Source organism: Bufo gargarizans, chromosome 2 (genome assembly GCF_014858855.1).
Source record: "Bufo gargarizans isolate SCDJY-AF-19 chromosome 2, ASM1485885v1, whole genome shotgun sequence".
In the NCBI taxonomy this organism is placed as follows: Eukaryota; Metazoa; Chordata; class Amphibia; order Anura; family Bufonidae; genus Bufo; species Bufo gargarizans.
In genome coordinates, this window is record NC_058081.1 from 396609765 (window position 1) to 396730325 (window position 120561).

The 120561-nt window shown below is 43.6% G+C and overlaps 1 protein-coding gene across 2 annotated transcripts; it reads left to right on the top strand.

The window, feature by feature from the left end:
• Positions 1–3136: 3136 nt before the first annotated feature.
• On the top strand, positions 3137–101531 carry SEPTIN8 (septin 8). Of its 2 annotated transcripts, none has more exons than XM_044280820.1 (10): positions 3137–3385; positions 38102–38216; positions 43559–43754; positions 49930–50110; positions 63377–63538; positions 72251–72347; positions 73653–73821; positions 74141–74273; positions 84217–84401; positions 96341–101531. In XM_044280820.1, the coding sequence occupies exons 1-10, from the start codon at positions 3356–3358 to the stop codon at positions 96342–96344; spliced, it is 1272 nt and encodes a 423-aa protein (XP_044136755.1). In that variant the 5' UTR covers positions 3137–3355; the 3' UTR covers positions 96345–101531. The 2 variants fall into 2 exon arrangements, with proteins under 2 accessions (XP_044136755.1, XP_044136754.1); XM_044280819.1 differs by having other exon boundaries at positions 3142–3385; positions 49924–50110.
• Positions 101532–120561: the final 19030 nt, after the last annotated feature.

Genomic DNA, 120561 nt, shown 5'->3' on the forward strand with positions numbered 1-120561 from the left:
GTTGTGTGCACTTCCCCTTTAAGTTGATGTCTTCCCTTCCCTGGTGTTGGAAGGGTTAACTTCCTTCCTAGTGTGTGTGTGCACTGGGTGTGTCTCACTGTGGGTGTGGCTACTTGGCCCTATAAAGCCTCAGTGAATAGCAGTAGTCAGTGGGGGTTCTTCAGCCATGCTTGCTGGAGACAGCCTCCTGGTTACTTACCATTTGCCAGTGAGGGCCACCCTTGTGGTCATAAGTTCACTATGGTGTTTAGAAGATGTTTGCTTGGTCTTGTGTTATTGCAGCATATGGTTTCCTGGGTTCCCGTGTGATGTCTGGTGTGTGCTGTGTCCTTTGTGTTGGTTGTGGATAGCAGCACTTGCATGTGGGTTCCAGGTTGTGTGTCTGTGGCAGGTAAGTGTGGTACTAGTCTCACTTACCTGTCATTGCCATATGTCTGTTTATGTTCCCCTTTTCTATGTAGCTTGGCCAGTGAGGCTCCTGTTCCTCCATGTCTAGGAGGAACGGGTCGTCTTACCCTGCTCCTAGTCCAGGGCCACCCTGAGGGCGAGCAGGAATATCAGGTTCCGGAGTATAAGCCTTCCTACCTTCAGGGTTGGCTCATACGGATAGGAGACAGGGTCAGAATTAGGGATGTGTAGGAGTGGACCTTCTCCCTTATTCCTGTCCTGGCCATGCTCTGACCACCCATCTGCTGAAACCGCACGGCTGAGGGTTTTCCCCATCCTCAGCCGTGACACTATCTATGTATACACACTTAGGTCGAATGCACACGGCCGTTTTTCACGGCCGTGAGCGGTCTGTGAAACCGCGGCCTGGATTCCTCCTGAGAGCAGGAGCGCACGGCATCATTGGTTGCTATGACGCTGTGCGCTCCCTGCTGCAGCCACAGTACAGTAACACACTGGTATAGATCATACCAGTGTGTTACTGTATTGCGGCGGCAGTAGGGAGCACACAGCGTCATAGCAACTAATGACGCAGTGCGCTCCTGCTCTCAGGAGGAATCCAGGCCGCGGTTCCACAGACCGCTCGTGGCCGTGAAAAACTGCCGTGTGCGTTCGGCCTTACACAGAGAATGCTATCAATCACTGATAACACCTCCCCATGTACAGCTATCAGTGACTGACAGCTATCTATGTATACACACTTACACAGAGAATACTATCAATCACTGATAACACCTCCCCTGTGTACAACTATTAGTGACTAATAGCTATCTATGTATACACACTTACACAGAGAATGCTATCAATCACTGATAACACCTCCCCATGTACAGCTATCAGTGACTGACAGCTATCTATGTATACACACTTACACAGAGAATACTATCAATCACTGATAACACCTCCCCTGTGTACAACTATTAGTGACTAATAGCTATCTATGTATACACACTTACACAGAGAATACTATCAATCACTGATAACACCTCCCCTGTGTACAACTATCAGTGACTAACAGCTATCTATGTATACACACTTACACAGAGAATGCTATCAATCACTGATAACACCTCCCCCATGTACAGCTATCAGTGTCTGACAGCTATCTATGTATACACACTTACACAGAGAATGCTATCAATCACTGATAACACCTCCCTTGTGTACAGCTATCAGTGACTGACAGCTATCTATGTATACACACTTACACAGAGAATGCTATCAATCACTGATAACACCTCCCCGTGTACAGCTATCAGTGACTGACAGCTATCTATGTATACACACTTACACAGAGAATGCTATCAATCACTGATAACACTTCCCTTGTGTACAACTATCAGTAACTGACAGCTATCTATGTATACACACTTACACAGAGAATGCTATTAATCACTGATAACACCTTTCCTGTGTACAACTATCAGTGACTGACAGCTATCTATGTATACACACTTACACAGAGAATGCTATCAATCACTGATAACACCTCCCCCATGTACAGCTATCAGTGACTGACAGCTATCTATGTATACACACTTACACAGAGAATTCTATCAATCACTGATAACACCTCCCCTGTGTACATCTATCAGTGACTAATAGCTATGTATACACACTTACACAGAGAATGCTATCAATCATTGGTAACACGCTCCATGTTTACAAATGAAGCCAGAAATAGCAGACTTTCTTTTTAAATGTATAAATTACATCTTTTCCCACAACATATCAGTCTGCTCAGCTGCTCCTGCTCTATAATGTGCTGCCTGCAGATTGTACTGCATCTTGTGATGTCAGGTCCTCTTTTCAGTAGCTGCAGTGTGCATTATACAGTACTTTGCCACAACTGCTGCAGATCAAAATGTAGCAGACAATCTCTGTGAAAAGTAAAGAGGTTCTGCAGCAGCTTAGGTATGTTTTATACTCCATACAGTAAATTAAGCATATTTGGAATCCCCTTGGTGTTTAGTGACATATATAGACGCCTTGGCCTGGTGTTTTCATTAATTTATGTTCTGCCAGACCCCCACTGCTAATACTGGGGGAGATTTACTGCGCTAATGCGCCTGAATTCTAGAGTCTATGCTGTGCCCCGGATTTATTAGGGGTTTAAGAAAACAGGCAGAGATTTATCATCTCCCTGCACCAGTTTTCTGGTGTAAAAAAAGGCAATTCGGTGCTGCAGTAGATTTCTGTTCAGGTGCACAGATTCCTAGAGGATGTGCCTATTTATGACGATGTCTGCGCCTTGACGTAAGTGAGGCGCATTCTCTGATAGCGCTGGCGATATTGATAAATCTCCCCCAGTGTCTAGTGAGGAGCAGAAAGCATCTAGAGAGGGGAGGGGGTGCTTTAGTAAATGTAATGGTAACAAAAAATTATAGGGAAAGATGCGCCAAATTATGCCCCACTTTGCTAAACTTGGAGCATCAACTCTAAATTGTAGACAGGGCTCTTTTTAACGATTTCCAGTAGGCTGTGCATACTATACATGTATGTACTGTGGTAATTATTATTTTTTAACAATTCTAGCTGTCGGGTCTGCAGCTTTCCGACAGAGGGCGCCAAAGTAGCAGTTGATTTGAGCATCCCCGCCACTATAGAGATCTACGGAGTATATATAACCCGTGTGCTGTGAGCCTCTCATCGGCTCTCGCTGGGACTACAAGTCCCAGTCTGCTTTGCGGACAGAGGGCGGTGCCAGGCTCTTCTCAGTGGCCCGATACCCAGCCCCAGCCCTAGCATATAGCCGCTGCTGCGCCCTCCACAAACCCGTGGGAGGCGACAGGGACGCGGTAATGCAGAGGGGAGTTTCCAGGAAGTGCAGTGGCCATATTGGATCCCATTGAGAGCCAGGAGCTGGGATTGCATCGATTCAGACGACACAAGCTCGGGAGACGTCAGCATGGCCGCCACTGATGTAGAGCGGGCAAACGTGAGTACAGGAGCCGGGCACGAGCAGTGGGGAAGTTGTAGTGCAGCCTGTTAGGTGCCAGGGCAGCAGCTGGCACACCTGGGTCCATGCTTATTCTGGCTGCAAAGGGTGTACAAGCCCCAGTAACGTGTTTGCGGGCACCTTTCCTGGCATGGATGTGTGAGTGGCACCACTTTGTTCTTCCCATAGCAGAGACGCATCACTGGCCTGCATTACCACAGTTGTGTGATGATGGCAGCTGGCATCAGCAGTGGTATTTCTATAGGTTTTTGTTGGTGAGGTGTCAAATTGACTTTTTGTTATTTATTTTATAGACATATGATATTGTGTATATAACAGGAATAATCTAGAATGCCATACATTGTGTATAGTATCAACATGTTGCGCTGGGTTTCCATTTGTTTGTTGGACATGTGGTTTTTAATGAAGGGCCCCCTTGGCACTTGTGATTGGCAGGTTAAACCGGGTCTTATCATTGGGCCTCATGCAAATCCACAAAAAGACGTATACCGGCCATATGTGTTCTGCATTTTTTCCCTTCCGCCCTATGTTAGACATGTCTAATTTTGTCCTGAAAACAGGCAAGATTAGGATGTTTTGTGGAACAGGCATTCAGATGCTGACAGGACACATTTTTGCAGGCCTGTTGGAATGAATGGGTCCATATCTAATCTGCAAAAATGTTGACCCAAAATATGGTTCTGTTTGTGTGTGGGTGTTTTTTTTTTTTTTTTTTTTATTAATATAACTAATGTGTAGAACTTACATTTTATAATGGTGAGACTGCCCCTGCCAGCGCTGCACTCCGCCGGTGTAATTAGGCTGACTCTCCTGAATGCGCGTAGTCCCGGTCTAGATACAACCCACAATGTACACGGGTTGTTCCTGCACAGTCAACGCTTGGTCAGAGCTCAGAAGGTGCTGATCGTGGACAACCTGGATTGAATGTCCCCAAACATAGCCCAAGATATGTGCGGCTACACGTTTCTTCTGCCGCGGGAAGTTGTCTGTGGCACCGATTCAAATAAATGGGCAACCATCAAAACCGGGGCGGGTCTTTTCATTAGTTTCCCTCTTACGAAACCCTTATGCACATGACCATATTTTCCATCCATGTCCTAGCTGCAATTTTTGCATATTGCTGTCCGCTTCCGTAGGTCTGTTTGGCAAATTATAGAACGTGGAAGAGACTAGCCATTTCTAGTGATGGAAGTGAGAAGTGCAGATTGCACACAGAAGGTGTTGCTAACAGTATGGAGGCTGGATATCTGAGAGGGAAGCCTATGGCACATACAAGGTGGATGACCACATTGGGGCTCCCTATAGAGGGATAATCCCTGGAACTGAACCTGTGGGGAAACCGGAGAGGAGTAAGGAAGAACATGTGTTCTTCATGATGGCTCAGCCCCAAAATACAAGAAGCCAACCTCTGATGGTGGTCTGCTTTACACCCTCCCACTTCTGGTAGTCACTGCTCCTGGATGTTTGCTGGTGATGTCTATTTTTGGTTGTTTCCTGTTTAAAAGGTTGCAGTTTCTGATATTGATGACCTATCCTTGGGAAACCGGACAACCCCTTTTAATGTCTAATTCTTATTGTCTGGCTGCTGAAAGAAAAGGTGGCTCTTGGAGTGGTCTGAACTGCCACTATATGAGGACACGGCCCTTGTAAAGGGAGTAGTTAATGGCTCTTAAGGGTTAATGTACAGACAGGGGTTGATCTGCTGAGCTGTCAGGGGGTGTCTTTCTCCCCATGTGATGTTGACCTTCCCCTTTCATGTGCCTGCCAGCTGTTTGACAGCGGCTCTGAACTCTGCCGCCGGGTAATCTTCCCCCTGCTTGGCTCAGCATAGTGGCCTTTATAAAATGGAGATTCTCTGCCTGATGCACATGTACAGTTGTAAGGAGCGGAAACTTTGTCACCAGCAACAGATTCACATGTTCGTTCTCTCCAACCTTCTGGTATCTGTTTCCCGCACGTTCCTGACCGTATCTGGAGTTCCATAGTGGTGTGTTTTTTTTAATATGCCTCCTGATACCTGGTTGGCAGAACCCATATTGGGGTCATCTGGCTGATTGCGGTCACATCTAATGTTTGTGGTCACCGACGGTTTCAAGCCTTTAGGGTATATTCACATGCAGCAGTTTTGTTGCAGATGTTTATGCAACTACTCTGTTCATCTGAAATGAGGGTTGTATAAACTGGTGGTTCCTGATAAAACGTCCACATTCAGATAAATGGAAGTCATTTTCAGGAGCAGAAGTTTCTGCAAGACCCCTACATGTGTGAATGAATGAACCCTAACTTAAATGGACTCTCCAGGACTTGACCATCAATGGCTCATTCTGAGTGTCCCCTGAGCCCATTGGAAAGCAGATGTAATTGAAGAGGATTCCCATGTATTGTGGTAATAACCATTTAGCTAGTATGGAGAGAAGCTCCCGCTCTGGAGGACGCCGCAGCCAGACGTGTGGTGGCGTTATCCCGGTGATGAGGTAGAAGTCTGAGTTGGGATGGGCAGAGCATTCACTTGGCACATGTGCTGCCAGCTGTAGGTGGCTTTCACTGCATGCTTGTTCTTTGGGGTGCTTCATTTTCTAGCCTTCCTTTAACAACAATGTCTTCTCTGTACTGTAGTCCTTGTAATGGGAGTAATAATGTCTTATGGCAAAGCTACAGGAATCATGTAAGTCGGGGTTGGGCTGTTGTAATCTCTTTATACTGTTTACTTAGTTGATCAATCTATGCCAGGCCATGCCAAAGACCCTAGAGCCTCACTAATGGTGCCAAGCTTTCTGACCCATTGTATGTTCTGAGAGCACAAATTTGCTAAATTACAGTTTAGCAAAGTGACTGAAACTGTGGCTCGTTCATTCTTGATATTTGCTAGTCCTTTATCGGGCTGGAGCCAAGTGCCCCAAGACATCTAGGAAGTCACTACTGCTGTCTAAATCCAGGGTTGTAGGAGAACAAACCAAAAAAGGGACTGCTCCATATCCAGAAGTAACTGCCCCAAATCCACTAGTAATATAGCCTGATCTCAACTGCTGGTGAACATTGCACTTGGTGGCATCGATGCACTGCTCTGCATGGTCTTCCTGCCATATTTACTGTCTATTCAGAAGAACACGGCAGGGACATTGAGGTTGGCTTTACTGTTATATTTACATTGCTGATACCATTAGAGGTAGAGAAAAACTAAACAGGAGCTGTATCGGCCCACATTTATTAATGTGATTGTGCCAAAGTTTCGTCCAATTTGGCATATCTAGTTTAAAAAAACCAAAACGCTGCACCTTGCTTGCCTATGGGGAATGGTCAAAGAGCCAACATATGCCACTGGCATAATTGATGATATCCATGAAAAGATGGTCATTGATTCCCCCGTGAAGATGTCTGTGAAAGGTCATGTGTTCCACATGCACTGTTGAAAATGGGATTTACGATTGTCAATGGTCAAACCCACTATCTGGGTTCTGTCGGTGGTTTTCATGGACTTATAGACCTTCAATGGCTGTGTTTGGGCAGCATGACAGACCATAGTAACTCGCCATCTACAGGATTACAAAGTCTGCCCCATTATGTTTAATTTTAAATATGATTATGGTTAACTACACTATTCAGTAAAGTGGTATCCTTTTGTATACTGCAGGATGTATACCACGTGACATATACGGCTTTATGCCTATGGATTACTCATGTCCTCAGGTTGGTGCTGAATTGCCATTGAACTTGGAGATATGAATAGGGATCTGGAGAATGGTAGCCTTTTGATCCCTACCTTGCTGATAATTGAGAGGTGGTTGCACATGCACAATCACTTTTCTGGGATTTCGGAAGATAGCAGTATATGCATACAATATGGTGAGTCTCATTCACAGCAGCTGTAAGCTGGGGCAAATATATTAGCGTATCTCTATAATGTTATGTCCAGGATAGGAATAGCCTTTTAAAGGGGTTGTCTCATCATATACAATGGGGGCATATTGCTAGGATATGCCCCCATTGTCTGATAGGTGCGGGTCCCTACACCAAGAACAGAGCGGGAAAGGTGGTGGACAGCGCACTGCACTATTAATTTCTATGGGGCCGCTGTTCGGCTATTTCCGTCGGGCCCATAGAAATGAATGGTAGCGGTGGCCGCGCAAGTGTGGTGCGCTCCCTTTCACTAGTATGGGGAGAGCGCTTGATGGTGGCTGGAACCCAGGAAACCGGGGATCCTCCAGCCACCGCTCTCCCCACTCCGTTCTTGGGGTAGTGGCAGGTCCCAGAGGTTGGACCCGCACCTATCAGACAATGGGGGGGGTGTATCCTAGCGGTCTGCCCTCATTGTCTGTGATGGGAATACCCATTTTAAGTCGCATCCTAAACACATTTACCTGAAGTGGTGCTGAATTCCTACAGGTTGTATAAGAAGACCCAGCAGGTACCAGAGAGCCACATGCTGTTCACAAGACACAATTACTGTTCAGTTCATTTCCCGGCTAAGATGATGGGGGTTGTATTGAACTTGGTAAACTGCATTCATGTTATAGTTGCTGGTAGTTTTATTAATTTTCAGGTCTCAAATTTTGGTATATGTGTCATTCAGTTGCTTGTTTTAGCAGTCAATGTAATTTCTCATTCTCTGCAAGATTTGCCTGGGGCCGTGATTTTATATGTTCCGCTTTGCAGACCTTGTATTCGTGATAAAGAGGAGTTTGGACAGTAGAAATGTAGGGTAAAGCTCTTCCCCCATTTCTACACGCACATTCCTGTGAACATTGCAGAAATGTCTACATTCCATAGCTGAAGACTCTTCCAGAATAAATATTACTTGCTACAGAGCCGAAAAGATCCCAGGAGCCAGGTAGCCACTTGCTGCTGGTTTTCCTTCTGTAGAAGTTCTTCTCTTATGATCGTCTTGACTGTAGTCACACTTGCAGATTACAGTCTACTCTCTTCTTGCAGAAGACTTCTCAGCCATGCTACTGCTTGGGCTCTGTACCCTCCTGTTGGCTGCTTTGGAGTGAGTGACTGAGCAGATGTGATCACCAGCACTCCGCTCATTAGGCCACTTTCACACTGGCATTTTGGTTTCCGTTTGTGAGATCCGTTCAGGGCTCTCACAAGCGGTCCAAAACGGATCAGTTTTGCCCTAATGCATTCTGAATGGAAAAGGATCCGCTCAGAACGCATCAGTTTGCCTCCATTCCGCTCTGGAGGCGGACACCAAAATGCTGCCTGCAGTGTGAAAGTGGCCTAATGAGCGGAGTGCTGACGAAACTGAGCCAAACGGATCCGTCCTGACACACAATGTAAGTCAATGGGGACGGATCCATTTTTACTGACACAATCTGGCACAATAGAAAACGGATCCGTCTCCCATTGACTTTCAATGGAGTTCATGACGGATTCGTCTTGGCTATGTTACAGACAATACAAACGGATCCGTTCATGACGGATGCATGCGGTTGTATTGTGGTAACAGTTCAGTTTTTGCAGATCCCTGACAGATCCGCCCAAAACGCGAGTGTGAAAGTAGCTTAGGTGGACAGGCTGCATACTTTGAAAACCTAAGTAAATAGTGGTCTTCACTGAATCATTTTTACCGGTATGTAAAAACATTGTTTCCCACCATTTCTTGTCATATTCATTTTATAGATCATAATAAATGAAGCATATTTGCCATTTACATGCTGTTGAATAAAAACAACCCAGTTGTTTATCACACTTTTTTTATTTATTTCTTTTCCACCTAGTATGGTGCCATCTGGTGTTTAAAGTGTGCACCTCAAACTGTACTGAATCCTGCTGGTCAGGCATGCTCAGTCACTACACCCCACAGCCAGGTCTCTGCATCGTGAGCCCCGGTTGTATTTGGTATTCTTTCCTCTCGTGTCCAAGGAAGCATATGCTCAACATGTTTAGGGTCGTAACTGTACCTGGCCTCACAGAAGCTTGTTTTTTTGCCCTGAGATATCATAAAATGGAGTTGAAATGTTCTGTTAATCACTAACCAGTCTTGTATAAGAGCAAAAATAATGTAGTTCCTACACTTCCTCTGTAGGCACAGTGGCCTGCACATTCTTCTCAAGTAATCCTATTAGGCCTCACCTACTTATTGTAGCATGGCTGAAACTAGGCCACCTCCCGTAACTGTGGTCAGAACAAGACCAACTCTCCACCCCCAGTAGTCATAACAAGGAATTACTCAGTCTTCCATCCCACATGTAATTACAGCAGGACTACCCTTCCCCTTTCAGTCGTCACAACAAAGCCTCCATCAGCTGTGCCGTCACCTCCCAAGCTCATGCAATAGAGACTGATACAGGATGAGGACATAGCACTTTCATTATATGACTGCCAATGTGGATCCTTCTGCCCTGCAGGAGCAGTGCCTAGATGTGTCTCCTGGAAGAGATGGATCTGGGTACTGTCAGTTACGATATCTAGTACCAGTCGGCAGTAGGTTGAGGAACCAGGCACAGGAAACCAAACCATACACGCAACACTGGATATGGTCATTACTAGCATTATAAAATCCATTGATTTTCATTGCTGGTTGCAGTTAATGGCCAGGAAAAAGATAAATCTCCACAGTATAGGTTTGATCAGTGGAAGTCTGTCCACCAATCACAAGAGTGGGATCTTGTTTGGTTGTCACTCCCTTCAAGGTCTATGGGACTGGTAAAGATAACAGAGGACAACATTTGACTATCTCCATTAGTCCTGTATAGTTTAAAAGAAGCGTGAATGTTTTCCAAGATTTGGGTAATCCGTATCAGATTGGTGGGGATTGGACACCCGGTGCCCCCCGCCAATCTGCTGTTTGAGGCTTTTCTCTGTTTTTCCTTGGCCAGTGAAGACATTTTCATCGGTCACGTGTCCTAGGCACAGCTCAGGCCCATAGAAGTGAATGAGGCATGCACGTGATGCCAAGCACAGCCACTATACAATGTACGGCACTGCTTGGTAAGCACAGAGAAGGCAGCAGCGCTCACCGGTGAGCTGGTGCCTTTTCAAACAGCTGGTTGGATCCTCACCGATCACATGCTGATGACCTATCCTGAAGATAGGTCATCAATATTAAAGTCTTGAAAACCCTTTTAACTACCACTCCATTCATATGGCATACACAGGACCTCCTTTCTTGTGATCAGAGGGGTCCCAGCAATTGGCTCCCTATCAGACACTTATCACCTATTCTGTGATGATAGTTGATAGACGTAACTGACATTTTGACAGCCCTTCTGTACATTACTGCTTTTCTATCCAGCTTCTCTACTAATTTCACAATATGGTATATCCGCCTGTATGGCTTACTGTATTGGCGGCCAGATTGTGATTACATTTAGGGCTGTGACTTACCTGCCCTTTTGACAGCTCTATCTTGTGTGTCCGTATCTTATCCTAAAAAGCACTCTGCAGTCAGTCCCTGGATCCAGATGAGAGGCACAGTCTTTGGCAATTGAATCGACCATTACATACCTGTTGTGTTTTTTTTTTTTTGTTTGTTTTTTAAGAACTCTTGAAATACCTCTGTTTGTCACCCTGATTAATATTTTAATATGGGACCCACTCAGCCTAGGTCAGTAACTGTGGCCGAAAAGCGCATTTTTTGAGAATATACTGGAATATACGCTTAGGGTCCATTCACACGTCCTGTTTTTTTTCATCCTGAAAAACGGTCCGTTTTTTGCGGATCCGTTGTTCCTGAAAATGTTTCCGTATGTCATCCGTTTTTTGCGGATCCGCAAAAAACGGAAACATGTATACATTTCAATAATCAAATAAAGTTGTTTGGATTTCTTTGAAAAAATTTTTAAAAATAAAAATAAAAAATTTGTTATGTGTTTCCAGGAACGGAATCCGCAAAAAACGGATGACAAACGGAATGACATCCGAATGTCATCCGTTTTTTGCGGATCCATTGACTTTGTATTGTACCAGGATCCGATTTTTCAGGACAAGAATAGGACATGTTTTATATTTAAACGGACATGCGGAACGGAACAACGGAAACGGACAGCACACATTGTGCTGTCCGATTTTTTCCAGGACCCATTGAAAATGAATGGGTCCAGATCTGGTCCTGATCTGTTCCTGAAAAAACGGAACAGATCAGGAAAGAAAAAACGGACGTGTGAATGGACCCTTAGTCTGCATTTACTTTATGGTAGAAAACCCCTGCTTCTGTGTGCCAGTTGGCCACAAGCTGCTGTTGACGGATGATATTCTTATGAGGGTATACTTCTCTGAAGAGGCTCGGTGGCGAGCATTCGGCCTCTGTGTGTCACGATATTCCTTTGTGTTCTCATTTAGATTTGCTGCTATCAAAAAGGCATTAGGACGCATGAAAGCAAAAATGGCACCTGTCAAGGATTTCTCAGTGTTTAAGCTTTTTCCATTAAGCAGTTATGAAAAGAGCCACCTCATCACAGATGTATTGTACAGTGTGCCCCCTGTAAATATGTCCCAACCCTAGTGTGGGAACAGAGGCTGCAGCTCGTGGGTGGCATACAAGTTCCCCCCCCCCTCTGGTAGAGTATTCCCTAACATTCAGTAGAACGGCTTGTGCTTCTATAACTTCCATTCCAAGCTGAGAGAGAAATGTGGTGGCTGGGACCCTGGCCTAGATCGTAAGATGCTATGAAGGTGTTTAGTAGTGTTTATCACCAGGACAGGCCTTGTCGCCCTATTAAATCCCCATAAACATTGACTGAAAGGGTTGCTCTACCACCCACTAAATGAGCCTATTTAAGGGGTGGTCCAGGTTTTAAAGGGATTAATAAGAATAGAGTGGCTGGTATGGTGACAACACCCATAAAAACAGGACATATAGACTCCTTGATGTAGATTGTATGTAACATGAAAAGGGTGCAGTGCATTTCTTAGGCCCTTCAAGTGAATAGGACACAGCTGAAATACTCTGCGCCACTACTAAATCTACAGTGTGAAAATAAAAACACGCAGCCCTATAGGACAGGTATATTGCGGACATGCTAGCAGCGATATAGCCGCGTATGTCCGTATCTCTATAGCCTAAAACTTGGTGACAGAATCCCTTTTAAATTTTGAATAGGGCATCATTCTTAGATCAGTAGGGCTCCTACTTGGAACCCGCACTGATGAGATGTTTGAAGAGGTTGAAAGGTTGCAGTACATTGGACTGACCATTGGTTTGTGCCACAGAACACTGTAGATTTAGTAGTGGCGCAGAGTATTTCAGCTGTGTCCTATTCACTTGAAGTGCCTAAGAAATGCACTGCACCCTTTTCATGTTACATACATTCTACATCAAGGAGTCTATATGTCCTGTTTTTATGGGTGTTGTCACCATACCAGCCACTCTATTCTTATTAACATTTCAAGAGAGCCGCATGCTTGGTTGACATATATTACAGTGTGTCGTCTGTAGAATTGTCTCGGGGTCTTGTGGTCTGGCTGCCTCGGCGTACATGAAGGTTCCTGTGCTGAGGTGTAACCAGAATGACTGGAATGCATGACACACTTGCTTGTCCTGCAGAATCTCCTCTGTTTTTAGTGTCAAGGGTGGGGTGACACCAGGGAGCACAGTCCTCTCGCATTCATACACATGTATATCTAGATGAGGAAGAGTAGTCACCCAGTCCCCAAATTACTTGGCGTATGTGATGTTTGCCAAGAAGACCGACAAGATTAATATTAATAATAATAATAATAATAATAATAATAATATTATTAGCTATACGTCTGAAAAGGGGTATACATACATAATACAGACAATTGCAAAACGAGACGAGTTACAGACTGGTACAGAAGGAGAGAGGACCCTGCCTGCGAGGGCTTACAATCTACAAGATGCAGAACACTGGCATTATTAATCTCTTTTCTTTCCGTCTATTGTGTTGAGGAGGAAATGCAGTGTAAGGGTATATTGGGCATTATACCACATGCACACCACTAACGGCAAGTTCCCTTGTACAGTGCACTCTGCTGACAGCGGTCCCTTGGCCAGACTGATTAATGGGCTTACAGTGAACCGGAGAGCGTTCTTATCTGAGAGCAGACATCTGTTGCTGGTGGGATAAGCATGCCAGAACACTGTAGATGTCCTGCAGTCTCAGACTACCTGCTCATTTATCAGCATACTGATACTAGTGTCACATGTAATAATTAGGGCACGTCTGACAGCCAGTAATGTTTTTATTTTATTAATTTTATCACAATTTGTAAGTTTCAGCTTAAAAATAAAAAATTTGCTTCAGTGTCATCTACCGATCTGTATGGCAGGGCATATGATGGTCATATAAAGGGATCCACAGACTTCAGCCTGAGAAGAAGGCTTGGTTACTGTAGTGGACCAGTTTTGGCATTTTCTGAGTGATTTCTTTCCTTCTCAATCCTGCCCAGACCGCTATGACAACTTCTGTCTGCAGGGTTTGCTTCCCAATCATCTTTGGTCTCAAACTACTGCAGCCCATCTCCAGCCTCTATGGTGCACCATAAATTAATTCCAGCGCTAGGCGAGACCCTTTTTAAAATAATTTTGACCCAGAACAGACTCCTATTGCCCTCCTCTCTCCTTGGCTTCTTTTCCGCTCCAGTAAGTTCTCGCCACCACAAATATTGAATTAATCCAGCAGACAATGACCAGTTGGAGAGGGGAAAAAAGTGCAGTAGTTACAGTCATGTGAAAAAATTAGGACACCCTTTGAAAGCATGTGGTTTTTGTAACATTTTTAATAAAAGGTTATTTCATCTCCGTTTCAACAATACAGAGAGATTAAAGTAATCCAACTAAACAAAGAAAACTGAAGAAAAGTCTTTTCAAGATCTTCTGTAAATGTCATTCTACAAAAATGCCTATTCTAACTGAGGAAAAAGATAGGACACCCTCACATGTATTCCCTCTTAAATTGGCTCAGATCTCACACAGGTATATCACACCAGGTGCACATAATTAGTAGATCGTTACTCTGCATGTTGAATGAGGCTTGCCCTATTTAAACCTCAGACATTTAGTTTGGTGTGCTCCTGACTGTTGAAGTGAGAGTGAGCACCATGGTGAGAGCAAAAGAGCTGTCAGAGGACTTCAGAAAAAAGATTGTAGCAGCCTATGAGTCTGGGAAGGGATTTAAAAAGATCTCAAAAGATTTTGAAATCAGCCATTCCACTGTCCGGAAGATAGTCTACAAGTGGAGGGCTTTCAAAACAACTGCCAACATGCCCAGGACTGGTCGCCCCAGCAAGTTCACCCCAAGAGCAGACCGCAAGATGCTAAAAGAGGTCTCCAAAAACCCTAAAGTGTCATCTCGAGAACTACAGCAGGCTCTGGCTACTGTTGATGTAGAAGTACATGCCTCTACAATCAGAAAGAGACTGTACAAGTTTAACTTGCATGGGAGGTGTGCAAGGAGGAAACCTTTGCTTTCCAAGAGAAACATCGAGGCCAGACTGACATTTGCCAGAGATAAAGTTGACAAAGACCAGGACTTCTGGAATAATGTTCTTTGGACAGATGAGTCCAAAATTGAATTATTTGGACACAACAGCAGAGGACATGTTTGGCGTAAACCAAACACAGCATTCCAAGAAAAGAACCTCATACCAACTGTGAAGCATGGAGGTGGAAGTGTCATGGTTTGGGGCTGCTTTGCTGCAGCAGGACCTGGTCAGCTCACCATCATAGAATCCACGATGAATTCTACTGTGTATCAGAAGGTGCTTGAAGAACATGTGAGACCATCAGTTAGAAAATTAAAGCTGAAGCGGAACTGGACCATGCAACATGACAATGACCCAAAACATACTAGTAAATCAACCAAAGATTGGCTGAAAAAGAAGAAATGGAGAGTCCTGGAATGGCCAAGTCAAAGTCCAGATTTGAATCCCATTGAGATGCTGTGGGGTGACTTGAAAAGGGCTGTACGTGCAAGAAACCCCTCAAACATCTCACAGCTGAAAAAGTTCTGCATTGAGGAGTGGGGTAAAATTTCCTCAGACCGATGTCGAAGACTGGTAGATGGCTACAAGAACCGTCTCACTGCAGTTATTTCAGCCAAAGGAGGTAACACTCGCTATTAGGGGCAAGGGTGTCCTATCTTTTTCCTCAGTTAGAATAGGTATTTTTGTAGAATGACATTTACAGAAGATCTTGAAAAGACTTTTCTTCAGTTTTCTTTGTTTAGTTGGATTACTTTAATCTCTCTGTATTGTTGAAACGGAGATGAAATAACCTTTTATTAAAAATGTTACAAAAAACCACATGCTTTCAAAGGGTGTCCTAATTTTTTCACATGACTGTAGAGTAGATGATGCCTACATTATACGGTGTTATATTTGCCATTGAATTGTTTTGTGCTGTGTTTCTGTTATCAACTGCATCCAACCTATCAAAAGTGATATACCTACTGCCACCCTTCTGTGTCGACTTGGATGAGACCCAACACCAGTTTATGAATCCTTACTCACTATACGTGGTAGTCACTAGATGAGGAGCGTTATGTGATGGCTGCCCTCTCGTCCTGTGTGGTGGTATAGGATCTAGAAGGAGATGTCTGCTTTAATTTACTTGTTCTCTCTCCGACGCCTGCGGCTGCCATTGCATGGTCTCATGACTGACATTTCGATTATTTCTTTAATTTAAGAACATTTTAAACATGGCTAGGGGAGCTTGTAGCCGATGCTAGGCAGGGTGCAGAATAACAAAGCTTCATTTCCTCAGAAAATTCCTCAGTTTATGAGATGGTGCATATTTGGTCTCTGCTCACCAGATCCTTTGATCTTATAACAATGTCATACAGTTGGACATCTTGGTTTTGAATCTACATCATCTGGTGTTTTGTGAAGGAAGGCTCTTTGCCTTTCTATCTTCTCCAATGTATCTGGTCATTTATTCGCCCACTAAGAAACCAGTTAGCTGCTAAACTGAATCTGCAGACTGGGCTCCAACATTTGCTGAAAACAACAGGTTAATGGCACCCTCCTGAAGGGTTCCATTTCTCATCTGCAGGATGTCTCCTGGCAGCTTTGAATCCACATTTGAATTTCCTTTTCCATGCAGATGAACCAGTACCCCTTGTACATTGACATGGGCAGCACGTTCCCGGTCTTCCTAGGGGGGTGTGAGCTAGCTTTTTATTAAATGCCAACCGAGAAACCACATAATGGTCCCTGCTGCCCCAATGCCTCCTCACTACACATTAGTTATGGTCCTCGGCTAGTTACAAAGGACCAAATCAAAGTTTTGAGTCTGTACCACATTTACTATGCAAAATTTATGTAATGATGTAAAAAATAATAATAGAAGGACCAGGCACAATATAGAATAAGGTGACCATTGCACAGATGCTTCTTTTTGTAGGACATGGCACGAACTTTACAAGAAGCAGTGAGGGCTTTTTAAAGCATCTATGACATGATATCCTTTGTTAGCCTCTTGAGCTCTGTTCACACTAATGTTCATTTAGCAGCTTTCAAACTAGCATGACTGTGTGCCTAAACAGTTATGTCTACCATTGACTCCCATTGTAAAAAATTGCATGCCGCTGTGTGCAGATAAAATAAGTGCCCCAATAAGGTTAAACCCACCTGTGGATCTATGGGCGCATCTTCTGCCATACCCAGCAAACGTCAGTGTCACGCACATTCAATAGACGTGTACTGTACATCAAGAGCGCTTATTTTCATGAATAATGTAGAACCCTGGATTGATGCTTTGGTTGCTGGATGCAGAACTAGAGTTCAAAAAGGCTTATTGGTTGAGGGCAGCTGACAAAGGCACCACATCTAACCGTGTCCTAGATGCTAGCCTGGCACCTCAGTCTGGTTTTCCGAACTGTATGGTGAAAACTTTTGTCATCCTACATTATCTGCAAGACTTTTTCGTTTAGGGACAAGGCAATTTGCAGATCATTTTGACAGCTTGTCATCTTCAGTGAGCTAAGGAGGCTACAGAAGACAAATGGCTTGTGATGGCCGTACCCTGCATAACCATGGTATGGGCCGGTGTGTGGCGAAGCTGCTCCAGTCTCTCTGATTCTGTATACTGAGATTTCAGACTACATTAATGAGCAGTGCATCATTACGAGCACAAAGGGTTATTTCAAAGGAGTTTTACCCTCTGCCTTCTGATCCTCTTAATTTTAACTCTAAACCCCAGCATGGATTTTCTCATTGAATTTTGGCTGCTGTCTCGACATCCCAGAAATGAGCTAGGTCAGTGAAAGAAACTTCCCAGCTGGGATAACAGCATTATCATTCCTGCAGTTGATTCCCACAACCTTCTGCCTTTCTGCGGCCTTTGACCATGCACGTCACTCAACAGGGAGAAGTTCTCTACATTATTCTGTGTTCTGCTAAAATCTAGAACTGGCAGGGCGAGTTACTGCAGTAAATCTAGAACTGGCAGGGCGAGTTGCTGCAGTAAATCTAGAACTGGCAGGGCGAGTTACTGCAGTAAATCTAGAACTGGCAGGGCGAGTTGCTGCAGTAAATCTAGAACTGGCAGGGCGAGTTGCTGCAGTAAATCTAGAACTGGCAGGGCGAGTTGCTGCAGTAAATCTAGAACTGGCAGGGCGAGTTGCTGCAGTAAATCTAGAACTGGCAGGGCGAGTTGCTGCAGTAAATCTAGAACTGGCAGGGCGAGTTGCTGCAGTAAATCTAGAACTGGCAGGGCGAGTAACTTACTTTCACACTTGTGTTTCAGATAGTCTGCATCCATTCAGAACTGATCCATTTGTATTATCTGTAACTTAGCCAAGACAGATCAGTCTTGAACACCATTGAATGTCAAAGGAGGATGGATCTGTTTTCTAGTGTGCCAGATTGTGTCAGTGAAAACTGATCCGTCCCCATTGACTTGCATTGTGTGCCAGGACGGATCAGTTTGGCTCAGTTTTGGTGTCTATCTCCAAAGCGGAATGGATATTGAACTGATGCATTCTGAGCGGCTCCTTTTCCATTCGGAATGCATTAGAATCCAAACTGATCCGTTTTGGACCGCTTGTGAGAGCCCATGACGGATCTCACAAAAAAACTGAAAGCCAAAACGCTAGTGTGAAAGTAGCCTTACTGCAGTAAAGCGGACCATACATTCTAAACATGAGGGATTAAATTCTAGTATGGGTGGCATTTACATGGGATGCCACCCAACCTGCTGGGCAGGGTAGCTTAGCAGTGTCTTTGTAGTTTTCTTCCTAAAATCCATACATCGGTCAATTGGCTTTATGTGAAAGTTGTCAAGAAATCCAGTTGTACGGCACCTGATGTGCCACCTTACATAAGGCAGCATATTACAGGAACTGTCCTGTTGGGCCAAGCAGCACAGAAAAATATATGGCTAGCTATGAATACAGTGAATTGCGCTGTAGGTATTAGGGGTCCTGTTTTCCACCATCTCCTGGCTTCCAGAATTTGCCAGCACAAATCTAGAATGCTAAACGAATATTCACAGATCTAGAAAAGACGCCTCTATCCTTTGGCCAATGTAGCATATCCCCACATGCGCCTACACATAGATATGGAGTCATGCAAGATCATTACACCCTGTCAGGTCCACATACATTGGATCAGATGTACTAAGCCTGTAGAAAGTGTAAGCTTAGACCAGCTGTCTAGATCTGCACCAGACTTATCACAGTGGCTCAGGCTGGATGATAAATGTGGTGTAACTCCATACAATCTACTAGTTGGCTTATTTTGAGACCAATTTTTCCATTTCATCCACCATGACGGCCCACATTGAGATTGACCCTTGACCTCTGTAGGGGCAGGAACACATAGAGAGTTTAAGAACCCCCCACCCCTCCACCTCCTCAGTGCTTTCCTGCCCCTACAGGGGCCAACACGTGGAGAGTTCCTCCTTCATGGAGGATGAAATAACCGTATCTTTCTTACAGGTTCTCCAGCTGGCCTCCCGCGGCAGGGGCCAAGGCTGGCCAGCTAGGAGCATCGAGGACCCTCGTCTTGGCTTATGCCGAGGCCTGTGGTCCTCCCCATACCTTCTGACTTCCTTCCCTCCTTGTGGACGCAGTCGAAGGTGCCGGCTTCTCAGCACGCGCGGCGCTCGGCGTCCTTTTCCTTCCGGAGGACCGAGCTCCAGCGTCCGGCAGGGGGAGCAGGTGCGACGCATGGAGCGTCTCTATGGGCGGGCCGGGCGACGCACGCCTCTCTTGGTAGGCTAGTGCGGCGCAGGCCTTCGCCGTCATGCAGGGCGCAGCTTGATGACGTCAGACGCCGGGAAATTTAAAAAGAAGACCGCGGTTCCTCTCAGCACCTCTCCTGTCACACCGCGATGTCCGAGACACCTGCTCCCCGCCAGGAAGGTCCCGATCCTTCTGCCTCCAGCACAGTGAGTCCCCTTCGGGGGGGTATATATTTCAGTTCTTGTAAATCTGAATTACTGATGCTGGGTTATCTGGTTGCTTCCTTCTGCAGGGCAGCAAGGAATTAAAATCTAAAACAAAGCCCTTAAAATGCTGTGCTTGTTCCAAGCGTCTCCCCGAAAATTATAAAAAGCGACTATGCAAACCTTGCACTTCGGAGATTTGGAAAGCGGAGCAACCAGATATACTCTCGGAGATGAAGTCCTTTATTTCTGATGAGATTAAGTCCTCTTTAGCCTCCTTATCTACTCCTGCCAGCGACCCCATCCCTTCTAAGAAGCGTAAAATATCCGTTATTTCTTCCTCTGAGGGTGAAGAGGTTGAAGTGGCCTCTGCCTCATCCAGACAATTTCCTAATGAGGAACCCTTGTCGGACGGAGAGATTCTGGAGGAGGATAAAAGATACTTCTTTTCCGCTAAAGAAATGGAAGAGCTGCTCCGAGCAGTCAGGTCCACCATGGGTATTGAAGATATTCCTAAACCCCGTACGGTTCAGGATGAGATGTTTGGGGGCCTTAGAGCTAGGTCTCCTATTGTTTTCCCCATCAATGAAAATATAAAGGAGATGATATTAGAGGAATGGTCAGATCCAGAGAAGAGACTTGGCGTTCCTAAAGAATTCAGGAATAGGCTCTGCTTTGACCCGTCTGAAAGTAAAATATATAACCAGACGCCTAAGGTCGACTTGCAAGTATCCAAGGTAGCAAAAAAGACCGCCCTACCCTTTGAGGATTCCTCTCAGCTAAGTGATCCTATGGATAGAAAGGCAGATGGCCTTCTTAAGAAATCCTGGGAAGCGGCGATGTTTGGGGTAAAAACTAACATCTCCGCCACATCCGTTGCCAGAGCAATGTATATATGGCTTGGAGAACTAGACGAACATCTGAAGAACAAGACTCCAAGAGAAGAGATCAGGGAATCTCTCCCCCTTCTCCGCTCCGCCACGGCATTTTTAGCCGATGCATCGGCAGAGTCAATCAGATTTTCCGCCAAGGATGCTGCCCTTTCTAATGCTGCCCGTCGGGCTTTATGGATGAAAGCCTGGTCCGGAGACAAGGCATCCAAGGCCAAGCTTTGTTCTATCCCCTTTTCAGGGGAATTTGTCTTCGGCCCCACTCTGGATAAAATCCTAGAGGGCGCAGCAGACAAGAAGAAGGGTTTTCCAGAGGACAAAGAACCAAAGAAGAAGCCCTTTCGGCAGTACCAACCCCAGCAGAGATCCTACAGGGGGAAAGGGAAGTCTGGCCGATGGAGTTATCCAAAAGGGGGGAGAGGAAGAGGCTTTATCCTCAATCCCCAGAATAGGCAACCGAAGCAGCAATGACGCCAGGGTAGGGGGGCGACTGATGGGTTTTCTATCCTCCTGGAGTCGGGTAACTTCAAATCCCTGGGTGCTAAATATAATCTCCCAGGGCTACAGGATAGAGTTCACATCAGTCCCCCCAAAAAGATACTGCATCACATCTCAGAGCAGATCAGATCTCCCGAAAATCTGGCAGGGCGTCCAAGACCTCTTAGAGCTAGGGGTAATACGAAAGGTTCCTATACCAGAGGAAAGAAGAGGATTCTATTCCAGTCTTTTTTTAGTAAAAAAACCAGATCAATCCTTTCGCACGATAATAAACTTAAAACCCCTAAACAGGTCTATCTTATACAGGAGGTTCAGGATGGAGACCATCCCATCCACAATCCCTCTGATCCCAAAAGGAGCATTCATGTCGTCAATCGATCTGAAGGACGCTTACTACCACGTCCCCATCCATCATCTTTCCCAAAAGTATTTAAGGTTCGCTCTAAGAGGTCCAGACAGGTCTATACATCACTTCCAGTATGTCGCCCTCCCTTTTGGTATTTCCTCGGCCCCCAGGGTCTTCACAAAGATCGTAGTAGAGATGGTGGCCTGCCTTCGTCAAGAAGGAATCACAATTATACCTTATCTCGACGACTTCTTAATCCTGGGCAAGACAGAATCCGAAAACCTTTCGGCAACCCAAAGATTCTCGGAACTCTTAAGGAGCCTCGGATGGATTATAAATATAAAAAAATCCACCCTAACCCCGTCCACAAGAATAAAGTTCCTGGGCGTGGAATTAGATTCGTCTCGGCTGATGACCTTCCTCCCTCAGGACAAAGCTACTGCCCTGATAGAGAAAGTCAGAACATTCCAGAAGGCTCGCAACTGCTCCATCAGAAAGGCCATGAGTCTCCTAGGAAGCCTAACGGCCTGCATCCCCTCGGTGGCTTGGTGCCAAAGCCACACAAGAATAGTCCAAAATTGGATCCTAACTATCTGGGACGGAAAACAGTTAAGCCTGGACAGGGTCTTTCGTATCCCTCAGTCTGTAAAAACAGATTTGGACTGGTGGAAAGTAAAAAGAAGGCTGCTAGGGGGCCTTCAGTGGCGGAATCATCCCGTCATTCAGGTAATTACGGACGCAAGCCTCGGAGGCTGGGGAGCAAAGATAGGAGATCATCTTCTACAGGGTACCTGGCCTGCCGAAATAAGAGACAGATCTTCCAACTACCGAGAGCTTTACGCAGTCCTGGAAGCTTTACTAAAAGGAGAGTGCCTTCTAAAAGGACAACATCTAAGAGTAATGTCAGACAACACCACAACGGTGGCCTATCTGCGTCACCAGGGGGGAACAAGATCACGGCCTCTTGGCGAGATAGCAAAAAGAATTTTCTCCTGGGCAGAAGTAAACACTTTATCTCTGTCCGCCATCCACCTAAAGGGCTGCGAGAACACAGTAGCAGACTTTCTGAGCAGAGAGACAGTAGACCCAGGAGAATGGTCTCTGAACAGGAAGATCTTCCAAAAGATCTCAGAAAGGTGGGGCTGTCCAGAGGTAGACCTATTCGCCACCAGGAAAAATGCGCAGGTAGACTGTTTCTGCTCCCTAAACCCAGGGGACAATCCATGGGCAATAGATGCTCTATCAATACATTGGAATTGGAGACTAGCCTACGCCTTTCCCCCAATACCACTGTTACCTCGGATTGTCCAGAAGCTTCTGGAGGAACCGACTACTCTCATCCTGATAGCCCCTCTATGGCCAAAGAGAAGTTGGTTCTCCACCCTAAGACAGCTATCGCTGGAGGATCCGTGGGAGATTCCCTTCCAGAGGGACATTCTAGTCCAGGGCCCTCTTCTTCACCCAGACCCAGGCATGTTCAAGCTGTCAGCCTGGATCCTGAGAGCGAGACACTAAGAAGCAGAGGACTTTCGGAAAAAGTGATATGTACTCTGAGGGCAAGTAGGAAAAAGGTGACCTCCTCCATCTACCTCAAGATCTGGAAGAAATACTGTTCCTGGTTAGGAGTTGAGCGCCCAGACACCACCTCTCCTCCCATCAACAGAATTTTGGACTTTCTACAGTGCGGCCTTGAGTTAGGCCTTAGACCTAGTACTTTGAAGGTCCAAATTTCTGCCCTAAGCTCCTTCTATGACTGTAGCCTGGCCAACCACAGATGGATCAGGAGGTTCTTCAGAGCGGTTGCTAGGTTGAGACCCTCCCTGAGATCCAGAATTCCGACCTGGGATCTTAACACCGTACTAGAGGGCTTAACAAAACCTCCTTTTGCACCTTCATCGGAGATCTCTCTAAAACACCTTTCCTTTAAGACTGCCTTTCTGATCGCCATCACCTCAGCCAGACGCATCGGGGAGATCCAGGCTTTATCATGTAGAGAGCCCTACCTCCAAATTAACAAGGATCACATCCGTTTAACTCTCGACCCAGGCTTTCTCCCCAAAGTAGTCTCTCCTTTCCATCTAGAGCAGGAGATCTTCCTACCCTCTATCCCTAGGTCCGATCAGGCAGGGTCTAGTGATAGGTTACATCTCCTGGACGTCAGGGACATAGTTATCCGTTACCTGGATTCTACCAGAGATTTTAGGGTGGACGACAATCTCCTTATTCAGTTTTCAGGGAAGAATAAAGGAAAGAAGTTAGCCAGGTCTTCCATAGCTAGATGGATCAAATCCACTATTGAATGTTGCTACAAGATCCAGAACAAACCCTGTCCTGGTAATGTTAAAGCCCATTCTACTAGGGCCACATCCTCCTCTTGGGCCGAGAAAGGAGGGGTCTCGCTGGACCAGATTTGTAAAGCCGCAACCTGGTCTAGTGCTAATACTTTCGTAAGACACTATCGTCTTAATCTTCCGGACGCAAATGAAGCTCTTTTCGGCCGGAAGGTTCTACAGGCGATATCCCCACCCATTTAGTTATCTGATATGTCTCAATGTGGGCCGTCATGGTGGATGAAATGGAAAAACCGCAATTAGACTTACCGGTAATTCCGTTTCCTTGAATCCACCATGACGGCCCATACTATTCCCCGTCCCTAAAAAAAAAAAAAAAAAAAAAAACATATATATAAAATATAAAAAAAAAAAAAAAAAAAGATTTTTTGGATTTATGTTGCATATTCATGCAGGAGTTTAAGGGTATGAATCAATATCCTTTTACGTTTGTTCCACCTTTTCGGGTAATTGTGAAGCACTGAGGAGGTGGAGGGGTGGGGGGTTCTTAAACTCTCTATGTGTTCCTGCCCCTACAGAGGTCAAGGGTCAATCTCAATGTGGGCCGTCATGGTGGATTCAAGGAAACGGAATTACCGGTAAGTCTAATTGCGGTTTTTATGCCAGAATTGCGGTACACTTTTTTGGAGCACAATGGTGCATCTTAGGCCCTGCCCCCCCCCCCCCCCACCCCCATAAACATTTCCTTTCTGCTTTCTTCTGCCCCCTTGTGGAGCATGTTTGGAAAAAAAGTGTAGTAACCCTCATGCACCAAAAGGCACCCCTTTTTAGACCGATCTTTGGAGCAGACACATTAGTAAATCTGGGCTAATATGTTTTATCTGTGAGATCCTGAAAAGGGAGAATGATTGATTGATTATTTCCTGATTTAGTGACCGCTTTGTATATGGCCCCCAGATGAGTGCTCTTGGTCCTTTGGCATGTTCTAAGCTGACAGCTCAGATGGGAATTATGAAGTTTGTGGATTTCCTGGGATTTTTGTGTTTTCACATATTATTGCATTTCTGGAATTTGTGGAAAGTCTGAAATCTGATATTCAGTATTACTATATAAACATTACAGTATGATACTACCTCCTTATGAAATTCTCTTTACTGGTTTTAGTAGAACTTTGTAATTCTGTGCATCTAAGAGAACTAAACAATTAGTGATAACTGGTTGTGCTTTCATCTAGAGGGAGATGTATATAATATACTTCTGGAATGCAAGTGTAGGCATATAGAATCATAACTTTTTACGTTGTAGTATGCTATCCAAGACTAGAGCACTTTATATGGTCACCTTGGTGGTTTTGGTTTGGACTACTAGACTTATATGGCTGTGCCCCTAAGACAACTGCTTGTTCCTTTCCTCTGGCAGTTCACTACTAATATAATGGGGTCACTAGGACACAACATGAGATGTTTCCGATTTCAGCAAGGTCCGTCCCCACGATTTGGTGGTTTTCATTAATGACATCTGATTTATATATCTAAAATGTAGCTTTTACGTTTTCTAAAACTATAAAATGCTAAACAGATCTGATTTTTTTAATGTACCATACCAGTTAAATCAGAACATGCAGCTGCCCCAGCCCTAATGATTGCATCTTAGTTGGGCTCCTATATTAGAGGTCCTTCTGAAAGCAGGCAGAAAATCAAAAAAAGTAGCACACTCCTCTTTCATTAAAGGGGATGTGTCCCTTCAGCAAGTGGTATTTATCATGTAGAGAAAGTTAATAGAAGCCATTTTCTAGTGTATTGTGATTTTCCATATTGCGTCCTTTGATAGCTGGATTCATTTTTTCCATCATATTTTACACTGCTCATGGTTATGACCACCCTACAATCCAGCAGTGATGGTCGTGCTTGCATGCTATAGGAAAAAGTGCCAGCCTCTCTGGTGACCATAACCGTGGGAGTGCTCATAGTCTAGAGCTTTTTCCTATAGGGTGCAACACGACCACCACTGCTGGATTGTAGGGTTGTTGTAACCATGGAAACTAGAATGCGATGGAAGAATGAATCAAGCCAACAAAGGAAACAATATGGACAATGACAATACATTAGTAGCTTGTATTAACGTTACATGATAAATGACATTTGCGGAGGTGAGGCAAGCCCTTTAAGGTTTTTAGTAAAATAAGAGCTGGTATCGGAGTGGTAGCTGGATAACCCCTCACCTAAGCACACATTTTGGTAACTCTCACTATCTATTACGAGTTGTGGAGTCAACACTCATCTGGAATAGTGCTTGTCACAACAAAACTAAATTTCTTCTAAAGATAATTGTACCTGACGAAGGGGTTAAACCCCGAAACGCGTTGTACCACTGCCTTATTAAACAAGAACCTCCATTACTCCAACTACTGGGTGTTTTTGCGCCGTGGGATACCCTTTCTTTTATTTAAATTTCTTCTAAGGCTTAAGTAGAACATACATCTTTTTGAGGCCAAGGGGGAGGGGGGTTCCAGCATAGCCAAGATTTTCTGATCAGTGGGGATCTATCAGGGTAGCCAACCACCTTCAGCAGTAAACTGCAACACAGCTCATGTCCATTGAACCCTAGAAGAGACCGTAGCGCTAAGCCATTGCTAGGGTCTCTTCATTCTGAAGATCAGCGGGGATCCAGTCTTCAGACCTCACCGATTGGAAAATGATGTATGTGATTTTATATGCATCTGTTTTTGTGATGGGAGCAAGAGTTTTATAGTTCTCTGAAACAACATCGTGGTTTGGGATCTGGCTGAGTAGAGCTGTCATTCACCAATTCAATGCATGTCTGGCAACTCCTTTCGACAAAATTCTGTTTTGCGGCCAGGTTGGTAAAAGTAGTTTGCAAATAATAAGCAAGTGACTACAGCTAACAAGACAATGGTAGATGGATGTGGTCACATCTGTTTCATCCATTGCTCAACCACTAGCGGTCCATGTACAGATAACAATTCTCACATTCTGTTCGCATCTGAGTGATTATTATTGAGTATCTGATTGGTGGGGGTTTGACCTCTGGGGGCCCTGCTGATCACAGCGGGTCATGGTTCTCCATTTGAATGGGGCAGCAAACTGGGTAGGGAATTGGTTATCTCAAAGGGGTAGTTTTGGTTTCAGGAACCTCTGTATTTGCCCGAAATAAAGACCTTCAAGTACAGATCCTGCACTGCAACTCCAGTTCTCCTGGCCGGGCTCTATTTACCTGGCTGCAGCAGTAATTTCACATTGACAACGTTTGACCGCTGCAGCGGTCAATCACTAGCCTCATTGTGTGCTCTGCATTGGCCATGTGGTGTTGATGTGACTTCACTGCTGCAGCTGGGTAAATAGTGGCTCATGGTCTGTCAGGTAAGTAATTAACTATTCTTTATTTCAGGCAGATTCCTGCTTAAACCAGACAATCCCTTTAAGGGCTCATGCACACGACCGTATGTATTTTAACGTCCGTGTGCATTCCGTATTTTGTGGAACAGAACAGCTGGCCCCTAATAGGACAATCCTATCCTTGTCCGTAATGCGGACAATAATGGGACACATTCTATATTTTTTGGGAACGGACATGTAGAAACGGAATGCACATGGAGTAACTTCCGTGTTTTTGTTTTTGCAGACCCATTGGTTCCACATTCGGTAAGCAAAAAACCCCGGAACGGACACTGAAAGAAAATGCGCTTGTGTGCATGAACCCTAAAGTCGTTTCCAGTTGGGCAAAGTTTTGAGTAGCGTGCTCAGGGTGGTTTGAACAGAGTTGATACTTTTGCCCTCACTGGTTCTGTTTCTGTAGGTGGGTCCATGCTGGAATCTGTAAGTGAATATTTACACTGGAGATGCATATATGGATCTGCAGGGCAGAAGAGGGGTTCATCCGTGCACGTACCAGTCTGTATACATATGTAGTATATGGGTTGTATCCATCCAGGAAACATGCAGGGAATGTTTAGTACTGATATGTACATACTTTTAGTGAATTTATTCTTTTCAATGGGTTGCCTGCTCTCCTGTTCCCATGCATTGTGGCCACCTCATATCTTATTGTTGGGCCTCTTCCATGTTTTCCTGTTATGGATTTGGGATCCAGTGGCATGGCTTGCAATGATAACCTATCTGACACCTACAGAGTATGTTTTCATGGGTTCATATGCAAACAATTGGCATTACTCATCACATGTCTACTATGAATCTATTCTGTCCTTGGAGCATGGTATCAAGGGAAAACCTAGCACCTCATGGAGGCATAGCTGTCCTCTAGTATCCTCCCACGAGCCAAAATCTAAATGACGGAAAATAAGTTGCATCTGGATATTGCTATGTATTATTTGATGTGTGCATGCTGTGCTTGGAGGCTGCTCAGCGTGCCCCTCTTTACATACATCCTGTGCCTGCTGTGTGTGACTTTTATACTATGTGCACATTTTCTGGTCAAGCCGTGATGTACTGAGCTATTTTGAGAGGAAAAGCATAACAATGTAAACCAGCGGCTTCCTTCTCTTCTCACCTGCATCTCATTTTGTGTGATTTTTTTTTTTAATTTTATTTTTTTTTTTTTTTATTAGGGTGAATTTACATCTCCGTTTCATTTTCTGATCTGTCAGAAGAACAGGATTTTATTTTTTTATTTTTTCACCATCTAAAAAACGATTTCAGAAACTGCTCTCAAACGGATGCCAAATTTTTTATTTATTTTTTTACTAAACTAAATATACTGGATTTACTGGTAGAGCGAATCCACAGTTTGGGGTGTTTCTGCCCATTTTATGATTTTATTTAGTGATGAGATGGAAGTTGGAGCAATGAGCAAGTGGAATGATGTGAGTGACTTTTTCCAGGATCAAATTGTGATGACTGGAGTACCTAGAGTACATCCACAACAGCAGTTCTTGTGGGGTGGATGTTACTGTTCCAACCTACGTGGGCTAAGGAAGGACAGCCAGCAATCCAGTAGTGAGGGCTTCCTGGGTACCCAAGGCTCATTGATGGGTGTGGGGAGCAAATACTAGCCCATCTAGTCCTATCCCACTTAAGGTTAAAGGGGTTGTCCTGCAATGTAAATGTTTTTAAAAACTCAGTGAATGCTTTAAATGAGAGATCGGCAACCCGGCTACTGTGAAATACAACTCCCTGGCAGGCACACCTGCCCTAGCTCTTCTTGTACCTCCCAAAGAAGTGAAGGGAGGATGGTTACACAGTCCTAGTCCTTACTGATTCCCTGCGAGTCCCGATGCATCTTGGGTCCTCTGTCAGTCTCCGTTTCCACTAGATGCACACAGGTCGTATTCACACTGAGCTCGGGTTCAGGTTAGATGTGCTGGATAATTTACCTAACTATAAGTCTAATATACCCATTAGCCAGAAGTGAAAATTGTGGTCCGTTAGGCCGTTTAGTACAACTGCATAATATATCACAGATGAATGCACAGTAGGCTATTTTTTGGGGGGGTCTTAATCAGAGCTGTGGAGTCGGTAGATAAATGCTCCGACTCCGACTCCTCAGTTTTTTGTACCTTCGACTCCCCGACTCCGACTCCTCTGTATTTAATATGCGACTGTATTTTATACATTCCTTGAAGGAAAGAAAGAAGTTCTTCTAAGCTTTTCTAGCACAGAGAGGTAGTTGGGCAGAAGCTGCTGCCTTCTCCTTTGTGTGCTGATCTTCTGCTGAAGACAGGGCAGTGGGAGGATCCAGGAAGGGACATTTATTTTAAAACCTGATTTCCCTAGAAGAATCCCATAGTCACGTTTAAAGTTTAAGATAACATTCTGAGTTTACACGTTTTATAGCCTTAGCTGAATGACAGCAGTTTTTCCAATGGTTTACAGCAGGGATGTCAAACTCGTGGCCCTCCAGCTGTTGCAAAACTACAACTCCCATCATGCCTGGGCATACTACAGCTATCATGGAATGATGGGAGTTGTAGTTTTGCAACATCTGGAGGGCCATGAGTTTGACATCCATGGTTTACAGCTTCAGTCTTGAACTATTGACCCTCCATTCCCTTCACCTATACAAGTGTCTCTAGTCCTGCAAAACACATATTTACTTAATCCCTTATCAGTGAGAGGCTAGGTAAACCATGGGCATTGTGTTCCCTGTAACATCAGAACACAACACAATGGAAAGTATATGTATTGCCACTCCTAATTGTGCATTGCGTGCCATATAGTGAAGCATATGAAAAGCATGCTTCTTCACATCACTGAACGCGTTTGTTTTGCGGTTACGTGAGGCACTGCATGCATTGGCCTTTATTCTTACAGTAGAGAAGTCATTAATTATAACTGTTTATGAATTCGGACATTTAAACTTGCTTTTTTATTTTTTTATTCCAATTTAAATTTAGTAGGAGTCGGAGTCGGTTCATTTTTTGCCGACTCCGACTCCAGGTACCCAAAATTGACTCAGACTCCACAGCCCTGGTCTTAATAAATGTTGGCAGCAGATATCCTCTAGCTGTATGTACGTACAAATCATTGTAACCACTTATGGCCTGTCACATGGATGGACCCCCACCTTGTGCTGTCACAATACTAATACAATCAATAAAGCAAAGCTTGTCCCCGTGGATCGGATGGGTGTAATAATGGCTGCCTTCATCGTAACTATTCTGGTGACTTGTTAATCAGTAGCTTAATAAGATTATTATATGTCAAAAGCTTTTAGATAGCGTTTCTACTTGTTCCTATGTCTAGCTTCTTTAGACCGGGCTTCCACATTCGGGATTCTTAATGTGGTTTTAGTAGCCAAAGCCAGGAGTGGATTCAGATAGAGGAGAAGACCCAGGCTTTCCTTTTTTATGTGTCCTCCAGTTTATGATCCATTCCTGGCTTTCGCTTCAAGAACTCAATCGCCTCATTCACATCTGCGTTGAGCTTTCCGTTCTTCTGATCCCTATTTGTTTGAATGGGCCTCAGCTGTGCGTCAGTTGTTCTTCCGGATCTGTGCCTCCGTGCCGCAAAAGATGGGAAGTGTCCTATCTTTGATCGCAGGTCAGTGGGTCTGCAATGTCATGTGGTGTGCACACAGTCAGCGCTTGTGGTTTGCCGCCTGCGTCATGGTCACTCTTATATCTGTGTTTACTTAGACATTAGATATTCAGTATCTGCAGACTATGTCTATTAGGATGATAGCCACTTGATAAGTTTTCTTCTTCTGTCCAATCCTTCTTTCCCCGAGTTGATTTTTTTGACAGACCCTTTTACGCCTGCACCATCAATAGAAAGAGCGTTTTTTGTTTCTACAGATGTTTGTTCCAATAATTGCCCTGTGTAAACATCCCTCTGGCCAGCTGACAAATTAGATGACAAATAAGTAGGGGTGCACCGAAATGAAAATTCTGGTCCGAAACCGAAAATTCAGGATACCCCTTGACCGAAACCGAAACTGCCTTTTTGCCCAAATACTTTTAAAAGACCCCCCCCACCCCATAACAGTGCCATCCACAGACCCCCACCCACCCCATAACAGTGCCATCCACAGACCCCCACCCACCCCATAACAGTGCCATCCACAGACCCCCCACCCACCCCATAACAGTGCCATCCACAGACCCCCCACCCACCCCATAACAGTGCCATCCACAGACCCCCCACCCACCCCATAACAGTGCCATCCACAGACCCCCCACCCACCCCATAACAGTGCCATCCACAGACCCCCACCCACCTCATAACAGTGCCATCCACAGACCCCCCCCCCACCTCATAACAGTGCCATCCACAGACCCCCCCCCCACCTCATAACAGTGCCATCCACAGACCCCCACCCCATAACAGTGCCATCCACAGCCCCCATTGTACAATTAATAGATTAATAGAAAATATTTCAAAATAGCGGGGAGGGACTGGGAGGAGGAGCTGGGGGCCGGTGCGTTCACTGTGCTCCGGCCCCCAGCTCCAGTAGTTATAAAATGTTGTACAATTAATAAGCTTTCTATTCATGAGGCCCCCTCTGCAGTATTACATTCAATACAGCCACATCCTACTCACAGGGCTGTCATCTTAATGCTGGCCGGCCGGGCAGAGGAGCGGCAGCGTCACAACTGACGTCATGTGCCCGGCCTACTTTCTGAATGAAGGAGGCGGTGCAGGCATGTGACGTCAGTCGTGACGCTGCCGCTCCTCTGCCCGGCCGGCCAGCACAGCCCTGTGAGTAGGATGTGGCTGTATTGAATGTAATACTGCAGAGGGGGCCTCATGAATAGAAAGCTTATTAATTGTACAACATTTTATAACTACTGGAGCTGGGGGCCGGAGCACAGTGAACGCACCGGCCCCCAGCTCCTCCTCCCAGTCCCTCCCCGCTATTTCCGGCCGATATGTAAAAATATCGGCAGAAACAGATTAGGTGCATTCTCGGCTGATATTTTCGGCCGCCGAAATTTCGGTGCACCCCTACAAATAAGCAATTCTCATCATATTTTGTGGGCATAAAAATCTATGTTTGTTGACAGCACATCACTCCATAAACAGGGATATTCTGCTGACAAATGCAATCTGAACGGTGACGAACAATTGTACTAATGATTGTTCGCTGTCATACAGTAGGATGATTGGTATAATGTACTACATGAGTGGCAATCAGCATGCTATATCATCGATTGGCGCTGATTCTACACGGGCATATCTGCAGGTAAGAGTTGTGTGAAGCTAATGATCTGTCCCTTGGGTTTGCGACTAAGACTAATTTCACACTGGCATTTGGCTTTCAGTTTGTGAGATCCGTTTAGGGCTCTCACAAGCGGTCCAAAACGGATCAGTTTTGCCCTAATGCATTCTGAATGGAAAAGCATCCGCTCAGAATGCATCAGTTTGTCTCCATTGCGCTCTGGAGGCGGACACCAAAACGCTACCTGCAGCATTTTGGTGTCCGTCTGATGAAACTGAGCCAAACAGATCCGTCCTGGCACACAATGTAAGTGAATGGGGACAGTGGTGTTAAAGACGGATCCGTCTTGGCTATGTTACAGATAATACAAACGGATCCGTTCTGAACGGATGCAGACGGTTGTATTATTTGAACGGATTTGGCCATGGCGGATCCGCACAAAACGCGAGTGTGAAGGTAGCCTAACAGGTGAGATTTATCAAACTGGTGTAAAGGTAAATTGGCTTGGTTGCCCCTAGCAACCAGATTCTTCTTTTCATTTCCCAAAGGAGCCCTAAAAATGAAAGGTGGAATCTAGTTGCTAGGGGCAACTAAGCCAGTTTTGATAAATCTCCCCCAATGTGTTCATGATGAGGCTGGAAACGCATGCAGTTTGAGGTGCAATTTCTGAGACAAAGTAAGGCTACTTTCACATATATGTTGTGGTATTCCTCTGCCAGATCTCCAAACCGGACAAAAACGACTCTGCTTTGTCCCCATGCATTCTGAATGGAAAGAGTTCCGTTCAGGATGCATCACGATGCCTTCTGTTTCATCAGCATTCCGTTTTGTGACTGGACACAAAAGCTGCGGTTTTGTGCCCAGTCATCGAAACAGAAAAAAAAATGATTTGTCACAAAAAAACAATGTAAGGCCTCCTGCACACGAATGTGTGTTGCCCATTGCAGTATTGCGGACCGCATGGGTCCACAAATTCAGAGATGCGGAATGGTGTGGAACCCAAGCACGGAACGGAAACCCACTGAAGCATTACGGAGTGCTTCCTTGGGGTTTCGTTCCGCAAAAAGATAGGACGTGTTCTATCTTTTTGCGGAACGCTGACCCATTAAAGTGAATGGGTCCGCGATCCGCTGCGGCTGCCCTACGGTCGGTGGTCGATGCATTACGGAGTGCCTAAGTGAATGGTGGTGACGGATCGTGGTTGTTTGTTTTTTTTGTTTGTTTGTTTGTGGTGTTTTTTTTTTTTTTTTTTTTAGGATCCTCGAAAACCGGATCAGTCACCCATTGACTTTCAATATATTTGGTGACCAATCCGGTTTGTTCCATTTCGATTTCGCACAACTGCATCGGAACGGATGCATACTGAACCGTTTTGAGATCCTCTTCCAGATCTCAAAACTTGAAACCAAAAAGCATTGGTGAAAGTAGCCTAAATGATGCAGGAAATAAATACATTGGTCCATAAAGTGATATTCTCACATGGGACATTTATGGCATATTGCTAGGATATGGCATCATTGTCAGATGGGAATGGTCCCAGAGGTGGGACTTGCAACTATCTCAGAACAGGGAACCCAAAGCGAAGGAGCGTTGGTGCAGCTTGCTCTCCATTCGCCACTATGGAACTTAGACTATTCAGACTATCCTATGGCCTCCATGCTAGGGTTGGGCAATATCAAAAATATTCAGACTATACCAATATTAAAAAATTTATCGCGATGATATATATCGCGATAAATGCCAGTTTAAAAGAAAAAAACAGACGTTATACTGTATGGGGGCGGGCCACAAGGAGACGTTATACTGTATGGGGGCGGGCCACAAGGAGACGTTATACTGTATGGGGGCGGGCCACAAGGAGACGTTATACTGTATGGGGGCGGGCCACAAGGAGACGTTATACTGTATGGGGGCGGGCCACAAGGAGACGTTATACTGTATGGGGGCGGGCCACAAGGAGACGTTATACTGTATGGGGGCGGGCCACAAGGAGACGTCATACTGTAAGGGGTTCTGCCCACCGATTCTGACACCAGATGTCGGTGGGCAGAGATTTGAATATGGGAGCAAGGAGGAGGGTGGCCCGCTGCGGGAAGTAATACGTTTCTAATTTTGTCATTAGAGCACACTAGTAAGGCAGCCGCAGGAAACGTCTCTCCAGAGACACCCAGTACTCACACAGAGTTCGCCACATACAATAGAACCGGCATCGGTGGGTGACGGACGTTGATGTCAGATGGTGGGTGGAGTCTGGAGACTTGACTAAGGGAGGCGGAGCAAGAAGGAGCCAGGAGCGAGTGGAAGTAATGTTTGTACTCAGCGCTATGCAAGGTGCAGGGGCGGGCGGACGCAGATTTAGAAGTGGTCAGTGCACATGACGGCTTTGATGACGTCACAAAATAGCGCGGTAATTAGGAAACAGCGATATCGCAGTTTTTTTTTTTTTTTTTTTTTTTAATACCGCGGTATATCGTGATACCGGTATATCGCCCAACCCTATTCCATGCCAGTGTTGCGGACCCCAAATAGTGGGACTGCATAACAGTCACCAGCCGTGTGAATCCTGTGCTGCCGTGTGGACCCATTGACTTGAATGGGTCCGCGGTCCACAGCTTGGGCCTAGTGCACACTTCAGTGATTGCGAGTCAAAACAAGATGCAGGTCAAAAATGCAGAACAAGTTCAGATCTTTCCATTGTACATTATCTCTGTGTAGGCTCCATTTCTGGTTTTGCAGATAATCTCTGAAGGAAATCATTGGCCAAATCTCTAAAGTATGAACTAGGCCTTTCTTTTGAATCCACTCCTGTTATGGAAGACGGCAATAAAACTGTATGTGTGATTCCAGCCTGTTATTCACGAAAATATGGTTGAGCGGCAGTACCTGAAAGCCCAGGGGTAAAAATGATGAGTCTGTTAAAGGGAACCTGTCACCGGGATTTTGGGTATAGAGCTGAGGACATCGGTTGCTAGATGGCCACTAGCACATCCGCAATACCCAGTCCCCATAGCTCTGTGTGCTTTTATTGTGTGAAAAAAACAATTTGATACATATGCAGATTAACCTGAGATGAGTCCTGTCCATGACTCATCTCATGTACAGGACTCATCTCAGGTTAGTTTGCGTATGTATCAAATAGTTTTTTTTTACACAATAAAAGCACACAGCCCCAGAGCTATGGGGACTGGATTTTGCGGATGTGCTAGCGGCCATCTAGCAACCCATGTCCTCAGCTCTATACACAAAATCCAGGTGACAGGTTCCCTTTAAATTCGGGGATCTGCCGCATTTCTTATGATTGTGGAGGTCCCCACTATTGGACCTTGATGGCATAGCTCTACACCTTTTTGTTCCTCAGGTCCCACCTACCGGTCATGTCAGGATCTGCCTAGTAATGAGCAGGTGATATAATTAGTGTCAGTGCTCCAGGACTTACCACAGGTGTTGATTTGAGAATATCCCACAGAATGATGAGACAGGTTGGCCCTGAGGAATGGAGTTGGGGGAACTTTGCTCTATACAACCTCTTTAGGGGATAAAAATGAATCTTAGTGAATGGCTAGATTAGCTGTTGAACTGTGAGTATCTTAAAACTTAACCCCTTAAGGACCCATGACGTACCGGTACGTAATATGTATTTCCGATCACCCACTATGGCTCAGAATATGGAGACACTAAAACATCCTTTTTTTTTTTTTTTTTTTTTTTTTTTTTTTTTTTTTTTTAAAGCTGTTGTGTAAAACTTACATAAATAAAAAAAAAGTATACATATTTGGTATCGCCGCGTTAGTATCGACCGGCTCTATAAAAATATCACATGACCTAACCCCTCAGATGAACACCATAAAAAATAAAAACTGCTAAATAAACAATTTTTTGGTCACCTTACATCACAAAAAGTGTAATAGCAAGCGATCAAAAAGTCACACGCACCCCAAAATAGTGCCAATAAAACAGTCCTCTCATCCCGCAAAAATCATACCCTACCCAAGGTAATTGCCCAAAAACTGAAAAAATTATGGCTCTCAGACTATGGAAACACTAAAACATGATTGATTATTATTTTGCTTCAAAAAAGAAATCATTGTGTAAAACTTACATAAATAAATTTTAAAAAAAGTGTACATATTAGGTATCGCCGCATCCGTGACAACCTGGTTTATAAAAATATCACATGATCTAACCTGTCAGATGAATGTTGTAAATAACAAAAAATAAAAACTGTGCCAAAACAGCTATTTCTTGTTAACTTGCCTCACAAAAAGTGTAATATAGAGCAACCAAAAATCATATGTACCCTAAACTAGTACCAACAAAACTGCCACCCTATACCATATTTTCTAAAATGGGGCAACTTTTTGGGAGTTTCTACTCTAGGGGTGCATCAGGGGCGCTTCAATTGAGACATGGTGTAAAAAAACAAAACAAAAAACTGTCCAGCAAAATCTGCCTTCCAAAAACCGTATGGCATTGCTTTCCTTCTGCGCCCTGCCGGTTGCCCGTACAGTAGTTTACGACCACATATGGGGTGTTTCTGTAAACTACAGAATCAGGGACATAAATATTGAGTTTGGTTTGGCTGTTAACCCTTGCTTTGTAACTGGAAAAAAACTATTAAAATGGAAAATCTGCCGAAAAAGTGAAATTCTGAAATTGTATCTCTAGTTTCCATTAATTCTTGTGGAGCACCTAAAGGGTTAACAAAGTTTGTAAAATCAGTTTTGAATACCTTGAGGGGTGTAGTTTATAGAATTGGGTCATTTTTGGGTGGTTTCTATTATGTAAGCCTCGCAAAGTGACTTCAGACCTGAACTGGTCCCTAAAAATTGGGTTTTTGAAAATTTCTGAAAAATTTCAAGATTTACTTCTAAATTTCTAAGCCTTGTAACATCCCCAAAAAATTAAAATATCATTCCCAAAATGATCCAAACACGAAGTAGACATATGGGGAATGTAAAGTAATAACTATTTTTGGAGGTATTACTATGTATTATAGAAGTAGAGAAATTGAAACTTAGAAATTTGCAATTTTTTTAAATAAATGTTTTAGTTTTTTTAACTTCATTTTACCAGTGGGCTGAGACCTTAAAGGGTTAAAGGCCTTCATACACATTACAATATTATCACCAGAATCCATTGTTTTTGCCAGATATATTTAATATGTATGGGGTGGAGGTGCCAACTCTCCCGCAACAGGTTGTCATGAGAGAGAAGAATCAGGCACATTGTACATCGCCTCAATACTCAATTCTTTTAAAAGTGTATGGGCACCTTAAAGGGGTTGTCCAGAATTATATTATTGGCCATCAATTTTAGATAGGCAGGGGTCCGATACCCCCACCGATCAGCTGATACATTGTAACTCCAATGCCTGAACTACAGTTGTGCAGGGGACTGAGCTGGTAACTGCAGTTAAATTCCCATTTCACTTCAGTGTTTGATACGTATGTATTAAATATAGATTTAACCCTGGCAATTGATTTCATAAGTCTTCAGATGTGTTTTAAAAATGGGTTTTTAATAGTTTTCTGCGTTCTGAACTCTGTGCCGTTAACATCCCTGTCAAGATCAGATTCCTGCTGTTGTCCATTTCCTTATTAATAGACTGGAATGCAGCTAAATAGGATCCAAAGAACGGCGTGTAGATTTATATTTTTTTTGAACCCAGTAAATGGTAGCCAATTTTCCTTTGTGAGAACTCCTGGAAATATTCCTGGTCGTTAACTGGTCTCTCTTTTCTGACAGAATGAAGAAAAACGCAGCCTCTCGCTGGGCGGCCATGTGGGTTTTGACAGCCTTCCAGATCAGCTTGTTAGTAAATCAGTTACTCAAGGCTTCTGCTTCAACATCCTATGTGTAGGTAAGTCACACCGTAAGATCTATCTCTGTTCGGTTGTTATTGCAGCACATCTGTTCTTTGCTCTATTAAGGCCTCATACACATAGTGTATTGTCAGCCGCACCCATTGAGAACAGTGGGTTTGTTTGACACTTTATTTGAATAGGGAGCTCCTGATTCTCCCCAACATTTGATGCTGGGGGATCTGAATGTTTCTGCCCTATCCTTGTGTGTGTCTGGCAGCGGCTTCCCCCCCATAACATATGCAGACGGTTGGCTGAGCTGTATGTGAATGAGGGAGTTTTGGGGACGTCAGGAGAAAAAGCTGTCATCTGAACAATTGTTCGCCTGACAGCTGTTGAATGTGTATGGCTGCCTTTAGGGTCTGGTATAATGGTGCATTAGGAATTTGTGCTTCCTTTTTTTTTACCTCAGAATTAGGACTTGATCCAAAAGGATTGTCTCTTTTTTGGCAAAACTAAAGGGGTTGTCACATTAAAACAAAACCTTTCTGAACGATCATGAGTCTGACCCCCTGCAATAAGCTGTTATTCATCTGTCTGTTTCATTCAGATGAATGGCTGACTTTGTAATGCACGGACAGGCTGCATTTGCCAGAGTGGAAGCTGGTGCCATTAATAATGTTGTTCTTCATTGACCTGCAAGGCTATTCCTATAGTCAAAACCAAGACCAGCTGTAGGTTGTAAGCTCTCACAGGCAGGGTCCTCTCCCCCTCTGTACCAGTCTGTTACGAAGTTCATGCCATTATACTTGTGGTGTTATGTATGTGTAACATGTCTTAGATGTACAGCGCCCTGGAATTAATGATGTGTTCAAATAAGTTTTGATGCAGGCAGAGAGGGAAAAATGAGTTAAAATCTACCGTTTTGTCTCTACAGCTCCTTTGCAAACCACTATGGGGGTCATTTATTAAGCTGAAATACGCCTGTATATTAGGCATATTCCAGGTGCAGATTGCGGCCCAACAGCTAGTTGCGCCGCAATCTGCCACCTTTTCCCACCCATGCCAGGTCTAAATAAGTGGGTGTGGCGCGTGCGGGGAAGGGCCAGCAGGCCCGTCTCATTTGCCATTTTCTACGGCTGTTTCAGGCGTAGAAAAAAGTCTAAATGTAAGACTGCTAGGAAGACGACTTGCATTTAAAACTGGCGGAGGATCTGCCGAAGTTTGAAGAGGCGTGCGCTAGTTTAGGGGTCTTAATAAATGTGCCCCTATCCCTCTGTGGTTACAGACTGCAGCAAATTCTGTACCGACTGTTTCGGCAGTCCTACTTTTATTGGCTAACCTACTGAATGTAAACTCTGTCAAGACTATTTGTAAAATTTTCTCATTTTTAATTAACTGGGACAATTTAAGTGAGACATGACCTTACACTATACCACAATAGTAGACTATGAACAGAAGATAAAATAATGCTTTTCTGACTTAAGGTATCTTTTACATGAGGCGATGATCGGTACGATTGAGTGACAAATGAGTTGTTTCTTGGTCTCGTAAATGTTTCATCAATTACCCTTTTAGATGCACCAATTATCATTCTCAAAATTGTAATTTCAATCGCATATTACATTGTTTTTAAAGCGGACTATTGAGTTTACTTGCTTAAACACACCCATGGTATAATCATCTGTAATCATGTGTGCAGTGAACGATTCCTGTTTTCACATATGAAACGGTTAACGTCCAATGATGATTTTTGTGCTCACACAAACTATCAAACCAACAAAAAAAATCTACCGATGGTCGGTTGTCATTCCATCGTTCATTGCTTTTACACCACTCGATAAGCTTGCATTTTCACTGGATGTAACTATAATTTACACGATAATTGGCTCATGTAAAGGTACCTTTTTGTTTTTGGTGGATGTCTGACAAAAATTGAAGGTCACAAATGTCTCACCTAGAGTTTTTTGAAGCCTTCCGAATTGGTCAATACAGTTGACTTCTTTTTTTTTTTTTTTTTTTTATCTGATTTGTTGTATATCTTGGGGATTCTTGGCCTGTGTTTATACTTTTTTTGGACCCTATCAGATTGGCAGTGTACTGGAAATCCTAAAAGCTGGACCTTGTACTATTTACACAAGATCTCTGTAGAAGATATGGAATGCAGATTAGCAAATCCAACCTGTATATTTGCTTGTGCGAAGAGATGGGAATCTCCTTGTCAGCAGAACAAAGGCATTTCCTGAGAGGTCAGACATGTTGGTAAATGCCTGATTGCTAAGTACGGTAGATGTCAGGTCATTGGAGTAACTCACATTTGGAATTACTGTATGTGTCATTCCTACATTAAGATGTATGGCTGTTTGACGTGTGTTGACATTTTTTTTTTTTTGGACTTTGAGCAACTTGACTAAAATCTTCTTAATGGCTTCCAAGAAGTGTTGTAGGATTTATCACTTCAGGCGTGATTGATTTAAACATGACTAGATCTCTAAGCCTGGGGAGTATATTGTTTTAGGTGTAAAGGCTCAGATGTCAGTGCCTATAGTATAGTATGGCCAACCATTTGCCTAGTGTGGTCTATGGTTGAGCAATATACCAGTGTTGGTGATTATACCCCAGTATTAAGAAACAGTGATATCGCTGTTTCCTAAAAAACGCTGTATTTTGTGACGTCATAGGAGTGGTCACATGTGCGCTGACCTCCTCTTCTAAATGAGCATCCATCCGCCCCGGCATCATGCATACCAGTACAATTACTTCCCGCAGTGGCCGCCCCTGGCTCCTCCTCGCTCCCATATTCAAGTCTTCGCCCTCTGACGTCGGAATCGGATAACGGCCGAGGCCACTGAGCACACGAGCTACTCAAGGTGGGAAAAGTCTTTCCAACTCCCACACACACACAGTTCGCCTGAATCCTGGTCTGCGAGTGTCCAAGGCGGAGGAAGAGGAGTGAGAGACCCTAAAAGGTAGATTAGAATAGAACCGGGCAGCCTGAGTGTCTTGAATAAAGGTGTTATGTCTGTCTGTCTTCTGCGGCCCTGTTTGGCCTGGTCTTGGCTTCCTGCAAGCTGCACTGCACATTGAAATAGCAGGCATTAGGGAATAAGGAGTCAACATGAGTCCCCCATACGTGAGCAAGAAGAAGACATTACTGTATGATGGCCAGAAGACATTATTATACTGAGAGGTAGTGGGGGCTTCAAAAATTGTCCCTAGAGTATAATGTCTCCTTGTGGCCCACTACCCCATACAGTATAATGTCGGTTTGTGGCCCACAGTGTTTTTTCCTTTTTAAATGGGTATTTATTGCAGTTATCTAGATACATTTCTTAATATCCTTATCGTGGAAAAAAAATTATATTGCCCAACCCTAGTGTGGTCAATACAGTAGGGCAGATACTGTTATCCAGCCACAGTAGCATTCATAGAGCGGTGCTGCCCTCAGCTATACACTATAGTGATCTCGTCCATGATTCCGTTCTATACCTTTCCTCTAATAGGAAGTTACATGGAAGCAGCCAATCCACTTCCTCTTCCTTTTGTAGAGCCTCCTAGTCAGAGATCAGCACTGAAGAGCCAGTCTGACAGAAGCCATATATGACCATCCATTTGGCTAAGTGGTATCTCTCTCCATCCCAACCTCTATGCACCAGAACTCAACTTGGCTAAATGGCAAGAACTAAAGGATTGGACATATTGAACTTCAACAGCCTGATCCTTCTCTTCAACAACTGCCACTGGGTAAAAAATTGGGAGAGCCCTCTACATTTTACCAGTGAGGGGCCAATGTGTATGGCCAGCTCAGGAGAGGCATGAATAATCCAAATGTGGATGGCTTGAGTCAAAAACATTGCTATTCTGCAGGGCAGATTTTAGGTCTTTGGCATCTCTGTAAGTGGTTTAAGTTTCTGCTCAGGCTTTTAAGTGTAGTGCAACTTTGTATTTTTCCATCACTTCTTAATCCCAGAACATCACATGTATTCGACTATTGAATGCGGACTACTGCAATATCAAACCATTGCATAAGCTATAGTGGACAAGATAACCCATAAGCATCTTTTGCCTACTGGAAACTCTTACCCAGGTCAGAATGATCCTTTTCAATAAAGAGGCAGTTGTCTAAAGTGGCCTTTAGACGAAATGCATTTATCATGTCTATGTAGATGCACCAAATTTATCACGCAGTATGATCCACAGTGTGTTCCAAGCCGTGTAAGGGTAGTCCACATGTGTATTTTAGTATTCCAGTACCCTGTTCTGGTAGAGGACCAGAGTACCGGAATTGCAGTGTAATGCATAGTCAGATCCCTATTCACTATAATGGTATTTGTCAGATTTCCAACAGGAGTACAGACTTTCTGTTGGAAAGAAAACCTTGCATGCAGAGTACCAGAATGCTAAAACCCAGATATGGACATTATGTATTAGAGGGGTTGTAATATAATTGTATCCTAATATCCTATATGTACTAATATAATTGTATCCTGACCAGCAGCTATCGCTGTTTACCGTATTTTTCACCCTATAAGACGCACCTAGGGTGGTCGATGGTTGGACAGACAGGTAGATGGATAATAAACAGACTGGTAACTTTAATGATTTTTGCTATAACAGATGATTGACAATAGCACAAATTCTGTCTGTTATAAAGCCAGTCACACAGAGCATTGTGAATATGTGGAGGAGAAAGAAATGAACTGGTTAGTGTCACATGTCCTGCTGATGTCACATGACACATCTCACTGTAAGGCAGTGTTTCCCAACAAGTGTACCTCCAGCTGCCCAACCAGTGTACCTCCAGCTGTTGCAAAACGCAAACTCCCAGCATGCCTTGACAGCCTTTGGCTGTGCGGGCATGCTGGGAGTTGTAGTTTTGCAACAGCTTGAGGCACACTGGTTGGGAAACACTGCCCTAAGGCATGATAGGACAGCAGTCACATGACAAACCAGGATGTACCACCATTTAAGCATGGGGAGGATAAGAGAAAACTGCATATGGGGTAAGCTGCAAAAAATTTAAAAGAAAGAAAAAGGGGAAAAAAAAGCAATCAAAGGAGGAATGGGATCTAGAGTATTTGATGAAAATACACTTTAGTAGTTTATGGCGCAACCTTTTAACAAATCTCACCCATTGTGCTTGCTCGATGGTTGCCAAAGTAGTGTTCGTGAAGTTTTGGGCATAGATTACTTGTCATGTTACCTCCACTCATGCACGGAATAGGTTTTATATCAAAATGTTATTTCAATAGATTTTACATAAAAAAAAAAAATCATGTACAGAATTACTGTCAGCCTTTCAGGAATACGTTCTGCAACACAACTGAAGTCCACCTGTGCTTATTCAGATTGATTTGTTTTGAATACCGCATTTAATAAGCTGTTCTGATTTATTGTCTAGGTGAAACTGGCATTGGAAAGTCTACCTTAATGAACACCCTTTTTAACACAACATTTGAAACGGAAGAAGCGAGCCATTATGAGAATGGAGTACGATTAAGACCACGAACATATGAGCTTCAAGAGAGCAATGTGCACCTGAAACTGACTATCGTGGACACTGTGGGGTTTGGAGACCAAATCAACAAAGAGGACAGGCAAGCATTATCACTTGGAAATATTCTTATCATTGTTAGAGGCGCTTTGTGTGAACTTGTTCGTGTGTGTGTGTGTGTGTGTATGTGTATATATATATATATATATATATATATATATATATATATATATATATATTTATAGAGGGGGGGGGGAGGCTATCCTAAACAACCTAGCCCTAGGTGAAAAAATTATTCCCCCCCTCCCCCATAAATTAACTGTGATTGACCACAGTTTTTGGAAAGCTGAGTTTGTCACTAGCTACACCCAGGTTTGATTGCTGCCAAACCTAGACCTAGAATCAAGAAATCACTTAAATAACATCAGGTAGGCTACAAGATCTCAAAAAGCAACACATCATGCTCCGATCTAAAGGAATTCAAAAGCAGATGAGAAAGTGTGGAGAAAACGTGGAACAGTGGAGAACCTTCCCAGGAGTGGCCAGCCTAGCAAAATTACTCAAAGAGCGCATTGACGACTCATCCATGAGGTCACAAAAGAACCCAGAACAACATCTAAAGCACTTTAGGCCTCATTTGCCTCAGTTTAGGTCAGTGTTCATGATTCAACAATAAGAAAGAAACTGTGCAAAATGTTATGCATGGGAGAGTTCCAAGGTGAAAACCACTGCTGACCAAAAAGAACACAAAGGCCCGCCTCGCATTTGCCAAAAAAAAAAAAAACATAATAATCTCCAAGCCTTTTTTGAAATTATTCTGTAGACTGAAAAGACAAAAGTGGAACCTTTTTGGAAGGTGTGCGTCCCATTACATCACATTACATTACATTACTAGTGTAAAACTAACAGCATTTCAGAAAAAGAACATCATACCGACAGTCAAACATGGTGGTGGTAGTGTGATGGTCTGGGGCTGCTTTAGAACCTGGACGGCTTGTTGTAATTGATGGAGCCATGAAATCTACACTCTACCAGAAAATCCTGATGGAAAATGTCTGGCCATCAATTTGTGACCTTAAGCTCAAGTGGACAGCAAGTCCACCTCTGAATGGCTGAAAACACAAAATGAAGGTTTTGGAGTGGCCTAGTCAAAGCCCAGGCTTAAATCTCATTGAGATGCTGTGGCATGATCTTAAACAGGCCGTTCATGCTCAAACACTCCAATGTGGCTGAATTAAAACAATTCTTCAAAGAATAGTGGGCCGAAATTCCTCCACAGAGATGTGAAAGACTCCTTTTCAGTTATCGCAAAAGCTTGATTGCTGTTGTTGCCTCCAAGGGTGGCACAGCCACTTATTAGGTTTAGGGGCAAAAACTAAATAAATCTGTGTAGGGGCAATACTTTTTCACAGCCCTGTATATATAAATAGTTTGTATAGCTTCCTCCCCATTCATTCCCTGCCTTGTTTTGGGGGCCTGACCAAAAGCGTTGGGGCCTGGGAGACCACTGATGTCAACATATGTGAGAGTCCCTCCTATGCCACCAACACTTATCAGATGTTTTTGGTATATCCATGGGATATACCATCAGGGTCTGAGGTGGGAATATCCCATTTAAAGGGAATCCATGAAACTGCATAGTAAGCAATTGATATATATAGATTTATGGGGAAAGATATGGTATGACCTGTAATAATTTATTCATTTAAATTCTTGCTCATTCTGGGCTTTGAAGTCAAGGAGGATGTCCCATCAGTGACTGACAGCCTGCCCTCTATGACTGTATATACAGAGGTAACTGTCAATCACTGATAGGACCGCCCCCTGGAATTCAAATCCCAAAATGAGTAGGAATTTGAAAGAATAAAATACAAGTTAAACTGAATCTTTTCCCATAAAACTATATATCAGTCTGCTCTGCTCGACCTGCTTTATAACCTGCTGCCTGCAGAATGTAATTTTGTTTTTCAAGCAGTTTCCCAATCCCCTTCTCCATAGGGAAAAAAACTACAAAATTGGTAATTCAAGTAATGTCTTAAGAGAAAAACCTCTTTTAAAAAATGCACATGACATGAAATATTAGCCGTTAAGAAAAGCCAGACCAAATTCGTGTGTGAAGGAACCCTAGAAAAGTTGCTAAACATGACGTTGGAACTTTTTGTGCAAGAACTTTGCAACATTTTGTTCATTATGCCTCTCTGCCATTTTGAAAAGAGGGCATGGCTAGCCTACAGCTGATTTAAAGCAGATTTACTAACTGCAATTTTTTAATTGCCTCTTACCCCACTGAAGGGATTGTGTAGGAAGTGGTGTGGCATCTCAAGACAGAAATTAAAGGGGTTGTCTGGGCTGTTCATATTGATGACCTATCCTCAGTATAGGCCAGTGATGGCGAACCTTTTACAGACCGAGTGCCCAAACTGCAACATAAACCCACTTATTTATCGCAAAGTGCCAACACGGCAATTTACCTCGAATACTACAGTCCAATATAGAATATCTTCCATGTACTTTATCATTTATCTACAATAGCCTGCCTGCATTCCATGCGCTGCCTGTGCTGTTCATGGTGCGCCCTGCGCCGATGACTGACAGGAGAAGTCTAAGGCATATTGGTACACCATAGACTTTTTCCAGGGTGTGGGTGCCCACAGAGAGGGCTCTGAGTGCCACCTCTGGCACCCGTGCCATAGGTTCGCCATCACTGGTATAGGCCATCAATATCAGAACGGCGAGGGTCCGACACCCGGTACCCCCACCGATCAGCTGTTTGAAGAGAAGGCGCTCATCTTGCCAGCGCTACCTCCTCTTCAGCGCTACCTCCTCTCCTCACTGCTCGCCGTTGAATCCGCAGCGATGAGCAGGTGTAATTACACCAAAGCCGTCCCATTAATTTCAATGGGACAGATCGCTCCTATAGAAGTGTATAGTAACAAGCCGTTCTATTGAAATGAATGGGACGGCTTGGGTTTAATTACACCTGCTCACCACTGCGGATGCGAAGGCAAGCAGGTAAACGATGAAGAGGAGGATAGGTCCTCAATAAAAATATCTTGGACAACCACTTTACGGTTCAGTTCATTCCCGAAAAATTGCCTGCTCGTCAGTGGAGGTAATCGCTGCATTTATCACCTCCACAGTATGAGGACGAGTCATGGCTACTGTTTACATTATCGGGAACGAGGGTTCGGAAAAACCTTCTCTCCAGATAATCGGTCCAAACACCGGGCTGTGTGAGCCCGCCTTTAAACCACCTCATTTATCAAACCTCATGTGACATTTGATTGGGCAAAAATGACAGCAACACAGACTCCTGCAAAACTGACTTACAAATCCCCTCATGATAATTCTCAGTGGTTGGGGGGGTGTAACATTTTTCAATTTTATAGCAGGAAACACAGTTCTTAGCCCACTAAAAAATTATCTGATGTACTAGAACATCTGTACGTTATTAACCACCTCTGTATATGGGCATTAAATACCACCCCCTTCCTCACACTGGCAAAATTCAAAGGAGACCCCTAAAATAATGGTGAAACCTCCTTGAGATGACTCAGCAGTAGTTCTAGAAGCAGGCTGCATATATGGTGGAACTGAAAATCCGTCATGGGAAATTTTCTCTAAATAAGGGGCTGGTCTTCTCAAAGAGGCTGTCTTCTAGAGAGGCTTTACTGTAATTGACGTGCATTGACTGTACTTTTCTCCATAAATCATGTCTAGCAAACCAGGTGACACCTGTATTTTGTTACTGGCGTGGCCTATAATTAAGGTAATTGTGAGGTATACTCTTCAGTGCCCTCCAAGGGGGAGACTCTTCAGACATAACTGATCAGTCTGCAGCAGCTCTGTGTATGAGACATTAAATCCAGGAGCCCATCTGTATTGCACACTTTCCAGTAACTCTTGGCATTGGTGTTAAGTCTGTGGTTTTTCTTTTTATTAACAATTTGGCGTTAACACATACACATAATTCAGCTGACATGACAGCGCCGGGGGGCATAGCACAGACAAAGTGGTGAAATCAGGGTTTACTGTAAATTAGACCTCCAGTTGTAAAGCATGTTACCTGCCCCCTTCCATCCCCCTCCCTCCTCCCCATAAGCTCAGCCTAGAAGTGTCTGTACTTTGAGGAGACTTTTTGAGGAGAACATCCTAATAGAGTATATAAAAAGGTGCCTTAGTGCACATAAAATCCCTTACATGATGTTACAGGTCTCGAATCTTCAGCAGCTTGTTTTGGTGATCTCATGATATCGCCATCCATGACTGATTGAAAACATGGATGAGGATGGCGCACCCACAGTGTCTGTGATAACAAAAACTTGATAGAAATCAAGACAGAACGGTTATCATGAGGTCAGGAGCACCACAATAGTCAGTAGAGGATTCTTTGTATAAAGACCTACCGACACCATGCTCTTTAGATTAGTGTTGGCTGAACCTGCTGATATTGGCGGGGTCAGCAGACTATCTGCTGCATATTGGTTTCTGACCTCTTTCCATTGACAACGCATGCATACTTGGCCATCCAAGCATACATGTGTATGGGGGAGTCAGGAGGAACGCTGTTCGGCTGACACCAAACGGAAAAGTCACCGCTTCAAATTTCTTTAAATTACTTTTTTTTTAAATTTTTTATTTTTTATTTTTTTAATTGTATTTATTTATGGGGAGTGTACAAGCTTCTATTAACATATGATTGAAACAGTGATAACAATACTTAAAAGGTCACCAGTTTGTTGGCCTAAGTCCTAAAAGCTCCAGTGCATGCCGGTGAGTCCTGATATTCATGAGCTCCTGACTACCACCCCCGCTGCTGATTGACAGTCTTCATCCTACTGCAGCCAGCAGCAGGTGGACAGGGAGAGCAGGGAGCTCATGAGTATCAGGACTCATCGGCAAGCCCTGCAACAATGCAAGATTTTAGGAAAATGGCTGGTCAATTTTAGAACAAACAGAATGTTCATAGTAGGGGGAGAAATATTAAGCCAAAGAATTTTCAAGCCATTCTAAAGGAAAGAAGTGCTCATCATGTACAATCGGGGGTCCATTTCATTGGTAGAAATCCCATATTCGAAAGAATGTAGAAAGTAATGTAGCTGAAACATGATCAATCTGCAAGAGAGAGAGCGCAAAAGGCCTGTTCTCCTTGGCTACCATATGACGCCAGATACCTCTTTTGCCAAGGAACTTAGGAGGCTAAGCTTCCAGCGTTGCCTAAGAAATCGGACCACCCAGTCTGTCTTGGCTGGGTCTGCTTCTACCACTTTTAAACTTCTGGTGAGGTATGCTGCTGCGCTTGTCCACTTCTAAATTGAGGTCTCACTTCAGAGTCGTACTAGCTCTTACAGAGGTACCCCTTTACAACAAGTTATTTCTTATCCACAGGACAAGAGATAAGTGTCTGCTGGGGCCCCAGCTGACCACTAAAACGGGGGTATGTGTTCCCCGATTTGAGGGGATCAGTAGACATGCATTCACACCATTCAACTCTGAGACTGCTGGAGATGGCCTAGCACTTGCACGGCTACTGATCCCTTCCAATAGAATACAAGCCCCCGTTTTAGTGGTCAGACCAACACCAATCAGATATTTATCCCTTACCCTGTGAATAGAGGTTAAGATATAGATTTTTATTATTTTTTTTTTTTTTTTTTTTTTTTACAAAATTCTAAAATAAAAATGTCATGACACATTTTCTTTAAGTCCCACTATCTTTGCTAAACCACGCAACCAGCCAAAGACGGAAGAGATCGGTAGATTAACATTTTCGTTCTGTGCACGCTTTCTACAAGACTTCATACTTTATAATTTTACCTTTTATCATTCCATTCTTGGTTTTAATGTTTATTTAAACTATCATGTCCAAATATCTAATTTGATTTCCTTTAGCTAACCTAAAATAAAAAGCAGAAGGCTGCCGTTCGTCCACATGATGATTTGTGAAACTTTTCATTTTTCGGGGTACCACTATCTCCCTTCACAGCTCAAACTTGGCTGAACTCGTCCACACGTGTGCCCCTCTCCCGTTCTTGCTCCTTTCACGCCTCTGGAGGACAGCTTCTACTGAGACCTTTGATTAGCACACAGAAGTGGCTTTGTCCAGCAGTGGAGAACAATCTGACCCACATCACCTCTTGAAATTTGTGGCTATTCTAACATTTGTTGTGCCAAATAACAACAGTTCATCTTTGTTTGATATTTTTTTTAATGCAGTAATTCAGTTTCTGTGATGGTAGAGTAACCACCATTTACATGGCATTTTTGTGCAGTTACAGGTCAGTCGTTGACTACATTGATACTCAGTTTGAGAATTATCTACAAGAAGAACTGAAAATTCGACGTTCCCTTTTCAACTTCCATGACTCCAGGATACATGTCTGCCTATACTTCATCACCCCAACAGGGCATTCACTAAAATCCCTGGATCTAGTGACCATGAAGAAGCTGGACAGTAAGGTATTAAAGGAAACATTAGACCGTATTCATGTTTCCTACTTTCTGAAGGGAAGCTTTTTTTTTTTGTTATTTTTGTTTTGGTTTGTTCCTTAGCAGCGCAAATATGTTAAAAGAAAAAAAAAGAGGAAGCTTTCCCAAATGTAACCAGGGCTTGTCATGTAGAAGTGCCTGGTGAGTAGGGATCGACCGATATTGATTTTTTAGGGCCGATACCGATAATTTGTGAACTTTCAGGCCGATAGCCGATAATTTATACCGATATTCTGGGAATTTTCATTTTTGAAAAAAAAAATTAAATTCCCACAAATCTGCTGAAAATGAATGTTTATTGTTAATGTGTATTTTTTTATTTATTTTTTGTAAATCTTTCTTTTTCATTTATACTTAATATTTAGATGTTTTTATTTTTATTACTTTTTTTTTTTTTTTCTTATACTAACTTTTAGCCCCCTTAGGGACTAGAACCCTTGTCCTATTCACCCTGATAGAGATCTATCAGGGTGAATAGGAGCTCACACTGTCCCTGCTGCTCTGTGCTCTGTGCACACAGCAGCATGGAGCTTATCATGGCAGCCAGGGCTTCAATAGCGTCCTGGCTGCCATGGTAACCGATCGGAGCCCCAGCATTACACTGCTGGGGCTCCGATCGGAGGAGCAGGGGAGAGGGAATACTGTGTGGGGCGCACTGCGACTGGGGTGGGGGGGGGGGCGCACCACTGCTTAATACTGGGGGGGAGGGGGGGCGCACTGCGCCACCAATGCTTAATACTGGGGGGGCTTGGGGGGAGGCGCACTGCGCCTCCAATGCCTAATATTGGGGGGGGGGGGGGGTAGGGGGGCACACTGCGCCACCAATGAAGCTTAATCTCTAATTTATTCATATACAGGAGGCGGGAGCTGGCTGCAGGATCACATAGCCGGCTCCCGACCTCTATGAGCTGTAGCTGCGATCCGCGGCACCTGAGGAGTTAACTACCGCAGATCGCAGCTACAGGTCATAGAGGCCGGGAGCTGGCTATGTGATCCTGCAGCTCCCGCCTCCTGTATATGAATTAATGTGAGATTAAGCTTCATTGGTGGCGCAGTGGCCATAGCTCCTCCCCTCCTCTTGTCCCCTGTCCTCCCATTGGCTGGAGCGGCAGCAGCAGCACAGGGGGAGGAGACACTGCTCCTTCTCCCCTGTGCTGCTGCTGAGGGAACACGGAGAGCGCTGTCAGCAGCGCAATCTGTGTTCCCAGGACGTTACAAAATAAATGCAGATACCGATAACGTTCAAAATCCTGAATATCGGCCGATAATATCGGTAAATCCGATAATCGGTCGATCCCTACTGGTGAGCATAAAGGATTTCTAGGAAGCTGTCTTACATTCAGAACTGGCGGAGGATCCACTGAAGTTATGAAGAGGCCGGCTCCCCTTCATAACTTCGGCGGAACCACCGGCACCTTAGGGGTTTATTAAGATCGGTGTCTAAAACCGGTCTTAATACATGTGCCCCATAAACTTTTCTTTCTTTTCGTACAAGTATGTCTCGGGCCTCCAGTTTCTGTTAAAATGTTATAGTTGCTTCCCTGTCACCATTGAACTACTTTGCCATCATTCTTTAAACATTTTATTGCCAATAATATGTGGTTATAGCTCACAGACCATATGTTTAAACCATATCTCCTTGACCACTAATGCACAGGTAAAAGCCTTATTACCCAGTGATATCATTAATAGAGATTTCCCTTATCTCCTTCCTGCCCGAACCATAAATGTATAGCGCTAGCAGGTGGGACTTATTGTGTATATTTACAGTGTGGAGAACATGCTGCCGACACCCTGCTGCAACAAAAATGATAGTCTTTATGTTGTGGAAACCTATTCCACAGCATTTTAGATGTGCATCATCAGACATTACAAAATAATTCAAGCAATAGGAGCAAGGGCCCTGCTCACAAGAGTTTACAGTGCATGCTGCCCATGCTATAAAATGCTATGGGTCTAATATGGCAGTACAAATACAGATAAGGTTTTATTTTGCTGTGCAAAACCTAAAAATGTATCAATTTGATGTCTCCTTTAAAAGGGTTGTCTGCTTTTTTTATTGATGACCTATCCTATAGTTTCCCTGATCTGTGAGCTCCTAGTATGTTTGAATCCTAAAGAGTTCTCCACCTCTGGGCAGAACCCACTTCAATACTGAGCTGCTCCACCATTTGTACCTTTTTGTTCACTCCGGCTTGATGCCATTTGACAGCATCTCCTCTGTTTCTAAACTGAGGAAGTGTGAAAAAAGTTTTAGGTTTAGGCTACTTTCACACTAGCGTTTTTCTTTTCCGGCATAGAGTTCCGTCCTAGGGGCTCTATACTGGAAAAGAACTGATCAGGCATATCCCCATGCATTCTGAAGGGAGAGTTATCCGTTAAGGATGTCTTCAGTTCAGTCATTTTGACTGATCAAGTAAAAGATAAAACCGTAGCATGCTACGGTTTTATCTCCGGCGAAAAAAACGGAATACTTGTCTGAATGCCAGATCCGGCATTTTTCCCCATAGGAATGTATGAGTGCTGGATCCGCCATTCAAAATGCCGGATCCGTCCTTCCGGTCTGCTCATGCGCCAACCGGTAAAAATGTGAAAAAAGATACAAGACGGATCAGTCTGTCCGCATGACAAGCGGAGAAACAGATCCGTTCTTGCAATGCAATTGTGATACGGATCCGGATGCGTCTCACAAATGCTTTCAGTCACATCCAGATCGGCGGATCCGTCCGGAACTGCCCGCCGGATCACACTGCCACAAGTGTGAAAATAGCCTTAGCTTCACTGTGTGGTCATTCACGGAATGTTCCTTCTGAGGAGTTCAACAGGGCAGAGAAGCAATGCAAGTTAGCAGTTGAACAGAATAAAAAAAAAAATATATGTTTTCAGAATATTTTAGCAAGAGCAGAAGTAGACCACAAAATACATCAGTGAAATACATCAAGACTGTGACTGGAATGCGAAAAGAAAACCACAAATATGTATCAGCACTCTGTGGGTGCGAAGATGTATGAATACATGTAATACGTTTATTTGAAACTGCTTTACTGCTAGATTGGCTATTCACATATGTTTAGGCTTTGATCAAACTGTGAGCCCACCGGCCATGGCAAGACAACCACACTTAGGCCTCATGCACACTAATGTATTTTCTTTCCATGTCCGGTTTTTTGTTTTGTTTTTTTGTGGACCGTATAAGGAACCATTCAGATCAATGGGTTCGCAAAAAAAAAAAACGGAAGTTACTCCTGCACCTAGAGGCTCCCATCTCCCACCTCAAGTCGCGCCTTCCAAGTGTTGATTGACAGGGCCAGGCATCGTTCACATCCTTCTGCCTGCCCTGTGCCCTGGGGAAATCTTGCGCCGTTCAGTATTCTGTGCAGATGCGGTGAGGAATCTAACAGCCTGCGAGCGTCCTTCCCTCACTGTGCCTGCGCAGAATACCAAACGGCGCGAGATTTCCCCAGGGCACAGGGCAGGCAGAAGGCTGCGAACGATGCCTGGCCCAGTCAATCAGCACTTGAGGTGGGAGACTGGAGCCTCTAGGTGCAGGAGAGGCTCCTTTTACATATTATAAAAGTAAGAATTCTACAGTAACGGGGGCACGGATAATCATTACAATAGCAGAGTTAGGTGCAGACAGGTGTCAGAAACCCTTTAAAAATGACCTTGGACAGGTGGGATAAGTGGCTGTGATAACTGAGGTTGTCTTCAATGAATGCCTTGTTCAGGTTGCTGCTCTTTGCCTCTTGAGTGTAGATCACCTTCTTGGATTGGCTGTTGGTTACAAGCTCCAGCTCCCTAATCTTGAATGAGGACACAGTACTGATGGAATGATCTTCACCCTTGAGATAAAGGTGGTCATATAACGGTATACTAAGTCAAATGAGTCACAGTGAGAGGAAAGCTGGCATACTTCAAATTGGAAGGATATTAATGTTCTTTGCTTCTATGTGGCTTGAACAAAATTTAGGTAACACTTTTTTTTTTTTTTTTTTTTTTTTTTGAGCGTTGAGGACAATTCTTCACACTACATGTTGGGTTGAGGAGGTGGTTAATGGGAGCATGCATAAGATAAACAGTATAACAGTAAGCTCTTATTCTCTAGCGGCTGGGCATGGGCTGTGTTCTCCATTGTCTCCTTTTTATAAACTACTCTTTCTGTATGGCACATGAATGCACCCTCCTACCCTCTACTTCTGCAGATGCGAGTTGTGCTGTTATATACTGCGGACAGTGCTTAAAGCGAACCTTTCACCTGCATTTCACTTAATAAACTATCAAAAGTACCTTATAGATCATCCTCATTGTGTTATCATACAGTCTTGTTCCGCTTTTCTGCCATGTATATGCATGAAAAAAAATCGCCTTATAAAGTACTCTTTTCCTGCTCCACAAGTCACGATAGAAGTCAAGGGGGTAGCCCTTCCCTCACTCCAGGCTGTAACTCCTCTGCCCTAACCCCGCCTCTATGCAGTCTTATTGACACCCGGCTCAATTGCCGGGACCGCGCTTGTACAGGCGGCGCATGCGCCGTCAGCCTCAGTAGCAGCGTGATCCCGTCTATCGCGCGGACTCAAGCGCGATCCTGTAACTGAATTACAGCCTGGAGTGAGGGAAGGGCTACCCCCTTTACTTCTATCGTGACTTGTGGAGCAGGAAAAGATTACTTTATAAGGCGATTTTTATTTTTTTCATGCATATACATGGCAGAAAAGCGGGACAAGACTGTATGATAACACAATGAGGATGATCTGTAAGGTACTTTTGATAGTTTATTAAGTGAAATGCAGGTGAAAGGTTCGCTTTAAACCGCTTGCAGTGACCGGCTCAATTACATCATAGTTCTTGAGTTAATATTCAATTTTTTTTTTATATATAAATAATGCGAGTCACTGGGGGACGTACGCCTATAAAATGTCAATTTATGCTGCAGATCTTCACAATGGATCTCACTATCCACACACCTTTTCTGCAGCAAAAAACATATGAACTCCACGTGTTTTTGCTGTGAATCCACAGCAGACTTTTGCGCTGTATTTTATGTACTGCATGGACATTAGAGCTGAAACGATTACTTGAATGAATCTATTAACTCTACAAAAAAATATCCTCAATGCAAATTTTTAGCATCGATGTTTCATTTGTGCCATGTGACCATGGAGTGCGAGTGAAACACTTGTTATTCACGCTCAGTGGTCACCTGCACAGCGCTCCACTGTATTCTGACGTACACACATTGTCAAGACATGGTGCACGTAAGCACACACTATGACCTGATGCTGTATAACGTCGGGTCCCAGTGTGGCGCGTGAAGAAGAGGATGGAAGATCTCTGGAGAGTCAGAAGCACCCCTACAGGAAAGGTATGTATTTTAGTTCACTGGTAGGGATGAGCGAACCCGAACTGTATAGTTTGGGTTTGTACCGAATTTTGGGGTGTTCGTGACACGGACCCGAACATTTTCGTAAAAGTCCGGGTTTGGTGTTTGGCGCTTTTTGAAAGGCTGCAAGCGTCATACTACTTGCCCCAAGAGGCCATCACAGCCATGCCTACTATTGGCATGGCTGTGACTGGCCAGTGCAGAATGTGACCCAGCCTCTATTTAAGCTGGAGTCACGTAGCGCCGCACGTCACTCTGCTCTGATCAGTGTAGGGATAGGATGCAGCTGCTGCTGTTAGAGCGAGATTAGGCAGGGATTTACTCTTCCAAAACACTTAATGAAGTGATCGATCTACAGCTGTGAATCATTCAACCTCTGCTATTTAAATGCTCACTGTATTTAGGCTGCCCGGAGCGTTTTTCTGTCACTATTTTCTGAGGTGATCGGCAGCCATTTTGTGTCTTGTGGTGCGCCAGCACAAGCTGCCACCAAGTACATTTAACCAATAGTGTTTTTTTTTTGTTTTTTTGTTTTTTTGCTATATCCTATATCAGGGGCTTGGCTGTGCTTACTATTTTATTGAGGGGTGAAATACAATTGCCAAAATAGCAGTACCCTAAATCTGGTGTTTCAGCTGTGGCTAGCCAATTGTAATACTGTCTGCTGTCTGGCAAAGGATATATTTTTTTCTGGGTTGAAATACAATTCCCAACTTAGCAATTCCCTAAATCAGTGGTTTCCCGCTGTAGCAGGCCAAGTTTAAATCTATCCATAAAAGGGTATATTACATTGAAGGTGCTGATAGGGTCATCCTCAATAACTTCACACGCTACCGTGCATTTCCAAGTCTAATTCTGTCTGTAAACGTATACCTGTCATCCAGGGCCTAAATACTAGGCCTACAATTTATATTCAGCTAAATCTGTGGTTACTTCTGTGCCTGTATTAGTGTAATACGATACCTAAATAGATAGCCAGATAGTGTTAGGTGTCTGTAAAAAAAAATAAAAAAAAATAAAAAAGGCCTGAATTTGAAATACATTGGGCCAAATAATTTTTTTCTTATTGTTGTGAACGGTAACAATGAGGAAAACATCTAGTAAGGGACGCGGTCGTGGTGGTGTTAGTGGACCCTCTGGTTCTGGGAGAGGACGTGGCCGTTCTGCCACAGCCACACATCCTAGTGTACCAACTACCTCAGGTCCCAGTAGACGCCAGAATTTACAGCGATATTTGGTGGGGCCCAATGCCGTTCTAAGGATGGTAAGGCCGTAGGAGGTACAGGCATTAGTCAATTGGGTGGCCCACAGTGGATCCAGCACGTTCACATTATCTCCCACCCAGTCTTCTGCAGAAAGCTCACAGATGGCGTCTGAAAACCAAGCCCATCAGTCTGTCACATCACCCCCATGCATATCGGGGAAACTGTCTGAGCCTCAAGTTATGCATCAGTCTCTTATGCTGTTTGAAGACTCTGCTGTCAGGGTTTCCCAAGGGCATCCACCTAGCCCTTCCCCAGCGGTGGAAGACATAGAATGCACTGACGCACAACCACTTATGTTTCCTGATGATGAGGACATGGGAATACCACCTCAGCACGTCTCTGATGATGACGAAATCTTTCTGCAGTGTGCAGACTGAACAGGAGGTCAGGGAGGAAGACTGGGTGGAAGACTATGCAGGGGACGATGAGGTCCTAGACCCCACATGGAATGAAGGTCGTGCCACTGACTTTCAGAGTTCGGAGGAAGAGGCAGTGGTGAGACCGAGCTAACAGCGTAGCAAAAGAAGGAGCAGTGGGCAAAAGCAGAACACCTGCCGCCAAGAGACTCCGCCTGCTACTGACCGCTGCCATCTGGGACCGAGCACCCCAAAGGCAGCTTCAAGGAGTTCCCTGGCGTGGCAGTTCTTCAAACAATGTGCTGATGACAAGACCCGAGTGGTTTGCACGCTGTGCCATCAGAGCCTGAAGTGAGGCATTAACGTTCTGAACCTTAGCACAACCTGCATGACCAGGCACCTGCATGACCAGGCACCTGCATGCAAAGCATGAACTGCAGTGGAGTAAACACCACCTTAAAAACAAGGAACTCACTCAGACTCCCCCTGCTACCTCTTCTGCTGCTGCCGCCTCGGCCTCTTCTGCTGCTGCCGCCTCGGCCTCTTCTGCTGCTGCCGCCTCGGCCTCTTCTGCTGCTGCCGCCTCGGCCTCTTCCTCCGCCTCTGGAGGAACGTTGGCACCTGCCGCCCAGCAAACAGGGGATGTACCACCAACACCACCACCTCCGTCACTAAGCATCTCAACCATGTCACACGGCAGCGTTCAGCTCTCCATCTCACAAACATTTGAGAGAAAGCGTAAATTCCCACCTAGCCACCCTCGATCCCTGGCCCTGAATGCCAGCATTTCTAAACTACTGGCCTATGAAATGCTGTCATTCAGGCTGGTGGACACAGACAGCTTCAAACAGCTCATGTCGCTTGCTGTCCCACAGTATGTTGTTCCCAGCCGCCACTACTTCTCCAAGAGAGCCGTGCCTTCCCTGCACAACCAAGTATCCGATAAAATCAAGTGTGCACTGCGCAACGCCATCTGTGGCAAGGTCCACCTAACCACAGATACGTGGACCAGTAAGCACGGCCAGGGACGCTATATCTCCCTAACTGCACACTGGGTAACTGTAGTGGCGGCTGGGCCCCAGGCGGAGAGCTGTTTGGCGCACGTCCTTCCGCCGCCAAGGATCGCAGGGTAACATTCTTTGCCTCCTGTAGCCTCCTACTCGGCTTCCTCCTCCTCTTCTTCCACCTGCTCATCCAGTCAGCCACACACCTTCACCACCAACTTCAGCACAGCCCAGGGTAAACGTCAGCAGGCCATTCTGAAACTCATATGTTTGGGGGACAGGTCCCACACCGCACAGGAGTTGTGGCGGGGTATTGAACAACAGACTGACGAGTGGTTGCTGCCGGTGAGCCTCAAGCCCGGCCTGGTGGTGTGCGATAATGGGCGAAATCTCGTTGCAGCTCTGGGACTAGCCGGTTTGACGCACATCCCTTGCATTCACAACTACCCCCGACATGTCAGAGCTGCTGCATAAAGTGCGGGCCGTCTGTGCGCGCTTCCGGCGTTCGCATCCTGCCGCTGCTCGTCTGTCTGCGCTACAGCGTAACTTTGGCCTTCCCGCTCACCGCCTCATATGCGACGTGCCCACCAGGTGGAACTCCACCTTGCACATGCTGGACAGACTGTGCGAGCAGCAGCAGGCCATAGTAGAGTTTCAGCTGCAGCACGCATGGGTCAGTTGCACTGCGGAACAGCACCACTTCACCACCAATGACTGGGCCTCCATGCGAGACCTGTGTGCCCTGTTGCGCTGTTTCGAGTACTCCACCAACATGGCCAGTGGCGATGACGCCGTTATCAGCGTTACAATACCACTTCTATGTCTCCTTGAGAAAACACTTAGGGCGATGATGGAAGAGGAGGTGGCCCAGGAGGAGGAAGAGGGGTCATTTTTAGCACTTTCAGGTCAGTCTCTTAGAAGTGACTCAGAGGGAGGATTTTTGCAACAGCAGAGGCCAGTTACAAATGTGGCCAGCCAGGGCCCACTACTGGAGGATGAGGATGAAGCATGTTCACAGCGGGGTGGCACCCAACGCAGCTCGGGCCCATCACTGGTGCGTGGCTGGGGGGAAACGAAGGACGATGACGATACGCCTCCCACAGAGGACAGCTTGTCCTTACCTCTGGGCAGCCTGGCACACCTGAGCGACTACATGCTGCAGTGCCTGCGCAACGACAGCAGAGTTCCCCACATTTTAACGTGTGCGGACTACTGGGTTGCCACCCTGCTGGATCCCCGGTACAAAGACAATGTGCCCACCTTACTTCCTGCACTGGAGCGTGATAGGAAGATGCGCGAGTACAAGCGCACGTTGGTAGACGCGCTACTGAGAGCATTCCCAAATGTCACAGGGGAACAAGTGGAAGGCCAAGGCAGAGGAGGAGCAAGAGGTCGCCAACGCAGCTGTGTCACGGCCAGCACCTCTGAGGGCAGGGTTAGAATGGCAGTGATGTGGAAAAGTTTTGTCACCACGCCACAGCTAACTGCACCACCGCCTGATACGGAACGTTAGCAGGAGGCAACATTTCACTAACATGGTGGAACAGTACATGTGCACACCCCTCCACGTACTGACTACTGGTTCGGCCCCATTCAACTTCTGGGTCTCTAAATTGTCCACGTGGCCAGAGCTAGCCTTTTATGCCTTGGAGGTGCTGGCCTGCCCTGCGGCCAGCGTTTTGTCTGAACGTGTAGTCAGCACGGCAGGGGGCGTCATTACAGACAAACGCAGCCGCCTGTCTACAGCCAATGTGGACAAGCTGACGTTCATAAAAATGAACCAGGCATGGATCTCACAGGACCTGTCCATCCCTTGTGCAGATTAGACATTAACTACTTCCCCTTAACCATATATTATTGTACTCCAGGGCACTTCCTCCTTCAATCCTTTTTTTTATTTTCATTTTACCATTATATTGCGGGGCAACCCAAAGTTGAATGAACAACTCCTCTGTATGGATGCCAGGGCTTAAAAATATCTGACAGTGGCCTGTTCCAGTGTTGGGTGACATGAAGCCTGATTCTCTGCCATGAGACCTCTCTCCAATTGATATTGGTTCATTTTAATTTATTTTATTTTTATTTTAATTCATTTACCTATCCACATTTGTTTGCAGGGGGATTTGCCTACATTTTGCTGCCTTTTGCAGCCCTCTAGCCCTTTCCTGGGCTGTTTTACAGCCTTTTTAGTGCCGAAAAGTTCGGGTCCCCATTGACTTCAATGGGGTTCGGGTTCAGGGCGAAGTTCGGGTCGAGTTCGCATCCTGAACCCCAACATCTAAGTGTTCACTCAACTCTATTCACTGGCACTGATAGCTTTTCACGCATGGCAGAGACTGATGGCAGTGGCACTGATTGATTAATTTATTTTATATTTTTATAGAAAATGTTCTTTTAATTTGTTTATCCTTACTAGAGTACTCTATTAACCCCATAAGTACCCTGGGATTTTCCATTTTCGCATTTGTTTTTCACTCCCCACCTTCCCATAGTCCTAACTTTTTTTATTGTTCCATTCACATTGCATTATAGGCCTTTTTTTTTTTTTTTTTTTTTTTTTTTTGCATACCATGTAGTAGGGAGTGGGGGGAAAAAAATCCAAAATGGGGTAGAATTGGGAAACAATGCAATTCTGCAAAAAAAAAAAAATGTTAGGTACACTATGCGGTAAAATTCACCTGTTATCTTTATTCTCCAGGTCAGTACGGTTCCAACGATACCACACTTGTATAATTTTTCTTGTGTTTTAATACTGAATAAAAAAATGTAAACAGTTTTAGGATTTTTTTTTATTTCTTTTTCATAACCATATTCTGACCCCTATAACTTATTTGTAGCTATGTGTACGGAGCTGTGTGGGGGCTAATTTTTAGCGGGACGATCTGTTCTTTTCAGTGATGGCAATTTTAAGTGTGTGCGGCTTTTTGATCACTTTTTATCAAAACAATATTGGGTAGTTGAAGTGACAAAATGGCAAATTTTTTATTTTTTTCACCTCTACGCCATTTGCAGTTAATATTGTTAAATTTTAATAGTATGGGCATTTTCGCATGCTGCGATACCCGTGATGTTTACTTTTTTTTTTTTAATTGGTTAAGTATTTTTATTTTAAGGAAAGGGGGTGATTTGAACTTTTATTTAAAAAAAAAAAAAAAAAAAAAATATATATATATATATATATATATATATATATATATATATATATATATATATATATATATATATATATATATATATATATACACAAATAATATTTGTAAAACCTTTTACTTTAACTGGCAATCATTCAATTGTCTATATAGTATTCAGTGATGGCTAAATAGCCATCATTTAAGACTTCGTTTGCACTATATCAATAAAAGGCTGCCACCTAGTGGCCTGTATTGATATATATATCTAATTGACTGAAGCCTGCTTGAGGCTTCGGTCAATTAGATTGAGGTAACAGGTCCCCCGATCTAAGCCGGGGAAAGCTGTTACCGGACAGGAAGTGCGCAAATTCCGGTTCCAGTCTGTGCGGATGCCATGGTCACATTTGACCACTGCATCTGAAAGGTAAGATGGATGCTATCAGCCTTATGGCTGATCACATACATATGCAGTGGGTCTCTGCTATTTAAAATGGCAGAAACCCTGTGGCTAATGTGCCCACTGTGCGCGCGAGCGGGCGCAATGTTTAGGGATCGGACCCATGACGTACAGGTACGTCATGCGTCCTTAAAGGGTTAAAGTAATCTATAGCTGTAGCCCTAATGGACATACCCTAAAAATTGTCCAGGATTAGAAAAATGTGGTTGCTTTCTGCCTTAAACAATTCCACATTGTCCACAGGTTGTGTGTGGGATTGCAAAAAAGACCAACTCGGTTCATTGGAGCTGTTCTGCAATACTAACGCAACCCATGAACTGGTGTGGTACTGTTCTAATCTTAGTACATAACCCATAAAGTAAGGTGCCTGGTGCAACTCAATAGACATATTGGGGGAAACTTCTTAAAACTGGTGTAAAGGAAAACGTACTTAGTTGCCTATAGCAACCAATCAGAGTCTACCTTGAATTTTTTTAAGGGCACATTTGGAAAAGCAAAGGTGGAATCTGATTGGTTGCGATGGGCAATTAAGCCCCTGGGAACTGTCCATGCCTTTTTTTTTCTTTTACTTTTTTTTTTTTGACATACCACCATCACCTGGTGAACTGTATGTTTGTTTATATTTGATCATCTTGGGTAACGTTCCACAAAAAAGGTTACATATGCAGCACATTGCACTTTCATGTGTATGAGATGATGTTCTGCCAAATGCTACTTGATAGGACATAGAAGAATCATACCATACATTCTGCTTTGACTTTAGACGAGGCTTCATACACTGTGATTGTGACCTAAATGTTAGGTTAATATTGCGTGTGTGATGCATTTACATTCTGAAATTAGGTTTTCTGATTATACTCATCAAATGTGCTTTCTTCGTGAACTCTTCTGGGTTTATTAGGGTATGTAAGATATTGTTTGACCACATGTCTAATCACAGTCACATTTTCTTCACATGACGAACATCTATGTGCCTAGAAGCTGATATCAGCATTCAGCCCTGTTTCTTTCTGGTTTTATAATGCAGTAATTGCCCACATGGTTTTTACAGAGGAAATTTTTATTCAACATTTCATCTGTAAAAACTTGTGTGTCAATTGCTGCGCAAAAATATAAAAAAAACTTAAAGGGAATCTGTTGCCTATTTTGACCATATAAAACCGTTAACATAGCAATGTGCAATAAAGTACCTTCTTGCCTACTTGTGTCTTTATTTTATTCAAATTTTCATTCTTTATTAAAAAGCAATTTTTCTGATATGCAAATTAAGTCTCAAGGTGCCCAGAGGGGCATTATCTACTCTGCTCTAGTGCCCAGTAACGCCCCCCTTCAATGCCCAGCCGGCGTCCTAAGAAATGTCCTCCCACATACTTGCCGAACGGCAGGGGTCGGACACCCGGGAACCCAGCCGATCAGCTGTTTGAGAAGGCAGTAGCGCCACGGCCTTTTTCGCTGCTTACTGCAGGCCTAGGCCTGGGTGCGGTTGAGCTCCATCAGATGCTGATGATCTATTCAGAGAATAGATCATCAGTTTAAAAGAACTGCAGAACCCAAACCCAGCTAAACTGTTTGACATCACTTCTAACTTTTATCTGGAAAACCTGCTCACCGCCCCCCTTTTTTTTTTTCTTTCTCTTCTTCAGGTCAATATTATTCCAATAATTGCGAAAGCTGACACTATTTCCAAGAGTGAGCTCCACAAGTTTAAGATCAAGATCATGAGTGAACTGGTCAGCAATGGTGTCCAGATCTACCAGTTTCCAACTGATGACGATGCTGTAGCAGAGATCAACTCTGTGATGAATGTAAGTGATACCATGATAAACAGCCATTTGGTCATTGAGCTTGATGGTGCACCCTTAATAATGGAATACATTGTAATGACGAGATCTGTTAAACATCAGCTGACACAGGAGGCCAACATATTTTATTTTTAGATCTTTACCCTCCCCCCCTAGTAATGCTGACTATCCTTCCGTGATCCTGAAGTATACCTGTGAGGTGATTTCTTGTTCAACAAACCTAAAAAAAAAAAACTGTTTTCAGCTAGTAATCTGGTACTGATCTGCGATCTATTATTATTTTATTTATTTATTTTTTCTGTGTGAACTTAACCTAAAGAAGACTTGCATAAAGAAGGGTTACAAGAAGAAGGCCATTTGGTGTATACAAAAAATTATGAAAAGCCTGAGACTGCATTTTCGGGGAGATTCTGGTGATTTTTTTTTTTTAGATGGAAGTACATTGCGTGTCTACCACTGTGCTCATTCTCACCAGTACATTTCTCCTGCAGTTCTCTAGTGTCCTCTAGTGGTAATGTTAATGCAAACATTGTTTTCTCTGGAAGAAAACTTCCAAAGAAATACAATTTGATACATCAAAAAACACAGCAGATTTCAGAGCAGCAAATCCACAATGTCTACATTTTAAGAAATCTCATTCACATGCTACGAAAACCCAAGTGTATGTTCACAGCATGCGGATTTCCATCATGGAGTTCAGCCTTTCGAGATTGCAAATCTTCATGTAACTTGTGTATTTTGACGTAGATTTTCTCGCCACAAATTGCGTCCCATTTGAATATAACCTTACAGTTCTGGTGTACTTGTTTGCATGTCCGCAACTATAGATATGACCTATGATGCTTAGTTGACCTAAAGTGGTCTATTTTCAATGTAGTTACTAGTACCCAGTCTCAACATGTCAGCTTCTTAGAATCAGGTCATCATCTTGTAGTTTGCATTATTACTGAGATGTAGATGCCTGATTTTGAAATTTGCTCAACCTGCTGTTGCCTGTGCCTGCCGCTGTCCTGCTCTTCCTTGTGACTTGCCCTGCCTACCCTATTCTGGCAGTCAAGACCTGCTTGTCCTCTGTGGGACATGTTGTGATTATTTGTATAAGGGATTTTTTATGTCCCTAGAGTGTTGAGTGCATACAGTGTTGTAGGCCACATTAGCCAAATTGTTACACAGCATAATCAACCTCCAATTTTTTTGGTCCGTTCTTTTGCTCTCTTTAGCTGATAGAGGTTTTTAGGATCCATTGGACCTTATTCTATCTGTCGGACAAAGCTGGGCAGTCCATGTTTAGGTACGGTGACGACAGGGCTAGTTTATTGGGGTAGGGGGAAGGAGGTAGATCTAGGGACACCCAGGGTTTGTGACCCAGCAGTGTGTCCTTCTATCTATACATAATTTCCTCTTACTCTATTAGCATCGCTATCCCTGTGTATTGGTCCCCTCCCTCTTCTTTGAATACACTGCTATTATAGATACTTATGCAGCCAATTGGATCTTGGGAGTTGTAGTTTTACCACAGCTGGAGTGCCAAGGTTAGCCATCACTGCCTTAGGGTATTTAAGGCATTTTCCCCTTTTTTTTTTTAGCTTGTTAGTCCCTGTTGATGGTGTGTTTTTGTTTGTCTGCCTGTGTACCGAACTCTACCTGTTTACCGTTTCTGACCCTCTATCTAACCTGACCTTATCCTGTTAACTGGATTGACCCTTTTGCTGCCTGCCCTGACCTCAGACTAGTTTCACAGGGTCGCATGAAGTCTGCCTGACCTTAGTCTGTTTCCTGTCTGAGTATTGCCTGACACTTCTGAGCTTTGCACCTGTATCTCTGACCCCAGCCGGTCACTTGCCAACAAGACTATACCAAGAGATAGTGGCTTAATGACAATAATGTATCTCCAAAAGTTGGGTCAGGGCAATGTCTATCATTGTGTAGCATCCCATCTTCTTTGTAAACATCTGGGACGTGAGAAGACAAATTGCTAGAGTTGAGAAGAATGGTGTCCCATTCTTGTTTACTGTAGGATTCTAGCTGCTGAACAGTCCTGAGTCTCCTTTTTTTGCTTTTACGTTCCATGATGCTCCAAATTTTACTATAGGTGGGCCAGTTCAGCACCCAGACTCTTCTTCTGTGAAGCCATGCTGTTGTCATGGATGCAGTGTATGGTTTAGCATTGTCTTACTGAAATATGCAAAACCTTTGCTGAAAAAAACATTGTTTGGATAGGAGCATATGTTGTTCTAAAACCTATATACTGTTCAGAATTGATGGTACCTTTCCAGATGTGCAATCTGCCAACACCACAGACACTTATGCAATCCCATAGCATCAGAGATGCAGGATTTTAAACTGGTCCCTCTCCTCTTGAGTCCATAGGAAATGGTGTCCTGGATTTCCATAAAGAATTTCAAATTGTGATTCATCGGCCCACTGAACAGTTTTCCATTTTGCCTCAGTCCATTTTAAATGGCTATGTACAACTTTGGAGGCAATTTGTTTTTATTATTGCATTGTACTTAATTTGAGCTAAAAGTCTTTTTTTTTTTTCAGTTGGTATTTATAAAAAAAAAAAATATGGAATCCTTCTTTGTGTATATAGCATAGATGCTCTACTAGCTAGTCCTCATCTCTGCTCTCTTACATTATAAACACTCATAAAAGCTCAATCCTTATCTTACTGATAAGAATGTGACTTCAATAAGTGTGTATGACCTCTTACAGTTTAGAGATAAGGTTTATTAGATGAAAGCACAAAGTGAAACTGAAAGTAGGATGCACACAGCTAGAAAGACAGTTAACCCTTTGTGACAGAATGGCTCAATATATTTATATATTACAAAGAAAAAAATGTGGGGGGTTCAGCCCGCACAACCCTATGCAGGTGCACATTGCTATGGCGTAATACAGATACAAACGCAAAAACACAAATGCAATCGCACTCTGCAAACCAGCACTCTGCCCTGCCTTTATGCTTGATGTTGAATAAGGCATTGGTGTACATTTTGGCCGAAGCGTAATAAGCCACTCACAACGTCAAGGTCGCCTTCATGAGTGGTCCCTAACACTAGTTCCTACCTGTTATGGGCCATGACAGCCACACAAAGTCCAGAGAGCGCAGGTACAGCATGCACGCCAAGCACACTCTGCTTTTAACCCCGTCCGGTGCCATTACAGCTTTCATTGGATCCAGGGATGCAAGTACCAACATGCATGCTGAGCCCACTATATACTTCTCCTGGAGCCAAATGACTACTGCTAGGTGCTATATAAGCAGACTCGGTTTTGTACGCTTTGGCCAAAATGTACACCAATGCCTTATTCAACATCCAGCATAAAGGCAGGGCAGAGTGCTGGTTTGCAGAGTGTGATTTGCATTTGTGTTTTTGCGTGTGTATATAATTTATTATATATAAAAATGAGTATCTGTCTAGACGTTCTTTATGCGCGACCAAACGACTGGACCGATCTTCACCAAATTTGGCACACAGGTACATCAGGTGTCCGGAAAGGTTTTAGACTGGGTCTGAGCTCTCTAGGACGTACCGTTACTGAGAGATTCCCCAAAAATTAGGCCCCCCCCCCCTCCAATACAAGCCTGCTATTCTTTCTCTTCAAAGCCCAACTGCCATAAACACAGTTTTACTCCAGGTTTCCATAACAACCCAGCCATATTTCTTTGCCCGCCTCTTTAAGCAGTACAGTGAAAGTCACAGTAAAAGGGGCGGGCACAGTTAAAGGGGCGGGCACAGTGAAAGTCACTGTTATGAGGGAAATTGATATTTTTTTTACGACACACGGAAACATGAAATTAAATAGATGAAATATACCCATGCGAAACCAGGTCCTTCTGCTAGTCTAATATATAAAGCTGAGTGTGTGTATGTATGTCCGCTAAAGGAATCCGCATCGTTGCATTTACAATCACAAAATTTGGCACATGGGTACATGATGTGTCCGGGAAGGTTTTAGACCAGGTCTCTGCTCTCTAGGACGTACTGTTCCTGAGAGATTCCCCCAAAAATGCAAATATGGCACATCACATGACCTACATTAGCCAATAGAAGCCTACAGGTCTTTCTCTTCATATCCCAACTGCCATACACACAGTCACATGACCCTTATCAGCCAACGGAAGTTCACAGGCCCTTATTCTCCACATACACACAATTTTACACCAGGTTTCCATGACAACCCAGCCATTTTTCTTCACTGCTGTAGGTCAGCTTTTTTTTTTAAATTATATTTTATTTTCCAAAATACAAAAAGACAAGTACATTAATGAAAATGGACCCTCCAAAGGATCCATATTACAAAACTATATCATATGTTAACATTCTCCATTTGAATTAACATTTACATTAAACTTTTACCCCAAATACCCACACCCACCCCGTTGAAGAGAGAGAGAGGAAAAAAACGAGAAGAAGAAGAAAAAAAAAAAAAAGCAATTTAAATCAAACTTCTCGGCCCTGGTTCAACCATGTCTTCCAAATTTTATCAATTTTTCCCTGTCTATCACTCAATCTCTTTGAAACCTGTTCCAATCTAATCAGATTAAGCACGCTTCCTGCCACTGTCCTACTGTAGCGGGATCTTTATTTATCCTTTTCTGAAGTATCAACAGTCTGGCCTGGAATAATACTTTATTCAACACCACCTTTAGTTTTCTGTTTAACTTAAAGAAGACCTTTCACCAGAATTAAACTTCTAAAGTAACTATACAGGCATGTAAAGCGGCGCCCAGGGTCCCTCCTGCACTTACTTTTATACCTGGGCGCCGCTCCGTTCTCCTGGTATAGCCTCCGGTATCTTTACAGTTAGGCTCCACCCAGGGGAACCTGCCGCCGGCTCATTCTCCCATGCTGTAGCACTGGCCAATCACAGCGCTCAGCTCATAGCCTGAGAGAGAAAAAAGCCTCTCAGGCTATAAGCTGAGCACTGTGATTGGCCAGCGCTGCAGCATGGGAGAAGGAGGCGCCGGCAGGCTCCCCTGGGTGGAGCCTAACTGTAAAGATACCGGAGGCAATAACGGGAGAACGGACCGGCGCCCAGGTATAACAGTAAGTGCAGGGGGGTCCCTGGGCGCCGCTCTACATGCCTGTTATAGTTACTTTAGAAGTTTAATTCTGGTGAAAGGCCCTCTTTAAGGTGTGCAGTAGCACCCAATATACAGACTACGGGGTCTTCCAAAACTTAAATGCCCAAAACTAATGAAGTAATCTCTACAATCTCTTTCCAGTACCTCATCAATTTTGGGCATCTCCAAAAACAATGTATAAGATCCGCCCTCTCACCCCTACATTTTGGACACTTATCCGAGGTTCTAACCCCCATTTTCTTTAGTGGGGGCTAAAGGTCAGCTTTAAAGGGAGCGGAGTGCTGTGGAGGTCATAGTTAAGGGGGCAGGTATGGTGGCCATTCAGGCCACCCTCAAAAGACTGACTTAAAAAAACACGCCCCCAGGTACCACTAAGCCACGCCTCTGACTCAGATCACACCTCCTCCCACTCCACAGCCAATGGGGATTGAAAAAATGAGGTAAAAATCTACTTCTGTCATCTGTAGGGGTGGGAGGGAGGGTGACTGTCTCTCTGCAGCTCATGCTCAGCACAGTGCTGCTGTCTGTGAGCTGTTCAAAAGGACATCCCTGTGTCCATCCAGGCCCTGAGCCTGGAAAGCTGGACCTCTGGCCACCCTAGGGTCAGGCTGCTGTGGAGGTCACAGTTAAGGGGATGGTCTGCTATGGAGGTCCGTGTTAAAGGGTCAGATTGCTGTAGAGGCCACTGTTAAGGGGCGGGGTGTTGTGGAAATCACTGTTAAGGAGATGGGTTACTGTAGAGGTCACTGTTAAAGGGGCGGACGCTGTGGAGGTCACTGTTAAAGGGGTGAGCCGCTGTGGAGGACACTTTTAAAGGGGTGTGTGCTGTGCAGGTCTCTGTTAAAGGGGGCAGGGAACGGTGGAGGTCACAGTTAAGGGGACAGTCCGCTATGGAGGTCAGTGTTAAGGGGGCAGGGTGTTGTGGAGGTCTCATTTTTAAGGGAACGGAGCTCTGGAGTTTACTGTTAAGGGGGCAGGTTATTGTGGAAATCGCTGTTAACAAGGGAGCGGGGTTCTGTGGCAGTCACTGTTAAGAGTGGTCGCTGTGGAGGTCTCTGTTAAGGGGGTCGGGAATGGTGGTGGTCAGTTAAAGGGGTTGTCCAGGTTCAGAGCTGAACCTGGACAGGCCTCCATTTTCACCCAGGCAGCCCCCCTGACATGAGCATCGGAGCAGTTCATGCTCTGATGCTCTCCTTTGCCCTGCGCTAAATTGCACAGGGCAAAGGCATTTTTCTGAGTTCCGGTGACGTACCGGGGCTCTCTATGGGGCTGACAGGAACCCCGGTGACGTCACCGGCACTGATGGGCGGGATTTGGCTCTGCCCTAGCCAGTATAACGGCTAGGGCAGAGCTAAAGCCCGCCCCTCAGAGCCGGTGACGTCACCGAACACACTGCTGGGCGGAAGTTACCGCCCGGCAGTGTGTTATTGAAAACGCAAGAGCCTGTGCCCTGCGCGATCTAGCGCAGGGCACTGGAGCGCATCGGAGCCTGAGATGCTACGATGCTAGGCTCAGGGGGGCTGCCTGGGTGATAAGGGTATGTCCGGGTTCAGCTCTGAACCCGGACAACCCCTTTAAGGGGACTGTAACCTATGGTCAGTGTTAAGGGGTGGGCCCCTGTGAAGGTCACTGTCAAGGGGGTGGGTGCTGTGAAGGTCACTTAAGGGGGCATGGTACTGTAAATATCACTGTTATAGTGGATACTGTTGATATCTTTTAACAACACACACATACAAACATTAGATGAAATATACCCGTGCAAAGCTGGGTCCTTCTGATTAGTTTTTAATAAAGGCCAATTGAAAATAACATTTTTAGACAAAAATGATGAGTAAAATGGAATCATGAACTAAATTGCCTCCAACGGTGTACATAGCCTTTAAAGGGAACCTGTCATCATCTTTATGCTGCCCATACTAACAGCAGAATAAAGTAAAGACAGGTGAGTTGATTTCAGCGGTCTGTCATTTGTAAGTTAAAAGTAAGGGGTTGCCGAGAACCAACATCACAATCCTTGCAGACTGGGCCTGGAAAAGAGTCACGGCCACCTGAGAAGAGTCATGGTTATTCATGAAGTCCTGCTCTACCTGCCCACCTGCTAATGACGGACAGTCTTCTACCTAGTTTTCTCCCTTCCTCTCTAGGAGAGAACTGCCAATCGTCAGCGGATGGTCGGGAAGTGCAGGACATTATGGATAGCCATGACTCTTCTTAGATAGATTTGACTCTTTTCAAGGCCTGTGCTACAATGATTATGATGCTGGTTCTCAGCAATCACTTACTTTTAGCTCATGATTGACTCACCGCTAAAATCAGCCTTTCTGTCACTACTTTATGCTGCCTTCAGTGAGGTCAGCATAAAGTTGATGACGGGTTCCCTTTAAATTAGTTTTGACCCAGAGAAGACTGCTGCATTTCTGAATCGTGATGACATGTGGTTTCTTTGCATCATACAGCTTTAATTTGCATTGTGGATTGCACAACTGTGTGCACGGACCATTGATTTCTGGAAGTGTTTTTGAGCCCATGCAGTAATTTCCAGTACAGAAACTTGTGTTTTTAATGCAGTGCAGCCTGAGGGCCTGTAGATTGCAAGCGCCCAGTATTGACCATCAGCTTTGTCCGTTGTGCACATGGATTCTTCAATTTTCTCTGACTTTTGATATTATGTACCGTAGATGGTGGGATATTCAAAGTCTTCACAATTTTATGTTGAGCATTTTTCTGAAATTGTTCCACAGTTTTTATATGAAGTGTTTCACAGATTGGTGAACCACTACTGATCTTTGCTTCTGAGAGACATGCTCTTGTTATACCCCGTCACATGTTTTAGTTGCAAATTGCTCCTCCAGTTGTTTTAGTACCACTTGCTTTTCTATCCTTTTGTTGCCCATGTCTCAACTTTTCTGAGATGCGTTGCTGCCATCAAGTACTAAAGTTAAAAGAACTTGATGGCAGCAATAAGATTTTTAATTATTTATTTTTTTCCTTGGGATAAGTCATCAGCATCTGATCCATGGTGGTCCAGCAACAGGGACCCCTGCTGATCAGCTGTTTTGAGAAGGCAGTGGCGCTCACCAAGTATAATGGCGTACATTGTATAGCTGCTGTGCCTGTTATTGCAGCTCAGCCCCATTCACTTGAATGGGGCTGAGCTGCTCCTACGCCACGTGAACAATAAACGTGAAGTCACTGGCCTAGGTAAAGCTGCAAGAAGGCTGCGGCGCTCACAGGAGCACTGGTGCCTTCTTAACCAGCTGATCGCCGGGTTCCCAGGTGTCGGACCTCCATCGATCAGCCCTTTTTAATTCTTTCATGAAATGGTAAAATGTCTGACTTTCAACATCTAATATGTGTTCTATGATCTATTATGAATAAAATATGGGTCTGTGAAATTTGCAAATCCTTGCCTTCTGTTTTTATTTACATTTTACAGTGTCCCAACTTTTCTGGAATTGGGGTTTTATGTTGACGTTGCTGCACAATTTGAATTTGTTGCCATTAATTCATCAAATCCTCCAGAAGTTTCTCTAATACAGACCAGTAGCTTTTAATATGCCTTGGTAAGGAAGCTAGTAGTTTCCTGCCCGCTCACAGGGCCTAATTTTTCTTTCTGTTCTTAGGCTCACCTTCCCTTTGCAGTAGTAGGGAGCACAGAGGAGGTAAAAGTTGGGAATAAGCTGGTGAGAGCTAGACAGTACCCATGGGGAGTTGTACAAGGTATGTAACTAGTTACTTATGTTTATTATTATTTATTTATTTTTTATTTATATATCTTTTTTTTTCTTTCTAATGTTTATTGAGCCCATAGCTGGCTAACTAATGGAACATTATGGGACAAGTCTCCTCCAAAAGTAGCATCTATTGAGAGAAAAAATAATTGGGGGTTATGATCAGTTTTGTACAATGGCGCCATTCTTTTGTTTTATTTTCATTGACAGACCTCATAAACAGTTCCAAGCCTAAAACTTCATTATTTTTTTCATCTGTTGAGCCAAGCAGTACACATTCTGTGTAGGAAAAATGAGAATGTGACAAACTCATTAGTTAATGAGGAGGGTTGCACATAAGGAATTGGTTACATCTTTTGTGACTCTGTATAAAGAGGACCTGTCGCCTCTCCTGACTTGTCTGTTTTATTAACTACTTGCATTCCCCATGTCAAAACAATTCTGGCGCATCTATTCTTGTGACTCTGTTGTGCCATTCCTTTTATTATTCCCGCTAGAAGTTTGCAATCAATTGCTAGAAGTTTGCAATGAAGATCCAGATGGGTGTTACCAGGTGGAAGGGTTGTCCCTGCACATTACATGGTGAATGCAAGTAGTTGTCAAACCAGACGTACCAAGAACGGTGATTGGTCTGCTTTAAAAATATAAATGTGTGAACAGAACAATAGAGACTAGACAGCAGCATATTAGATTTCTGCATCATAAGGTTTATTTCTGAATGGCCAGTTTTGGTGCTACTTTTCATACATTTGCTTTTATGGTGCTGGTACATATTAGAGGACTGGCCAAACATCTTTGTGTATGGAGGTTCCTGTCTCTTCCCCTATGGGTGGTGATATGGAAAATAAGTGTTAGGCATATTGAATTTCCACTTTCCCGATCCTTTTGTTCTCAAGTGAAATAGGCCGTTGCCAGACAACTTTCATTTGAGGACGCATGTATGCTCAACCATGTTGAGGATACATGTGTATGGGAATGTCAGAGGTCAGTCGAAGAAATGTTATTATCTAAGCCAACTTTAAGTATGTGGCTACCCTAGAAGTGTACTCGTGAAGTGTCTAATAGGTGTGGAATATGTTTATATACTGTATATTGGTATACCTTTTATTGTGTAGGTATGAATGTAATATACACATATATTCTTATTATTTCCGTTATAATAATATTGGACATGCTGCCACCATGATTCAACCCCGATCTTCTCTGGCTTTATTTCACAGCATCTTTTATTTTCTCTATTTAGTGAGGGTTATTGCTTCAATGATTGAACATTTTTCTCCCTGTTGATATATAGTTGAAAATGAGAGCCACTGTGACTTTGTAAAACTGAGAGAAATGCTGATTCGGGTCAACATGGAGGACCTCAGAGAGCAGACGCACACCCGCCACTATGAGCTATACAGACGCTGCAAACTAGAAGAGATGGGATTTAAAGACACGGATCCTGACAGCCAGCCATTCAGGTCAGTATCGGGAAGTCACAATTGACTGTAACTTTTTTCTATAGTGTTCAGCTGCAAACGTGTAATCTCTGCAGCCTGTTTCAGTGCTGCAGCTCATCTCGTGGTGATGTGGTTGATACGGAGTTATATGCTATAGTTGGGTTTTTAGGCAGTGTTACATGTGTGGTGAATATTATACACCTCTTACCGTAACAAACAAGAAAATACTAGCAGTGGTTCCTGACGTGAATTATCACAGTGTACCATATGTGTCATGTGCCGAGCAGCATTTCAGTATTGTATCTGAAGTTTTACAGACTGTTCTGTCTGGTGTGGTTAGTCTTCAGGAAACTTATGAAGCCAAAAGGAAAGAATTTCTAGAGGACCTACATCTTAAAGAGGAAGAAATGCGGCAGATGTTTGTGAACAGAGTCAAGGAAACTGAGTCTGAACTGAAGGAGAAGGAACGTGAGGTTGGTGGCTTTCTTACTGTTTTATACATAATGGAGTGCAGAAATTGAACGTAATCTGTCAAGAGATTGCAGATGAGCTTTTAGCAAGCTCTGCTTCTAATGCTACCAGGTATTAGGTAGCTATCCTATAAGCCAGTAATAGGATGAGGTGCTGGCTTAATTATTATCAGTCATGTCTCAAGGCCTGTTTAATAGGATGAACATTGACTTATAGGATGGCTGCCTTATATCTGATGGCATCAGAGGCAGAGCTTGTTAAGAACTTATTTACATTCCCTCTTCCCAGAAATCCAGAGAAGCGTTGCCTGCCCTATAAAACTCCTCATGACGATTAAACACTTTCCATTAGGTGATATTGTATCCCCATATTCTGTTAAGACACTGATGATCTAGGGATTAGTGGACAGATAAAGGTAATTTACAAGCAAGAAAGGTGAGTGACAGACCAACAATGGAAGTGGAAAAGCCCAAGAAAAGAGGAGATTGAAATGATCAAAACTAGTGGTCATTTGCTAGCCAAGAAAAAAAGAAAATGGAGTATATTACATCAAATTTATTAGAGGCGTGGGCCTCTTCATCAAAATCTACATGGTTTTCTGGCTTATTGAAATAAATCTGTCTGCACAAAAAGTTGCATGTTTGAAGTGCAACTATTAGCCTTTTTATGACCGAGAATGGTAGAAACTAATAAATAAATGTGGACCGTTGTCTTTAGCAGTGGTGAGTTTTCTAAAGACCAGTTTCATTGGCCGGTAATTGTCACATTTCACTTGTTTAACCGCCGCACGGATGCGTCCGGGAGGCGGTCGATTCATTCCTCCTTGACACATCCGTGCGTCATCTCGCGAGAGGCGAGATTTCCTGTGAACGCGCGCACACAGGCGCGCGCGTTCACAGGATCGGAAGGTAAGAGACAGGATCTCCAGCCTGCCAGCGGCAATCGTTTGCTGGCAGAATGGAGATGCGATTTTTTTATTTATTTTTTTTAAACCCCTAACAGGTATATTAGACGCTGTTTTGATAACAGCGTCTAATATACCTGGTCCTCTGGTGGTCCCTTTTGCTTGGATCGACCACCAGAGGACACAGGTAGCTCAGTAAAGTACCACAAAACACCGTTACGCTACACTACACCCCCCCCCTTCCCCTCCTGTCACTTATTAACCCCTTATGAACCCATGATCACCCCATATAGACTCCCTGATCACCCCCCGTCAGGCTCCATTCAGACGTCCGTATGATTTTTACGGATCCACGGATACATGGATCGGATCCGCAAAACACATACGGACGTCTGAATGGAGCCTTACAGTGGGGTGATCACCCATAAAGACTCCCTGATCACCCCCCTGTAAGGCTCCATTCAGACGTCCGTATGATTTTTACGGATCCACGGATACATGGATCGGACCTGCAAAACACATAGGGACGTCTAAATGGAGCCTTACACGGGGGTGATCACCCCATATAGACTCCCTGATCACCCCCCTGTCATTGATCACCCCCCCCCCCCCCCCCCCCCTCTGTAAGGCTCCATTCAGAATTTTTTTTTGGCCCAAGTTAGCGGAAATATATATTTCTCGCCCAGTTTCCTTGGGGGACACAGAAGACCTTGGTATAGCTCATCTCCCTAGGAGGCGTGACACTAAGTGAAAACTGTTAAGCCCCTCCTCCACAGCTATACCCTCAGCCTGGAGAGAGAGACTGCCAGTTTTTGCTTAGTGTCCAAGGAGGCAAGACACTCCCTGCTCTGCAGGGCTGTTTTCTCCTTTGTTTAATTTTTTGATTTTTACTTTATTTCTTTTTGTTCCAGATCATCAGGGACAACAGAGACGCACTAGACCTCTCTGTTCTCCCGGGGTTGAGCTGCGCCAGTGCCGGTCACCGCACTGCTGCCTCCCCCACAGAAGGCAAGGTGGACCAGGGCAGCCCAGCTCCCCTGCATCCCGCCAGCGCAAGGGTCGCCCGCACGCCAAGTCCCTCTCCAGCGTCCTGCCACTACGGTGCCAGTAGCTGAAGGGGCGACCCTGCTGGAACGGACCGAGGGTGAAGACGGCTGTGGTAAGAGAGAGGCTTCTCCAGCCCTACGTCCCCCTCCCTGGCCTTCTGCGTGCTGGACTCCCATGCTGGTCCCGGCGGACCTACGCTGGCTCCTGGGCTAGCTGTTGCCCAATAATTATATAGCCCCACACCACCACCATACTGGTGGCCGCAGGGCGACAATACAATGCCCCTCCATAGGGGATTGCACAGGGGGTAGCATGGCATTGCTGTGGAGGAATATAGGGCCAGAGACCTGCTCCTAGCTGCCCCTACCACAGGGGTTATGCCGACCCTCCCCCTTGCCGGTCGCAGTTCAGTAGGGGGCCCGCGCTAGCTGCCCCTGTCTCTCCCTACAGAATTAGGGCAGGGGGTGCAGTGCTGGACTTCGGGGTCTCCCTCCTTACCGGTGTGCTAGAGCCAAAGGGCCGCTCCAGACGCTGCCGGACGCAGGACCTCGCGGCCTGCATGTGGACGCGATGCTCCAACAGGCCCCGGCCGACTGCTGATGCTTCCGGTCGGCCGGGTGCCGCAGACTTTGACCCAGGCTTTGGCCTGCTACTCCGGTCTTCTGTCTCTGCCGGCCCGCGGGAGGGCACCCGCGGCCGTTTGGTGCATGCGTCAGCCGGCTTCCTCCAGGTCCCGGCTCACCGTCGTTGCCTCTTGGCGGCCGGGCGCCGCAAAAATCTAGGCCCCGGCTTCGGGTCCTACTAGGCCGCAACATCCCGGCCTCTGTTGGAGGGGGCGGGAACGTCTCGCGGCGCGAATTCTTCCCGCCCGCACGTCCTCCGCCCCCCAGGGGATCGCAGCGACGCCCCCCAGGCAGGATCTTTGTTAACCTGTTGGGTGCCGGCTCCCTTCTGGAGGACCCCTTCTATGTTCTGGTGGGCTTCCTAATAAGCCTATACGAGGCTGTGTCCCTGTATGGTGGCCCTTTCTTGCCCAGAGTGGCTGTGTTTTTAAAAAAAAAAAAAAAAAAAAAAAAAGAAAGGGCTTCCATGGCGGAGTTATTAAATAACGGAATGGCTGCGCAGGACGCTGCAGCATGATACAGTGGTGCTGACTGCATGCTATGCCCCCCTTCCATAGGCGGCATGTCGCGCTCCCCGGCTGCGATGCTGACCGGCTGCAAGTCTCCTCTTTAGGCGGACCCTTGCCATCTACCGGGATACGGCGCTAGCCAAGTGTAGGCGCCCCTCTTCCGCCCGTTCTATGGCAGGACATCACTTTTCCAGTTATGGTGCTGGCCATGGGCATGAACCCCTTCCTGAGTGGAATTCTGCGCTCTCTGGCCGCAGGCTAGCCATGTGCATAACCCCCTTCTATAGGTGGAATACTACATTCACCGGATCGGTGCTGACCATGGCACGACACCCCCCTTCCTTAGGGGAACGCTGCACTCACTGGTTTTAATGCTGGACAGGTGCATGTCCCCCTTCTGGGGCGAAATATTTGCACTCTCACCGGATTCAGTGTTGGCCATGGGCACGGACCCCCCCCCCCCTTTAGGGGAACGCGGCACTCTCACTGGATTCCCTGCCGGCCATGTGTGTAACCCCCTTAGGCGGAACGCACACTCCCACTGGGTTCGCTGTCGGCCATGTGTATGAAACCCTTCTATAGGAGGAATTCCGAATTCTCGCCAGATGCGGTGCTGGCCATGTGCAAGTCCCCCTTCCATAAGCGGAACACTGCACTCTTACTGGATTTACTGCCGGCCATGTGCATGACTCCCTTTCATAAGCGGAAGGCTGCACTCTTATTGGTTTGCATTTCTCGCGGTAGGTTGCTGGCCACGTGCCTGAGTGCTTGCATTCTCACCAGATCCGCTGCCGGCTATATGCATGGCCCCCTTCCGTGGGCGGTGTTTTGCACTCTCGCTGGATTGCTGCCGGCGTGGCCATGCCTCTTCTCTTCAGGCGACATTCATGCACTTTTTTTTTTACTGACTGGGTGTCATTGTGCCATTGTGCCAGCACGTTGCCGGCCAGGTGCATGACCCCATCCATGGCGGATGCTCGCGCTCTCCTGGGATGCGATGGTGGCCATGTGCACCCCCTCCCCCTTTTTTTTTTTTTTGGTTGGGTCTCTGCACTTTCGCCAAATGCGTTGCGGGCCGTGAGCATGGCTCTAACAGGGGTGCGCTGCTTGCACTCCCTTTGGGAATGGTGCTGGCCTTGTGCATAACAACTTCTCATTCCATGGGCGGAAATTTGTACGCTCACGAGATTCACGGCTGTTTGTGTGTATGCTGTACTGGACGTCCCCTTTCATGGGCGGAGTAGTTGCACTCTCACGAAATTCGGTGTTGGGTAGATTATTGCACAATCTTTTATTGCTAGGATATCCGGTGCATGCCCCCCCTTTTCAGGGCCTTTGCATTTTTGCCATCGGCAGAGTTGCCAGGTACCTTCCCCCCCCCCCCCCCCTTTTTTCCGGGCGGACTACTTGCGTTCCTTCGCATGCCGGTACTGGTCTTGTGCATAACTCCTTTTCAGGTTGCACTTTACACTTCCGTGGATACTGTGGGACGCTGTGGCTGTGCGCTCTGTGCGTTGTTTTGGGCTGTGTATGCCTTCTCCTCCCTTGGGTGGGTTGGCCTTCTCGCTGCCTGCTGGGTTGCTAGTACGTATGCCTCCCTTCTTCCTGCGACATACTTTTTTCTCTCGGGTGTGTTTGCTTGTCGCAAGCTTGCACTCTTCTCTGAGGAGATCGTTCTGTCCACTTGTGAGCCTAAGGTGGTGTTGTCTGACACGCAACAATGGATGCTCAATGTATTCACAGCTGTATGTCTTGTATGTACGTAGACGGGCTCTGCTGGCTCGCTACTGCACTGAGCTGAGTGGTACCCATTCTCCGGTGGGGTCCCGTTGTTGTCGGCACCCACCATGTTCGTTGGCCTTTCGACCTGGGGAGTGTTCGGGGTTCCTTGATGCGTACCCATTCGTCATTTCGTGACATTGTTTCCCTACGCAACCGGTCGGGGTCGAGAGTGTTGTCTGCAGTGCCGCTCGACCTCTACGTTGGCTCTGGCAGGACTGCGGTTCCCTCGCCTACTACCATTTCCTCTTCTCGGATGCAGTGTGGTGTGGGTCCTTCCTATTGGCGCCCTTTGCGCTCCAGTCTGTTGCTACCAGGTTCAGACTGCTCCTCTCGGGTAGGTCGCCCAACTCTTCTTGGGTGCTTGATTGTCCAGGTCCTGGGGACCTCCACCTTGGTTTCTTCAGGGTATTCGCCTGCTGCGACGGTGTGCAGGTGGTCTCACAGAGTAGAGGGGATTTGGCTCCGCCTTTCCTCGCCAGCTTGGTTTTTTGGCTTCTGCTCTGCGTTTGTCGCTCCAATGTGGCTGCTGCCCCGGCCAGGCTTCAGTGGCTGTTCTGTCGTCTCCCCCCCCCCCCTCCTTTGGGGTGAGCATGGTTGTTCGCTTGGATGGTTCCGGTGTTACTTGCGGTCTCGTACCATCTCCCTCGTTCTCGCTGGCGGTGCTAGCTGTTTGCCGGGCCTACCGCGTTTTGTCCTCCCACTGGGTGCAGATTGCCTTTCCGTTCTGGGTGTATGGTCCTGTGGGACTTACTTTCTCAGTGACTTGGGAGGACTGCCCTTCGGTCAGGATTGTCCTTGGATCTCCCACACGGGGCTGTAGAACTCCTTTCTTTGGTGGCTACATAGACTTGGACTTGGCCTGTCTGGTCTGGGCATCTGTCGGATGCTGGGCAGGCCCTTCTGGTTTCTTCCGTCTGTCCTTCTGCTCCCCCACTCCGGTCGGATACGGGGCTATGTTGTTCGGGGGCCGACAGGACCGTGGTTTCCGATCCTTCGGCCGTGTTACTGGTCTGCGCCTGATCCCATTGGGTTTTTTCCCGCTTGCTGGGTGATTCCTGCGAGCTCGCTAGTGTTCGCTCCCGACTGTTTAGTCCAGGTTTGGTTGTCGGGCTTAGGGTTCTTACCTGGGGTTTTGTGGGAAGCGGGGCATTCCCCCACTCTGCCTTCTCGCCCTTGGTTCTGTCTTTCTCTAGTCCGGCCTGACCCTGGGACTGGGACTTCTGTTACTTGAAGTGTCAAGTGTCTGCGCTGTCCTTCCCCTTCCAGCGTTTCCTGGCCCTCCTGGGCCTTGTCATGCCCTTCTTCCACAGAGTGGTTCTGTGGTTCCTCTTTATCATTTCCTGGTTCCGCCCTGGGAACTACATACTGAGCTCTCTGCGCTCCAGTCATTTCCTGGCCCTCCTGGGCCTTGTCATGTCCTTCTTCCACAGAGTGGCTCTGTGGTTCCTCTTTATCGTTTCCTGGTTCCGCCCTGGGAACTACATACTGAGCTCTCTGCGCTCCAGTCTTTCCCTTGGAGCCGTTGCAGGAGTTCTTCCTACTCCTTCTGTCTTGTACGGTTGTGTTTCTGTTGCCATCATGTCTGACGGGTGCCTGATTGGCGGCCCTTCGTGTTCTGTGCCTTCTGTCCTTTTCCAGGACAGGGCTGTTCTCCGTCCTGTCCCTTCCTTCCTTCCTTCCTTCCTTCTGAAGGTGGTATCTGCCTTCTTATCAACGGGGCTTTCGTCCTTTTCCACCCATCCCCGGGTACGGACGCTTACCGTTGGGAGGTTGTTGGGCCTTGCAGTTGTTTACTTGGAGATCTCCGACTCCGGTCGGCGTTCGGTCTCTTGTGTTTCCAGGAGGTCAGTGCAAAGGTTGATGGCCTCCGGGGTGGCCTCCTCCGCTTTCTCAGAGTGGCTTTTGCTGTGGTTATCGCACCAATGGCAGGGTTCTGCTTTCGGTGTCACCGTTCATTTCATCAGAGCAGTCGGTGCCTCCTGGGGCGGGGGTGTTAGGTTTCGGCCATTCATTTGTGCAGGGCGGTCACTTCTTCCTTGCACACCTTACCGAGTTCTACTGGGGGCATACTCGGGCTTCGGCGTCTGCTGCCTTGGGCCGCCTGGTCTGCAGGCGGTGTTTTCTTGATGCCTTCGGGTGCTTCGCCTTGGTGCTGTGGTCCCTCCCCTCTTGGACTGCTATTGAACGTCCCAAGGTCTTCTGTGTCCCCCAAGGAAACTGGGCGAGAAAACGAGATTTTTGTATTACTTACCAGTAAAATCTCTTTCTCGCTCTTTCCTTGGGGGACACAGCACCCACCCATTCTTGTTTTTTCTTTGCACGGTTTCCGAGTTTGTTTTACCCGTTGGGTAGTTGGCTTGTTGGTTCCGCTTTTGGACTTTGCCTTTTCTCACTGCTTGGACACGCAACTGGCAGTCTCTCTCTCCAGGCTGAGGGTATAGCTGTGGAGGAGGGGCTTAACAGTTTTCACTTAGTGTCACGCCTCCTAGGGAGATGAGCTATACCAAGGTCTTCTGTGTCCCCCAAGGAAAGAGCGAGAAAGATTTTACTGGTAAGTAATACAAAAATCTCGTGTTTTTTTTTCTTACAAAGTCTCCTATTCCGCTAACTTGTGTCAAAAAATAAAATCTCACATGAACTCACCATACCCCTCACGGAATCCAAATGCGTAACATTTTTTAGACATTTATATTCCAGACTTCTTCTCACGCTTTAGGGCCCCTAAAATGCCAGGGCAGTATAAATACCCCACATGTGACCCCATTTCGGAAAGAAGACACCCCAAGGTATTCTGTGAGGGGCATATTGAGTCCATGAAAGATTGACATTTTTGTCCCAAGTTAGCGGAAAGGGAGACTTTGTGAGAAAAAAAATAATAAAAAATCAATTTCCGCTAACTTGTGCCAAAAAAAAATTATTTCTATGAACTCGCCATGCCCCTCATTGAATACATTGGGGTGTCTTCTTTCCAAAATGGGGTCACATGTGGGGTATTTATACTGCCCTGGCTTTTTAGGGGCCCAAAGCATGAGAAGAAGTCTGGGATCCAAATGTCTAAAAATTCCCTCCTAAAAGGAATTTGGGCCCCTTGCGCATCTAGGCTGCAAAAAAGTGTCGCACATGTGGTATCGCCGTACTCAGGAGAAGTTGGGCAATGTGTTTTGGGGTGTCATTTTACATATACCCATGCTGGGTGAGAGAAATATCTTGGTCAAATGCCAACTTTGTATAAAAAAAAAATGGGAAATGTTGTCTTTTGCCAAGATATTTCTCTCACCCAGCATGGGTATATGTAAAATGACACCCCAAAACACATTCCCCAACTTCTCCTGAGTACGGCGATACCACATGTGTGAAACTTTATTGCAGCCTAGGTGGGCAAAGGGGCTCACATTCCAAAGAGCACCTTTCGGATTTCACCGGTCATTTTTTGCAGATTTTGATTTCAAACTTCTTCTCACGCATCTGGGCCCCTAAAATGCCAGGGCAGTATAACTACCCCACAAGTGACCCCATTTTGGAAAGAAGACACCCCAAGGTATTTTGTGATGGGCATAGTGAGTTCATGGAAGTTTTTATTTTTTGTCACAAGTTAGTGGAATATGAGACTTTGTAAGAAAAAAATAAAATAAAAAATCATCATTTTCCGCTAACTTGTGACAAAAAATAAAAAGTTCTATGAACTCACTATGCCCATCAGCGAATACCTTAGGGTGTCTACTTTCCGAAATGGGGTCATTTGTGGGGTTTTCTACTGTCTGGGCATTGTAGAACCTCAGGAAACATGACAGGTGCTCAGGAATTGAGAGCTGCTTCAAAAAGCGGAAATTCAAATTTTTGTACCATAGTTAGTAAACGCTAAAACTTTTACCCAAACCATTTTTTTTTTAACCCAAACATTTTTTTTTTTTATCAAAGACATGTAGAACAATAAATCTAGCGAAAAATGTATATATGGATGTCGTTTTTTTTTTGTTGCAAAATTGTACAACTGAAAGTGAAAAATTTCATTTTTTTTTTGCAAAAAAAAATCGTTAAATTTCGATTAATAACAAAAAAAAGTAAAAATGTCAGCAGCAATGAAATACCACCAAATGAAAGCTCTATTAGTGAGAAGAAAAGGAGGTAAAATTCATTTGGGTGGTAAGTTGCATGACCAAGCAATAAACGGTGAAAGTAGTGTAGTGCAGAATTGTAAAAAGTGGCCTGGTCATTAAGGGGGTTTCAGCTAGCGGGGTTGAAGTGGTTAAGGACAATCATGACAAGAACTGGCCAGTGTGAATGTAAGAAAAGATCAAAGTTAAAACAGTTGTTATAGTATAGATCAGGCATGCTCAACCTGCGGCCCTCCAGCTGTTGCAAAACTACAATTCCCAGCATGCCCGAACAGCCTACAGCTATCAGCCCACAGCAGGGCATTGTGGGAGTTGTAGTTTTACAACAGCTGGAGGGCCGCAGGTTGAGCATGCCTGGTATAGATCTTCTGTGGTGGTTGTTAGGCCAACATGGTGGTGAAGCTTTGAGGTCCTGGATTTCTGCATTGTCTGTATCTTCATGTGTTTGCTTAGGTTTCCTCTAGGTATTTTAGTTTCCTCCCAAAACACACTCTTATTTGGCTTTCTGTGAAATTTACTGTGATGGAGAGGAGATATTAGATTGTGAGCTTCACATCAGGGATTGGTGTGAATAATGACAACCTTTGGACAGCAATGCAGAATATGTTAGTGCTGCAACTGCACATAAATGTGAATAAATGAAAGGTTTATTTTGTACAGTATACAGGTAAGAAAGGGTTCAAGATGTACTATTAGAATGTTATGTACATAAGCTCTTACCATGTATCTTAGTGGGTTTTAGCTGCACGTTTTTGAATTTGTGCCTGCACATTGATCTCTACTTGTGGACTCGCCTTTATACACACCAGAGGTGTCTGTCCATGGCTTATTCCCCTTTCCCAAATCGGAACAGAGCTGTCATCTAACACATGTGGCCATAACCACATAGTTGATAACCAGCAATAGATAAATCAATGAAAAACATGTTTTGTGTGATCTAATGGAAATGAATGAAACTATTTCAGCTGCAAGAGAAGTTTGCACATCTAAAGAAAATTCACCATGATGAGAACAAAAAGCTGGAAGATAGGAGGAAGGAGTTAGAAGAAGAGATGAATGCATTCAACAGACGGAAAATAGCAGTGGAGTCCTTGCAGTCACAGTCATTCCAAGCGACTTCTCAACAGCCTTTAAAGAAAGACAAGAAAAAGTAAGTGCTTATAATCTCCTTCTAGCCCCTTGTTGGCTTCTATTTCTGTTCTTTATACTGATACTTCCACCTATTTGAGGGTTCAGATTGCTCAGCTTTGTGCTATACTAAAAATACAGGTTCTAGCTGCTAGAATTCTGGAGAAGGGTTGGAGTTATTCTGTATCGTCGGAAATTTTTTATCCCCCCCCCCCCCCCCCCTCTAAAATGAGGAAAATTGGTTTCTACCTCAGGAGTTTTTTTTTTTTTTTGTTTTTTTTTTTTTTTTGTTTTTTTTTTTTTTCCCCCTTCCATTGGAACAACTTTGCAGAACGTTTATTGGATAACTGCCTATTTTCAGCCTTACAAACTATGGGGGCCGTTTACGAAGCTGAAATCCGCCTAAATAAGGAGTATTTGTGGTGCAGATGGTGGCGCAACAGTTAGATGCACCGCAACCTGCGACCTTTCTCTGCTTACGCCAGGTCTAAAATTATGGGCGTGGTATGAGCTGGCAAGCCAGTCTCGTTCATGATTTTGTACATCTGTTTTAGGCATATAAAAATGGTCTAAATGTAAGACTGCTCTGAAGCTGTCTCACATTTAGAACTGGTGCTGGATGCGCTGACGTTATGGAGAGGACTGCATCCATCCATTGGATAGCATCTGTGATAGTTATTGCAGTTGAGCTCCATTCACTGAGGTGTGCCTGATAAATGGGACATCACTGGCTGGCTGATGGTGTCGTCAAACTGCTGATCAGTTGACCTGATAGCTGTTCTAGGGCTTGGTGGGGTTTTGAATGTTTGTTTTTACCCAAAGTGTCTAAAAGAACACTGATTTGGGGAATGAACTCTGTTATCAGCTGTGCAGGGGCAGCAGGGAATTTTGTGCCTGGTCTGAAGGAAACTGTTCTGATTTCATTAAAATCCTAAGTACAGGGCCTTCTAAAAAAAAAAAATAGCATATTGTGATAAAGTTCATAATTTTCTGTAATGTACTGATAAACATTAGACTTTCATATATTTTAGATTCATTACACACCAACTGAAGTAGTTCAAGCCTTTTATTGTTTTAATATTGATGATTTTGGCATACAGCTCATGAAAACCCCAAATTCCTATCTAAAAAAATTAGCATATTTCATCCGACCAATAAAAGAAAAGTGTTTTTAATACAAAAAAAGTCAACCTTAGAATAATTATGTTCAGTTATGCACTCAATACTTGGTCGGGAATCCTTTTGCAGAAATGACTGCTTCAATGCGGCGTGGCATGGAGGCCATCAGCCTGTGGCACTGCTGAGGTGTTATGGAGGCCCAGGATGCTTCGATAGCGGCCTTAAGCTCATCCAGAGTGTTGGGTCTTGCGTCTCTCAACTTTCTCTTCCCAATATCCCACAGATTCTCTGTGGGGTTCAGGTCAGGTGAGTTGGCAGGCCAATTGAGAACAGTAATACCATGGTCAGTAAACCATTTACCAGTGGTTTTGGCACTGTGAGCAGGTGCCAGGTCGAGCTGAAAAAAATCTTCATCTCCATACAGCTTTTCGGCAGATGGAAGCATGAAGTGCTCCAAAATCTCCTGATAGCTAGCTGCATTGACCCTGCCCTTGATAAAACACAGTGGACCAACACCAGCAGCTGACATGGCACCCCAGACCATCACTGACTGTGGGTACTTGACACTGGACTTTAGGCATGTTGGCATTTCCCTCTCCCCAGTCTTCCTCCAGACTCTGGCAGCTTGATTTCCGAATGACATGCAAAATTTGCTTTCATCCGAAAAAAGTATTTTGGGCCACTGAGCAGCAGTCCAGTGCTGCTTCTCTGTAGCCCAGGTCAGGCGCTTCTGCCGCTGTTTCTGGTTCAAAAGTGGCTTGACCTGGGGAATGCGGCAACTGTAGCCCATTTCCTGCACACGCCTGTACACGGTGGCTCTGGATGTTTCTACTCCAGACTCAGTCCTCTGCTTCCGCAGGTCCCCCAAGGTCTGGAATCGGTCCTTCTCCACAATCTTCCTCAGGGTCCGGTCACCTCTTCTCGTTGTGCAGCGTTTTCTGCCACACTTTTTCCTTTAAATCACAGAAGAAATGCACCAAACGGATATGCCACTGACTATACTGGCTAGTCATAAATGCAGATATTAAAAGCTGAGACTTTTGCCAATATATTCCTGTCAGGAAGATATCGGAGCCCACATGCACCACGTCACGGTTCTCAGCATGGCAAGGGGTCCTACCACTAAGCTACCTATGGTGTGAACAAGGTCTGAAGGTGATGTAATCCAGCTCACAGCCAAGCTTCCACACAACCGCCCAGCAGGACAACTAGTGCAATGTGAACAAAGCCAGACTGTAAGCCACACCCATATCAGACCATGTGATGGAGGTTACCAGGTGCAAAGGAGAGTGTTTGAATGCCAGGTAAAGGCACATACACTACATATAAAACAAGACAAAAACACAGAAATATAGTGGCAAATCTGGGGGAGCTGCTCAACCCCTAACACTGTGGCGTGTTTTTCATTGGGGGAGCAGCCCCACCGCATGTGGACCGCAGCAAACGACTATCCCCAGCATATGGGCTCCGATATCTTCCTGACAGGAATATATTGGCAAAAGTCTCAGCTTTTAATATCTGCATTTATGACTAGCCAGTATAGTCAGTGGCATATCCGTTTGGTGCATTTCTTCTGTGATTTAAAGGAAAAAGTGTGGTAGAAAACGCTGCACAACGAGAAGAGGTGACCGGACCCTGAGGAAGATTGTGGAGAAGGACCGATTCCAGACCTTGGGGGACCTGCGGAAGCAGTGGACTGAGTCTGGAGTAGAAACATCCAGAGCCACCGTGTACAGGAGTGTGCAGGAAATGCCGCATTCCCCAGGTCAAGCCACTTTTGAACCAGAAACAGCGGCAGAAGCGCCTGACCTGGGCTACAGAGAAGCAGCACTGGACTGCTGCTCAGTGGCCCAAAATACTTTTTTCGGATGAAAGCAAATTTTGCATGTCATTCGGAAATCAAGCTGCCAGAGTCTGGAGGAAGACTGGGGAGAGGAAAATGCCTGAAGTCCAGTGTCAAGTACCCACAGTCAGTGATGGTCTGGGGTGCCATGTCAGCTGCTGGTGTTGGTCCACTGTGTTTTATCAAGGGCAGGGTCAATGCAGCTAGCTAGCTATCAGGAGATTTTGGAGCACTTCATGCTTCCATCTGCCGAAAAGCTGTATGGAGATGAAGATTTTTTTCAGCTCGACCTGGCACCTGCTCACAGTGCCAAAACCACTGGTAAATGGTTTACTGACCATGGTATTACTGTTCTCAATTGGCCTGCCAACTCTCCTGACCTGAACCCCACAGAGAATCTGTGGGATATTGGGAAGAGAAAGTTGAGAGACGCAAGACCCAACACTCTGGATGAGCTTAAGGCCGCTATCGAAACATCCTGGGCCTCCATAAACACCTCAGCAGTGCCACAGGCTGATTGCCTCCATGCCACGCCGCATTGAAGCAGTCATTTCTGCAAAAGGATTCCCGACCAAGTATTGAGTGCATAACTGAACATAATTATTTGAAGGTTGACTTTTTTTGTATTAAAAACACTTTTCTTTTATTGGTCGGATGAAATATGCAAATTGTTTTTAGATAGGAATTTGGGGTTTTAATGAGCTGTATGCCAAAATCATCAATATTAAAACAATAAAAGGCTTGAACTACTTCAGTTGTGTGTAATGAATCTAAAATATATGAAAGTCTAATGTTTATCAGTACATTACAGAAAATAATGAACTTTATCACAATATGCAAAATTTTTTTAGAAGGACCTGTAGGCTTCGACCAACTATCGGATTTACCGATAATGCATCCAGCGCTGCTCGCTTATGAGAAAACATGGTGCTTAGGGCGTGCTGCCGTGATCAGTGGCCAGAGTCAGTGGAGAAGGAGAGAGGGAATTCCTCCCTCCTATGACGCGGCCGCCGCAGAGCCCAATAAAATGAGTGGGCTCTGAAGCTGCCCGCACTACTGCCACCAATGAATGTCTGGCTAATTTTAAGGCCGGAGGAGGGACAGAGGATGGTTTACCGCTGCACCGTTTCAGCTAGTGGGCTCGGGGAACGGCAGCAGTCTCCTCCTCCTGAGTGTCCTCCCCAGAGTCAAGCAGCCAGCATAGCAGGTGCCTGGCTACTGTGCCACCAATGATAATTTTAATACAAATACAGGAGGCGTGTGCCGGCTGTACCCGCCTCCTGTATCTATATTAAAGGTTAATTATCATTGGTGTCCCCCGCCCCCGTGTTAGTCATTGGTGGTCGTGGCCACAGGGTCGTCGTCCCCCCAACCTAAGTAATTTCATTGGTGGCAGTGGCAGTTCTGATCGGCGCCCCAGCAGTGTAATCCTGGGGCTCCGACCAGTTACCATGACAGCCAGGACGCTACTGAAGCCCTGGCTGCCATGGTGAGCTCCCTGCTCCTGTGTGTACTATACACAGGGCAGCAGGGAGAGTGTGAAGTCCTATCCACCCTAATAGAGCTCTATTAGGGTGAATAGGGAATATTGGTATAATTTATTGCCTATCGGCCTGAAAGTACACAGGTTATCGGTATCGGCTCTAAAAAAAAAATCTATATCGGTCGATCCCTAATCCTAAGAATGGTTAGACTTCAGATTTAATTGGGCAGGATGGTATTTTGTTACTTGTAATGATGAGCTGTACTTTAGGTATACGTTTTTTTTTGTCTATAAGACTCACTTTTTTTAGCAGTAAAAAAAATCTAGTTTAATAGTGCCTGCATGTTAGTCTGCAGTCAGGGTGCTCCAGTAGTGCAAGACCCCCTGACTGCTTCCTATAATTAAGCACTACGACACATAAAGTCCAAAGGTTGTGAGCAGCACAGCAAAAAAGTAGAAGGCAGGTGCCAGCGGTTATGAGGGCTATTCAATCCCCAAAATACAAAGTCAAAAATTACCACGGCACTTCCAAAAAGTAAGGTAATCTTCTTACCGGTGACTGCATTTATGAGTTATAACCTCCTTTCTGATTCTCAGCTGTGTCATGTGACCAGCACTCTGATCTCCAACTGACACAGGAATTTACTTCTCTATTCATTCCTATGAGACTGACTTTGAGGCTCCCATAGGAATACATAGAGAAACTGGCTTCCTGTCCGTCCACACATGGACACAATTTAGTTGATTACATGACACAACGGAGGATCAAAAGGGAGATTTATAACTCACAAATACAGCTTCTGGTAAGAAGATCACCTTCGCAACAATTTACATCATGTACCTTTCAAACAGATCTGAGAATAAAAAATGTTTTGTGGGAGTGCTTCTTTAACCCCTTCAGGACACAGAGATTTTAAAATTTTTGTGTTTTCGTTTTTCACTCCCCACCAACCCATAGTCCTAACAGTTGGGGTTCCCAATGGGGTAGAATTGGGGGGAAAAACACAATTCTTATTTTATTTTTTTTATTTTACACTATACAGTAAAATTGACCTGTTATCTTTATTCTCCAGGTCAGTACAGCTACAACGATACCACACTTGTATAATTTTTCTTGCGCTTTAATACTGAAAATTTTATTTTTTTTTAGTTATTTTTCAGTTATACCAATTTGAAGTGTGTGCGACTTTTTGATCACTTTTTATAAAAAAAAAAATTTATTTGGTAGTTGGTGACAAAAAATTGCAAATTGGCTGCTTTTATTTTTTTCCCATTACGCCATTTGCCGTATGCCATTAATATTGTTATATTTTAATTGTATGTGCATTTTCGCACACGACAATGCCCATGATGTTTATTTTTTATTGGTTAATTTTTATTTTTAGGAAAGGGGGGTGATTTGTACTTTTTACAAAAAAAAACAAAAAACAAAACTTGAGGCTTCGGGGTATTTCAACGATGTAACAGGTTCCCCAATCTTAGGCCTCATACACACAAGGTCCTTAAGGGGTTAATGCTCCAGCAGAGTTCTCATATAGAGCTTTGCTCAGTCGTTGAGCTTCTGTGCGCTCTTCCTGTCATCAGTGCAGGTAGGAGAGGAGGCTGAAAGATCATTCAGCTCATGGAGAGGACTGTGATTAACACCTCCCCTCTCCATGCTGAAGGTCGCCAGACAACAAATACATGAAAGCTCTGACCGATGTGTCTAAAGGACATTTCATGTCACCAGTGGGAGGAGTCGGAGCAGTAAGAAGCAAGGGGACCACATAGCACTGTACTATGTACTAGGGCTGCAGCTATCGACTATTTTTGTAATCGAGTATTCTATCGATTAATCGAGTACTCGAATAACAAAAAACGAATTAAAAGAACGTTTTTCTTTATTCAAACCAGGGTGAATTTGATTTAAATCGAACCGATTTAAATCACTAGTCAGTAAGGCTTGATTTAAATCATAGTTTTTTACATAAAGATTCATATTTGGACAATTTTTCTGTTGTACTTAGGAAGGAGAAAAATAATCATTACCTTAACAATTTAAATAGGATTTATTCAACTGAAACAATAACATTACAGCTTGTTATTTGCTTAACCCCTTAAGGACCGGGCTCATTTTCACCTTAAGGACCAGGCCATTTTTTGCAAATCTGACCAGTGTCACTTTAAGTGGTGATAACTTTAAAACGCTTTGACTTATCCAGGCCATTCTGAGATTGTTTTTTCGTCACATATTGTACTTCATGATACTAGTAAAAAAAAGTCAAAAAAATTAATTTTTTTGCATAATAAAATACCTAATTTACCAAAAATTTGGAAAAATTAGCAAATTTCAAAGTTTCAGTTTCTCTACTTCTGTAATACATAGTAATACCCCAAAAAATTGTGATGACTTAACATTCCCCATATGTCTACTTCATGTTTGAATTATTTTGGGAATGATATTTTATTTTTTGGGGATGTTACAAGGCTTAGAAGTTTAGAAGCAAATCTTGAAATTTTTCAGAAATTTACAAAAACCCAATTTTTAGGGACCACTACAGCTCTGAAGTCACTTTGCGAGGCTTACATAATAGAAACCGCCCAAAAATGACCCCATTCTATAAACTACACCCCTCAAGGTATTCAAAACTGATTTTACAAACTCCGTTAACCCTTTAGGTGTTGCACAAGAGTTATTGGCTAATGGGGATGAAATTTGAGAATTTCATTTTTTTGCCTAATTTTCCATTTTAACCCATTTTTTCCACTAACAAAGCAAGGGTTAACAGCCAAACAAGACTGTATCTTTATTGCCCTGACTCTGCTGTTTACAGAAACACCCCATATGTGGCCATAAACTACTGTACGGCCACACAGCGGGGCGTAGAGTGAAAGGTGCGCCGTATGGTTTTTGGAAGCCAGATTTTGCTGGACAGTTTTTTTTGACACCATGTCCCATTTGAAGCCCCCTGATGCACCCCTAGAGTAGAAACTCCATAAAAGTGACCCCATCTAAGAAACTACACCCCTCAAGGTATTCAAAACTGATTTTACAAACTCCGTTAACCCTTTAGGTGTTGCACAAGAGTTATTGGCAAATGGGGATGAAATTTGAGAATTTCATTTTTTTGCCTAATTTTCCATTTTAACCCATTTTTTCCACTAACAAAGCAAGGGTTAACAGCCAAACAAGACTGTATCTTTATTGCCCTGACTCTACTGTTTACAGAAACACCCCATATGTGGCCATAAACTACTGTACGGCCACACAGCGGGGCGTAGAGTGAAAGGTGCGCCGTATGGTTTTTGGAAGCCAGATTGTGCTGGACAGTTTTTTTGACACCATGTCCCATTTGAAGCCCCCCTGATGCACCCCTAGAGTAGAAACTCCATAAAAGTGACCCCATCTAAGAAACTACACCCCTCAAGGTATTCAAAACTGATTTTACAAACTTTGTTAACCCTTTAGGTGTTGCACAAGATTCAATGGAAAATAGAGATATAATTTCAAAATTTCACTTTTTTGGCAGATTTTCCATTTTAATATTTTTTTTCCAGTAACAAAGCAAGGGTTAACAGCCAAACAAAACTCATTATTTATGGCCCTGATTCTGTAGTTTACAGAAACACCCCATATGTGGTCCTAAACTACTGTACGGGCACACGGCAGGGTGCAGAAGAAAAGGAATGCCATACGGTTTTTGGAAGGCAGATTTTGCTGGACTGGTTTTTTGACACCATGTCCCATTTGAAGCCCCCCCTGATGCACCCCTAGAGTAGAAACTCCAAAAAAAGTGACCCCATTTTAGAAAGTACGGAATAGGGTGGCAGTATTGTTGGTACTAGTTTAGGGTACATATGATTTTTGGTTGCTCTATATTACACTTTTTGTGCGGCAAGGTAACAAGAAATAGCTTTTTTGGCATGTAAATAACAAAAAAAAAAAACAACATTCATCTGACAGGTTAGATCACGTGGTAATTTTATAGAGCAGGTTGTCACGGACGCGGCGATACCTAATATGTATACAATTTTTTTTATTTATGTAAGTTTTATACAATAACTTCATTTTGAAAACCAAAAAATTGTTTAGTGTCTCCATAGTCTAAGAGCCATAGTTTTTTCAGTTTTTGGGTGATTATCTTGAGTAGGGTCAAATTTTTTGCGGGGTGAGATGACAGTTTGATTGGCACTATTTTGGGGTGCATATGACTTTTTGATCGCTTGCTATTACACTTTTTGTGACGTAAGATGGCAAAAAATTGCTTTTTTTACACAGTTTTTTTTTTTTTTTTTTTACGGTTGTCACCTGAGGGGTTAGGTCATGTGATATTTATATAGAGCCGGTCGATACGGACGCGGCGATACCTAATATGTATACTTTATTTTTATTTATGTACATTTTACACAATGATTTTATTTTTGAAACCAAAAAAAATCATGTTTTAGTGTTTCCATAGTCTAAGAGCCATAGTTTTTTCAGTTTTTGGGCGATTATCTTGAGTAGGGTCTCATTTTTTGCGGGATGAGATGACTGTTTGATTGGTACTATTTTGGCGTACATGCGACTTTTTTGATCACTTTTATTACCTTTTTTGGGAAGTAAGGTGGGCAAAATTTCAATTTTCTCATAGTTTTTATTTTTTTATTTTTATGGCGTTCACTGTGCGGGGAAAGTAACATGACCATTTTATAGATCAGGTCGTTACGGACGCGGCGATACCTAATATGTGTAGTGTATTTTATTTTTTTAATTTTTATTCAGTGATAAATGTTTTTTTTTTTTATCTTAACTTTTTTCACTTTTTATTTGATTTTTTTGACCCAGACCCACTTGGTTCTTGAAGATCCAGTGGGTCTGATGTCTGTAAAATACAGAACAGAACCTATATAGGTTTCTGCACTGTATTTTACTTACACTGAACAGGTCTATGCTTTCAGCACAGATCTGTTCAGCACCATGGACAGCAGGACGCCTGATCAGGCGTCCTGTTGCCATGGGAACCTTCCCCGTCTGCTCAGTTATGGTCAGAACTTCGCAGACGGGGAAGGGTAAGGACGGGGTTCTGGGGGGGCTGTCTGGGGGCTCTCTCCTTCTCCCATCGGGGGGCTGCAAAGGCACAGCAGCCCCCCGATCGGAGAGGGAGGGAGCTCCCTCTTACTGTTAACCTTTTCCATACAGCGGTCCGTACGGACCGCTGTATGGAAAGGGTTAAACGGCTGACATCGCATCAACGATGTCAGCCGTTTATACCAGGGTGCCAGCAATGTGCTGGCACCCTGGTATACCCACTGTACACCAACGATTATGCAATGGGAGGCGGGCGGGGGATCGCGATCCCGCCTGCCGCACCGCCCGCCTCCCGCAACGCCCCCACTGCATGCGACACCCCCCCTGCACCACCCGCCGCCATCAAATCGTGCAGGGGTGCAGGGGGGGGTTAACAATATTGATTTCGGGCACTCTGAAGTTTCTGATCCCCGCGGTCAGGGACCGCGGGGATCAGAAACGGCAAAAAGCGCAGCAAACCGCAGGTCTGAATTGACCTGCGGTTTTCTGCGATCGCCGATACGGGGGGTCAAATGACCCCCCCCTGCGTTGTTACGGGATGCCGGCTGAATGATTTCAGCCGAAATCCCGTTCCGATTAACCCCAGCGGCGCCGGAATTAAGATTTTAAGTTAGGACGTACCGGTACGCCCTTGGTCCTTAAGGACTCGGGAAATAGGGCGTACCGGTACGCCCTATGTCCTTAAGGGGTTAAACATCCATGTTTGTTGCAGTGTTTGCATTTTGCACGCATGCCTGCCTTACCGATGGGTAAAGGAACTTCATTAAAATATTGCCAAACTGGGTCTCTTTTACGGCCTGCTGCCATTATAGTTTTTTTTCCTCCAAGGAAAGAATGTGATAAACCTCAGGTCATACACATAAAAAGATCCAAAGACTTGTCTGTCTGTGGCTGTGCAGTACTGTGCTCAGAATGTTTCGCTTTCATTTTGTAGTACTCCTTGTCTGCTTGCCTTTTCCTCCTTACACTTAGTTTCACTTTCTTCTTGTGCAGATCTATTCCACTCCAAACAATCAGAAAAATATTTTTTATATTCTATTCACTGAACTTTAAACTTTGCACTGAAGGGGTTGATTCTGTGTTTATAGGTTTGTAGAAGTTGGATTAAGATCTTTTTCTCAACTCTTCATGTTATAAATTCAGTTTTGAGAACTCCAAAATTAAACCAAGCATCTGTGATAATATCTTGTAGGCAGAGAAACTACCCAGTAATCTTACAAAAACCTCTGGAAGAGCATGACATTGTGAATGGATTAATGGAATTTAACAAAAAATTAAACATATACAGTCTTATTCTACATAATTAAAAAAGTAATCTTCATTTCATAATGAAATAACCTTTGGATGGTAATATATTTTCCTCAAAAATCATTTTATATAAAAAAAATCTGATTTTAAATAAAAATTTTATTTTTTATCCACCCTGATTAAAACTCATCAGCCGCCCTCTAGTGCCATCAGCTGCCCCACCCCCTAGTGCCATCAGCTGAGTGCCACTAGGGGGTGCTGATTGATTTGCTATGGGCAAATAAGCCAGTTTTCCTTTTCACTGGTTTTATAAATCTCCCCCACAAAATTTCTGGAGTCTCTATTCTCATTACAACTAATTAAATGAGAAAATCCATGTAATATGAATGCATTGTCCGTCTATGGAAAGTAGACTGTATGGCCAGGATCCGCTACTAGAACAGTTTTAGGCCTCATGTACACAACCATAGGCTGTCTTTGCTCGTATTGCGGCCCGCCAACGGCTGGTCTGTAATACACGAGCACTGACCGTGTACGCTTCATATTATGGATGTGGACCCATTGACTTGAATCCACAATCTGCCAGATATGTTGCAGAGCATAGGCATGGAACAGAAGCCCGCGGAAACACTACGGAGCTCATATCTGGGCTTTCTGCCCATGCCTCTGCACCGCCCAAAAAATAGTGCATGTTCTATTTTTTTGCGATGCGAACGGATCGCAGACCCGTTCAAGGGAAAGTGTCCACGTACTTAGATGGGAGGCACATTGACAGTGTACGTGTATTGCGGACTGCTATTTGCGGTCTGCATCATGGGCACTGACTTCCTACATCCATGTGCATGAGGCTTTTATCATGTTTAAAGTTAATTACTCACCTTTTCAAGATCCATGCTAGATGTCAGTGAATGTAAACATGTTTTATGACATTTAGAAGCAGAATGCCTGCCATGATGATGCCTATTGTACTGTATCTTATTACATGTATGAGAGTTCCGTCCTGTAACAAGCCATGCATTCAGACTGCAAGCAGAAATCCTAGAGATGATAGGAAGTTGGCAAACTTTTCATTATATTCTGATTTGGCTACAACTAATAAATGTGGGGTACCCATGAACAGGAAGATGGGAGCACACCGTTGTCCTTTTTTGATTTGTGTTCAGTTCTTATCTTTTCTTAAGTATTCTTAGTTTCTTTTGCTTTTATTTTTTTTTTCAGTTAAGATGCACAGACTTATATGTCAAGATTGGACTTACAGGTTCATGTCATTACTTTGCATGAATTCTCACCACCATCCATCCTAACATTGTATGAATGGACCAAAGCATACAGACCACCTGGACACTGCAGAGTTTACAACGTACCCAGTAATAGTAATATGTGCAGGAATAATGTGAGTCCTATTCAGTTTAGAAGCTTGAAGATATCTAATTTTCTATGCAACACAGAATGTGTATTTAAAGCTCTTCCTAATACATTTAATATTGACATCCTTAATATTTTATTCTCCTAATTATTGACTGATGACAGATTTGCTATTGTTTTTGCTTTTCTGAAAAAGCCTAAGAAGGAACATTTGAGTCTAAATCTAGAATTCTGGTAGTGTTTGGTACAACTGATAGGTAGTTTACTCTAAAAAGTGGTTCCTCCTAGTCTTATTAATGGGGCTGTGGTATCCATAACAGACCGTTGTAGAACATGAAAATGGTTGTATTACATGAAAATACTGATGCAGTTAATTTGAAAGTTAAAGTGGTTTTCTAGTAGTGAATTTGTTAGAAAAAAAGGCTTATTCGCTTCACAAATTCTTCAACGTGGCTCTAGTCCTCGCTGTTCTCCACTTTCCTGTCCTGACTCGACACAGGTCATGTCTCGGAATACCCGATGGTTACTGCTGCGGAATCACAGGCCATTTCCTGTGTTTCGAACCAGGATCGGGAAGCTGAGAGCAGCAGGAACCAGAGCAGCATCAAAACCAGAAGTGTTGAGGGATTGGTGACTGTTCCTTCTGGAAATCTGTAATATTGTTTTGTAGTTTTTAACACAGGGTAAATGTTTCACCATTGCCATCTTTTCATGTGACAAGATGGATAATTCTTATTCGTATTATATATATATTTTTTAAACTTTTTCTCAAAGATTAATCATTTTAATGGATTTTCCTTATTGACAGGAGGTATAATTAACTATTATGACACAAACTTGTTTATTTCCTTATAATATTTTTGTTATTTTAAAAGGGTTTTCTGGCGAAACGTATTGATGGGCTATTTTTTAAATATTGTGTGATCACTGGGGTTAAGACCCCCTGGGACCTCCAGTGATCACACAACATAAAAGGGAGTGTCACGGTCCCCTCATTGTTTCTCCAAGCACAGCGTCTTGGCCTCACCAGTGGCTGTGCTTTGTACTGCAACGGTTTATCTTTTGGGGACCCTGGGTCACCCATAGTGATCACAGATTGATGGCCTATGATTCTTCCACCCACCCCAGGAAAACCTATTGAATAAAGTAGACAATCTAAATAATAAATCAGGTGCAATGTACAGAACTGTCAAGATATTTTGTTCTATATGCTTCTATACATCAATTGTATAAAATATTTAAGCTCTTAGTGAATAAAATAATCCTGTATAACTTTAGATTTATATATTTTGGCTGACAATTTAGTAGTTTGTGATATACATATTTCCATGGAGCAAGTTGGTAACAGTGCTCGTCATGTGACTTTTTTTTTTAAGCAGGGGAATGTTTTTCATACTTTTTGTACCCAGCGCACACTCCAGAGTTGGGATTAATATTTTTTTTGTAAAGCTTATAGTTCTTTACATGACAAGGTTTTTATTTTTACTGCTAATATTTTTTTATACCATATTTTACCTTTTGTAAATATTTACATGGAAGGCAGCTAAATTTACAAGTCAGTGACATCAGGTAGAAGATAAAAAGGCTAACCCTGTGTACCATCTTTAACCTCGGAATAAAAATAGTTTGGTTAATTCCGCTCTCCTACTAGCACCCTGCATTCCAAGAACAAGGCCCAATTTACAAGTCAGTGTTTTGGTGAGTGTTTGATCAAGAATCAACATGATTGATCCCTTTTCTCTCTAAGGTAAAAAACAGCCAGTCGAGTAGTCTTCCAGTCGCCATACACACTAGCAGTTAGAGCCCACTTAAATTGAATACTGCAGGCTGTAAAATATATACACCTTTTGTTTTTGCACTTGTACTGTAGCGGACTATCCTGCTGCATCTGGCAAGGATCCAGGAGCACAATACTGCTGCCTGTGTCTCTTCCTGCCTCCTCCTCCCTTCTCTCCCTGCTGGAAGGATCAGGGAGGGGAAGTCAGGTCACACAGGCTGTACAGTATCAGGGTGTAGGCGTACACATAGCGGAGAGTGGAAATAACACGATTCTTAGTATCAATGACACTCAGCATAAGGGAGAAAAGGTCCTTTATGGGCGGTAGAAGGAGATAACAGACCTGGAATGAAACTGAGCTCATAGGGCTAGTGAGGGCGGCAGCATCCTGGACACATAGGCCTCAGGTCCAGCACTTATTACTGGGAGGGACACGCCCTTGAATGAATTAACGAAGATTGCAGGCTGAGACTTATTACAACGTTTTGTAACTCCTGGTAACCTCTAACATATGTAACAATATTTTAACAATATCTCAAGGGTATCTGTAGCCTTGAAAGGGACATTAAAAAAAATAGATAAAATAATGGTGTGCATTACTCTAGCTATCTCAATCAAAATTGCTGCTCTCCAATGTAATTTTCACTCTCTTCTGTAGCCTTACTCACCTCTCTTGTTCCTATACTTCCCATGGGCCTCCCATGAGTGCATTGCAGTCAGCTCTTGTTAACCCCTTCTGTCTTTCCTCCCTTGCGTATAAAATAGTCCCTCACAGATTCCAGTAATAAACAGTACTGGTATCTAATGCAATTTCCTCCTCCGCTACCTAGAGAGAGATACAGCGCTATATTTCTAGGAGTTTACAGGTAGTAATGAATAAATAAAAGGTGTCTGGGCCACCGCACTATGAGATAACTGTCAGCACTGAGCGGAGGGTGCAAGGAAGCAACTGGGTGTGTTAGTTTGTCACTAAAAGTAGGAGAAAGTGGACCAGAATTTCTGCCAGCAGGGGGCGCTACCAGAGAGGAAATTTTTTATTGCAACAAATTTATTTTTATTGTAATACAGTTTGTGGGATAACCCTTTTAGCATTGATGGGGAGGTCAAATGAATACTAGAGGGGCATCTATTAAAAAATAAAAATACACTTTTGGATTGGGCAGAAGATGATAAAGCAATTTGCTTTTTCTCAACTTAAGTGTTTCTCTGAGTTGGTGAGAAATGTGTCAGGTTTACGTCTTGAAAACAGAAATGGCAGTAGTTTTAAAGGGAGTTACCTCATTAAGTTTCTGGCAGTGATCTGTTGTACTCCAGAACAGCATTGTAATCATACTTGTATTAGCATTTGTGTGATTTGCTTGCGGCACAAAATTGTCTTTATTATGCAAACTCTGCTCCAAGTGCCCAATGGGCATTATCCATTCTGCATGTGCCCAAACCCTCAGATTCCCTTTAAGTGTTACATTATACATGGTGTCTTGTTTCTAAGGGGGTGAGCCATGTCCTTATACTTGTAATATAGCACAAGATAGTCATGGTGCCCCAGTGTAATTTACATGAAATATCCTACGTTCCTAACAACAGCTGTATCCTCACCTGTTTAGGAATTATAAGGTTTTGGACCACTGGGGTCTTGGGTTCAAACGAACCAAGGGAAGCATTTGTTAGCCCTGTGTTTAAATAGGTTTCCAACCCCACTTCAAAACCAGGATCAAGCGAAGATTATGTCCTTCTAGATTTATTTTATTTCACTAAATGTCTTAATATAAAACAAGCAATAAACTATGTACATCACTATCACTAAAAATATTGGCGTAAATTTAAGGAAATAAAAAATCCAAAGGGACATAATTTTTACATGATTCCAAAACCATACTGATAGATCACTTGGTCCAAGTTTTTTATGGAAGGTGGCGGACAAGAAATTTGGATTGTAAGTGACCATCTCTGTATAGCTCTGCAGAAGTTATGTAGATTTCAAACTCCTGCAGATTTTGACTTACTACTACTTATGGAGGCTTTCCCAAAATACCAGTAGGACATTTTCTAAAACCCTGATCAGTAGAGCACTGACAATCCCCAAAACAGGTCACCAAGCTAATATCAGTCATGAATATGGTTATAACAGCTAGTGACAGCACAGAAACACAATTCTAGTGAAAGCTTATAATTACTATGTAGTGTCCTCAGAGGGTTATTTGTCAGCTGATGTGTGCATGATATTGTCTTGCTATTTTAGAGCTGAGGGTTTATCTAAGGTTAGAATCTTATTGGTACTAACTTGACCTTATTTGAATATATTTATATTTTACGCACATATCTAATCTGTGTCATTTAAGGGTTTGTAAAATTTCACAGAGAAGACTGACTGCAGAAACTTTTTAACTAGAAAATGTCTAATTTGATTGACTTGATTCAGATGGCCATTCCATTTTCCGTTTGCAAAACACGGAAGTATCTGAATGTTCCTATGACGTCCCACTGCTTGTTTTCTTTCTTGAACCATTTATTTGAATTAATGAGTCTCGGATGGACAAAAATGGTGTCTATGTAAATAATGAAAATCCATCATCTAAATACAGCCCCCCAAAAAAAACATGGTTGATGGCTCTGATCGCTTTGCCACTGAACTGCCCTTCATATCAGATTGGATGAGGTCTTAATTTACAAATGGGTGCAGACATATTGTTGCTATGTTAACTGCAGTATCGCCTGAACTCCCTGCAGTTTTACTAAACAAAATGTAAGGTATTGTAGATTCCTATGCTGCTGTAAGTTCAGTTCCGTACATCTGCAATAGGGTCTGAGGTTTTCAACTGAAATAGTTTGCAGCAATATGCAAGAACACCTAATTCTGATACATCTCTGTTGTATATGCATTTTCCAAAGCAAAAAAGCTATGTGGAGGTAGAATTATGTAAATATACAGGGTTTTTTTTCAGATAAGATTTCTCTTCACCTGAGTATTTTCCTGCATATTGTCCCTGTAGCATACAAGGTACTTCACACCCAGTTTTTTATTTTGCCATTCACAGATTTTATGGTGCTGGATACATTGACAGCTTTCTTCTGTGTGTTCATTGACATGTATTTTATGTTATATAACATTGCTTTACTTACTTCACAGTGGCCAAAAAACATCACTTGTTAGAGAATGCATAAAGAATTTTTTAGAATTTTTTTTGCAGTTTTGACTTTATTTTTGGCGACTCACCTCTGTTTAGTTTGTACTTATTTCTTTTTATTAAATTTCACTTTTATTTTGCATTGTGTTTGTGTATTATTTATGTTCAATTTCATACACAGCCATTGCGTATCGATTACCTGTTCTCGGTTAACATAAATGAAAAGCATAAATGAAACCTCTCCTGGTTTCTGCATTGGAACTGAAGGGGAGTGAATATGTACCACTTCAAGCACTTTTCTCATCAAGGGAGTGGGGAGTCGTAACCACAATTTGAGGGAAATGGACGGGGGAAATTGATGCCCATTCACATCAATAAATGCCTGAAGCACCGTGAAAGAGGTGGAAACTGCAAAACTTAAGCAGAGTCTTAGAAAACCTCCCCTTTATTTGTGTAGGTATATTATTCCATACCAGGGCACTGACGCCACAGAAAGTGTTACCCAGCTTTCCTAGCTGCCTGATTTCCAACTTTTCTAATTGAGGAGGGAGCTGGATTACAAGTCTTGTCGAGCTATACACACTGTCCATATAATGTTACCCAGCTTTCCTAGAGTCCTAAAAGGCAAATCTGCCTAACTTTAGCACTATTTGGGAATAAGTATGGGGGATTTAGCTTTCCCAGAACCCTGAAAGGCAAAGATATGTACCTATTACACTTAATATTTAGCGGGCCCTATTAGGCCTCAGCTACACTGTGTGCCTTTTTTGTAGCAGGACTGATTTTAACTCTTGAACTACAGCTCCAGTCTAAATTCATGCACTTAGTTGAATGCAATCATGTGCTGCAAAAAGTCACAGTGCAGCTGAGGCCCTAAAGTTCCTTTTTATAATTTTTGGGCCAGCTTTCCCAGTACCCTGAATAACAAATCTGTCCAAATATTCTACAGTATTTGCCATTGGAATTCTTGCTCAGCTTATGCTTATGCTTCGGCTAGCAAATCCAGCTAGGTATTCTACAATGTTGAGGATTTACCAAGTCATAAATAAGCTGATCTGACTGTTACCCAGCTTTCCCAGAATGAAGACTATCTGTGCAGGGAGGTGATGGGGGTTGCCCTGCTACACTGTGTGAATCAATTATATGGTACCAGGGTATCATAATCTCTTGTCACCCAGCTTTTCCAGGATCCTGAACGATAAGTTGGTCTAGCTATATGAAGGTTTTCATCACTACTTCTACTTTTAAGGCAAATTTGGAATTCAGCAGTCTGGGAAAGCTGGGTAACAATCTTTGCAATGTAATGTAATGGAGACCACAATTATATTTATAGATGCATTCTGTATGCACTGTATGTAACATCAGGACAACCGTGAGTATATACTATGGGGAGACAATTTGTTTTTCACACTTTATGCGGAGCCATTAATTTCAATAGGTTCGCAAAAAAAAGAAGTTACTCCGTGTGCATTCCAATTTCGTATTTCCATTCCGCCAAAGAATAAAACATGTCCTAATATTGTCCGCATTACTGATAAGGATAGTACTGATCTATTAGGGGCCAGCTGTTCCGTACGCAAGATGGGTAATGCTCACAGATGTAATCCGTAATACTGTCGTGTGCATGAACCCTTACTAATATATTGTGATTTTTTTATATTGCTTCCTCTGCTGGTTGGATTAATTTTTCCATCACATACGCATCTCGTTTCCATGGTTACGACCACTCTGCAATCCATCAGTAGTGGTAGTGCTTGCACACTTTAAAAAAAAAAAAAAAAGCACCAGCCTATGTGAGTTCCTACAGCATGGATGTCAAACTCATGGCCCTCCAGATGTTGCAAAACTACAACTCCCATCATTCCCTGATAGCTGTAGTATGCCCAGGCATGATGGGAGTTGTAGTTTTGCAACAGCTGGAGGGCCAAGAGTTTGACATCCCTGTCCTACAGTCTTGACTCTGAAAGGCTGGCATCTTTCCTACAGTGTGCAAGCATGTCCACCATTGATGGATTGCAGAGTGGTCGTAACCAGAAACAAGTACTGTATAATGTGATCGAAAAATCGAGCGAGCAAAGGGGGGGGAGGCAATATGGACAATCCCAATATATTAGTAAGTGGCTTGTATTAACTTTATCTATCTATATGATAAAGGCCACTTGCTGAAGTGAAACAACCACTTTAAAGGGAACCTGTCACCGGATTTTGGGTATAGAGCTGAGGACATGGGTTGCTAGATGGCCGCCAGCACATCCGCAATACCCTGTCCCCATAGCTCTGTGTGCTTTTATTGTGGGAAAAAACTATTTGATACATATGCAAATTAACAAGAGTCATATCTTACTTGTGTGAGCAGAGAAGAGTATTTTCAAGCTCTGACTCATCTCAGGTTAATTTGCATATGCATCAAATCGATTTTTATACACCATAAAAAGCACACAGAGCTATGGGGACTGGATATTGCAGATGTGCTAGTGGCCATCTAGCAACCCATGTCCTCAGCTCTATACACAAAATCCTGGTGACAGGTTCCCTTTAAATACACCAAGAGGCTGTCTGGCATGATATGCCACCTTTCTGCTATATTTTAAGTGCCTGAGATGGTAAATGTGCCATAATCCAGGTCTCCCTTTCCTGGGTTTAACATAAACCACTTTGAATAGTGTCATGTCTCCTAAATGTTGCAAAAAAGTTGCAATTAGCATATTATAACAAAAAATCTGACGAATCTGGTTTGATAAATGTCCCCCTATATACGTATTTTGGCCTCAAGCATACCTTCACATGCTACCTAGCTTTCCAAAACTGCTGAAAGTCTATTCTGTTCAAATATGCAGTAAAATGTGGGATTTTTAATGTATATCTAGGCCGATCTAGAAAAGTTGGGTGACTTTCCATGTAGAGTTGTAAAGGAGCCCCAGACTGTTATATACACACGGCTATCCTGATATGATCCGTACAACAAAATAGCCATACTCACTGTGTAGACAAAAAAATACGGAGCCTAAACATAACCACCTCCTCCTCATCTTCCTCACTTAGGGTACTTTCACACTAGCGTTTTTCTTTTCCGGCATAGAGTTCCGTCCTAGGGGCTCTATACCGGAAAAGAACTGATCAGGCATATCCCCATGCATTCTGAATGGAGAGTAATCCGTTCAGTTTGCATCAGGATGTCTTCAGTTCAGTCATTTTGACTGATCAGGCAAAAGAGAAAACCGTAGCATGCTACGGTTTTTTCTCCGGCGAAAAAAAACTGAAGACATGCCTGAACGCCGGATCCGGCATTTTTTCCCATAGGAATGTATTAGCGCCGGATCCGGCATTCAGAATGCCGGATCCGTCGTTCCGGCATGCGCATGCGCAGATCGGTAAAAATGCAAAAAATGTACAAGACTGATCCGTCGGTCCGCATGACAAGCGGAGAGACGGATCCGTCCTTGCAATGCATTTGTGAGACGGATCCGCATCCGGATCCGTCTCACAAATGCTTTCAGGCAGCAGCAGATCGGCGGATCCGGCGGCCAGTTCCGACGACGGAACTGCCCGCCGGATCACACTGCCGCAAGTGTGAAAGTAGCCTCACATGCACTAGCATAGGAGGGGGAGGAAACATGGCAACAGAAGAATACACTGCTTTTCTATTTATCATGGTCTGCAATTGTGGTATCGGACAAAGCTAGAGCAAGAAAAATAAGGAGAATATGTTGTTGGTTTTTATTTTTTCTGTATGTATTTTGATTCATAGAAACTTTTGTTTTAGAATTTTTTGCTTTCTTGGCAGCAGTACTATGTCAGTGAAAATTAAATGCTAAATATTAGCTTTGTCATAATCAACACAAATGATAAAATGGATAATCCACAGATGGGTAATCCACTGTCAGGTTACTGCTGCTGTGAGGGGAAGAAGTTCTTATTGGTAATCTTCCTGAAAATAGTAGGCACAGTGTTGGGATAACAGTGACAACCCTATAGTTCTCTTGATAGACTTAGATAAACATGGCCACAGAAGAACATTTGCATTGAATACTGAGGGGTATGATGCTCTAATTGAGACATACGACCACCTTTCCTCTCTGGTCAAATTGATGGTCTGATTGAAGAAGAGCCATAACTGGAAATACTTGGCGTGACTTCGAAAATGATATCTAGAAAACAGTCCATTGTATTTTAATAGAATATTCATGTATATTTTAAGATGTGATTAAAAAAAAAGTTTGCTGTTAAAGAACACTTACAATAGAAAATTAATTCCCACATGCCCTATGTGGATGTTCCCTTAATAAATAGAGACCAAGGGAAGACCCCCTAATAAGACATCATACACATCAGGACCTCTGCTTCCTTGATACTCTCTTTTGTAGCTTACACAAAGTGATTTGTGGCAAAAACTACAATACATCATCAATATGCATAATGTTTAGGAGCAGTTCTGCCGCCTAAACCATCCATCTTAGGCCTCATGCACACGACCGTGCAGTTTTTTTGTGGCCCGCGGATCCGCAAAAAAAACTGAAGCCGTCTGTGTGCCTTCCATAATTTTCAGAACGGAAGGGGCGGCCCATTGTAGTAACGCCTATTCTAGTCTGCAAAACGGACAAGAATAGGACATACTATATTTTATTTTTTTGCGGGGCCACGGAACAGAGCAACGGATGCGGACATGCACACAGAGTTCTGTCCGCATCTTTTGCGGCCCCATTAAAGTGAATGGGTCCGGACCAGAACAACGGTCGTGTGCATAAGGCCTTATAGTCTGTTACTGGTCATTTACCTGGGTAAGAGATGGCACAAGGTGTGCTTTGGTAAGAAGGCCAGCTGGTGGGGGCAGTGTGATCCTCTAGGCAATGTTTTCCTTGAAAACCTTGGATCCTGGCATTCACATACCGCCTGCCTAAACATTGTAGCATTCCAATTGTATTCAGTAAGGGTTTGAGGAACGTGAGAGTTTTGAGTTTTTTTATGTTGGCGCTGTAAAATTAACTCCTTCCTGACATCTGCACTACACGAATGCTAGATGTTCGGTCTTTAAAGACAGCGCCTGTTCAGGAGCTGAGGCGATTCCATTGACAGACATTTAACGCTCTACCCTAGCTGAAGCTGTTCAGTTGCTTCGGCAGCTGGGAGGTCCCAGTAGGATCACAGTATAAGGTATTTTCTAAATTTGCATTTTCATCACCCCCAACACTTTCCCCTCAGGGGTGGTTAAGAATAAAATGTAAAAGAAAAACCATGCCATGCCGTAAATGACAGGAAAAGTATGCCAGAATGCCTCGCTTCCCCTAAAAAAAAAAAAATTATTCAAAGTGATCAAAAAGTCATACACATACTCCATATTTTCCATAAAAGTACATTTGATATCACTAATAATACTTTTTTGTACTGCCATAAATATGCCATTTATAGAACTATGGCAATAACTTTTTTTTTCCCAATTCCACTGCATTCCTAATACATTGTATTAAATAGTGCCATTAGAAACTAAAACTTGTTCCCGCAAGCCCTCATACTGTTATGTGAAGTGAATAATAAAAAAGTTATTGTAAATAATGGTATTTGGATAGCCAGGAGTGAAATGAAAATTCACAATGGGAATAAATGCAGCATGGAATGTAAAAAAATAAAAATAATGATGCATGAAAAGGAAATGGTGTATACAGGTGAAACTTGAAAAATTAGAACATAGTGCAAAGTTCATTTATTTCAGTAATGCAACTTAAAAGGTGAAACTAACATATGAGATAGACTCATTACAGGCAAAGCGAGATATTTCAAGTCTTTGTTAGAATTTGGATGATTATGGCTTACAGCTTATAAAGACTCAAAAGTCTCAATCTCAGGTACCCTTTGCCCGGGGGGGTATGGATTAATTAGCTGACTAGAGTGTGACATTTTGAGCCTAGAATATTGAACCTTTTCTCAAAATTCTAATTCTAAGCTGCATTTAAAAACAATTCCTTTTAATTTGCATTACAGAAATAAATTGACTTTTGCACGATATTCTAATTTTTCGCGTTTTACCTGTATACTAATATAGGGTAAGGAAGGTATGGACAAATCTTGCTGAAGTCTTAACAGCCAGCGCTGTCAAGATTTCTGTGCATTTCAGGGAATTAATTATGGAAGGGCATAATACAGAGTACTGTAATTATTAGTCCACCAGGAAGTACCATATATACAGTCGTGAAAAAATTAGGACACCCTTTGAAAGCATGTGGTTTTTTGTAACATTTTTAATAAAAGGTTATTTCATCTCCGTTTCAACAATACAGAGAGATTAAAGTAATCCAACTAAACAAAGAAAACTGAAGAAAAGTCTTTTCAAGATCTTCTGTAAATGTCATTCTACAAAAATGCCTATTCTAACTGAGGAAAAAGATAGGACACCCTCACATGTATTCCCTCTTAAATTGGCTCAGATCTCACACAGGTATATCACACCAGGTGCACATAATTAGTAGATCGTTACTCTGCATGTTGAATGAGGCTTGCCCTATTTAAACCTCAGACATTTAGTTTGGTGTGCTCCTGACTGTTGAAGTGAGAGTGAGCACCATGGTGAGAGCAAAAGAGCTGTCAGAGGACTTCAGAAAAAAGATTGTAGCAGCCTATGAGTCTGGGAAGGGATTTAAAAAGATCTCAAAAGATTTTGAAATCAGCCATTCCACTGTCCGGAAGATAGTCTACAAGTGGAGGGCTTTCAAAACAACTGCCAACATGCCCAGGACTGGTCGCCCCAGCAAGTTCACCCCAAGAGCAGACCGCAAGATGCTAAAAGAGGTCTCCAAAAACCCTAAAGTGTCATCTCGAGAACTACAGCAGGCTCTGGCTACTGTTGATGTAGAAGTACATGCCTCTACAATCAGAAAGAGACTGTACAAGTTTAACTTGCATGGGAGGTGTGCAAGGAGGAAACCTTTGCTTTCCAAGAGAAACATCGAGGCCAGACTGACATTTGCCAGAGATAAAGTTGACAAAGACCAGGACTTCTGGAATAATGTTCTTTGGACAGATGAGTCCAAAATTGAATTATTTGGACACAACAGCAGAGGACATGTTTGGCGTAAACCAAACACAGCATTCCAAGAAAAGAACCTCATACCAACTGTGAAGCATGGAGGTGGAAGTGTCATGGTTTGGGGCTGCTTTGCTGCAGCAGGACCTGGTCAGCTCACCATCATAGAATCCACGATGAATTCTACTGTGTATCAGAAGGTGCTTGAAGAACATGTGAGACCATCAGTTAGAAAATTAAAGCTGAAGCGGAACTGGACCATGCAACATGACAATGACCCAAAACATACTAGTAAATCAACCAAAGATTGGCTGAAAAAGAAGAAATGGAGAGTCCTGGAATGGCCAAGTCAAAGTCCAGATTTGAATCCCATTGAGATGCTGTGGGGTGACTTGAAAAGGGCTGTACGTGCAAGAAACCCCTCAAACATCTCACAGCTGAAAAAGTTCTGCATTGAGGAGTGGGGTAAAATTTCCTCAGACCGATGTCGAAGACTGGTAGATGGCTACAAGAACCGTCTCACTGCAGTTATTTCAGCCAAAGGAGGTAACACTCGCTATTAGGGGCAAGGGTGTCCTATCTTTTTCCTCAGTTAGAATAGGCATTTTTGTAGAATGACATTTACAGAAGATCTTGAAAAGACTTTTCTTCAGTTTTCTTTGTTTAGTTGGATTACTTTAATCTCTCTGTATTGTTGAAACGGAGATGAAATAACCTTTTATTAAAAATGTTACAAAAAACCACATGCTTTCAAAGGGTGTCCTAATTTTTTCACATGACTGTACAGTGGATATAAAATGTCTACACACCCCTGTTAAAATGTCAGTTTCTGGGATGTCAAAAAAATGAGACTAAGATAAATCATTTCAGAACTTTTTCCACTGCACCACCAATGCTTAATACTGGCGGGGCTTAGGGAGGGGGTGGGGGGGGGGGGGGGGTTTGGATGGCGCACTGCGCCACCAATGTCTAATACTGGGGTTGGGAGGGGGGTGGCAGAACTGCACCACCAATATCTAATACTTGGCTGGGGGGGCGCACTGCGCCACCAATGAAGCTTAATCTCTCATTTATTCACATACAGGAGGCGGGAGCTGGCTGCAGAAACACATAGCCGGCTCCCAACCTCTATGAGCGGTAGCTGCCATCACCTGAGGGGTTAACTGAGGATCGCAGCTACAGCTCATAGAGGTTGGGAGCCGGCTATGTCATTCTGCAGCTCCCGCCTCCTGTATGTGAATGAATGAGAGATTAAGCTTCATTGGTGGCGCAGTGGCCACAGCCCCTCCCCTTCTCTTCTCCTCCCTCCTCTCATCAGCGGCAGCAGCAGCACAGGGGGAGGAGACACTGCTTCCTTCTCCCCTGTGCTGCTAAGGGGAACACGGAGAGCGCTGTCAGCAGCGCGATCTGTGTTCCCCATACGCTATCGGAATATCGGCAAAATAGATACCGATAGCGTTCAAAATCCTCAATATCGGCCGATAATATCGGTAAATCCGATAATCGGTTGATCCCTACTTTTTATATCCACTGTAGGTTAGGTTTCCATGTCCAGGTTTTTTTATGCAGTTTTTTTTATGAAATGTCAGGCCTGGATTTGAAAGCTTTTCTTTTATACACTCAATGAACCTAAAAATAAATAAATACTAATGCACCCTTAGAAATGTGGTATTGCTGCAAAACGCTGCATTCAATCGTGTCATGAATGAGAAACCTAAACTTTATTAAGGTTCTGTTTGGGATCTGACAACAGGCGAGCCTCGGGTATAGAGGTCTCATGGTGAGTGCTTAAATCCTGCCTTTGGTGTGCAACACACTACACCTAACTGCTGGTGTTATGATCTATGGAACCATCACATATGACAGTCAGTCCTCCCTCGCTGTGATAAGAGAAACACTAACAGCTCAGCAGAGGCGTTGCTTAGGTCTCAAAAGATCTGGGGCCCAAGCCCCAATGAATGTGACCCAATTCTCAAGTTGAGCCCCCCCTTCCCCCACACACCGCATTTTGTTGTGCTTGCTATACAGCAGCACATACCTGTCACATCCAGGGCCTCCAAGGTGCCGTCTCCTCCGATGTAGATTTTCTCTGTCGTCATATTCTCCATTCGTTCTGGACAAGTTCTTTTAGACGCCTCGTCTCTGCAGAGTGTGGCACACAGACATCTTAGCTTCCTTACATTTCTATCATCTCCCAACCTGGAGTCCCCATAGTGTTCTCCCGCTGCTTGATGTGCTCCCCAATACCCCCAGATAATATCCTGAAGAGAAATTTGTGCCCCCCATAGTAATAGTCCCGGCAATAACGCCGGCCGCGATAATTAAAGGCTTTAGATACCGTGATCTTGATCTAAATGTGCAAAAAAAAAACGGAAGCTCGTGTTTTCGGAAGCGTTACCGGTGGTCCCATCTGGCCAATTGGGATGCCAGTAATTGATTTAAATGGGCTTAGCCTCGCTGAAGAGGCTGAGAACATTGAAAGTGCAATTCTTATTTTGGCCACCAGATGGCAAGCCAACATAAGAAATTAGCTATTCTCAGTAATAAGTGCATTTTAAAAATACATGAATAAATAAAAAATAGATTTTGTAGGCTCATATATGAGCTTCAAAATAATCATAAAAAAATTAAATGTATAAAAAAATCTAATGGGAAAAAAGGGGTAAAAATGGCCAATTTGCCATTTTTTCATTGCTTCTCTTACCCACAAAAAGTAATAAAACTACACATATTGGGTTTGTAATTGTACTGACCCAGAGAATGAAAAGCATGGGTCAGTTTTGCCGCAAACAGAACGCCGTGCGAACAAAACCCGTAAAACGGTGGAGGAATTGCATTTATTTTCGAATTCCACCCCATTTGGACTTTTTATTTTTTACTGCTTCCCACTACATTGTATGTCATAATTAATGGTGGAATTAGAAAGTTCAACTCTTCCCGCAAAAAATAAGCCCTCATACAGCTATGGGAACGGAACTATAAAAAAGTTATGGTATAAGGAAGATGGGGAAGAGAAATGAAACGCAAAAACAAAAATCTGTATCCTAAGGGTTAAGGAGGACCTGTCACTGCTCCTGCCACATCTCTTAGTAACGACTTGCATTTCCCATGTAGGAACAATTCTGGAGCATCTATTCTTATGACCTATCTGGATCTTTATTGCTGGCAATTTATTCATAGGGTTCTAGCATGAATAATCGAGTAATGACGCATTTCCTGTGTAAAAACAATGCTGAATTGTAAGTAGTTCCGAAAACAGACATGTCGGGAGAGGTGGCAGGTCCTCTGACCTCATAATGACAAAGCATCGTATATGCACGGAATGGGATTAAAGAACCTGCACTGTAACAAGAGCAGGTCAGGTCCCTGGCTGTCCAATCTGGACCCTGCCTCTAGTAGGCCACCTGGCAGCTGTATAATGGCAGGATGACCTAATATACTGTACTACATAAGTTGTGCAGTGTATTATGCTTGTCATCAAAAGATCGCTTGTTCAAGTTTCCATGTGGGACTGATGAAAAAAACACAGGAAAAAAAAATCCCAATTCACATTTTTAGCTATAGTAATTTATGTGGTAGTAGGTGCAATTACAAGACGGGACGGCTTCTTATAATCCCACCTGCTCATCGCTGCAATGTCAACAACAAGGAGGTAAATAATGAAGGGAAACTCGATGCAGCGCTCGAAACTGATCAGCAAGGGTGACGGGTGTCAGTCCTGACGATAGGTCATTAATATTAAAATCCTGGAAAACCCCTTTAACTTTATTTAATGTGCATTTATTGTGCAAAAGTACTAAAAAAATAAAAAGATATATGTCTGTGTGTGCTATATTGCCATATTGACCACACAGAATAAAGGTAACCTAATTTATCCTTCACAGTGAACGTGGTGGCAATATTATAACGCAAACAATGGCAAACTGATGGGGGTTTTCCATTCAACCCAAAAAGTTAAAGGTAATCTGTCACCAGCGTTCTGTTGCCACTATCTGACATGTCACTTTATGTGGTATAATAACTTTGGAACACCTTTACTTATCCAAGCCATTCGGAGATTGTTTTCTTGTGACACATTGTACTTAATGCTAGTCATAAATTTCAGTCAATATATTTTACCTTTTATTTATGAAAAAATCCCAAATTTACAAAAAAATGTAAATTTCTCTGCTTTTAAAACAAAAAGTGATACCTCCTAAAATATTTATTACTTAACATTCACCATGTCTACTTTATGTTGGCATCATTTTGTAAATGTAATTTAATTTTTTTTTTTTAGAACGTTTAGAAGCAAATCTTGAAATTTAAGAAAATTTCCAAAACCCACTTTTTAAGGACCATTTCAGGTCTGAAGTCACTTTGTGGGGCTTGCATAGTAGAAAACCCCCATAAATGACCCCATTGTAGAAACTACACCCCTCAAGTTACTCAAAACTGATTTTACAAACTTTAACTCTTTAGGTGTTCCACAAGAATTAAAGGAAAATGGAGAAGAAATTTCTAAATTTCACTTTTTTTTGTAGCAGATTTTCCATTTTAATCCATTTTTTTCTTTAACACATCAAGGGTTAACAGCCAAACAAAACTCAATATTTATTACCCTGATTCTGCGGTTTACAGAAACACCCCACATGTGGTCGTAAACTGATATAAGGGCACGCGGCAGGGTGCAGCAGAAAAGGAACTCCATATGGTTTTGGAAGGCAGATTTTGCTGGACTGGTTTTTTAGATAGTGTCCCATTTGAAGCTCCCCCGATGAACACTTAGAGTAGAAACTCCCAAAAAGTGACCCTATTTTGGAAACTAGGGGATAAGGTGCCAGTTTTATTGGTACCATTTTTTGGTACATATGATTTTTTTGATCATTCATTATTACACTTTATGGGACAAGGTGACTGCCAAAATTAACAATTTTTCACAGTTTAAATGTGTTTATTTTTAGGGGTTAGGTCATGTGATATTTTTATAGAGCAGATCATTACGGATGTGGCAATACCTAATATGTATACTTTTTCTAATTTATTTGTTTTACACAATAATAGCATTTTTTAAACCAAAAAATGATGTTTAAGTGTCTCCATAGTCTGAAAGCCATAGCTTTTATTTTTTGACCGATTGTCTTAGTTAGGATCTAATTTTTTGTGGAATGAAGGGACGGTTTGATTGGTACTATTTTGGGGGGCATACGCCTTTTTGATCACTTGGTGTTGAAGTTTTTGTGATGTAAGGTGACAAAAAAAATAGCTTTTTTGGCACTGTTTTTATCTTATTTTTTTACGGTGTTCACCTGAAGGGTTAGGTCATGTATAGAGCAGTTTGTTACGAACGCGGCAATACCTAAATTGTCTACTTTTTTTTATTTTTTTCACTTTAGCACAATAATAGCAGTTTTGAAGCCCAAAAAAATGAAATAAATAAATCATATTTTAGTGTCTCCATTGTCTGAGAGTCATAGTTTTATCTTTTTTTTACCAATTGTCTCAGGTAGGGTCTCATTTTTTGCGGGATGAGGTGACTGTTTTATTGTAACCATTTTCTTCAACATACGCCTTTTTGATCGCTTGGTGTTGTACTTTTTGTGATGTAAGGTGACAAAAATTGCTTTTTTTGACACAGTAAATGGCTTTTTTTTTACACAGTTCTTATTTATTTTTTTACGGTGTTCACGTGAGGGATTAGGTCATGTCATATTTTTATAGAGGTGGTTGTTACAAACGTGGCGATACCTAATGGATACTTTTTTATTTATTTCACTTTAACAAAATAATAGCATATTTGAAAGAAAATAATGATGTTTTAGTGTCTCCATGTTCTTAGAGCTATAGTTTTTTTTTTTTTGTTTCTTGAGCGATTTTATTATGTAGGTTCTCATTCTTTGCAGGATGAGAACTGATTTTATCGGTATCATTTTGTTCGACATATGCCCTTTTGATGGCTTGGTCTTGCACTTTTTGTGATGTAAGGTGACAAAAATTGCTTTTTTTGGCAGTTTTTATTTTACTTTTTATGGTGTTTATCAGACTGGGTGGATCATGTAATATATTTATAGAGCCGGTCGTTACGGACGCGGCGATACCTAATGTGTGTTTTTTCCTTTTTTTCCCTATTTATTTTTAATTATGAAATCTGGGGAAAGGGGCGTTTTTTGTTTTTTTTACGTGAAACTTTTGTTTTGTTTTTTATTAATTTAAAAACACTTTTCCTTTTTTTACACACTCTATTTCTGTCCCACTCTGGGACTTCAACTTTTGGGGGTCTGATCTCTGCAATGCTTTACAATACATCTGTTATGTAATGCATTGCCTGTTAGTGTATGACTCAGCGTCACCCACTAACAGGTTGCCTACGAGACCCAGCTTGAGGCTGGATCTCCTGGGCACCCATAGAAGGCAGGTCCAGATGCCATGAAAGTTATTGGGCAGCCTCTGCATGGCATCAGGCTGCCTTGTCATGCCAAAGCAGCGCGGTGACTCGATGCGCTTCTTCACCTGCCGCCAACCACTGTTATGTCGCGGTCAGCGCTGACGGCGGCCTCGCTGTAAACAGCGAAGTTGGCGGATACAGCAGGGGTCTGGCTACCAGGGACTTCCGGACCCTTGCAGTGACCAGGCGCGAACCGCTCAGGTGCCCGACCGATCACCATGACGTACTATTGTGGCAAAATGCGGGAAGTCACTGACTTCCATGACGTAATAGAACGTCACATGTCGGTAAGGGGTTAAAGAACGTGACCTAGCGTTTTGCTAGGGGACCTTGCCCATAGGGAGGACACCATAAAACTGGTGACAGATGACCTTTAATCAAGTTATATATAGTCCAAAATGTGACACTGAAACCTACAACATCCCACAAAACGTTGGGCACCCTGCATGGTTGGTACCTAGTAGCACCTCCTTGAAAAAGTTTTCCAGTCCTGTGAGATTCCTAGGTCATCTTGCATGCACTGCTCTTTTGAGGTCTATCCACAGATGTTCAGTGATGTTCATATTAGGAGACTGTGAGTGCAATTGTAAAACAAACATTCAGCGTATGCCTTTTCAGGATGTCTATTGTGTATTTTGAGGTGTGTTTAGGAACATTATCTATTTGTAGAAGCCATCCCCTTTTCAACTTCAGCTTTTTTGCAGTTGGGTTTTGCTTCTGAATTTGCTGGAATTTCATTGAATCCATTCTTCCCTCTACCTGTGAAATGTTCCCTGTACCAGTGGCTGCAACATATCCCCCAAAGCATGATTGATCTCCCCCCCCCCCCCCCATGCTTAATGGTTGTAGAGGTGTCCTTATCATGAAATTCTGTGGCCTTTTTTTTTTTCTCGAAACAGCCACAATGAGCAAATGTATGAGTTCTCTTTTAACCTCATCGGTCCACAGGACTTGTATCCAAAATACATGAGGCTTGTTTAGATGTTCTTTTGCAACTTTGCTTAATTTTGTGGTGAGGACGCAGGAGAGATTTTCTTCTGATGACTCTTCTATAAAGGCCATATTTGTGCAGATGTTGCTGAACAATAGAACAATGTACCACAACTCCAGAGTCTGCTAAATCCTCCTGAATGTCCTTTACAGTTAAGCGGGGTTCTGATTTGCCTTTCTAGCAATCCTACAAGCAGTTGTCTCTGAAATTTTTCTTGGGTGTTCCAGACCTTCTCTAGACCTCCACATTTACAGTCAACTGCCATTTCTTAACATTTCAAACTGAGGAAATGGCAACCTGAAAACGCTTTCTTACCTTCTTATAGCATTCTCCTGCTTTGTGGCTCTCAACCATTTTCATTTTGATTAAGCAGCTGCTTAGAACCCATGGCTACATAAACAAAAAAAAAAAAAAATCACAGTAAAAACATCCTGCACAGTATGATATATAAATGTGCGGATGTCCCTGGTCATATTATTAAAGAAAATCTGAGAAATTAGATAATAATGCACTTAATAAAGTAGATGCAAGCATTATATATGGACAAAGCCCTCACTCTATGATAAAATCTGAGACACTTAGCCAATATATTTTGATCAAAACACATCTGTGCCCGCCTACCAAGCACCAAGGTCAGACGGGTCATACTGTGCAGGATGTTTTTATCTTTGTTTATGTAGTATATGCTTGAGGGAGTGGCACCTGCAAGTGTAAATGCACTCCTATTTTATCTTGGGAGTAGCATTCTTTTGCCCTTCCTATATTATAGACCGCCTTGATGAGGTTGTACATATAGGTGTGCTTGCTCCTCCTCCCATTGGTTGCTTGATGCACAGGGAGGTGATTAGGAGCAGCACACCATATGTGCGGGGTCTGCGCTCCTGAACATAGAAGTCCAATGGCTTAGAAGGGTTTAGCGTAGGACCCGCCTTACCTGAGACCACCACAGATGTGTTGGTCTCAACAAATGTATTGGCTAAGTGTCTCAGATTTTATCATAGAGTGAGGGCTTTGTCCATATATAATGCTTGCATCTACAAACTGGATTCCCAAAAAGTTGGGACACTATACAAATCATGAATAAATACTGAATGCAATGATGTGGAGGTGCCAACTTCTAATATTTTATTCAGAATAGAACATAAATCACGGAACAAAAGTTTAAACTGAGAAAATGTACCATTTTAAGGGAAACATGTTGAATCAGAATTTCATGGTGTCAACAAATCCCAATAAAGTTGGGACAAGGCCATTTTCACCACTGTGTGGCATCTCCCCTTCTTCTTACAACACTCAACAGACGTCTGGGGACCGAGGAGACCAGTTTCTCAAGTTTAGAAATAGGAATGCTCTCCCATTCTTGTCTAATACAGGCCTCTAACTGTTCAATCATCTTGGGCCTTCTTTGTTGCACCTTCCTCTTTATGATGTGCCAAATGTTCTCTATAGGTGAAAGATCTGGACTGCAGACTGGCCATTTCAGTACCCGGATCCTTCTCCTACGCAGCCATGATGTTGTGATTGATGCAGAATGTGGTCTATGCTTGAGGGCGTGGCACCTGTTGAAAAATGCAGGGTCTTCCCTGAAAGAGATGACGTCTGGATGGGAGCATATGTTCTAGAACCTGAATATATTTTTCTGCATTGATGGTGCCTTTCCAGACATGCAAATTGCCCATGCCACACGCACTCATGCAACCCCATACCATCAGAGATGCAGGCTTCTGAACTGAGCGTTGATAACAACTTGGGTTGTCCTTGTCCTCTTTGATGCGGATGACATGACGTCCCAGATTTCCAAAAAGAACTTCGAATCGTGACTCGTCCGACCACAGAACAGTCTTCCATTTTGCCACACTCCATTTTAAATGATCCCTAGCCCAGTGAAAACGCCAGAGCTTGTGGATCTTGCTTAGAAATGGCTTCTTCTTTGCACTGTAGAGTTTATGGCACGGTGGATTGTATTCACCGACAATGGTTTCTGGAAGTATTCCTGAGCCCATTCTGTGATTTCCTTTACAGTAGCATTCCTGTTTGTGGTGCAGTGTTGTTTAACCACTTAAGGACCACAGGTTTATACCCCCCTACTGACCAGGCCCTTTTTTACAAATCGGCACTCCACAACTTTAGCGGTTTATTGCTCGGTCATGCAACTTACCACCCAAATGAATTTTACCTCCTTTTCTTCTCACTAATAGAGCTTTCATTTGGTGGTATTTCATTGCTGCTGACTTTTACTTTTTTTGTTATTAATCGAAATTTAACGATTTTTTTGCAAAAAAATGACATTTTTCACTTTCAGTTGTAAAATTTTGCAAAAAAAACGACATCCATATATAAATTTTTCGCTACATTTATTGTTCTACATGTCTGATAAAAAAAAAAAAATGTTTGGGTAAAAAAAAAATGGTTTCGGTAAAAGTTATAGCGTTTACAAACTATGGTACAAAAATGTGAATTTCCGCTTTTTGAAGCAGCTCTGACTTTCTGAGCACCTGTCATGTTTCCTGAGGTTCTACAATGCCCAGACAGTAGAAACCCCTCACAAATGACCCCATTTTGGAAAGTAGACACCCTAAGGTATTCGCTGATGGGCATAGTGAGTTCATAGAACTTTTTAATTTTTTGTCACAAGCTAGTGGAAAATGATTATTTTTTTTTTCTTACAAAGTCTCATATTCCACTAACTTGTGACAAAAAACTAAAACTTCCATGAACATACCCTTCACGGAATACCTTGGGGTGTCTTCTTTCCAAAATGGGGTCACTTGTGGGGTAGTTATACTGCCCTGGCATTATAGGGGCCCAAATGTGTGGTAAGTAGTTTGAAATCAAAATCTGTAAAAAATGACCTGTGAAATCCTAAAGGTGCTCTTTGGAATGTGTGCCCCTTTGCCCACCTAGGCTGCAAAAAAGTGTCACACATCTGGTATCACCGTACTCATGAGAAGTTGGGGAATGTGTTTTGGGGTGTCATTTTACATATACCCATGCTGGGTGAGAGAAATATCTGTGCAAAAGACAACTTTTCCCATTTTTTTATACAAAGTTGGCATTTGACCAAGATATTTATCTCACCCAGCATGGGTATATGTAAAATGACACCCCAAAACACATTGCCCAACTTCTCCTGAGTACGGCGATACCACATGTGTGACACTTTTTTGCAGCCTAGATGCGCAAAGCGGCCCAAATTCCTTTTAGGAGGGCATTTTTTGACATTTGGATTCCAGACTTCTTCTCGCGCTTTCAGGCCCCTAAAAAAGCCAGGGCACCCCACATGTGACCCCATTTTGGAAAGACAACACCCCAAGGTATTCAATGAGGGGCATGGCGAGTTCATATAAAAAAAAAATTTGGGCACAAGTTATGTTTTTTGTTTTTTTCTCACAAAGTCTCCCTTTCCGCTAACTTGGGACAAAAATGTCAATCTTTCATGGACTCAATATGCCCCTCAAGGAATACCTTGGGGTGTCTTCTTTCCGAAATGGGGTCACATGTGGGGTATTTATACTGCCCTGGCATTTTAGGGGCCCTAAAGCGTGAGAAGAAGTCTGGAATATAAATGTCTAAAAAATTTTACGCATTTGGATTCCGTGAGGGGTATGGTGAGTTCATGTGAGATTTTATTTTTTGACAAGTTAGTGGAATATGAGACTTTGTAAGAAAAAAAATATATATATTTCCGCTAACTTGGGCCAAAAAAATGTCTGAATGGAGCCTTACAGGGGGGTGATCAATGACAGGGGGGTGATCAGGGAGTCTATATGGGGTGATCAGTGGTTCATAAAGGGTTAATAAGTGACAGAGGGGGGTGTAGTGTAGTGGTGTTTGGTGCTACTTTACTTCAGCTTAAGGGCTCATTCAGACGACCATATGGATATGGTGCCCATATTGCGGACCACAAACAGCGGGTACGCACGATACGGGCACTGGCTGTGTTCACGCAGCCACAACATCTCATCATGCCTAAAAGCAAAAAAATGTAAATGGTTCAATCCCATTTTGCTCGAGCACTGCTGCTCTGGTCCACTTTGCAGCCATATGAAAAAAGCAAAGCAATGGTGAGGTCCCCCTACGCAACATTGGCAGGCAATTGTCGACTGCAGCAGTTTTGTGCCATATACCACTTTGGCCAGTGATTGGCTGCAGCAGTACACAGGAATGTCACCACTGCAGCCATATAAACAAAGCATAGCAATGAGGACTAGAGTGGTAGGACTGGAGCAAAGGGGGATTGAACTGGTGAGTAAAAGATATTTTGCTATTTCAACGCCTTCCGCTCATTTTTTATTATCTCAGACAATATGTTTAAGGCTGAAATCATACATGCAGTTTGAGCCAAACCCAAAATTGTGTCTCCCTTTCTCTCATTATTCTGAAGTTGACATCTGGCACATTGTAAAAATGCCAGAGAGCACTACACACTTTTTTTTTATAAAGATTGTTGTGGCAAAAAATCTGTCCCAAGTGCAGATGCACAACTCTGCCAAAAAAACTAATGAATACCGTATTTAAGACTAGCAGAAGGACCTGGATACGCACTGGTATATTTCATTTAATGTTTGTGTGTCGTTAAAAGATAAACAGTATCCACTATAACAGTAACTTCTACAGCTACGCCCCTCTTTTGTGTTATTGAGAACAAAAGAGGCCATGCGATTCAGCGCAGGGCAAGGGAGCACATCGGAGCATGAGATGCTCCGATGCTAGCCTCAGGGGGGCTGGCTGGATGAAAATAA

What these genes read in the sequence shown, in the direction of transcription:
- SEPTIN8 (XM_044280819.1), top strand. Translation starts at nt 3,356, where the DNA reads ATGGCCGCCACTGATGTAGAGCGGGCAAAC. An exon ending in TGAAGAAGCTGGACAGTAAG is followed by an intron (nt 50,111 to 63,376) that starts GTATTAAAGGAA and finishes TCTCTTCTTCAG; the next exon opens with GTCAATATTATTCCAATAAT. An exon ending in CCTGACAGCCAGCCATTCAG is followed by an intron (nt 73,822 to 74,140) that starts GTCAGTATCGGG and finishes TGGTGTGGTTAG; the next exon opens with TCTTCAGGAAACTTATGAAG.